This window comes from Melitaea cinxia, chromosome 16 (assembly GCF_905220565.1).
Source record: "Melitaea cinxia chromosome 16, ilMelCinx1.1, whole genome shotgun sequence".
NCBI classification, from domain to species: domain Eukaryota; kingdom Metazoa; phylum Arthropoda; class Insecta; order Lepidoptera; family Nymphalidae; genus Melitaea; species Melitaea cinxia.
The window spans coordinates 1,530,528-1,674,706 of NC_059409.1; the positions used below are offsets into that span (position 1 = coordinate 1,530,528).

General features: G+C 34.4%; 4 protein-coding genes across 4 annotated transcripts; 2 read left to right on the plus strand and 2 right to left on the minus strand.

Moving 5' to 3' along the window:
• Window positions 1–4,578: 4,578 nt before the first annotated feature.
• Window positions 4,579–8,605, minus strand: LOC123661193 (NADH-ubiquinone oxidoreductase 75 kDa subunit, mitochondrial-like). The gene is made up of 2 exons (XM_045596178.1): window positions 8,528–8,605; window positions 4,579–6,669 (listed from the first exon to the last, which is right to left on the minus strand). The coding sequence occupies exons 1-2, from the start codon at window positions 8,603–8,605 to the stop codon at window positions 4,579–4,581; spliced, it is 2,169 nt and encodes a 722-aa protein (XP_045452134.1).
• A 15,167-nt stretch (window positions 8,606–23,772) lies between these two features.
• LOC123661272 (RUN domain-containing protein 1) lies at window positions 23,773–25,470 on the plus strand. The gene has a single exon (XM_045596258.1). The coding sequence runs from the start codon at window positions 23,773–23,775 to the stop codon at window positions 25,405–25,407; it is 1,635 nt and encodes a 544-aa protein (XP_045452214.1). The 3' UTR covers window positions 25,408–25,470.
• A 1,506-nt stretch (window positions 25,471–26,976) lies between these two features.
• On the minus strand, window positions 26,977–52,327 carry LOC123660788 (fumarate hydratase, mitochondrial-like). The gene is made up of 10 exons (XM_045595825.1): window positions 52,140–52,327; window positions 46,094–46,210; window positions 43,529–43,610; window positions 42,868–42,989; window positions 41,133–41,365; window positions 39,269–39,474; window positions 35,556–35,759; window positions 33,578–33,739; window positions 28,657–28,787; window positions 26,977–28,135 (listed from the first exon to the last, which is right to left on the minus strand). Exons 1-10 carry the CDS (start codon window positions 52,251–52,253, stop codon window positions 28,004–28,006), a joined length of 1,503 nt encoding a protein of 500 aa, XP_045451781.1. The 5' UTR covers window positions 52,254–52,327; the 3' UTR covers window positions 26,977–28,003.
• A 4,160-nt stretch (window positions 52,328–56,487) lies between these two features.
• Window positions 56,488–62,630, plus strand: LOC123661158 (plexin A3). Its single transcript, XM_045596148.1, has one exon. The coding sequence runs from the start codon at window positions 56,488–56,490 to the stop codon at window positions 62,182–62,184; it is 5,697 nt and encodes a 1,898-aa protein (XP_045452104.1). The 3' UTR covers window positions 62,185–62,630.
• Window positions 62,631–144,179: the final 81,549 nt, after the last annotated feature.

A 144,179-nucleotide genomic window follows, 5' to 3' on the forward strand; every position in this document is an offset into this window, starting at 1 on the left:
TAGTAGGCTTCAGCCTGTAATATCCCACAACTGGGCATAGGCCTCTTTTCCCCACGTAGGAGAAGGATCAGAGCTTAATCCACCACGCTGCTCCAATGCGGGTTGGCGGATATATTCCCTACTATGAGTAACGATCGCTATCAGGTGTACATGATAACAACCGGAACCGACGGCTTAACGTGCTCTCCGTAGCACGGTGGGGAGATCCACAAGGACTGCACAAACACCCAGACCACGGCAAACACCTGTATGGCCAATACAAATGTTTGTCATGTGCGGGGATCGAACCCGCAACCGCCAGCGCAACAGGTACAATCCATGGCTGTTACCGTTGCGCCAACGTTACACACAACATTACACACAACGTTACATACAACGCCAAATTTAGTACAATGTATAAATAAATGACTAATTGTCCATATAAAGTTTAAACAAAACGCCGACCATACGAATCTAGTAGTTTAAGTAAGCTCACGAAATATTTACATATTGTCCTCGCTACGGAACAAAAAATTTTCATCCATGTCAGGTTGGTTGTATCAAGACACGAACTGAATTATCGATTAAGCTAAAATTAGCGTTGTAAAACAGGGAGTAGAATTTTTTAAATCGACGCGATGTAAGATAAAAACGTAACGATATCCTCTCGATATCTATTTTTCGTATAGAAATTGTATATTTTGGTAGTAGAAACACATTTATATCTTGTGCGACAGGTTCTTAATATATTAAATGTAACAATTATTCTACTTGCAACTATCTATGTGCGCACAGTTATAAAAACATAGTAAAAAGTTATGAAAATGTAGTAAAATGCACCCTACGTTTTTTACTTTGAATTGAATTATTCTCTTAATAACTTAAATTTTATTACAATTTTCATTTTGAAGTAAATTAATTATGATTGATTGTTCGATCTTCTACTACTGTAATATAAACCCTTTGTAATTAAAGATTATTTTCTACTTTTTAGTTCGATTAGCTATAAAAGCATATTTTTTTAGTTGTTTTAAACTATAATTTATTTAAACAACAAAGGAGGAGGTTCTAAATTCGACCATTTTTTACGCGTTACCTCTTAACTTTTTGCTGGGTCTACCATTTCTGGTGATTCTTTTTCGAATCGAAAGCTAGTAACGAGAAAGTTCTGAGTGATATCTAATACTAATTATTAAACTGATTGTGTTTTCGACTACCTTAATTAAATCGTAATCGTAAATCGAAGTAGATTTTTGTCAGTTATGCAAATACGTAATAATAAATAAAACTTATTGTTAGTAAATCACATTAACTCCATTTCAAAGATTAATCACACCAGTTATAGCAAGTCTCATAAACAAATATGTGTATATTATCATAAATTCACAACTAACTTTGTTCACTTCTAAACTTAGCTCCGTAAAGGGGATCACAGATAACCGTTAAGTGGGCCAGCGGTTCTCAAACATTGGGAAACTGTACCACTTCAAGTACTTCTATAGAAATGTAACAACTGAATAACATTTCGAACTAAAGTTTAATAAATAACTAGCTGACTCGGCAAACGTTCTCTTGCCGTTAAACGCTATTTAAAAATAGGGGTTGGTGGTAAAAGGGGGAAAATTTAGGGTTGTATGTATTTTTCAATGCCGAATCATAATAAAATAAAGAATAAATAATTTGTAAAAAAATTAGGGCTGGACTACCCTTAATATTTAGGGGGATGAAAAATCGACGTTGTTCGATTCTCAGACCTACTTAATATGCATACAAAATTTCATGAGAATTGGTCAAGCCGTTTCGGAGGAGGTTAACTACAAACACCGCGACACGAGAATTTTATATATTAAATAATGGCACTTCATAAAGTACATGCAGTATGAGAAACTATTAAATAGAATAATTTTATTGATTTAGGACACAGAAAAAAATACGAGTATTATGTTCAAAATCTATGGAAGAATTGACTATGGAAATATTTCAGCCTTGTAGAAAGTCACAGCCAATTAATATTGCATTGAAAAAAATATTGTGTTTCTGTAGTCAATAGGGTACCTAGAGTTTCTATAGAAAAGTAGCGCTTGCAATACTATGGTACTAGAAGTGCCTGTAAGCTACGGTAATCTGTAACCAGCACGCGGACCCGTGCGCTTTTTTCTTATACTACACCTAAATCTTAAACTACACCGAAACGGCTTGACCGATTCTCATGAAATTGTGTGTGCATATTGGGTAGGTCTATGAATCGAACAACATCTATTTTTATACCCCTAAGTTATAAGGGGGGAGGGGAATAAGGCGGTTAATAACATATATGGCAAAACAACGTTTGCGGGGTCAGCTAGTTTCATTATAAAAAATTGTACGTGCCTAACAAGTGAAGATGACTTAAAAATATCAAATTAAATTTTACAATTAACATGTAATATTTATCGGTCGGCTGTTACTTATAACACAAGCATTAAGTTGCTTACAATAGGAACAAACGATCTTATCTGTATATTAAACAAACGATCTTATATGTATGTTAAAGATTAAAAAAAGTAAACTAAAAACAAAAGAAAAATGAGTAAGAAAGGAAAAAATATAAATATACTATTGATAATACTATTATAGCTAGACCCCGCGGTTTCACCCGGGTTGATTGAGGAAAAAATAGCCTGAAATTGAACAAAAAAATTACCGACCGCCAATCATTGACGTTGTTTCAAAATTAAAGCCGTCATATGTATAATTTTAATAATTAATTAATTTACAAAACCAAAAGCAATACTACATTTTTTTGTGGTTGATGCCGGTAGAGCAAGCACTTGTATATAAAATGATGTACAATTGGAGGCAAACATCTTAACCTTAATATATATGATATTAAGCGAATTGCTTCCACCAGAGATGTTATGGATTCCCTTAAACGTAACTGAATATTGTCTACCGGATATCCAAAAATAATAATTCAAAATCGTAATTGAATATCATGCTAAAGTTTCAAATAAATCCGAATAGGGGAGTGGAAAATACGTTATGACAGATTCTCGCGCAAACACGCTGTCGGCTGACAGATTCTTGGTTCAGACATTTTATTACTTTATAACTAGCTGGGGTTAGTTTTTACTTGCAATATGTTGGCGTTTTCAAAAATATTATCATTTGGTAATGGTTAACCGATCTCACTCATTATCACTGATAATTGGTTAAAATTAACTCTCGTATAGGGCTCTACGTAATCATTTCTTCTCTTTTTGTGGTTAAATAATGATTTTTATTTATATATAAAACGCCAGTTTTGAAATGGTTGTAATTTTTTTTTTAATTCTTTTATTATATTTAGGGCCTTTTGTCTTACACAGTCACGCTAGTCCCATTGTCACTTTTACAATAAATAATCACCACCCGTGCAAAAAATTAATAAACAAAAAAAAACTAAATTATTAGCTAATTTATAAAAATCAAAAACATTCTACCAGATTGTGATAAGGGATTCGATAGAATATTAAAGAAAGAATCTATAATATACATAATATTATATGTTTTCCATTTAAATAAAATTAAAATATCTTTTACTAGCAAAATTTTAATCAAAATCCATTATCTTCTAGAGGACGACGATATTTCACTATCATTTAATCCCACAATATATAGTATATTCTTCAACCCTATTAAAATTTTACTTTAAGTTCCATAGTATTCAAAAGAGTTTAATGAATATTAAAAATATGAGACCGTTAATCACGTCAGCGCTACATATTAAAAATGGCGTCGTAAGTGAGTTTTATGACCGATAATTTCTTAGACGTGGAACACATCTGCGCAACTAAGTGAACCTGAATCGACCTAAATGGGATTGTCTATAAAGCAATGACTACACCTGGGTGACTAAGTGACAATGGATACTTTGCAGAATTTAACGCAAATGCGTTGTCGTGAGTAGACCACTTTTTTATACAACTAGGTCGACTAACACACGTACGGCTGACCTAAGTAGCGATTACCATAGCTTATAGACGCCTACAATACTAGAAACATCGTAAGCGCGTTGCTGAATCTACCCCAAATCCCCCCAGCTCTAGTCACCTTACTCACCAACAGGAACACAACAAAAATAGTCGAGTAAATATGCATTATTAGATATAACTCTAAAAGTACTTATCGTAATACTTTTAAATTAAAATAAAATTCATCGAAATCGGTCCACCCAGTCAAAAGTTCTGATGTAACATATATTAAAAAAATACAATCGAATTGAGAACCTCCTTCTTTTTTGAAAGTCGGTTAAAAATTGGTATATTTGATAGATAAAATACGGCGAAACAAAGTTTGCCAGGTTAGCTAGTATTAAATAAAAAATATGAGTTTTCTCTCAATTAATTCTGGTCTGAATACGAAATTATAGTCCTAAAATAATTTTGTGCTTTGTCTTCTTCTTCTTCTTCTTTTACTTTGGCTTCCTGAAGGATTAGCCAATATCTGATTGTACTAAGTCTAGGTGAATTCCAAGTTCAACATAAGTTTTACTGTTCGAAGTTGTGCTTAAAATAAAAATCAAAGTATAATTTTATTACTTTTATATTTTATATTATCATAAAAATACACCCAATAGAATTAAACAGAATAGTAAGTGGATTTTTTTGCTTTAAAAACCGCCTTTCTCGCTTTGATCATTGTCGGAGAATTACACGTAAATGTATCAGAGCAATAATAATCTTCAAGACATTTCATCACAATATCCAATGAAGCACTTGCAGGACTATTGACTTTAACCACGTCTTTGTTTAGTAGCTGTGGAATCAATTCCCCAAAGAGCTTATCTTGGTATGTATCAAAGAAGACTAAATTTGGGCTAATCTGACCTAATCTTACACAAAGAGAATCCCTGTCACAATAAAACAAGCATACCTTACAGTATTCTGCTAGCGCCCGTATTATTTTCCAATCATGACGAGAATTGCCTGGATTTGTGACTGCTGGGAAAGCGAATTGAGTTCTACATTCCATATTCATAAATGTGCCTCCTGCTTCCGTGTAAGCGCTTCCTGGTAATACTATTGAGGCACATTCTGCTCCGCGATCACCTTGAAATCCAATGTAAATTACGGAGCAATCGGTCGGTGGGTTCCATTTACAGAACACATCATCTGCACCTAATGATATTACTACTTTTGGGCAAGTGGATATCAAAGCGGCTAATCCCCCCGGCTTCCATCCAGCCTCTAAAGCTGCAGCGAAACTGGCTTCTTTCGTTATAAAATTTACAGCACCCCAATTTTTGTCTATTTTAAGAGAACCAACCAATTTATACAACTCTTTCATAATACTAACTGCATTTGAAGATTGTAATTGATCAATACCAACAAATATTAATGGTCGTTTAGCACCTTCTAAGCAATTTTTAGCGCAACATATATCTGTAATTGATTCGCCGATGTAATTGACGTGATAATTGTATTCACATTTCGGACCAATCGCATAAATATCACAGTCATTAAACAAATACGCTTCTCGTATTCGACTGTTTAATATAGATGCTTCGAAACGTGGATTAGTACCTATTAGTAAAATTTTATCGGCTGTTGCCACATCCTTCATATTAACGTTCAGAGAATAACCAGCTCTTATGTCGACATTTGTTTGAGAATATGACATACCGCGTTCGATGTATGTATTATCAGAACCGAGTATATTAAGTAAATCTTTTGTAGCTACCAAAGTTTCTGCATTGCAATATGGGCCTGCTATTGCCATTATCTTATCTGGGCACGTGCACTTTATTACTTTAGCAGCCATTTTCAAAGCGCAATCCCATTCTATTGGGCATAGTCCACCTTCATTTCTATGCATTGGAGTCACAAGTCGTTGAAACTCAAGAGAGTCTATTGCCCAGCGACCTTTATCAGAAAGCCATTCCTGATTAACTTCATCATTTTCACGCGGTAATATTCTTAAAACTCTGTCAAATCTATGATTAACGACTATATTAGTTCCAGTCGCATCTGTGACATCGATGGAATTAGTTTTTCTTAGCTCCCATGGTCTCGCCTTAAACATATACGGTTTAGATGTCAGTGCCCCAACAGGACATAAGTCAATTATATTTCCAGAGAGTTCTGAAAGGAACATTCTGTCTACATAGGTCCCTACTAACATTTCATTACCACGTCCGGTCGATCCTAAAACATCTAATCCACATACTTGTGAAGCAAAGCGTATACATCTTGTGCAATGAATACATCTTGTCATTTCAGTTCGAATTAAAGGTCCTAGATTTTTACTTTCCAATGCCCTTTTACCTTCAAAATGTATATCCGTAAATCTTGTTCTATCGTTTCCAAATTTCATGGAAAGATCTTGCAAGTCGCATTCACCTCCTTGATCGCATATAGGACAGTCTAAAGGATGTTCAGCTAACAAAAACTCCAGAACTCCCTCCTGAGCCTTCATTGTTACTTCGGAATTTGTTCGTACTTTCATATTTTTGGCAACTGGCATGGCACAAGCTATTTGCGGCTTCCACATACCTTCAATTTCTACAAGACACATCCTACAATTGCCGGCTATAGACAGTCTATCGTGATAACAGAATGTTGGTACAGCCACCCTTTCCCGGCGTAGTGCCTGAAGAATTGTGAAGTAACTTGGCACTGAAACTGCCTTACCGTTTATAAAAATGTTTACTTCATTCGTCTGACTGCGTATCTGGATTTTACAAAAGGTTCTATATTTCAACAATTTTTTAAGCGATCTTAACATATTTTTATGTAATTATTTCTAAATCTTGTTTTGAAATTAACGTGTACTAGTTTAATGACAAATACCATAATGACACTTTTAATATTTTTGAATTCTAAAAAGTTTATATATAAAATGATTATGTTGTATTCGACACCCTTTTTTATCTGTTTATCAAGCGAATATTTATGAAAGTAAACAAAGAATACCTATGCCTGATAACTTTTATCGTAATTCAAAAACAAAAACAGTACAACGAGATTTTACCCGAAGTAAAAATTTGTTGAATCGAAAACAATCAACAAACATGTTTAGATTTTTTTACATACGGGATACAAATTGTTTTAACGAAGAGGATTGTTTTAATTTAAAACCTATTACATCAGCGTGTGTATTTGACAACCTATCGGCCTACGGCTGTTCTGTTCTGAATGAACTGCATATAATCTGTAATTTTCTCAATTTTAATTGAAATAAAAAAACAAAGTAGAAATCTTTCTTCAAAAATTATTTATCAAAGGACTGTTGCTTTGCCAGTCTTATATAGGATTTGCTCTTTGGTATATCTTTTCCGATATGAAGGAAAAAGTTTGGAGTCTATTCCATCATGCTGCTCCTTCGGTTCGGTTGGTAATGTGGATTTCTTTTGGCCTTAGTCCGTCTATTGCAGACGATTTAGACAGTGTCAGATAGACACTGTGTCGCCTAAGACACTCTTCAGGCAAACGCAGAGTTGTCTAAGCTCTGCGCCACCCTCTCGACCTCACTGGCTAGGCCTACAGGAACGACGAGTCGATACGTGTGGAGCCAGTTTAGCTGCAGGAGTATTTCGCATTTTAGAGCTATGCCACGAATGCTTGACGGAGACTCCATTCCGGGTTTCAAATGAAGTTTTCCTTCTCCAGGACTCTGATGATTTTGAGCCAGGTTTATCCCTGAGTCGCCGTTCAAATTAACAAATTATTTTGATGGCTAGCCTATTTACCAAGGAAGGCTATAGACTATTTTATTCCTAGAATTAATACGTGTGAAACCGCGTGGGGTACAGCTTGTATCAATAAATTTTATTTAAACAAAACTTAAATCAAATTTTATATCTAAAGCACTGCTTCTTCTGCCAGATTTATGGACGTACCTAATGGTATGTGACATATGAAATTTCATTTGATACCTCATCCTCGAATTCACCATGTAAACTCGTATTCGAAGACCGCTCTGGTGTAATGGTACGTGTGCCGTGTCGGCGGCGCCTAAACACCGATGGTCCCGGGTTCGATTCCCGCTCGGAGTGGATATTTGTGTTTATGCAAATTTTTATTTCCGGTTTGGTTGTTAGTCCTTGTGGGTCTCCGTGGTCGCCTACGGTGCCTCGGAGAGCACGTTAAGCTGTCAGTCCCTGTTGTTATCACGTACACCTGATAGCGATCGTTACTCATAATAGGGAATATATCCGCCAATCCGCAGTGAGCAGCGTAGTGGATTAAGCTCTGATCCTTCTCCTACATGCAGAAAGAGGCCTTTGCCCAGCAATGGGATGCTACAGACTGAAGCTTAACGTGTTATTCGCCATGTATTGTATATACTTATCTAATGGGCTTCTTAATATCGATTATAAGGTACAAAACGATAAAAAGGTACATACTGTTTACATAGCGAGAATTTAGAAACCTATATCTAAAATTAGAACTTTCGTAACAACTCTGTTAGCAAATGAAATTCAAACTTCTGTTAACTTAGTTTTGTAACTGAAAGAATAAGACAATTTGTCCTATATAATAGTTTTAAAATAAGTTGTTTAGTACTGTTAAAATACATTTCTTTTTACCTGAAACATGGGAAACGAAACCGTGGAGCGGACAGCTACCGAAAGATATAATTTCATGACGAGAATAAGTATAGGCATTTTTATTCACTTTACATTTACGTGTGTCAATTTGTAATGTCTTAATAGGTACTAAGAGTGTTCTTCTCACTGTCAACTCGACATCAAATCCTACTATTTCTCTATCTTTATATCCACTATATGCTTTTTATTTTCAAGAATCTGTATATCCTCTACAGTACTGCACTTTCTTAGCCTGCTATATAACATTAGTTCTCACTATCACAGGTTGGCTGGAAGAGATTTATTCTAGAGATAAGTCCACCGTTGCCACTTTAATTTGTATACAAATAACTGTAAAAAAATTAAGTGAAATAAAATCTATTGTCACAACCTTTCTGCTACCGATTGGCCCGTTCAGCGCACATAACATAGATATTGGCCATACAGATGTTTGCCGTGGTCTGGCGGTTTCTATGTATTGTAGATATGTGTTTCCGGTCCCCTGATAAAGGAGTGGTATGCTGTGTGGCTACGTCATTAAAGAACATAGCCACCCCCTCTCCTCCTGTGGGTGTCGTAAGAGGCGAATAAAGGATATCACAGTTCCACTACCACCATGGAACTTATAAAGCCGACCGATGGCGGAGTAACCATCAAACTGCTGGCTTTAAAATACACAGGCCGAAGACGGGCAGCAGCGTCTTCGGTGCGACAAAGCCAGCCCTGCGGTCACCAACCCGCCTGCCCCGCATGGTGATTATGGACAACACACATGAGTTCACATTTTTGAAGCGAACTTGTGGAGGTCTATGTCCAGCAGTGGACCACAATAGGCTAAAGTGATAAAGGAGTATATCTTAATGTGTGAATTCATGAGGAAGATTTAGATTATTATTTGATTTTTTTTCGTAAATTTGTTAAAATATAAAATTTTAAATTAGGATGTCTACTAATTACCATGTCTTGTGTTCGAGCTCCGCAAAATGAAAATAAAAAACATGGTAAATAATAATAATATCTCGTTTTTAAATAGTTTTGTTGAAATAATGACAATAATTGTAAGAATGAAGAAAATAAATCGAGCTGATCTTCTGTAAGGCCAAGTCATGATATTTATATTATTTAACTTATTCATACAATATGTTGACATGTATGTCTTTTGTAAGAGAAGGATTATGCCCCACGGATTGGCAAAGATGTAACGAGTCACATAATGTCTCCTGAGAGTCGCAGGTTTTCCTTTGCAGGTGTGTACAAGATGAATTCTCAAACAAACTTTGAAACTTCTTAAATACACCGAATTTTAGGCCCACATAAAAAACTTGGGATCAATTTTTGTACTTACTGATATTCAAAGTTATCTGACGTATAACTCTCAAATAAATTTTACAAGGAAAATAATTTTTGTTTTTCGCCATCAAACTTCACTTTATCCATCTAATAAAATATTTACATCATTTATATCCAAAACTTATAGCTTGTTATTTAAAGTTCTTAGACCTAACCTATCAATAACTAAAAAAATCTATAAAAAACAGTATATGCCCACAGTTCTCAGGATAAAAAAAAATTAAAAATATATAAATAAAAGAAAAACTTAAGATATTTTAATAGAAAAATATCGTCACCGCCGAACCATGTACTAGCTTTACTAATCACAGGACGGTCGATCGCATAATTGTAATACATGATGCTCAAAAGAAGGCATGGGTATTTTAAGCTGTGATTGATCATTTTAAAATTAAAAAAAAAACACTATCGATAACCTTATATAAACTAAAGCTACTCTATCCTCCTTTTGCGCCTTCCTCCTTGGATCCTTAATGCGGTACAAAGAAGAGTTTATTATTTGCCTACCTTATTTATTTATTACAATATAGAAAGTAAAATTTCAGCATAGATATCTCTTCTACAGCTTAATGAAGTTGTAATGATTATTTTACAGAGAAAATTTTAGAGATAAAAAGCGCGAATACATACTCATTCATGCTTTGAAACTTCCAGCTTCATTTATTAGTATAGGTAGATGTAATAAATATTTAAACTTGTCTTTATTTTTGTTTTAGCTGTGTAGTTACGGCAGTTAAGAATATAGTCACCTCCTCTCTTCTAGTGGGTGTCGTAAGAGGCGACTAAGGGATAACACAGTTCCATTACCACCTTGGAACTTAAAAAGCTGACCGATGCACAATGGCGGGATAGCCATCCAATTTCATCCATATTTCAAAGCCATTAGGGCTTTGAAATACACAAGCAGCAGCGTCTTCGGTGCGACAAAGCCAGCCCCGCGGTCATTAACCCGACTGCCGAATCGTGGTGACTCCATAGTCACCAACAACATGAGTTCGCGCCATTTTTGGCGTGATCTTCTGGAGACCTATGTCCAACAGTGGACTGCGTTAGGCTGAAGTGATGTTTTTTATTTATGTTCATTCATTATTAATAGTCCTATAATCATTAAAACTAGTTGAATACACTTATAACTTTTAGCTTAAGCTACTTAAAAATAATCAAAATAAGCATGTCTTAATAAATAACTACAAATTCTTTATTTAGATTTAGAAAATAAAATAAATATTAAATTAGTTTTATATGTCAAAAATCAAAATTTACGACGAATTGTAATAATATTTGGACATTTAGACAAACATAAGGATCAAAAAAATATAATATTTCATTAAAAAAATTATACAAAGTAAACCATGGTACCGCTTACCCCTGTCGGATATATAATCTAATATTCCTGGCATGTACCCTTTGCAGGGACATGGGAACGATTTAACACCTAAAACAATATTATTTTAAATGGATTCTATCACAATGCCAGCGATCTTATCCTCTACCTTTGGTTTTAGCTTATGGAAAGGAAATAGAGGTAAGGAAATCCCATAGCTTTTCCAACTCTTTCTTGTAAAACTTTAGATCTAATATTATTACACTAACAACAACTGTAATAACCTTTAAAAATATCTACTGCTCGGCACAGACTCAATAAAACACATTGGTAAAGTCATATATCAAGGCAATGACTCCATTTTGAAGATCATCTTCAAGAAATTAAATTTAAATAACTAATCAAGTATATTTGTATTCCATATAATAGATAATCATTTACAATAATAAAAGAAATTGTTATCGTTGATCCCTTAAAGGGTCACCAATAAAGCTTAAAACTTTTTCGATAGAGGTCGAGTTCTTATCTGGCTTTTATTTATTGTTTCGCTATTACAGCTAGTGTTGCCCAAATGCAAGAACAAGACGAGACTTAGCCAGTCTTGGTCTTGGTCTTGCGCCAATACACCTGGTCTTGGTCTTGGTCTTGGCCTTGCGCTCCCAGTCTTGGTCTTGGTCTTGGTCTTGCAGCAAGAGTCTTGCAAGTCTTGCAATTACCTATTAGTCTATTACTATTTATTAAAGTTTACTTTAAATCTTAGAAAAACGTATTAGAATTGGAACATTGTGAGCTTGAATTAACATAGCCATAGTAAAGATCAAGCAGATTAATAAATAACTGAAGATTTGATAAGAAATTCGAAAAATCAACTGACCTATATGTCGTTTTCCATGGAAGTAACTGTTTCTTAATAAACATTTATGATTTATAAGCTTACATTTGCTAAAACATGTAAAAAAACAAATTAATTACAATAACTTGACTGTATTTTAAAGAACAATACTTATCTGTCTAGAAAGAGATTGAACCCTCAACTTATAAGAAATTTAATAAAAGAGTTTTACGATTTATCATTTATTTGAATAAAAAATAAAATACAACACAAATCAACAGCTTTATCATTAGGTTATGATACTTTATATCAATTTTTTTGACCAAGAATTAATACAAAGTAACCATCTGGCTGACTCATCACTTAACCTATTTCTATGTTTTCTAATTACTAATGATGCTTTAGAAAATAACCTCTCAGCAGGTACTGAAGTTGCAGGTATTGAGAGAAAATCACGGGCCATTTTCGATAAAATCGGATACTCTGTTGTCAGAAAACCATATAAGTAATCAATATTATAATATATACTTACTAGAATGAATTAATATGACATCTACTACCTATCCTTACCATTTTATCCTAATCATAATACTACTTGCGTGATCAGTATAATGTATTCATTTTCATTCTAAGCACTCTGAAACTTATTTATTCTTTGGAACACCTGTAGGTACTCTTAAAATTCGAAATTATTTTGCATGAGTATACCTACGCCCTATGGCGGCAATCAAATAGTGTCAAATGTTATGATTTCGGCGTGGCGGCAACGATTGTTTTAGATTTCAAAAGAAGCCGCCGGCGCGTGTATCATAACCATGTACTTCCGAAAAGCGGCAAATTTCTTTGAGAAGTAAGTACAAAACCTTTGATGCCGCATTATCAAAGTGCCGATGGTTAAAACATAACTATGCATGCACTCAGTTTGATTTTAATAGATATTTTTTTATTCGCTATGTTTATGGTATTAGTCGTAATGCGCATAGGTCCAGTTTTTCATATTCTTTGATACAGTTTTTTGCGTCTCATAGAACTCCTAAGCGTACCTACCTATACACCGAACTGTTTACCTAACTACTCAGTGAAATAGCGCTAAGTCCTAGCTGCAAGACGCAAGAGTCTTGCAGGCTATGTCTTGTTCTTGCTCAAGTCTTGCACGGTCAGTCTTGGTCTTGGTCTTGCTAAAAATACGCGGTCTTGTTCTTGGTCTTGGTCTTGCAAAAACGCAAGAACAAGACCAAGACTGCAAGACCAAGACTGAATTTGGGCAACACTAATTACAGCGTAGACATATTGAGAGTACTTTTAAATAAAGTCTTTATTTGTAGCATATAACATACATTTTAAAGTAATGTTAGGTTCACTTTAGGCTTTATTCGTATCAGATATCCTATCACTGTAAATGTTATAAATAATTGTGTTTGCTCGCAAACGAAAAATAAACCGACTTCAATTACATCGACGAGTAATACAACGTAGATCGAAGAAAAAATAGTCAATTAACTACGCGTTATCAAAGATTACTCAAAAAGTAGTTATCAGATCTCAATAAAATTTATATGTGACCACAAGACAAACATCAGCTTTCGATTAAATTAAAAATTATTAAAATCGGTACACCCAGTAAAAAGTAATTGCCGATTTTCAAGAGTTTCCCTCGATTTCTCTGGGATCCCATCATCAGATCCTGGTTTCTTTATCATGGTACTAAACCAGGGATATCTTCTTTCCGACAAAAAAGAATTATCAAAATCGGTACACCCAGTAAAAAGTTATTGCGGATTTTCAAGAGTTTCCCTCGATTTCTCTGGGATCCCATCATCAGATCCTAGTTTCCTTATCATAGTACTAAACTAGGGATATCTCCTTTCCAACAAAACAAAGAATTATCAAAATCGGTACATCCAGTAGAAAGTTATGCGGTATAATATAACGTAGGTCGACGAAAAAAGCGTCAAGTAAAAACGCATTATTAGATATAACTCGAAAAGTAGTTGTTAGATCTCAAATAAATTTAAATGGGACCAAACGACACACACCACCTTTCGATCAAAAGAAAATTTGTCGAAATCGCTCCACCCAGTCAAAGGTTCTGAAGTAACATACATTAAAAAAATACAGTCGAATTGAGAACCTTCTCCCTTATTGGAAATAGGTTAAAAAAAACTATTAAACACAGCAAAAAAATCCTACAAGATTTGTGTTCAATAATAAAAATGCTTCCGTCTTGTAAAAGAATCCACAGCATCAATTCTATCAATCTTTGGGCACATGTGGATAGAATAATCATATTTCTAAACTAGCCTAGTGACTTGCACGAGTGCAGATCCGGGCCCCTTCAATTAATGCGGCTGAAGGCTCCCGTAGGAGTTTTGGTCGGTATTGCACCCTCAAGTGCTGAAGCCGACATACGGTCTAGGAATGCCTACCCGGGCATTCTTTTTTTTTGGAAAGGAGATGACTAAAGTGTGGTACCATGATAAGGAAACTAGGATCTGATTGTGGAACCCCAGAGAAAACGAGGGAAACCCTCGAAAATCGTAGTGACGACTATTGCGTTTGTTAATATATATTTTTTTGTCTACTTACGTTGTATTACTTGTCAATGTAACTGAACTCGATTTTTTCGTTTGCCAGCAAACACAATTATTATTTATATAAATTAATACATGTACTTAAGAACTTATCTATACAATATATGTTATATATACGTATTATGTTCATAAAATTGTTTTAACGATTTATTGGGTTGTATTCACTGAAGATAGTAATTTAATTGAATGGTAAGCTATTTTGTTACAAAATACTCGACTGAATAACCTCCTGCCATCCTGATGCAAAGCAATATTTAAGGCCCTCATCAATCTCATCCAACTTGTAGGTCACTTTGCGCTGACGTTGAAACTTTTTCCTGCAACAAAAGTTCATTAATAAAACGACCGGTGTTCCCATTTAGGGCACCTGGATTTGTCACTTTGTAACGTGTTGCTAGAATGGTTTTTCAACGTGTCACAGGATAATTTAAAGTACAAGTATAGCATTAATATTACTACTAGACAAATATAGTGCGGAGTAATTAAGTTTAGGTTTAATACCGTTCAAAATTTGGAAACTTTAATTTGTCTCGACAGACATTTTTTAATGGAATAACGATACCTTAAATAACGTTAATTTGGATTCATTATACCGGTATATTTTTTATCGGTATTACCTCAATGTTATATTTAACGTTACAAATCTATAACCGTTACCGTTAATTGCTATCGTTATCTATATGCTCGTACAATGTATGAAAGAGACAGATAATTTGATTTTTAATTTAAATTTTACTTTTCTCTTTAGAGTGCATTTTTGTGTATTATTTTGAAAAATAATTATAGAATATAAAATAAGCTACTGTTTTTTTATTATTATTATTAAACTGACTATTAATAAAAACAACTATTTGCATACTTGTTTATTTAAATAATCTTTACATAAAAGTTTTATAATTAAATTGTAACAACATATCTAGAATATATTAAATATCATTCTTCAAAGCTTTCAAAATTATTACGGACTAGAGACTCCAAATTATGTCAAAGCCGTAACTAGGGATCTTTGTGTGTAATTATAGCAATACCACATTGCTATAATTACACACAAATATCCCTAGAAAATTTATATGGGATGAGGAATGTTACACCCTGTTCCTCACTCCCCAAAACTGGTGACCCCGACGTAATTCTTCACACGTTTTCCAAAATAGTGACCTCGAACATGAACATCAGCGCAACCTTCATTGTCATCATCACTTCCTCAAGCTTTCAAACAGTAAGTCATTTAGCCAGCCAGCATCCACGGCTACTACGGGTATCCTGAGCACCAGCAAGCAGCGGACGCGCATTTCTGGTCATCGCCCACAGCCTTCTCAGCGACTTTGGCAGCACACTGCACTTCGGCCGGTCACCAAGCAGAAACGCACTTCTCGCCCTGTCGACGTGGCAGTCAGCCACTACGCATCACCGCAGACAGTTCCGATGCAGCATGAACTATGCGGCATCTGGTTTCGACTAACTGGAACATTCCACTAGCCCGGCAAGCATCACAAGACATATGGACGACTTAACCTGCTATCGACCTCCAGTCTCGGAGGGGAGTGATGTGGCGAAATCTATCGAGCAACATACGAACTACGAACTAAGAACTGACGTATCCTACATCGCGATATCAAAGTTATCAGAGCGATTGAATACATATGCAAGAACCCGACAACAACTGTCGGGGCAGTAGCCCACCAGAGACAACATCCGTCTGATTGGAGGATCCTCCCTTTTTGATGGGAGATGAGGGATTACACACCCTGTTCCATCGCACCCCACACACAAATGCACACAAAATTTCATTTAAATCGATCCAGTCGTTAGGGAAGAGTATAATAACTAACATTTGTGACACGAGAATCTAATATAATAAAATGGTAGGAAAGTCAAAACTGTACATTGAATATTTTTTTAAAAGAATACTTGGGGTGTGATCTACAATCAATACCGAAGCCAAAAATATAGTTTTTAGAATTTTTGTCTGTTTGTCTGTATGTATGTCCGGGATAAACTCAAAAAGTACTGCATGGATTTACTTCAATTTTGTTGGAAGTCGGGTCAACATATAGGATACAAATTATCACGCTATCACCTACGGGGAACGAGCAGTGAACCTTTATTTCTTCAACGCATTCTGTAATAACGTGTAATCTAACGACGCATATTTGAATGTTGTTATTATGTTAATAACCATGCATAAATAAAGACATTCTGTAGTATATTTAGTATCAGCATTGCACCCGTGCGAAGCCGGGGCGGGTCGCTAGTTTTATATATAAGATAAATAATAATTATACAAATGTTAATATGTAAGTTTTCGTACACTATAGGCCTATTATTACATTACGTCTAGACATTTGTCTAGTCTCAGACAATGAAACAGTGCCAAAAGCTTTTACCGATCATAATAATAACGAAAAAAATAAACATTTAGGATTTAGATCGAAATCAAAACACCAGAACCGAAGGCTTAGATAATTAATAAGATATTTAATAAGCACCAATTATGCGTGACGCCGCGTTGGCGCAGCGGTTACAGCCATGGATTATACTTGTTGCGCTGGCTTTTGCGGGTTCGATCCCCGCACATGACATACATTTTTATTGGCCATACAGGGGTTTGCCGTGGTCTGGGTGTTTGTGCAGTCCTTGTGGGTCTCCCCACCGTGCCTCGGAGAGCACGTTAAGCCGTCGGACCCGGTTGTTATCATGTACACCTGATAGCGATCGTTACTCATAGTAGGGAATATATCCGCCAACCCGCATTAGAGCAGCGTGGTGGATTAACCTCTGATCCTTCTCCTATATGGGGAAAGAGGCCTATGCCCATTAGTGGGATATTACAGGCTGAAGCGTATGCGTAGGCTCCAATAACCGTCCAGTGAGCGCATAAGAACGGCTATAATTTACAATAAATAACATTTTACAAGGAAAGGATACTGGATACTGGATACTGAGGTAGGGCACACAGCAGGAAATACCGTGCTCAAATCTGGAACAGTCCGACTGGGGGAGTAACTCGAACGAACGAAGTCGAGAAGAACACAGCTATATAATACTGTTTTCAAGCATTGTTATGTTCCTGTGATGAGTAAGGTGAGTCTATTGTTTCTGGTGTTGCGAGCACCTACAAGCTACGATAATTGTTTACCATCAGGTGAGCCGTACGCTTGCTTGGCGATCTTTCCAACACGCAGTTCTCTAGTTGTATTCGTCATAATTTTCCATTAAAAGGTGTGTTTGCGTGCTGACGAAAGGTATCATGCAGAATGAATCTATCAAAATTAGCTCGTTTATTTAAACGAAGTAAATTTTTGTCGAGGATTTTTTTACGTTGAACGTGTTCCGTTACACCTACAGAACTCTCTATTTGAAGGAAGGCAGTTAGGAATCAAACTATACATAATAATTGTGTTTGCTCGTAAACGAAAAAAAAACCGACTTCAATTACATCGAAAAGTAACACAACGTAATAGACGACAAAAATTAACAAACGCACTAGTCGTCACTACGATTTTCGAGGGTTTCCCTCGTTTTGTCTGGGATTCCATCATTAGATCCTGGTTTCAAGGAGGAGTCTTATATTTACTTATCAGAAGTTAGCAGAATTTATTTATTCTGGTTGCTTCTACTAATAAAACTGGAAACGACTATTTTGCTAAGTAGCTAGTAAAACAGTAGCAATAAGTATCTAATACCTACCTACCTATCTATAGAAATGTGTAGGTTATAGGTACAGTGGTAGCTATGCATGCACATATTTATACCGTAAAATTTATTTGTTAAAAACGTTACCCATTTTAAGTTTGTTAAAACAATTATTTTGTTTAAATTAAAGTTATTCTGCAATAATTTAAATCAAAACAACTTTTTGGCTTTAGAGTTAACAACCCAAAAGGGTCCCTTTATTACTAAAATTTTACTGACCGTCATTACAGAACTGGATCTTTACAACTGTAGTAAGTAGACTATTTAAGAGGAAAGGGTACCGGCTCTTTCTCCATACAAACGTAGTCGACTGTTTTCTCCCTGGATAATGACACTAGATCAAATATTTTTGTGACATAGAACTCTTTGCTGCCATGACCATGCCCCTATGTTTTGATTTTTTCCATATTCTTATTATCATAGGAAGTAGGAGACTTGAAAAACTCGAAATATTGCATAATTTTTTGTACATTTTCAGACACTCATTAAAAAAAAAATATGCATATTTTCAAAAAAAAATGAGAACATAGGGGCATAGCGAAAGGCTTCTTTTTTTGCAAAAAAAATTAAAAAAAAAATTGCCATGTTTTGAGGAGAAAACAGTCGACTAAGAAACGCTGTTTTGGTCAAAAATTATCTACCTAAAATGGTCTGAGCTGCAGTTGTCCCTTTCTTGCTTTTTGTGGGATAGGTCTGGGGGAGGGAAGGGTCAAAGCAATACGTATATACGCCAGCGAAGTGATGCCTCATAGTCGATAATTATATCGATACACTAGTGATGTAATTTTTAGTCGATATTTTCTAAAATTCATATTAACAAAAATTAAATAATTTCTCTTTTCATAACTACAATAAAACCGTATTTGGATGCGGTTTTCATTGTAACACTGTGCAAACCTGGGCTAACGAAGGGTTTAGCTAACGAATAACAATGATAATTATGGTAAAAAAAAATTGTTGTTTGTTTTTGGTATCAAATTAAAGGGATTCTACAAGGATTATTACAAGGATTTCAAAAAAGTATATTATGATTATTATTACCGTAATGCTAATAAAAAAATACAATAAGAAAGTTTAAAAAATTAGGACTCTGCTCTTTCCCATGCTTCTGCCAAGCAAGCTGCGAGCCGCGCTTCTTCCTCGCCTCCTAGGCGAAAAACAACTTCGGGGTTTACTCTTTCCAATATATTTTTTTTATCAATTTCGGGATACTCTGTAAAAATTTATGCATGGTCAAAATAAATAAATAAAGGTACGTGGCGACTTTAGAACCTCCTCTGATTTTTTCATCGGTAAAAACACGCTCAGTTGTTTTCTTGACATTACCGAGGAGCAGATTATTAAATTTGGTCGAATCTATTTACCTATGCGATTCGTATTTGGACTTCGCAAATAGAATCATATTTCTGAATTGCGTAAAAAACTCAAGTGGCACCAGTGGCGTAGCATTCCTTGGAACCCGGGGAACCTTGGGACCTTGGGACCCTGTATCAAAATTAGTGGGGGGGAGGCAAATGATGGGTAAAGATTTCTCACAAAAAAATGCTTGCATTAAATTAAAATAAATATTTATTGACTATAAGTTATAACTTCCTCCTAGAATAGACAGTAGTGAGTGTAGTCTGCTGTAGCTGTTCCTGTTCCATCGAAGTCCTTAAGTAATTTTTTATCAGTTTTAGTTTTGAAAAACATCAAGTTATTAACTCAGGAAAACTTGATGCAAGGCTATTGAATTCTATCAGTAATAATAGTTATTTAATGGAATGAATGTTTTGAATTTCGGATTTTAAGCTAATTTAAAGAGCTTGTAGCCTTGACCTGCAGCAATAGATGCGGGGGTTCGTTCGCTTCAGCCTGTGAGGCTAATACTATTAGTGAATTCCTATGAATCTTCCGCATCTACTCGTATATGGGGGGATTCACAGGCGCATAACCTGAAGAAGAGATTCAACGCTGCCTCCAGGTCTTACAGATAGTAAATCGCTAGGGCAAAGTTCAAACACTTTAGCAGAATTGGCGAGAGACTATTGGGCTTTCCAAATGGAACCCGTGCCTTTTGTTTCTTACAAAAGCTGTCGAAGGTAACTTTTTTAGGCTCTCTGGCACATTATGCGAAAAAGTAAGCGAAAATTCTTTGCACTCTTTTTGCGTCGAATTCAACTCTTGATGATGAGGGGAAAGCACCATCGAGCATTCCACGGTGCGAGCACGCGATGCGTAATGTGCACTATGAGCAGTGTCGTTTGTCATGTTCTGCATTCTTTCGACGTCAAGAAGTCTAGTGGTGCTAATTGTATCTACCAGTGGTTTGCAACTAGTATGCTTCGTGCGCATTCTTTTCGCGTACATTCAAAGTGTGGAATAACCTTGCTAAAATTTGGGGGTTTTCAAGCGTCGAGTGTCTACACCTTTTCTCTAAAGGCCATAGGCGACGGTAGCCGTTATAAATCAGATGGCTTCGTCTATTTGTGTGCCCCATTCTTATATAAAAAAAGATTAATTCATTGTTCATAATGATTAACTGAATCCCGAAATAAACGATACAGAATCTTATCAACAATTGGGCGCACACTTGACTCGGATAAAAGGGGATTGCTTTTCAGACTTCAGTCATTTCTGAAGTGAAAACTCTATAGGTATGTATGACAGTTTTTTTTATTCTTTTTTCCAGGAAGCACAAGATTAAGTGACATTGTGGATAACATTTTACTAATTTTTGCTTACACACCTTAGGGGCCCTGTAAATAGGGGTCCCTGTATCATTGATACGGCTGATACGGCAGTAGTTACGCCCTGAGTGGCACCCAATTCCCTACTGCAGGAATACGCATAATCTCAACTTACTTTACTCTATTCTTTTTAACCCTGTTGTACCTGCTTATCTAAAGCGACGATTTAAATTTCTTAGTGATTCCCATGAACGCAGTCTTCGTTCTGAGGAAAGCTTACTTCTTGAATTTCCCTCTCACTCCTCTTTCTTTTATACTAAATCTTTCACTGTTCAAGCTTCTCGACTTAGGAATTCTATAGACGTGTAAAATCGGTTTCTATTTTTAACTGACTTCCAAAAAAGGAGGAAGCTCTCAATTTAACTGTTTTTTTATGTATGTTACTTCAGAACTTTTGACTGAGTGGACCGATTTCAAGAATTTTATTTTTAATCGAAAGGTGGTGTATGTCATTTGATCTCACTTAAATTTATTTGAGATCTAACAACAACTTTTCGAGTTATATATATTACCCACAAAAATATAGACATGTATCAAGTCACAAAAAGTATCCAAGTCAAAATAATAAAACATAATAATAAGTAGTTTACGAAATCCAATAATAGTAAGCCAAGTCACAGCAATACGATGGAGAACAAATTCAATAAAACAAGCCAAATTCAGAAAAATAGCACTATGCGCTATATGTACTCGTAGTCAATCACAAACGAAAGATGCGAATACTAAAATATCGTCAACAATTAATAGCTGAATAGCTGGCGCACGCACACTAACAACACGACAGTCACACATAGAAAAAACGGAGCGGAGATGGCGCAGAAAGATACACTGTATTATTCCATTTTTAACACAAAATGTTAAACACAAAATATTTTTAATACTTATTCAATACAAAAACGACGAAATAACTGAGGAAGCAGACACGTTTGTTTTTAATTTCTAAACATAAGTACGGCAACAGCGCATAGGCAAGCTATTCCTAAGGCGTGCGACACGGCCGTGCCCGCAGCTTGGCAACATCGCGCATGAGCAGCACTACATATTAGACTAATTTCTTAAAAGCAAGCTTTATTTAAAGCACAACTTAAATAAATACACAAACGCTTTCAGAACGATTACAATCATGTGTGACATCAGGAAAAATACACACAACACAAACCCAAACGCCCAGCGCATTAAATATGTATATAGTACCTATATTATGTTAAGCTATGGTCAGCATCCTAGTTTTAGTATAAACCTCGTGAAGCTTGTAATAATTGTAAAGTAGGCTTTTTGGATCATCAATTTCTTTGATAAAAAGAAAGTATTAAAATTCATACAATAAAGAAAGTGAAGATAATTTCACTAATGTTCATTTCCTTATAGGGAAGGAGCAAATAAAATCGAGTTCTGGTTTCGCCCCGTCGGCAACTTTTCCCATAAATTTTTAATAAACGATTTCAGAGCCAATATAATGGGCTGTAATACAAATAAATGATCTTTGACTGTCACGTCGCTTTATTAATGAATGACTTAGGCAAATTAAAGGAGAAAATATTAGCAAAAACTGCTATTCATAATTATTAAAGTTTTTTTTGTGATAATAGTGTTTGCTCACAAACACAAAAAATACGAATTCAATGACATCGACAAGTAACGTGACGTAACGACAGTCAATTAAAATTTTCATTATTAAAGATAACTCAAAAAGTACTAGTCACATCTCAACCAAAATGGGACCACATGACAAGCAACAGCTTTCGCTTAAAAAAAATCAACAAAATCGGTTCACCTGTAAAAAGTTGAGGTCAGAGACATAAAAAATACAGTCGAATTAAAAACCCCTTCATTTTTTGAATTCGGTCAAAAATAGTTAACATTAAAGCAACGTAGCCACTTAGCCATAAATGCGTGGATGACTTATGGAAGCAAGGAGTATGAGGTACATATAAGTTAAAAATGGTAACAGGGGCTTTATTCGTCTCTGGTTCACTATTTCTAGCACAAAACTGTGGGCAACTATTTCCTCTGGGAATGTGACATTTCTCTAACTGACCTAGCCAATATACAAGCTATGATAAACTAATTCAGCTAAACTATACTCCAAAAAATTAAAACATTTAAAATACATTAATTGTATTTTTTTTTGTCATATAAATTAACTATGTATTTATACAAGTCCCGTTATACTTTTTTTAGTCCAGTTGCAACCTCTTTCAGCGACATGCGTTTTCTTTTGAAGGAACTAGATCGTTTTCCCTGAAAATCCTGAAATTATAAAAATGACGAAATAATATCACCGACGAGCGAAAGATGTCGCTAAACAGTAATATGTTAAATGTATCTCCTTTATTGATCAAAACTTTTATGCCGACCTACTAAGTAAACTTAAAAAGTTCATTATTTATATCATATTTCAATTTAAAATTCAATGGTACGTATAAAAAAAAACTATAATTAATTTCGTTCGTCATTCATTCTCATGTATTGAAAGCGAACAAACTGAAATAGCTGAACTAGCCCTTCGTTAGTTCGTTCACTTCGGTCCCTTCGTTCAAATATTGACGTCAATCGTGACGCTTTTCCTAAGTTACATTCATAAAGCAAAACTTTGTTTTTTTTTATGTGCTTACTGTTGATTTAATTGAAAAATCAATAGAAATGATAGGACACATATTATATTGATATGCGTTATATTTACTTTATCAATTAAAAGTGTAATATTGATACTTATCGTTGTAATGGACGCGGCCTTGTGTGATTATGAAGAGGGCGAGATTCCTATATGGCAAGAGCCAAGATGCGAACCTTTGGGAGCACCTAAAGAAAATCTTTGTGATGAAGTACCCCCAGAACAAGTATCAGGAGACAGAATACACGCTTTGGAAGAAGAACAGGAGATATTATCATCATCAGTATTTTCTTTAACATCTCATCTCGCGCAAGTTGAATTTAGATTAAGACAAATCTTGAAGGCTCCTCCGGAAGAAAAAGATGCAATGCTACAGGCTTTGGAAGAATTTACATCTAGGGGAGTCGATTCTCGAGCAGCACCGCAAGGGAGCGCGGGAGAATCGTGTGGCGAATGCTTAGAGTTGGAGCGAAAAATTCGTAGCCAACGAGCGAGGCAAGCTCATTTTATCGAAAGGTTAAAGACTCAACTGAAAGAACTCGAGAGATACGCTGAGAATCCCTCGAATCTGGACGATGATAAACATAGATCGTTAATAGAACATCTACGCCGTGAAATAGATCGTAGCTTGGAAGAAGGCTGCCATCAACCACTAACAACCGAAGAATTAAGGCATCAAATTGATTGCGCAGTGCGACAGTATGCGGAACGACAACTTTCTAAAGAGGAAATCATTAAGAAACTACAGGCTCACATTGACGACATGCAAAAATTCATAAAACTTATGAAAAATGAAGATGTAAAGAGTAACACGAGGAAAGCAAAGGAAGCGAGAAAAGTTGGTAAGTCCGATTCGTTTGAGAAAAATTTTAACAGAAACAAAGTGAATGATGAGCTTAAAGCGGAAACAATTAATTTAATGAGGAAAGCGTCAGCACTCATACAGATATTCACCGTCTCACAATTTGGTTGTTCTACGAACACAAGTAAAAAGTTTGATAGAAAATCATCAACTATAGTGACACATTGGGGTAATCTTAGAGCTAAACTCGAAATGTCAATAGATGCCGTACTTCATATAGTATCTAGGGAGCGATCTTCACAATCAGTGATTGATAGCTATGATAGTGAGTCAGAAGAAGGAGCCATTATCATTAACGATGCCCCTCTCACAACCGCTGTACGTAGACACCTAGCTATAAATCTAAGAGACTTACTACAACACGGCTTAGTCGGTCCGGAGTCAACATCATTAGTACCTATAATTGGATGCTTCCCAGTACGCAAATCTTCTGCTTTCAAATCTATACATATATGGGAGTTAATCTTACGTTACTATGAGTTGAACGACGGTGATAATTTCAATTCGACCCCAGCAAGAAAATTAAGCCAGAGTTTTAACTTAGACATAGTGGGTGGAACTGCCATAACTAATAAGCAGAGCTTGTTAAGTGCTATCGGCAATATAATAGCCTCTCACACACCATATAAAAGAAGCTATGATGCACATTTTAAAGCTTTTGTTTGTGCTGCCTTAAACTCACACAGACTGGTTTTATGGTTGAATATTATGTTAAAATGTAGGTCGCTCATTGACTCGTATTACTCTTCAACAAGTTATGTTGTTAATACAGGGTTTCAAGACACTCTGCAAAGTCTTGATCGTTTAACTCCATATAATTTTGACTTGCCAGTCGATCTTGCGGTGAAACAATTTCAAAATATCAAAGATGTATTTATGTAGTGAGTAACGGTAATTTTTACATAATCAAAAAAATGCCTTCCACATTAGCTATGCATTTATTATAGTTATAGTTTTAAAGTACCACAGTAGGACTTTAAGTACATTATAAAACAAGTAACTAATATATTTACTGAAATTTATTATTTCTTAATAGCTATTAATTTAATAATCTAGTCCAAATAAGATCTGATTTATTTGTTTTTCATCCAAAAAAATACTAGTTAATTCACTGAAGATGTAGAAAGTAATAAACATTGTAATAAATAAACTTATTTTTAGTAGAAAATGTCCTACTGTGTAATTCTAGTCTACTTAAATATAAGAAAAATATATTAAATATTCAGGGCAAATTTTATAATTATTATCAATATATACGAAAGCAAAATATTACTTGAAGGCATTTTGAAATTATATAAATGTTATTATTTCATTATTTAAGGAATGAGTATAATGTTGCATGCTTTGAAACGTGTATTTAGCAAATGGCCTAATGGTGTATGATCTTTAACTTGCTTAGTATTATTTTTAAAAAATGTGTTATCGACTTTGACATATGACTGGAGTTTACTCCTTAGGAAGAAATACTTGTGTTAAATAATTAAAATGTTTTATTTAAATTAATCAAAATTATCCAAAATAATAATAATAATAATAATAAAACTCCAAAATCATAATATATAAATAATCATAATATAATTTGTATCAGTACAGTAAATTCTGGTATACAATTTTTTTATTGTCTTACTCACATTGTTATTACAGAGTAAACTCCCAAACATTTTAACTTGATATCATTATTTATTGGAAACATATTCTATCTGCTAAGGTTAGTATATTGTAATTTGAAATGTATTTGTGATCACTTACCAAAGGTATTTGTTACTTATTATTTTAAGGGCCTGTATCACCAGTTGTGGATAATGCTATTTGACAGATGACGATACAAATAGACTTTAACAGCAGGAGCTAGTCGGATAGGATAAGGATGGGATAGGCCAGTGGGACCTATTTTTCCTCAATTAATAAACTACAACTATAAGAGTAATATATGCTAATAGAAATATCTCATAAATATAGTAGAATTTGATGGTAAAAAAGAATCAAAAACTTTTTACTGTCGGATATTGTCATCCGTGAAAAACGGTTTATCTATAACGGGTGAAACAGCACTAAATGTTGTTTTTTAATTTTGTTTATTTTGACATACAGTGTGATATTTAGGGATAGGTCAGAAGTGAAAAATTAAGCATTAACAAATGCATTTTAGTACAAAAAATGTTCTATAAAAGTTATGATTTTTTTTATCTGACCCAAATTAATTTAAAATTATCGAAATTTTTCTTGTTAGTCTGAACTTTATGAATAAACTTGTATTTTGATTTTATTACAAAAGACTTGTGAAACGTTAGCATATGAATTGAAACATAAAATATCAATAGTGCCTTTTGAAATCATCCTACAATTCATTTTCATGTAAGTTAATTTAATATCACTCAACAAATGTTTGGTTATTTTCAAATCTTGCAGAATTTGTAAATAAATGAGACATGTAAAAATAAAATGACCAAATATTTTGAACATTATTTATTATTTAATAAATGAAACAATTATGTATACATGTAAATAAACATTCCAAAATCTTAATCACTGAAAACTTACATTCCAGACATGCTGTGTATTTATTTTACCAAAGATGTATTATATAAATATTATTTAATTCCGTTGCAAAAATATAACATAGTTGATATTGAGTATGACTTTAATTGCACCGACCCTTTATTTTTGTAAATTGTTTTCCATAGAAAGCAGAAATCCTTTAAACTGTTATTTAACAAAAAAAATAATTTCAAGATGTTACAAATATTATGTGTGAAAATTTGTTTGTTTAAGGCGTTGCTCGAGGCTAAATTAGTAATTTTGTTGTTTTTTTTTATATTAAAAAAAAAATTAATTGAAAATTAAAAAATCGTCTGTCATTTTCTGTGTTAGTTCTACATTTTGTTGCCTGTTATCATTTGATATTTAAACTAAACATTTACCAGTCATTTCGTTCAACCTTTTGTTGACATTCTATATAATGTTATATTTGTTAGTTTTGTCATATCTTCAAATGTAAGTATTCAGTTCATTTTCCCATAGAACTGGGACAGTTATTGTAACAAAATACTTTTAAACAATAATCATCAAATAATTTAAGTTTTTAATCACTTCATACATCCTACAACATATACAATAATAGCTTTATAAATACATGTATAATTATTAAATATAAATTCCTGTTGTTTATTTTCAAAGATTACTTGAAATAATTAAAAATGAAATTATAGTTATATAAATTGTAATATATTAACAAACTATTTTTTTATATATTAAAACACATTATAGAACTTGTTTGAAATCATACTGTTTCGGCAGTAACATTAAATAATATAAAACATTTGAGTCGTACATACATCAATTATTAAGTATACAAATTTATTACTGTACTTTATTAGAATTACACATTCTGTCAAGTGGCACATCTTAGACCTTAGACAAACTTCGCAGTTTTTATATATAAAGCTATTGTCATATAATTTTATTTGTTGATCTTGTCTTACTTAGGTCCTAACATATCTTCGGGCTTCACCCATTGGTCGAATTGTTCAGCGGTTAGGATTCCTAGTTTGATAGCGGTGTCTTTAAGAGTACCTCCTTCTTTGTGAGCCGTCTTTGCGATTTGAGCGGCCTGGAATTAAAGAATTATAAAATTAGTTAACAACTCAGATATAAGGTTGACGATTTATAAAAATGGTTACATTACTGACAGAAGCCAATCAACAACTCAAGATTGGAGGCTATATAGATGTTTGTACTTGTGTATTGTTTCTGGACCACCGATATAGAGTAAATCCTAGGACCACCATTGAGTGTGAGGTGGTGGTATTAAAGGTATAGTTGATAAGTGGTGCAGCTGGTTCATATATATTATATTACTAGGTCGGCAAACAAGCGTACGGCTCACATGATAGTAAGCGATTACGAGCTTATAGACATTTACAACACCAGAAGCATCGCAAGCGCGGTGCCGGCCCTATCCCCAATGCCGCTCAGGAGCTCTGGTCACCTTACTCACCAAGAGGAACACAACACTGCTTTTAAGCAGTATTATTTAGCTGTGTGATCTTCTGTAAGGTAGAGGTACTAGCCCAGAGCGACATATTGCGACATAGAGCGAGTATATTAGTCACAAAATATTTTGAAGCATACCTTATCATATCCAATGTGCGGGTTGAGGGCGGTCACCAACATGAGAGACTCTCTCATGATCTTGTTAATTTGGTTTACATTCGCTTTAATACCAACCGCACAGTTCTTGTTGAACGCCTGGCAGCCATCACCTGAAATAAATAAAAAACTATTTATTGGGGAACAAACAGTGTACACACACAGACACGGTCGTCTGTTCCTAAGGTAAGCAACTTACGCCGAGTTGCACGAAACATAAATATAATTGTGTTTGCTTGCAAACGAAAAAAAAACCGACTTCAATTACATCGACGAGTAATACAGCGTAGATCGACGAAAAAATAGTCAAGTAACTACGCGTTATCAAAGATTACTCAAAAAGTAGTTATCAGATCTCGATAAAATTTAATATAAGGGTATTTCGTATTATACATGGAATATAATATAAGAAGGATTATATAATAAGAAGGATTCCGTATAACATATGTATTGAAACACGTAGTTGGTTCGCAACAGACTAAAAAATATTTATTTATGCCTTGGATACTGTACATTTTGATACAACATCATAACACCCCCACTTATCAAAATAAATCAAACATAGATACAGACTATTACATATTACATACAAACAATACCAAGCAGATCCATAAACTTATAGTGTTTTATGGGGCATAAACCTTTGGTAAGTATATCGGCAGGCATATCCTCACTAGAAATGTATTTAATTTTAACATATTCATGTTTTACTGCATCTCTAATATAATGGTAACGTATATCAATGTGTTTTGATCTGTTATGACTCTGATTACTTAAAGCTAACTTCAATGCACTCTGATTATCACAATATAAATTAATTACATAAAGTCTATCAGTAATTTCATACATTAAATTTCTTAAGTATACAGCTTCTCTAGAAGCTTCCGATAGTGCAGTGTATTCTGCCTCTGTGCTAGACAGTGAAACTGTTTTTTGCTTTCTACTTTGCCACGAAATAACTGAACCTGATAACATAAAGCAAAATCCAGTATAGGATTTCCTATCTAGAGCATCACTAGCCCAATCACTATCCACAAAGCCTTCTAGATTTTTATTATTACTACAATATTTTAAACAATAATTCTTAGTACATTGTAAGTATCTCAATAAACGTTTTGCATAGTTCCAATGAATAAGATTATAACTGCTATTGAATTGACTAAGATAGCTCACAGAATAGGCAATATCTGGTCTCGTTAACACTGCTAAGTACATTAAACTTCCAATTAGTCTTTGGTAAGGAACATCAGGTAAACATTTATCAGATGACTTCTCTAAATTTAATTTAGGCTCAATTGGAGTACTTTGTGTTTTACAATCAGACATTTGAAATTTAGAAACTAACTGTTCAATATATTGTTGTTGATCTAGAGTAATAACATTTTTATTTTTATCTAAACTTATTCTCATGCCCAGATATTGTCTTACAGCTCCTAAGTCTTTTAACTTAAATTCTGAACTTAACACATTTTTTAATTTATTAGTTTCTGAATCACAGTTTGAAAAAATAAGAAAATCGTCCACATACAATGCTACTATAATTTTAACTTTACCCTTCATTTTTGTAAACAAACATGGCTCATATTGACTGTTATTAAAATTTAATTTAATTAAAACTTCTTTAACCCTCTCATACCATGCTAGGGATGATTGTTTTAACCCGTAAATAGCCTTTTTTAATTTTAATACTTTTCCCCCACTTTTGTTTACAAAACCTTCAGGTAATGACATGTATATATTTTCCTTCAAAAAACCATTCAAAAAAGCAGTAGTTACATCTAAATGGCTAATACTCATTCTTATCTTTACACTAAGAGCAAATAGTAATCTTAAAGTAGAATGTCTCACTACTGGTGAGAATGTATCACTATAGTCCACTCCAGGTTTTTGCGTAAAGCCTTTGGCCACAAGTCTGGCTCTATATCGCACATTATTATCAATATCAAATTTTTTATTAAGCACCCACCTGCACTTCACTATTGTCACATCACCTGGATTGTCAACAAGCTCCCACGCTTCGTTATCCTCAAACGACTGCAACTCCTCAGCCATTGCTCGCTTCCACTGCTCCTTCTCGGGCCCCTCCAAAGCCTCTGAGAACACAATCTCTTCGGATGCTGGAATAGAAATAGGTACACATATGTTGCTAAAACCATAACGCTCAGGTGCCTTTCTCTGACGCATACTAAGTACATCTGTCATCAGGTCAGGTTTTAAAGTTGATTGGACTGCGTGTTCTGGAACATCTTGTATTGCAATTTCAGGTAACATTTCATTACAATCAATAAATTCTGAAGAATCTGAGGTGTAATCTAAGGTATCTTTTATTTCTGAAATATTTGTGGATACCCCCACTGCATCACTACTCTCCTCATCCATATTTTTTGATGTCACTTCATTAGTAATCCAGGTAGCTGAGTCTTTACTGGTTTCCCCAACATCTGTATCATTTTCTAACACTATGACATCTCTACTAATGATGACAGTATTCTTAATAGGGTCATACACACGATATCCTTTTATATCTTCACTATATCCAATTAAAATATGCTGTGTGGCTTTCTTGTCCCATTTTAAACGTTTCTGTTTAGGGACATGAACCATCACTTTGCTGCCAAATAAACGTAGGTGACTCAAGTCTGGTTTTGATCCATACCACAGTTCATATGGAGTTTTATCCAATCCTGATGCAATAGAACGGTTTTTTAAATATACAGCAGTATTGGCCGCCTCAGCCCAAAACTTTTTGTCTAACTTTGCATCATATAATAAACATTTAGCCTTCTCCACAACTGTACGGTTGGCTCTTTCACTAAGACCATTCTGTTCTGGAGTGTAATTATTTGATTTTTGATGTATTATACCAGCACGATTTAAGTAAGTTGCAAACTCCTTATTACAATATTCTAGTCCATTATCGGTTCTCAATATTTTTATTTTTTTACTTTGTTGATTTTCAACAACTGATTTGAACTCTTTAAATCTGTTGAAAACTTCATTTTTGTGCTTCAGAAAATAAATGAAAGTCATTCGACTATAATCATCGATAAATAACAAGAAGTATCGAGCACCACTCAAAGAATTTGTTTCCATGGGACCACAAATATCACTGTGAATTCTGTGTAGCGTTTCTGTGCTTCGCTCACCCACATGTGAAAAGGGTAATCTCATTTGTTTCCCTTCACAGCAAACAGAACATTGAGACTTAGATATATCAAACTTACTATCATATGACAAGCCATCCACAATACCATTTCTCATTTTATGCATATCTTGACTATTTATATGTGCAAGTCTTCTGTGCCATAGCTTTCCACTAACCACTGGAGCAGCCAACAAACAACTATGTGGTTGTAATCTTAGCTTATAAACACCGTCTGTTAAATCCGCAGTCGCAACTAACCTATTGTTCTTGTCTCGAATATAACAGTGCTTCTCTTTGAATATGACATTATTACCATTTTTAATAAGCTCACTTACTGATAATAAATTGATTGTAAGACTTGGAATACACAGTACATTTTTAACTGTTATTTGACATTTTAATTCTGAAACAATGTCTACGTCTCCGGAACAAACCACTGGCACTTTTGATTTATTAGCAACAACTATTTCTGGTAAACACGGCGTTAAGTTCACGTTCTTTACCCAATCTTTATTTGCAGTCATATGTGCGCTTGCTCCAGAGTCCACGTATCATTCTTTCTTATTAAACTTTCCATTCAGAAAAACAACATTAAATAAGCATTTACTTGCATTTTTCTTTAACATAGGGCACTGATTTCGATAATGTCCATCTTCTTTACACTTGTAACATGTGATTGACTTTGTTGACGTATTCTCAGTCACTATTTTTTTATTTGAGGTAGAAAATGATCCGCCATGTTTCTTTGTCTTGTTACTAGAAGAATATTTATTTTTCACTGCTAATGCTGCGCCATTATTTTCAAAACCACTATTAATCTCCATGTCGAGTAATTTTGATTTAATGACATCCGCAGTAATCGAAATACCTGAGTGTTCAATTGCCATAATCATCGGAGAATAACGATCGGACAATCCGGCTAATAGTAACGATCCTATCCACTCATCTGTTATAATAAATCCCGTTCCATTTAACCTTTGAGCTGTTTCAATCATTTGTGTCACATAGGTAGCCATCGAGTCACAATTTTCAAGCCTTATGGATATTAAATTTCGAAGGAGGGTAATTTTTCTTGAAAAACCACAATCGTCATACATAATTTTTAATTTATGCCATAATTCTGCTGAGCTCTTGGTGTTCTTTATGTGCACGTACAAAACTGGATCTATCGTTAAAATTAACTTTGCCTTCGTTTTGGCGTCATCAATCGGCTTTACTTCAAAATCTGCCGTTGGTTTGATGTACTTGTCCATACCTTCAAGTACCAACAAGCTTTCGGCCGCAAAACACCACTCGTCATAATTCTCCCTGCCTTTTAATTTCGGCACACTAGCAATATAGTTCATTGTCGTGTTTCTGCGATACAACTTACACAATTTACCTATTTTAAATTATAAAATAACTGATAAACCGGTAGAAAGCCCATAACCTATTGAAACACGTAGTTGGTTCGCAACAGACTAAAAAATATTTATTTATGCCTCGGATACTGTACAGTTTGATACAACATCATAACAATATGATATAGTAGAGGAATACTGATCGTTTTTTCAACCGTGCGAAGCCGGGGTGGGTCGCTAGTTTTGTTATAAATTATTTATTACTAAAACTAAAATGGTACCTCATCTAAAATTACTTGAATTGTAATACCATTTTGATCCAAGCCACTCATGTAAAAGGCATAAGTATACTTGCGTTTTTTTTTTAATTTGATGTGTGACTTACAAATGCAAAAATAATTAAAAAAACAATTCTCACCAATAAGCCTGATAGATCTAAGAACGTTAGCTACAATCATGGGTTTGAAGACATTCAATTCAAAGTGTCCGTTGCTTCCTCCGATGGTGCAAGCGACGTGGTTGCCCATCACCTGAGCCGCCACCATTGTGAGAGCTTCACATTGAGTTGGGTTCACTTTACCTGGAAATATTTATTTAATTTAGTATAATTTTTAATACAGAATGTAAGTTGGGAGTTCTGGAGTAATATCCCATTTGTTATACATAATCATTTTATAATCCAAGTTAACTTTCTTTTTTTTTTACAAGGCAAGGTGTACAAGTGTACGAAACATCTGATGGCAAGTGGTTTTTTTTTTATACAAGTGATATACATCCACGGGCTTATGAACCCATGTCCTTTTTTATTCTAAGAACATGCAATTTTTTTTTATTTCAAGGTAGGCGTTACTCAGTAACTTCGCTATTCAAGTTAGACTAACTTAATGTCTCCAAAAGAGACGTAAGTCCACCGACCTGTTCTCATTCTAATGTATGGTACAATTTATCTACGTTTTTTTTTTCTTTTTATTCTTATTATTATTTTTTTTCCTTATAATAATATACTTATATCTAGCTTAATGTTACTGATGGCAAGTGGTTATTGTAGCATACAGACGCTTGCAGCACCAGAACGTTCACAAGCGCCTCTCCGACCCCCCCTAGCAGCTCTGGCCGAGGCGGCTCGTCCAGCAGCACACACGCCACTCACCCGGCATGATGGAGGAGCAGGGCTCGTTCTCGGGCAGCAGCAGCTCCGCCAGCAGGCGCACGTCGTCCAGCAGCACACACGCCACTCACCCGGCATGATGGAGGAGCCGGGCTCGTTCTCGGGCAGCAGCAGCTCCGCCAGCAGGCGCACGTCGTCCAGCAGCACACACGCCACTCACCCGGCATGATGGAGGAGCCGGGCTCGTTCTCGGGCAGCAGCAGCTCCGCCAGCAGGCGCACGTCGTCCAGCAGCACACACGCCACTCACCCGGCATGATGGAGGAGCCGGGCTCGTTCTCGGGCAGCAGCAGCTCGGCCAGCAGGCGCACGTCGTCCAGCAGCACACACGCCACTCACCCGGCATGATGGAGGAGCCGGGCTCGTTCTCGGGCAGCAGCAGCTCCGCCAGCAGGCGCACGTCGTCCAGCAGCACACACGCCACTCACCCGGCATGATGGAGGAGCCGGGCTCGTTCTCGGGCAGCAGCAGCTCCGCCAGCAGGCGCACGTCGTCCAGCAGCACACACGCCACTCACCCGGCATGATGGAGGAGCCGGGCTCGTTCTCGGGCAGCAGCAGCTCCGCCAGCAGGCGCACGTCGTCCAGCAGCACACACGCCACTCACCCGGCATGATGGAGGAGCCGGGCTCGTTCTCGGGCAGCAGCAGCTCCGCCAGCAGGCGCACGTCGTCCAGCAGCACACACGCCACTCACCCGGCATGATGGAGGAGCCGGGCTCGTTCTCGGGCAGCAGCAGCTCCGCCAGCAGGCGCACGTCGTCCAGCAGCACACACGCCACTCACCCGGCATGATGGAGGAGCCGGGCTCGTTCTCGGGCAGCAGCAGCTCCGCCAGCAGGCGCACGTCGTCCAGCAGCACACACGCCACTCACCCGGCATGATGGAGGAGCCGGGCTCGTTCTCGGGCAGCAGCAGCTCCGCCAGCAGGCGCACGTCGTCCAGCAGCACACACGCCACTCACCCGGCATGATGGAGGAGCCGGGCTCGTTCTCGGGCAGCAGCAGCTCCGCCAGCAGGCGCACGTCGTCCAGCAGCACACACGCCACTCACCCGGCATGATGGAGGAGCCGGGCTCGTTCTCGGGCAGCAGCAGCTCCGCCAGCAGGCGCACGTCGTCCAGCAGCACACACGCCACTCACCCGGCATGATGGAGGAGCCGGGCTCGTTCTCGGGCAGCAGCAGCTCCGCCAGCAGGCGCACGTCGTCCAGCAGCACACACGCCACTCACCCGGCATGATGGAGGAGCCGGGCTCGTTCTCGGGCAGCAGCAGCTCCGCCAGGCCGCAGCGCGGGCCGGACGCCAGCAGGCGCACGTCGTTCGCGATCTTCATGAGCGACACGGCCACCGTGTTGAGCGCGCCCGACACCTCCACCATGGCGTCGTGGCACGCGAGCGCCTCGAACTTGTTCGGGGCGGACTCAAATGGGATGCCTGGAATTAGAAAATATTGTTTCGAACACGGCTAGTGTTACGGGTAACGAGCGACTAACATATATTACGCTTCAGCCTGTAATATCCCACTACTGGGCATAGGATCAGAGCTTAATCCTCCACAGTGCTCCAATGCAGGTTGGCGGATATATTCCCTACTATGAGTAACGATCGCTATCAGGACTAACATATATATTATAAACGTAAATGTAATTATACTAGCGGTGCCCCGCTGTTTCACACGCGTTAATTTGAGGAAAAAAGCCTATAACCGTCTTCGGTACATGGGCTATCCAACACAAAAATATTTTTTTCAAGTTCCTAAGATTAGCGTTTTTAAAAACTTCAGCTTTATAATATCACGAAATACAGAAAAACCGCTTGACGTATAAAGATAAAATTTGACAGAGGTAGTATGTAAATTGTAATCGTCCGTCAAGAACAGATTTTGCGAAAGGGCTGCATTAAAAAGGTCAAAGGGCTCTTGCAAGTTTGTATTAAAAGTCCCTAATTTTTGGCACGACAAAATATAGACATTTGGCTGCGAGGTAGTTAGTAGTTTGTAGATATTCTAGAGAAACTGATTTCGCGACATAACCGCATTAAGGAAGTAAAAGGGCTCGTACAAGTTTTTATGCGTCTTTAGTTTATGTAATACAAACTTCAAATTTGGCAGAAAAGTAGTTAATTGTTAGTAAGATATCCACCAAATACGATTTCGCGACAGGGCCACATTAAGAAGGTCAAAGATCTCTCGTAAGATTTTACATAAGTCTTCCATTTTCTGTAAAACAGACTTGAAATTTAGCAGGGAGATGGCTAATAGTTAGCGACAGCGCTGCATTAACGAGTTCTGAAGGCATTCGCAAAATTCTACGAAGACTAAGTTTTTGTGCTAAAAACGCTACAACTCTATATACCTATTCCGTTTTCTTGGAAGAGTCTATTTGGTAAACAAAACCCTGTCATTCGTAATCCATGTTTTTTCCGCATTTATCACTCACTTTCACAACACATTAGCTTACAGACATTTGTAAAACTCCATTTACTATTTATTTTACTATAAACAAATATCAGTTTATAACTTTAAACACATACAAAGTACTAAAATACGAATAAACGAATTCCGAGAGTACAGATAACTAATATTTTTAAATATGACATTTCAATATCTTTTTTTTTAAAGGCAAATAGGGATGTGGTCATAATATTTTTAGAGGTGAATGAGTATAAGTGAATGAACAGCATGAGCGATAAAATAGGCCATGTTCGTTACCTATATTTAAATTATAATTTGTTTAAATAATGTTACCGTAAAGTAATTTGTTATTAATTTGATTTTGTTATTAATGGTTTTTTTTTTCTTTTTTTTATGTTGAACGCAAAAAAAATGCTTACAAAATATTGCAAATGTCAATCTTATGTGGTAAAGTGTTCATTGTAAAGGTTTTATTTTATATTATGAATATTTCTGAATGTCAATTTCACCCTGAACACTTTTAACCCTATCCCATATAATATTAAAGTATACCACATAGCAATGGACATCCATTAGTCCAATAGCATTCAGCCCGTTGGACCGACGATCTACGTAAGATTGCCGGTGTAGGCTGGATGAGGATTGCGGAAAAACGGGATGTTTGGCGCGAACTTGGGAAGGCCTATGTCCAGCAGTGGACTGCAATAGGCTGAGCTGACTGACTGACATAGCAATGGCATAAATGTTTACTGTCGTTCACAGGAAAAAATTTTGAGACTTAGGATGAGGATTACCCAATGAGAGCTTCGTGGAGAAGAATGTTATTTAGTCCCTTTTTTTAGATGTTAGAGAGAGTGTGTCGCCGGCGCAAGGTTTTTTTATTCACAGTAAATACAAATAATGTGACAATAATATTAATAGGGTCGACTTTTTTTCTAGATACAGGCGGCACTATTTTGTTGTAAATAAAATTTATACATATAATAAATAATATAATAAAATAAATATAATAATAAAATAAAATTTATTTTTGACGTTTTTTTTACCGACTATTTCACATAAACGAAATATAAATTTGTTGCCTTTTATGCTCGATGCTCGATTAATATTTTTTTTTTCCGTAATTCTGTACCTCTACTAATTCTGAGCAAAAATATTCAATATATTATCTTCTTCGACTTCTTAAAATGGCTTTCAATAGTGTCAAATGAGCACAGATGATTTCGCTCAAAATATTATTAGGTTTTGAAATAATTTTAGCAATATGTTAGCGTTAAATATTTGAACATAAAATGAATTTTATATTCGTCTATGTTCATTCATTTGTTCTTTGTGTCACTTTACTATACTTACAATATTACTCTATTGTCTGTGGTCGGAAGTACGCCATATTTGTTTACTATTTAAGTTAAGACTATTCCAAAAAAATAGAATATAGTTAGTAGACATCCACTAAAAACAGATTTGGAAAAATTATACATCTATCGCCGAGTTTCACGAAAAGAAATTAAAATTTAAGTAGTGATTAAACTAATTTAATCGCAAGAATTGTATGAAACTTTTGTGATTAAATTAGTTTAATCTCTACTTAAATTTTAATTTTGTTTCGTGCAACTCGGCGTATGAGTGTTAAATAAGGATTTAAATTTTGTATGAAAAGTCCGTCATTTTTAAAGTGAGAATCATAAAACTTTATTTTTAAAAAAAAAATTTGAAGGGGATATAAGATACGTCGACCATTCGTATATTCGGTTAGTTCGTAATCGTATAGGTACATAAAACTTTATATTTAGGCTTTTGGTCACAAATACATAAATATGTATTATTACAGCATTTATGAAATTATTTTGATTTTTTAAATTAATGATTGACATTTCGTATGAAATAGAGTCTTATTATTGCGAAAACTTTTGTCTCATATGAAACATAAAAGAAGGTCGACTTGTTCTTACCTAATTATTATATAACAACTAGCTGACCCCGCAAACGTTGTTTTGCCATATAAAATATATGACAGATTAACACTCTCAACCCCCCCCCCCCCCCCTTATAACTTAGGGCTATGAAAAATAGATGTTCGATTCTCAGACCTACCCAATATGCACACAAAATTTCATGACAATCGGTCAAACCGTTTCGGAGGAGTTTAACTACAAACACCGCGACACGAGAATTTTATGTATTAGATAATTTAGGACCTCTTTGTATACTACATTTATGATCATTGTTCGTCAATTTAATTTATATTTTAAATCCTGTTAGTTTCCCAATAAATAGTATATATAAATACCCTTAATATTAACACACATTCGTCTGTTACTAAGGTAAGCAACTTAATGATTTGTGTGTGTTATAGGTAAAACGGCCGAATTTTTCGACAAATAGATATAAGCAAATACACATTATACTCAGACTTAGGGCGGAAATCGAACCCACAACGCGCCGAGCAGAAAACGGTCACTGCAGACTGCGCCAATGGGCTAGTCAAAACTCATATATGATTTATAAACAAATTGACATCGGTACAAACCAGTAAGATTGCCAATTTCCTTAGCGCACTTCTCAGCGAAACCTTTCCTAGTATTCAGACCGGTACCGACGGCAGTACCTCCTAGTGCCAAGTAATGGAGTCTTGGCAACGTTGATACGATTCTCTCTATGCCATATGTTAGTTGAGTGGCATAGCCGCTGAACTCTTGACCGAGGGTTAAGGGTACGGCGTCCATTAAGTGGGTTCTGGAAAGTAATTATAAATCAATATTAATATTATTAATGTGAAAGTAAGTTTGTTTGTTCCACTTTCACGGCTCAAGCCTTCACAGCTTGACCGATTGCTATGAAATTTGGCAAGCGCATAACTTATTATTATTAATTATTAAAAGCAGAACCTCTTAAAATCTTACGAGTTATTCTATATTTAATTTTTAAAATCTAGTATATAATCATTACAATGTTAAACCAAGACATTCTTATAAGATTTTAAATAAAATGGTTATTTTTATTACTAAAATTATTCTCGTGAACAATACATTCGTAAATAATGTCGAAATATCGAGCTCCGCAAAATTTTAAATAATTTAAATAAAGATATTCTTAGTTTTTGATAAGACATGACTGTCCCGATGAAACCCAATGGTTTGTACCGTAGCGTATAGACGCCAGCAACACCAGAGGCATGGCAAGCGCGTTGCCGACCCAATCCCCAATCCCCTCAGGAGGTCTGGTCACCTTATTCACCAACAGGAACACAATACTGCTTGAAAGCAGTATTATTTTGCTGTGATCTTCTGTAAGGTCGAGGTACTACCCCAGTCGGGCTGCTCCAGATTTTGAGCAGGAAATTCCTGCTGTGCCCTACCTCAGTTAAAGTGTATTTAATTATGAGTGTATTGTACAATGTACAATGTGGTGTACAATAAGTACAAAATACGCTTTAGATTTTTTGATTCGGAAATTCACTCTTTCTGATCACTCAAACAGTGAAATTTTATATTTGGGTATGTAATCATGCAATTTTGGGGCTTATTTACGTTGTTCTATGTCTATTTACAACATTATATTTAGAACAACCTAATTTCACAACGACTTTAAGTTTTCTAATACTTTTCAAAAGGTTCTTGTGGAATAATAAATTAAGACAATTGATTAGAAAATTTTATAAATCATAACTATTATTTAAATTTTGGGTATTTGCAAGTTTGCAAGATAAGCAAAGTTTGTTGATCTCCATCTAACTTATATCTTCCTCTCAACTTCCGTTCGCCTCGCCCGATCACACTTTTCGTAACGCTCTCGTCACGCGTTCACTAGCTTACTATCCAAGTCTAGCGTGCGTATAAATTTACTTTAAAAAAAAATTAAATTAAAATTAGCTTCCATGGTGGCTCTTAGCTCTGATGAAGAGAAATCACTACGTAGGCGACAACATGCACTAATCATTATAGACCATCCTGGGAGAAATTTTAATACATATCACCCGAACATTTTTAATATCGTATCAAAAATCGACAGTTCCAGCGGCGAACCCGCGTCTCCGACTGACCGTGTCGGCGCTCTAGCCAATTAAGCTATGGGACGATGTACCCGCTAGAGCGAAATTATTGATATGATGATTTTATATTCGGCTCAAGCGAACCGTGGCGCCCTCTATAGTGAGTTCTTTACAGAAACCCGTAACTATTCAAAGTTTCATATTACAATGACAATCTTTGACAGGAGATGACACCATGCTATTCGGTTCTAAGCGACCGTGGCGCCGTTAAAAAATGTTTAGAATTCCCTAATGTGTGGGTAACACAAAAATAAAATCGTACGAATATTATTCATTGGAAACTTGAAAGTCATAACTCATAAACAAGTTTAGACTAGTTTTCTATAAAACAATACTAACAGACCTGCCGATCTTGATGATCTTATCAAACTCCCTGGACTTGGCATCCAGGGTATCCCTCAGAGCCACGAGGCCAGGCATGAGGCGGTCCCTCAGTTCCATAGCCACTGCTATATGCATCGCAGTGGGGTAAGTGTCGTTGGAACTCTGAGACTTGTTCACGTGGTCGTTGGGGTGAACGGGGTCCTTGCTGCCTAATTTGCCTCCCAGTATCTGGATAGCTCGATTGGCTATTACCTGAAATGAGAAGTTTTGGATGCAGTTATTACCATCTGCTAAATGATCTATGGTCTTTTAAAAGATAAATGTTTTGATGATAAGGACACGAATCACTAAATTAAACCCAACTATTTGCAACATTATAAAAAAAAAAGTATTCTTGTTTATTTTAGCACTTAAATGTACATGTAGTTACATAAATTAAAGAAACTGTCTAGTCACATATAAAGTAATTCTTTCTTCCCACATAGACAAAATCTCCACTAACAACAAAGCCAAAGGGGGTAGTAGGTAATTGAAAAAAAATATATATGCTAATGCTATGGGTTGCTTTACTCATTTTGTAGCACCGACAACGCTACAACCGACCAAAAAGTAAAAATCGTCAAATAACCACCGTTATATACCAAGCTTTATTGTATACCAAGAATGAGCAAAATTACAAAAATAAAAACAGGAGATAAGTACAAAAGGCTGCCTTATCGCTAATGAGCGATCTCTTCTAGGCAACCTTTGGGCGGAGGAAATGGTATATATGCAGATGGTTTAGGTGTACAGTTTTATCTAAACACATAAAATATATTTAGACAAATAAATAATGTAAGTAAATAATAAAAATAAAGTATATGTACGTACATGGCATATATAAATGGAAAGTTTTAATAGACATACATATACGTATAAAAAGTTAATGAATTATTGTACTAAGATTCAAAGTGAGGACAAGAGATAATATGTGACTAGATAGAAGGATTAAAATTAAGTTTTATAACTTTTTTTAAGGTGCTCAAAATCTGGAACAGCTCGACTGAGAAAGTACCTCGACCTTACAGAAGACCACAACTAAATAATACTGCCTCCAAGTAGTGTTGAGTTTCTGGCGTGAGTAAGGCGACCAGCAGGGCTATTCTGTAAATAACCATTTCGATATCGAGCTTCACCTGAGTGACAGCGCTCACTTCGAAAGCGAACCCACTCGACCTTGGTTTGGAATTCTTCGAAAAGAAACATTCCGTACGCACAAGCGATGTGAAGTGAGTGTCGAATCGAAGAGCGGCAATTTAGAGCTGTGTTTATTTTATCGATATTCTTTTCTTATGACTTTATTTTAGAATATGTGCATGAAGTCAAGTGTCGAATCAAGTCTCGAATTGTGATGTGTGAAGCGGTAAATCCCCTTACAGAATACCGAATTCATACTATTAAATGTCAACGTTCTCACGCAACAGGGTTCGACTCGTCGCCGCACTCACAAGAGTGGCGCTACGGGACTGTCGAATTTTAATGAATACGAATTTGATATCTCACCGCGGATTCCGCTGTCGAGATACGAAAATGTTCTTACAGAATAGCACTACTGAGCTCCTGGGGAGTGTCGGATATAGGGTCGGTAATGTGTTTGCGATGCTTCTGGTTTCGCAAGTGTCTATAGGCTACAGTAATCACTTACAGTCAGGTGAGCCGTACGCTTGTTTACCGAACTAGTTGTTTAAAGAATATATATAAAACAATCACAGTACCTCATTGGTGTTCATATTAGACTGAGTACCGGAACCAGTCTGCCAAATGACGAGAGGAAAGTGACCCTCGCGGTATAGTTTGCCGGATATGACGTCATCACACGCCTGCATGATCGCGTCCGCTGGAAATAGTTTTTAGGATAAGTTAGCATTATAATGAAACAACTTTTTCGGATTTTAACGAGGTTTATTGGGCTTTTTACATGCCCGACTTTTTGGATACCAATTGTAAAATAACCATGGTCACAGGAGGACTATTAGTATTATTTATTTTATTGAGGTTAATTAATAGTCATTTCTGAGTGAAATAAGTCTATCTGAGATACTGATATTGGCCTATAATAATACAGATAAAATAAATGTATTCATTCAATAACTAGCTGACTTGATACTTTCCTTTCCTGTATGTAACAAAACGTTGAAATATTCAAAACTTTTTTCTCAAATATTCCAAAATTTCTAAGCAAGTTTTATTTTACTTTTTCATTCCATAAGAATTCTTCAAAATATTCTAATATATTCTAATCTTCTCCAAAATATTAGATTTTTTTTAAAAAAACGTCGGCTATAATTGGTCCAGCAGTTGTAGAGTTTAGCGTTTACCCGTAGCAGTAGATTTAACGATTAATTTTCAAACTTTTATCAATCTAAAAAAACTTACCAAGCTTCTTGTCCAGACCAAATTCAACATTAACTTTAGCGGCAGCCTTCTTGAGAATTCCAAAAGCTACGATAACTGGGTACTAAAATAATAATAAAATGATATGATGTAATAGTTACAGTTATTTTTTTTTTATTATTAAATTAGATAGCAAATAAAAATTATCAATTAACCACAATTTTTATCAAACACTATTTGTGGTTGAAATTATGTTTAACGAAAACCTCAATATTATCGCTATTCTGATAATTTTAAAATAACCTTTTTTTAACTTTATTAATTTAAATGTTTTTGTTATCATAATTTATTAATTATTATTATCAGTTGTTAATACCTACATAGTATATCTAGACAAGGGTCGATAATTTTTGAGTCGAAAAAAAAATTAGAACAGGATGAAACGCATTAGATGAGTAAGAAAATATTTGTTGTAATCATTATCTAAAATTTTGATTTAATTATTAAAATTTACACTTTAATTACTCGAAAAATATCAATTTCCATGTTACATCATGATAAATTATATAATTGCAAATCAAAATATGCTACTATAATTAACAACCAAATAATTTATAACTGAAAATTTTTACATAGTGGTCAAAAAAAGTTTCGAATTCAATTTTTTCGGTGTTTTTCATTTTCTGCAAAATTTTTCTAAAGTATTATATAAATTGTTTATGCTATCATTGAAATCCCATCAGATATTTTGACGTGAGAATTAATATCAGCTTTGAAATATAACCATCGATTATTATTAAAGTAGTGATACAGTTACTGTGACACTGCTATGTTCTGCGTGTACATTTATAGAAAGGCGAGAGAAAGTAACAGGCACGCTCCAATTTCTAATACAACAATACTTATTTATCTATTTACTAGACGTACAGTGGCTCGACTTTTGTATTTCTTTTTTTTTTTGTTATTTTGTATGAGAGCTTTTACGGCGTTCTTATTCTATGTTACATTGCACGTATACTTATATAAAAAAAAAAAAATCATAATATACTAATTTTGTTAGAACTTAGTTTTAAGTGTAAAAACACAGGTGTATTTTTTTAAATATTAGTCTGTCTCTCTGTAACTAGAATATTTTTTGATATCTAGCTTTGCTCTAACAATGTTTTTAATTAGCACTAATTGTGCCCGCGACTTCGTCCGCGTGGAATTTAACAAAAAAAAATATTGTTCAGTTCGCAGAGTTATAAAATAAATAAATTTCTAAAATAAAAGTTGCCTAAGTTACTCCTTATTACGTCACCACCTGCCAGTGAATGCCCCATCAAAATCGGTCCAGCCATTTCAGAGATTAGCCGGAACAAAGAGACAGACAGACAAACAGACTGACCTGAGAACCTGCAAACTCATTGCAGTTTCTTATTTTCCTTTTTCAATTAAATTATTTTAATAATTAACTTTTACGCTTGCTTTAATTATTTTACGTAGATTCTCACTTTTTTCTATTTGAAGCTGTCATAACTGAATTTAAATCATCTGTTTATTTAGGTTTTGTAGTTAAGTTAATATTTATAAAGCACAAAATATTGGATTAAATCCGTGTAAAATCATTTAACTTATAAAATTATAATTGATACCACGTAACGAGAAATGTTGTAGTTTTAGTAGCTGTGTAGAAGTAAGCCTTGACATGAAACAATCTAGAATGTTACATTTTATGCAAGTAAATAAAATCACATGATGTATGTGCTTTGGTAATACCATTTTCTGTAACCTTCTACACATTAAGTTAATTTTATTTAACCAAAATTATATATTTTCATACTCTAATTGCTTATTATAAATTAAATTATTCTGAAACATTCAAATTTCCTTATGATTTTTCCCTTCGTTATTATCAACACTTACAATTAAAAAAAGACAGCTGAATTCGAATCTACAACTATCTGGTATCACTTATGAGTTACATCTACTGCACCATATAATTTTACGCTATTTTTTACGGATATTTGCAACCTATTACTTTGTTTATTGTACAACACTTAATCTGTAAAGTTATGATATTTAATATATTTTAATATATAGTAAATAAAATTATGAAATAATTATTAAAATTTACTTCTATTTATAAGTATTCGACGTCGAATAAGACTCACTATAAAAGATTTATCAAGCCATTATTCAAAGGACTATTAATTTGAGATAAAAAATATTTTCACACGTTCTATCACAAAGATGTAATCATATCTTCTAATGAATACATTTATCAAGTTCTAAGAACAATGAACGGTATTTAAAAAGTCAACAAAGCGTAAAGAAAAACTAATTAACTAAGATTATAATTTAGTCAAAATTAAAACTAGAATTTGGAAGCTTTTTTAGACTAGTTCGTTGGTGCTGTTTTCCGTTCCTGGGTACATTTAAATATTCTTATTCGTGTAAAATACACATTTTTATAATACCTACTAAATCTGAAAGGTCGCAGTTAGCAGTCGAACACCTATCCGTCGGCTTTCACTTAAAACAGACGACCGCGTACGTAAGTTAAACGTTACGTCAAGTAATTTTATGGAGGCATTGTATTATGCGTATCTTTTTTAATGTACTTACCGGCATACGTTCCTCAATACCGCCGATGGGAAAATTCATAACAGATCGAACGGTTTGCGCGCCGTACAATTTATCATCGGGCACGTCCAACTCGCCGAATGTATCCCGCTCCTTCCTCTGAAAATAAATAATTAGATTGTATTAAAAGCAAAGATGTAAATAAAAATTAACCGCTGAATGTGCTCCTGTGTAAGCGAAAAACTTAGTAACGACTAAACAGACATTCGGCGTTTCTTTTTTTTTGGTTTTTTTTTTTTTGAAAAATGAAAAATTACGAATATTGGAAAATTTAACGAATATTTCTGCCTTTATACGTTTCATAGTTTGCAAGACAACTATATCTGTAAGATCATCTAATAATGTAGCAATAATAACTTCACTTGACAGACTAATTGAGACCATATCGTATAACAACAGCACTAAATGCCAAGATCGCTACAAGTATTTGATATTGCCATCGTCCATCGAACTTGCAACTAACGTAGCAGTCAGTTGTTATGACGTCTTTCACTTGCATTAGCTGGTTCATCCTGGGGTGGACACTGACGGTAAGCATTAAATCAGAACACATGCAGGATACATGCGCGAGCTAGAAGCAAAAGTTTAGGCTTAAAATAGGTTTACAAGCGAACTTAACTATTGCTTCCACTTTACTTTTTTTTTTGTATGACGCTTAGCACTGGTCGTAGTATATCGGGTTCAGTTTAATCCCTCGACCATTCTAAATTGGATTTACTTGGTATACTTCCATTTACATACCAATGTGATAAAAAATCAATTCAATACTTTATATAAGGCTATTGACATTGTTTTTGCAACAGTAAAGACCGCCTTTGGGCAAAAAATTTGTTACGTTTCGTTTTCTTTTTTATTTATTTATTCATTTACATAAATATAATTTAATGGGCTGAATTAATAATTTTGTCTGTCAATATATCGTTGACTTATCGTTAAACTTAGATGATCTTCTATAAATTTTAGTCGTCTTGTGACCGTGATTGGTCGAAACGTAAGCCTTTCATATTAGCAAATATAACGCCAAATAAAATCCAAATTATAAGCAATTAATATTTCATAATAACAACAAATAATACGTACTAGCTGCTAGTCAGCTATATAAGCTGATGTAACACGTATTATAAACTTATACTAAATGATCAAATAAATAATGAAAAGGTCCACGACTTGCGATAAGTTGTTTACGTAATAATATACTTATTTGAAATGTGATAAATATTATACCGGTGTTTGTGCTGCTAATTAGAACTGCGAGTTTATACGGTTGTTTTTTTACTGTTTTACGCAAAAACCATTGTACCGATTAAAATTAAACTTGGTACGTAGTTAGCTGGAAATCTGAAATATCTCATAGGCTACTTTTTATCAAAGTATTCCCGCGGGATCAGAATTTTACACAAGTCAAACCGCGAGATGCAGTTAGTGTTATAAATGCAAAACTCTTTCGCGCAAAAATTTCTGAACCGATTACAATGAAATTGGGTACGTAGATAACTAGAAATCGGGATCTCAACTCGTAGCTAGATAATAAATAAAACGAACTTCATTACCATTATTATTTGTATATTAATATACATAGTACTTAAGATAACAGAAAAAAAATCCATTAAATTGAATTAAGTAAACAAGTATACGTTATTCTAACATTACACTTAATATTTTCATCGCAATATAAAGAGAAAATGAAGCAAAAAAAATAACAAAAAATTCGCAATTACAAGTTATTATTAAATTGACAAATAAATATACTTATTTAAGCTTCAATACAAAAACAGGTAACTTGACGTTTAGATGATTGAATATTTAATAATTAGAATTGTTAATACACTTACCATTTTAACCGGTTTATTTTCATCGCTCAAGCAAACCGTACACGCCATTTTAACGCAAAATTTAAAACCGAAAATTGAAAACTTTGAAATTTCTCAAAACACGAGAATATGAGACACGATTGTCAGCGTCACAAGATGTTTTATTACATAAGTTTTTAAATATACAAAAAACGATACAGCCAGTGAAAAAATCAAAATACGATAAAGAGGTTTTATTAAAGATATACGCGAAACAAGTTCTGCCACTTCGAGACAGGCGTCCCCTCCAAATGGACTGCGAAGACCGAATGGGCGAATGACGATATACTTAATGGGTAAATGTTTTTTATTTATCCAGCGTAGGTACGATCGTACGATTCTAAACGTCAAGCGATTTGCATTGACTTTGTGTGTTTGTTTAAGGTATGTAATGGGTCGATTTCGTGAATCGAAATTAAAATGCCACTTTTTTCGCTTTTCAAAAATCCTCGTTTTATTAGTATTGGGTAGCATATAATGTTTAGAAAAACAGTTTTATGTACGGAATATGTAAAATTATGCATGGTATTTCAGTGGCGTAGCGTAGTGGCAGGGGCGGCCCGCCCCGGGCGGCACTGTTATGGGGGCGGCAAAATTTAACAATACATAAATAATAAAAATATTTAGTAAATATTTGAATCATTTTACGTTATTTTTATCGCAACTACAAATTCGGACCGATTAAAAGGAGCACGTAATTTTCCATTACTTATTTTGTGGTGAAGTCGGGAAATCTCTTTTCTTTTAATGATATTTTGTAGCGACTGGCAACGTCTATACTTGTGAGAATTGCCCGTTCATGACTAATAAATCAGTTACCTTTATATACTCTTTGTAATCAGCGAGAATGAATTCTACTACATACAGAGTGTAAGGAACAGCATTACAAACTTTTTTTATTTAAAATTTAACCTGTACAATGCAAAATAATGATTATTCTTGACGAAAAATTATCTATAATAATGTATGTAATGTATATATTATACATTAAATTGAAATACCTAAATAAGAGGGTGGCAAAAAATTGTTACATCCCAGGCAGCTGACAACCAGGCTACGACACTGTGGTATTTGCTTAAAAGTACCAGATATTCAAGATCGGGGTAACTACCCACGGGGGCACCAATGAGTGAGCAGATGAGTCGAATTAAACCCTCCAAATACAAATGAAGTATATGTGACACAAATGATTAACTATGTGACATATTAAATATTTTAATAGAAAAATTACAGTTAAACTATTTGAATCATTTTTTTTAATACGAACAATATAAATAATAATTTAAAAAAAAAAACAAAAAACCCGCCTGCGTGAAGAACAACTAATAGAAAATCAACTGAAAAAGCTGGAACAAGATAAAAATTTAATATGCACACAAAGTCAGCGAAATAAATAGAAACAATATCAAACATTTTGTGCTGTACATTTAAAATATATTAATACGGTAGTCCTTCGAAACTTTATGCAACGTCGTACATAACATGCTGTCGGAGACATGCACAAAGAGAGAATGATTTGACTTATCCTTCAATTTCATGCCTTGTTTGTATGTTTTTTTTAACAATGTATTTTATTAGAAAGGCTACACCCCGAAGTTGATCGTTGTCTAGGAGGCGAGTTTGGCATGGCATAGGCGTGTGAAAGAGCAGTCTACATTTTTTAAACTTTAATAATAATAATAATAATAATAATAATAATCTTTATTTCGGGACTAGCCCATATAGTATTAGTAACAATGATGCTTATAATGTAATGTTAGTACAATTACATTTAAATAATTAAATAATTACATTTTAATAAATTTTGAATTAACAATAACTATAATAATATTTCTTAATAATAACAACAATTTTAAAACAACTAAAATGTGCATTCCTTTTTTTAAATATTATATGTATGTGAATTATAATTTAATTATTAATTTATTTACCATTTCATTATCACTATTAACAATTTATAATTAAGGAGTTTAATACAATGAATTAAAACACACAGAACACAAAATAGACATGAAAAAACTTTAATATTGTATTTATTTATTAGTATTACGGTAATAATAATCATGATATACCTTTTTAAAATCCTTGTATTGTGCCCTTTAATTTGATACCCATATTGTAGTATTCGAGAAAAAAATTTTTTTTCATTAACTACAATGGCTTCGCGCAACCGCCATGTTTGATTTTTTTTTAATGTCACCTATCTAAGAACACTTGGGCAGCTAAGACGAACCTAACGATACCTCAATTATGTAAATCCGTTCAGTGGTTCTGGAAATATGAGGTAGTTAAGAATATTACATACAAATATACATACATACAAGATACGCGCGAAAAACATAACCCTTCCTTAGCAGTCGGGTAAAAACTATGAAATAAAAAGAACAATCTAAAACGACAAAAAGAACCAAAACTTCGCAATTTTTTAACTTAAAATAAGGCAACGAGATGAGATACAGAAATGACAGCAATCACATGTAATAATAGCAAGTAAGAACCAGCTGTCACTGTTTTTATCTAGTTCTTTTTCTGGTTGGTATTAGTTACATTGTCTAAATTATATTATAGTATTTGATACCGATTTTATGTCGTTTGTTTTTGATTTCGCATTCTTCTCTCTATATTCATTTACTCTGTGAACCTGTTCCTGCCCACATATCTTTTGATAGTTATTTTGTCCCAAGAGACTTTACATCTGCAAGCCTTTTTAGTTTAGATTTTTCGGTTTTATTTTTCTCGGAATTTGAAGCAGTATTCTGATTGAGGTTGTTGTCGGGTGGAATAACTTTAATACTTTCAATGGCCGATGAGAAGGAACCAACAATTTTTTTTTTTTTCATATAATTTATCTTTTTTTTTTAAACACAGTCTAGTCATGTGGCCCTGTGGCGCAACGGATAACGCGTCTGACTACGGACACAGTCTAGTCTTAGAACCCAGACAATAGTTCTTCAGAACTCAAGACATTCTGATTTCGAATCCCACATGATTTGGTGGGCTAACATAGTCCCTTTAAAAGCCAAAATGTCTTAAGGAAGATTTTTCTCTTCTTCTATTAATTTTTGTTGTTTTTTTTTTTTTACCAATATTGAGGTTGGGCACAGCAAAATATATCCCGCTCAAAATCTGCAATAGCCCCCTCGGGAAGTACTCACCTTATGGAAGATCACACTTAAAAAATACTGCTCTCAAATAGTGTTGTATTTCTGTGTTGAGTAAGGTGGGCAGAACTCCTGGGATGGATTGGGTGATAGGGTCGGCAACGCACTAATGATGCTTCTAGTCTTGTAGATGTTGATAGGCTACGGTAATCACTTACCATCAGGTGGGCCGACACACAAAACAAATTAAAAACGTTACATATTTTAAGAGACACTATCACAATTTTTTTTTATAAACAGCTGTAGAGGTGCTGTATAATATATATTTTTATGAAAATTTTCTCTAACAAGCATTAAATTTTATGCTATGATTTCATTAAAAATAATAATACATTACATTACGGAGTTTCTTGCCGATTCGTCTCTGCAGAATCTACATTCTGAATCGGTGGTAGCTTTACTTCTACAAATATAATGATTTTTAAAGTTTTAATTTGTAAAATGACGATTCGAAAGTGCTTTTGGAGCCTATTTGAATAAAGCTGTTTTTGATTTTGATTTTGATTAGTCCGTGTCACATTATGAGATGTGTCTCCCGATGATTTAATGAAAGTATTTTAGATTAAAAATTGTATTTCATAAAGTTGATGTTTAGTTCAACTAAACGTGCTTATAGTATAATTAGAATAAATTAAAACTCACATTCATATAAACATATTCAACATCTTTATAAAAACCTGTAACTTTAAAATCTTATATTATGCTTAATTTGAAACCATGCCTTAATCTGCTGTCACAACATACGATAAGAACATTAATTTTGGTAAATATTAAGAAAAATTAAGTAATACCTCTTAAAATTACACTCTTTTACTGTATTTAACGGTAAATATTAATAAGATAAAACATTTTGATATTCGTTTTTTTACAAAATTGGAGTTATAATAAAGTCATCAGTGACAAAAAGTGCTTAACAATATATTAATTAAATATAGTGAGAAGATAGCGAATACCAATTTTAAGTAACTTTTTTAAGCCGGTATATTTTTTAAGAATGCAAGCGGTTATGCAACTTACCAGCGTGACATTTGTTGTAGTGAAATGACTTTTATTGATGAGACCGACGACATAGCGATAGTTTTTTGATGAATTTATTATCGCTGATGATAACTTAAACATTGTTGTAGCCATAGTATAATGAGTAAATAAGTTAATACCGAATAAATACTAAGTGAACACTTCTGTCATTAATAGACAGCTATTCGGTTTTTAAAACATCAGCTGTCTCTGCAAATTGACAATTATTTGTCTAGGTCTATGGTAGGTGGGTGATTACTTTTAACTACAACAACAACAAAATTACACCCTAACTCATTGGCCTAAACTCAACAAGCTTTCCCAACAAAGGCGGATTCAGCTTTGGCACCAGGGGGGTCACATAGTCGTGGTCAAGTCACAAAAAGTTATAATTTAATTTGGACAATAACAGATACAGGTAAACAGTAGGTATTTTATTAATGTATGCAAGTACTGTACTTAAAAATTCCTAAACTCGAATAACAAAATCTATTTTTCTTTTACGTCTTCTTCCGAAACACGTTATCACTTCATCTACCACTACTTAAATTATACTTACATAGTTACATAAAATCTATATTGTGACAAAAAAAAATTATTATGTTTAACAATTTTAATGACACCTAGGTCCTGGACCCAGTCCAGTGAACCCCCTCCCCCCTGGATCCGCTCTTGTCTCCGAACTGTGCAACCCAAACCGTTCACTTCCCTACATATAGAACATCTTCATTAAATTTTCCAAACTCCCAAATCCTCTCTTAACCTTCCTTATAAATCCATTGTTCTCTACATTGACACCAAGTTGCAGAGTCTCGATCATCGGCGTAGGGTAGCTCGTCTGTCGGTGTTCTACAGAATATATTTCGGTGAGTGTGCGAAGGAATTACACGATCTAATTCCCCCAACAACCTTCCGCCATCGGGACACTAGGCGCGGTCGATCGTTCCATCCTTATGTCATCGATATGCCACCTACGCGCACAAAACGCTTTGGCTCTACTTTCCTGATGCGCACAGCTAAGGAATGGAACTCGTTGCCCGCGTCTGTGTTTCCCGAACGATACAATCTGGGTGCCTTCAAGGCCAGAGTGAATAGGCTGTTATTAGGCAGGCATGCTCCACCTTCGACCGCATTGTCACTTAACATCAGGTGAGATTGTGGTCAAATGCCTGCCTATTTGTCATAAAATAAAAAAAAAAAACATAAATCCCATACCTATAATGTTCCGATCATCACAGATCTGGCTCTTAAAAAAGGTGATCCTTCAAATTTCAAAAATTCTTCTTATATCAAATCATCATCTCATTTATACTGACGCATCCAAACTTTTCTCGTTAAGCTGTGTTGGTGACTTGGTGCTGCCTGCTGGATCCCTAAATTCAAAATTATCATACAATATAAATATCCCCCTGAAATATCCGTGTTTCCGGTGAAGCTAATACTTTACTGGAAGCCATCTTCTTTGCCCTTTCCTGTGACTTAGAACCGACAGTTACCTTTACTAACTCACTAAGCTGTCATTTAGCAATTAAGAAAAATCCCTTTGTAGTGTGTTGAAGATTTTTATTGTTTTTAAGATTAAAGAGGCCTTCCTGATGTGCAGTCAAAAAAGTCTGCATTTGGTGCTTGTCTGAATAAAAAGTCACTCTGGAATTGCAAGAATCAAAACAGCGGATTCATTCGCCAAATCTGCTATCCTAATAGGTGTCCTTGATAACATCAAAAACGCATGTCAAGACCTCCAGTCGCTAACCTTAATCCACATGGACGTGTCCTGGAATTTATTTTGGATTTCGGTGGAGAGTAAATAATTTTACTCAAACATACCACAAACATATCCTCGGTGTTAACAACTGTAATAAAATTTTAAAAACATTTTATTAAGATTTTTATTCGAAAAAAATTTAGACTACATACTATACATACATAGATATTTTTAATAGTAGTAAAAATTTATAAAATATAGTCATTAAAAATTATTTACAATGTATTTATAGCTTGAAAAGGGACATTGTAATTTCACATAACTTTTAAAATGAATTATTGAAAGTAGAATTGAAGCTAAATATTCTCTTGCAACTATCTTAAATTAATAAAATCTTCAGTTGAATCAAATAACAGACTAATATTCCAAATTTGTAGTTTATACAATAAAAATAAAATTTTAAAAATTAAAATAATGTATTGAGAAGTAACAAATATTAACAATATATCTAATATTTATAACTTAATATGTAAAAAATAAAACTTATTTGTATCTTTCTTTTTTTTTACTTACATAAAATTAAAAATTACAATTTAAATTTAGACCACACGACTAAAGTAAAAAAATTTTAGCTCCTACAGTATTATACGAAATGTATATATCTCTCTCTCTCTTTCTATCTTCACTAACTTTTCACACTTTTCGTTACGTTCTCGTCATACATTCGCCAGCTTACTCCCGACGTCTAGCTAGCTAAAAAAAGTTTTACTTTAGTAGTAGAAATAATTTATAATCATGATTTTTTGTAGTAAATTGTAACGAAATTTTATTTCTGAACGCACCCGTAGACCGTGCTGCTCCAAGCGGGACTGTAAGGAATTATTTCTTTGAATCGGGCGTGATCGGTATCGTTCGGGTCAGTCACGCCTAGACTCGTTCGAAAAGCGAAACCAAAATCATTCCATGGCGATATACGAAGACTGATGCTCTTGTCGTGGACTCCCAGTGCAATCGGGCTTCATTGCATACTAAACTGAGAATAGCAACCGAAAACAAGTTATTTTATTACAATTATGTGAATAAGACTGTTAGTTGTGGTGTTAGTGTTTTTGTTATAAATATCAACAGTGATTATAGAAAGAATATAGTGAAGTGGTGCAAAGTGTTAGCAAATCTTGCCACCTGGTCCTGGATTCTTGAGGATTGTATCTATTAAGAGATTATTATTACAAGCGGTGAGTTTTGACATTAAAATAAAATTATTTTGTAACACGGTTGAAAAATTGGCGTTTATTGAAATGGCTTCCGTTTATCGACTCGCGTGCGCGGTAATGGCTGACATTCTTTCTCCGTTCTCCAGCGAAGCATAAGGTTTACTGTAAACGTTGAAATATTACTGTTTTGTAGGTTTGTAATCAATGATTGTAGATGCAATAGTATTTTTGTGTCGGTCCGCGTGCGTAGGTGGAAGATTAGGTAGAGTGGGTGGTGGCGAGAATGCAATCGACAAGAACGACGACCGGTCGCGGTCGTGCGGTATAGCGCTGAGATTCTGTCCGGGTTATCGGTTCATTTTATCGAGCGCTAAACTTTTTTACGATTCGAATAAAAGTATTGAACACATAAAACTTTTAAGAATAAATGGTTAAGGAAATCGAAGTTTTAAGTATATAATCAATTACTTAAATTAGGTTTAATAGGTATATACGAAATTAAATTAATGCAACTAATTTAATCTAAATTTATGAGGTTATAATTGTACGATACCAGAAGATAGAGATATCGCGGAAGGAGCCCCAACGGGCCTTAAACACAATGTTTGTTGTTACAGGTCTCTGCCAGAGCCTACAGCACGGTGTACGCATTATGAAAGTGCGTTTCCATACATGCATATGATCAAGTAGAAATAGAAATTTCGAAGCCCGTCCGATCTTATACCGTCATGGCTCTTCTGTAAGTATGATTCGATGTCGTCGATGTATTCAGTTCTTTCGAATATGATTTGTTTTCTTTTATTTATCGTTACGCTACCACGTTCACTCCCTCGTACGAACAGCATGCCAATTTGTATGATTTTTTGTTACTCCTTTATAATGCTGAGGCTTTCGTCGGCGTGTGACTATCAGTACACTGACCGCGTCGGGGCCGCCGGTGCCCGTTCATTCCTAGTACTAACCTATTTTTGTACGCGGTGACAGAAAAACATCCGTTGCATAGGTTGTTACATTTTTTTTTTATTTACGTACTTGCAAGGCATTTTACTCATGATTGTGTCAATCCATATCATTACTGTCGAAACGTTTGAACATGTAAGACGACCAGTTATCGTACGGGGCGGCTGAATAGTCGAACAAATGTAAAATAGGTTGGTACTTGTCATCGAGGAAGACGGGTAACTGGGCGTCCCCGCTCCAGCTCGCATACTCGATCCGATCGCACCGGACCCCTCCGTGCCTTGCGTTCTCGTCGTTTGTGTATTTGTTGAGATGAGTTATAGATAGAAGATTAAAGAAGGCGACGGAGCGGTGTTGTGCGATAGGAACGGCGATAGAAGGCGGCAGTGGCTGAGCGGGTGTATCGCGTTCCAGATGGACGGGAGGGTGCCTCCGCGGGCGACAACGGTAGGCCACATGCGCCCGCGCCATGTGGCGCGTGCTGCTGGCCCTCGGGGCCGCGTGCGCCGCCGCGCGCGCCTCGCAGGACGTGGTGTGCACTTTCTCCGACAAGCTCGCCGCGCCAACCTCCCTCTTCAATCACCTAGTCGTCGATCGCAACACGGGACGAGTCTATATCGGTGCTGTCAACATTATCTACCAGCTATCCCCGGATCTCGAACTCGCGCAGTCAATTAAGACTGGCCCGGTTAACGATTCCGCACAGTGCACGTTCGATTGCCCACCTAACTTTGTAAAGAAGCCGACGGATAACGTGAACAAAGCGCTTGTGATTGACTATGCGACGAGCCGCCTTATAACGTGCGGTTCGGTGCTTCAAGGGTTGTGTTCCGTGCGAAATCTGAATAATATATCTCATGACGTACGTGAAGTCCGCGAACCAGTTGTTGCGAACAATGTCAGTGCATCCACCGTAGCGTTTATTGCGCCGGGACCGCCAAATCCACCAATGACGCAAGTTATGTATGTAGGAGTTACATTTACTGGAAACTCACCTTATCGTTCCGAAGTACCTACAGTTAGTAGTCGTTCTTTGGAAGATGATAGACTTTTTATGATAGCAAGAACAGCTGTTACTACTGGAACTCGTATGTTCGTTAATTCTCTATCTCGAGAACGTTACCCTATAAATTACGTGTATGGCTTTAGTTCGGAAGGATTTAGCTACTTTTTAACGACGCAATTACGAGGCGTTGGTTCCGATACCTATTATAGCAAGCTAGTACGTGTTTGCCATGACGATGAGAATTACTATTCCTACACAGAGATTCCCATGTCTTGTATGGGTGAAGGCGGAGGCAATTTCGGCTACAACATCGTACAAGCAGCGTTTGTTGGAAAAGCCGGCTCTGTATTAGCCGGTGAACTAGGAATCACTGCACAACATGACGTCCTATTCGCTGCGTTTAGTCAGAGTGAATCTATAAATACTAATACGCCATCAAATTTGTCGGCCCTTTGCGTTTATTCACTTAAAGCCATACGTCGCAAGTTTATGCAAAACATAAAAACCTGTTTTAGTGGAAATGGCTCACGTGGGTTAGATTTCATATCACCATCTCACGCATGCATTAGTACCAAATTGCAATCAATAAGCGAAGATTTTTGTGGCCTTGATGTGAACACTCCGTTAGGAGGTGAACAACCAGTTGAAGCAGTTCCAGTGGCAGTATTTAAGAAGAGGCTAACAGCAGTAGCTGCGACAGCGACAGGAGATTACACTGTTGTATTTGCCGGCACTGCTGAGGGACATCTTAAAAAAATTGTTGTAGAAAGCGCTACTTCAGCTTTTGAATATGGAGATATTGTTGTTGATGAGGGCTCCCCAGTGAACAAAGACTTATTCTTTGATACTCAATTAATGCATTTATACGTAATGACCGAAAGAAAAGTATCGAAAGTAAAAGTTCAAGAATGTAGCGTTTATAAATCATGTCTAACATGTCTTGGAGCCAAAGATCCCTATTGTGGCTGGTGTTCTCTCGAAAATAAGTGCAGCTTACGTTCAGACTGCCAGGACGCAGCTAAAGATCCACTATATTGGATTTCTTACCGCAGCGGTCGTTGCACTACAATAACCCAAGTGACGCCCAATCAGTTACAACGAACAACAGCAAGAACTTTAGATTTAGTTATTGAAAACTTGCCCACACTCAATGGACAATTCTTATGTGCATTTACAGCTTTAGATCGTACTCTTATAACTAATGCAACTAGAAAACCGTACGGGGTGAATTGTACTACACCGCGTACAGATACTCTCCCACCTATACCTGCTGGTCAGCATCATTTTACAGCTAAACTTTCCGTTCGCACTACTCAGGGACCTGATTTTGTAGCAACTAACTTCACATTTTTCGATTGCAATACGTATAGCTCGTGTACTCAGTGTGTCAGTTCGTCTTTTCCTTGCGATTGGTGTGTCGATGGTCATCGCTGTACACATGATACAGCTGAAAACTGTAGAAATGATATATTAGTGACTGGCGTAAGTAGAATCGGTCCCAGTTATCGCTCTGGTCCCGGATTTTGTCCTACAATAAATTCAACATCAGACGGTACTAACGAAATTTTAGTACCATCCGGCGTAAAGAAAGCTATTAAAGTAAAAGTTCACATTATCGGTCAATTTATAGTTCAAACAAGATTCGTGTGTCAGTTTAATATAGAGGGTCGTGTTACTCACGTTAATGCTCAATTACTCGCTGATACAATTTACTGTGAAGCTGTAGAATTTACGTATACTTCTCGTGCACCTAACATAACTGCTTCTTTCGCTGTTATATGGGGTGGATCAAAACCGTTAGATAATCCAGATAATACTCATATTCTCATTTATCGTTGTAATGATATGGCTGATAACTGTGGTATTTGTTTAGCATTGCCTGAGAAATTTGGATGTGGTTGGTGTCAGGGCTCCGATCGATGTGAAGTTCAGGAACAATGTGGTGCGCCTAGTGTATGGTTAAATCGAACTCAGACTTGTCCTAATCCCGAAATTCACTCTTTTAAACCTCAACTAGGTCCGTGGGACGGTGGCACGAATATTACTATAGAAGGTATAAATTTAGGGCGAAATATATCTGACATCTATAACGGGGTAACAATTGCGGGCATAAAATGTCAGCCTATCATCGAGTTATATATTAAAACGAGGCGTATCGTTTGTACTGTTGATGGTCCGGGAGAAGAAGTTCCCCGAGATGGACCAGTCGTAGTGCGTGTCGCGGATTATCGTGGAGAGTCGAAACATCATTACGCCTTTGTCAATCCAAAAATAAATTCGATTCAACCCAAATACGGTCCGCAATCTGGTGGTACAAAATTAAGTATAACAGGTGAATATCTGAATGCTGGAAGTAATATTCAGGCCTTTATCGATGATTTACCGTGTGCTATTTTGTCTGTATCTCACGAGGAAGCGGTCTGTAGAACTAGTCACTCATATCAACTAAAAATGGGCACGCTACGGATGCGGTTCGATAATGGAATGCGTACGTTAGAGCGCGAAAAATTCGAGTACATCGAAGATCCCGTTGTAGTTTCCGTAGAATCTGGCCCACCATTAGCATCACAACGCAAGCAACCCAAGGGCATTCCGTCCGGAGGGATAAACATCAAAGTAATGGGTCGTAATTTCCATTCCATTCGGTTTCCACAAATATACGTGTATCACGATAACAGGCCGTATATAGCTCCTTGTCATAGAGTCGATTTTCAAACACATCTCATATGTGAATCTCCTGGGATCGAAAGCGCTGGCCTGAATCTAGATCCTGATAAGCCGTTAGAGTTAGAATACGGGTTCAATATGGACGATGTTCAAAGTGTACAAAATCTTACCACCAAAACTGGTGAAGCATTCCTTCTATATCCTGATCCAATTTATGAAAAATTTGATGAGGATGTTAAATATTATAAGTCCGAATATTTGACAATTAATGGTCAAAATTTAGATAGGGCTTGCACCGAGTTAGATGTCGAAGTTCATATTGGGGAAAGTATATGTAATGTTACTTCTCTTTCTAGGCATCAATTAACGTGCAGGCCACCGTCTCGAGACGAATTACCAGACGGGGTAGATACCCCAGAGGTGGTCGTCAAGGTCGGACGCGCTCTTACTTATAAGATTGGTAAATTATCATATTCGTCGCAGGCAGGCTTGCAGGCAGCAATAGGAAAGCCAGTGTTATTCGGTGTTATAGCAAGTATCGTAATATTCATATTAGTGTTAGTCGTGTTTCTAGTTATGTATAGGAGAAAATCCACTGAAAATATTAGAGTTTTAAAGAATATGCAGGAGCAAATGGATATTTTAGAATTAAGGGTAGCCGCGGAGTGTAAGGAAGCCTTTGCGGAACTTCAGACTGAAATGACAGACTTGACGGGAGACGTTACGGGCGGTATACCTTTCCTGGATTACCGTACGTATGCTATGAAGATATTGTTTCCCAATATAGACGACCACGCCGTCCTCCAATGGGAACGCCCAGAGCTTATTAGGAAAGAAAAAGGTCTGAGATTGTTTGGACAGTTAATTATGAACAAAACATTCCTTCTATTATTTATTCGTACTTTAGAAAGCAATAGGTATTTTTCAATGCGTGATCGCGTTAATGTAGCTTCTCTCATAATGGTAACCTTACAAAGTAAAATGGAATATTGTACCGATGTTTTAAAGACACTCTTAGCAGAGCTTATAGAGAAATGCATGGAAAGCAAAAGCCATCCTAAATTGCTGCTTAGGCGTACTGAAAGCGTCGCTGAAAAAATGTTGAGCGCGTGGTTCACTTTCCTCTTATATAAATTCCTTCGTGAATGCGCTGGCGAGCCTCTTTACCTTTTGTTTAGGTCAATGAAAGGTCAAGTAGACAAAGGACCTGTAGATGTTATAACGTCCGAGGCGCGATATTCTTTAAGCGAAGAAAAATTAATTAGGCAGTCGATCGATTTTAAACCAATGACCGTGAGCGTGTCCATATCGCAACAAACAATCTTTGTTAGCGGTTTAGAAGCTACAACAGAAAACGTGCAAGTAAAAGTTCTCGACTGTGATACGATTAGCCAAGTAAAAGAAAAATGTTTAGACGCTATTTACCGCGCCACACCGTACTCTCAGAGACCTAGTCGTGACGAGTTAGATTTGGAATGGCGCACGGGCGCTTGCGGTCGTTTAATTCTGTACGATGAAGATAGCACCACTAAATGTGAAGGTGAATGGCGTAAGCTCAATACTCTTAATCACTATCGCGTACCCGACGGCGCTTGCTTAAGTTTAGTCGCTAAACAGAGCTCGGTTTATAATCTTGCTAACATGGAAAAGAACGATAAGTCTCATACTTATGAAACTCTCAATAGGGGCAAGTACGGTTCTGCTAGCCCCCCAGCTAGCCCTCTTAAGTATGAACACGGCGGTGGTTTTAAATACTGGCATCTCGTTAGGCACCACGATGGTGACGCACACAAAGAGGGAGAGCGTGGAAATAAAATGGTATCTGAAATATATCTTACACGTCTTCTCGCTACTAAGGGCACGCTTCAGAAGTTTGTCGATGACTTATTTGAGACTATTTTCAGCACCGCGCATCGCGGCTCCGCTCTACCTCTTGCAATTAAATATATGTTTGATTTCCTCGATGATCAAGCTCTTCAACATGCAATATCCGATCCCGAAGTGGTTCATACTTGGAAAAGCAATTCTCTTCCCTTGCGTTTTTGGGTAAATTTAATTAAAAATCCTAATTTCGTATTTGACGTTTACAAGTCTAACACAGTCGACTCGTGCTTATCTGTAATCGCGCAAACTTTTATGGATTCGTGCTCGACATCCGACCACATCCTCGGCAAAGATTCTCCTTCTTCTAAGCTTCTGTACGCTAAAGATATTCCAGTGTATAAGGAATGGGTAGAGCGGTATTACGCAGATATAAAACTGATGCCCGCCATATCCGATCAGGATATGAATGCGATGCTGGCCGAGGAGTCTCGGCTGCACACTAAAGAGTTCAACACGAACTGCGCGCTGAACGAGCTATACGCGTACGCGGTGAAGTACAACGAACAGCTCATGGTGACGCTCGAGGAGGACGAGTTCTCGCAGAAGCAGCGGCTCGCGTTCCGCCTCGAGCAGGTTCACGGCCTCATGGCGCACGACTACAACGTGTGATCGGCGTGCGAGGCCCGTACCCACAGCCCTGTATATACTGCCCACGCACATATCTATGCTGGCAACTATTGTATATATTAGATAGTGTACAGTCTTTAATATTGTAATTTTTGTATTATTTCAGCGGTCCGATGTCGTTTTTTAATTTTATATATGAACTTTGTATTGATTTTACACGACGAATCCGACCGGCCGCGGTCGTGCCACAGTATGCATCGTAAACTAAAAATTGTGTATGTCTGTCTATGTGTGCTCGCGTCGTACGAGTTAATGTTACGTCGATCGGTGTAAAATGTGTGTCGCAAATGAAATCGCATGTAAGCCCGCCGGCGAGCGACGCATCGCTCGCCGACGGGCGATTTTTAAATTTGTACTCGCAGTCTACTTAACGAAATAACCGTCAGTGATCCGGTGAACGATTCCATTAATAAATATCGTCGAATGTACGTATTGTGTTTTATTGAACGCGCAGCGCCATTGTCCGCGTCCGACGAAAGCCCTCGCGTCTCGGCAGCTGTCCGCAGGGAGAACGCGGTGCGGTGCCGCCTCGCTAGTCTCGCTAACTCGCTCTCCGGTGTCCCGTCCCCCCGTGCGGTGTCCGAGTGTCCGGTGTCCGACAGCCGCACGGTGTCGCGTAGTCCGTCCCGAGCGCTGCGAGACGGCAAGGCGGCAGGTATGAACCGCGGCCCTGCTTTTTCAGCCGGTACGTGAGAATCGTGGCGCGCACGACATTCGCGGTCTTGAACAACATATACTGCATACCCGCTTACGTGGTGTGGATGATGGCGCTGCGTCTGACGAGACCCTTGAACGCATCCCTCTATTGGAAGATCGAAGGACTAATGTACCATTGGCTGTTGGCGATGGTGTCGCTGTGGGCGTGGACGGCCGGATATGAAAGTAAGTACGATAACTATCATGAAAAACGAGGAATCAAGTAGTAGCTATCTGCCGTTAAAACGTGTTATGACAAAAATATGAAACACATAAGCCTAAATACGTTTAAATATTTCTTGTAACTAAGCAAGAAAATATTACACTGAATCGTAATTTAGTGTATGCTCAGACCAGCATGAGGAGGTAGTTAGTGAATAAACTTTTACTATTGTTTGTTATGACAGCGTTTCCACGCGATGCCTGCGTTTTTTTCCCTTTTGTTTGTGAATTTATCTTAATTTACTTGAAACTAAACTTGATTACGTAAGCTAGGAAGTAATTAACGGCACACATGACGCCGAATATGATTCATTGAGGTTTACTTCTTTTAAAGAACAAATATTACTTGTTTTAAAATTCCACGTTAAAGATATCTTTAAAAAAAATAGTAGATACGACAGTATATATTTACAATCTAATTCTTTGATGTGAATAAGTAACATACGAAGATAAAAATGATTCATTCAATGATATAAAAATAACGATAGTGTATAGAAACAATAATTGAGGTTTCAATGATGGTTAGTTAAGGCGCTAGTCCCATTTTTCGACATTATAATTTTTTAGTTTGTTCTACAGAACTTGAATTTTAACACTAATTTGAAAACTGGAAATCAGTACTTTGTAATTTTGTTTTTAAATTTTCTTCTTACATAATTAACTAAGTATTAAAAGTATATACAGATACCAATAATTTTAACACACAGAAACTAGTTAAATGGTATAAATTGTTTTCAAACAAGTTATGTAATATTCACAATAATATAAGACATTTTTATACTGTATTCAATTACAATTTTTAATTTGAAGTTAATTAACTATTGAATGGTTCGGATGGTTATTTTTAATTGAATTAACTAAACTAAATTAGTCTGTCAATGTCTCACAGCTTGGCAAGTTTCTTCTATACTGAAGATGATTAGAGCTTAAGAAGCCTCGCTGCTTCTTTGCAGCTTAGCAGATAACTTTTCTACTGAGAGTAACGATCCTTAACAGATATTTATGATTACAATCGAGAACGACGGCCTTTTGTGTGTGCAAGAGAAATGCACAGATCAGAAACGTGTCCAAATACGATTATAATAATAATAATAAACGCTTCAATACAAATGTCTGTCGTTAGCGGGGATCGAGCCCGCGACCGTCACTGCAACAGCCATTGCTATATATTTGCGCCAACGAGTCGTCAAATATGCGATACAAACTGGAGTTGAACTCGTAGGTAATTGTCATGTTAAATACTGTTATCACAGAATGGTCGGTGTTCAAACCAATGAAAGCTAAACAGTATAGTTTAATTAACAAAATATAATCTAGAAACTACCGAACAACATTTGTATTGTTAAATTGGAAAGAAAAAGAAATATCAACGACATCGCACGAGTACTGTTCGACCAAGGTAAGTGATATTATTGTCATTGAATATTTATTACGAAAGAACACGCGATTACACTCGGTAGGATAATACGAGTAGCAAGCAATGAAGTCATCCTCGCAGCTCAGAAAAACTTAGCAACTAATCTCAGCGAATAAAAGTCTAAGTTACTTCTTATTACATCAGCTATCTGCCAGTGAAAGTCCGGTCAAAATCAGTCCAGCTGTTTCCGAGATTAGCTGGAACAAACAGACAGACAAAAATTGTAAAATTGATATTTTGATATATGTACCCGGTGTACATACATCCATATGCATTTAGTTAAAAGCTGTTCACTCCAATTTTATTTATTTGTACCTCAGATGTGTGACGTAATAATCAGTGAAGAAATAAGCTTTAGATGCGTTTTATAGCCCTAACATGATTTTTGATACTAAAAATAGATGACATTACTTAAATTTAAAATCTGTTACAAAATGTGATAAAGTGTTACAAGTATACATCCGTTACATATAGTTTTTTTTTTTTGTTAAAAAATTAGGAAGCTAATGAGGCCGCAGATGCCGGAAATTAACTGTATTTATTAAAAATGTTTACAATAACAATTCTAACAATAAATATAGACCGGTTAGATTCGGTTCGTACTATTATAAAATTCCAAGTAAATACGAATGTTATCATTAAGCTTATCTATATTGATCTCCAGATGATTTTTTTTCCTGTAGCGATATCAAAGAATTTGAAACAAGTGACGCATGTCGGCCACGTTTACTTATGAGCGATTACGTTACACGAATATTAAATATTTCTTAAGTGAAACTTACTGAATATGCATGATCGTATGACTAAGAATTGTCATAAGATCCATTGTTAGAAAGTTTAGGTTAATTTAAACATGTAGCGACATGTTTATCATGACTCACTATGCCGTGCCTATCAGAAATCGGCATCAGCTGGAGGACGTGATTATTTCATTCAATTCCCTAATATTTTTACTAGTTTTGAGTCGAATAAATTCACGTAGTTTTGGAAAGGAAATGTGATGCTCATTAAGCGTTTATGAAAGCGGATCCGTATTTAGCGTAACCGGAAAAATTATACGTAAATCGAAGAAAAAAATTGCCTCATTCAACTGTTTACTTCGAGTCGGTCGAGTTACGTGGAAGTAGGTTTCAAAGCAGGTTCGACAAACGTATTACGTTCGATTTGATTAAGAGATAACACCCTTCCTTTCGCAAGCGTATTAGATTTAGCATGCGCTGTAATTGATTTGGCGAAGTGTGTAGAGCAGTCTTTTAAACAATGGCGTTTGGAAACGGCCGGACCGGTCGGCGAGGCGAGCTGTATTGACCTTATGCGGCTGCGTAGTTTATACGGCCAACGGAGGACGGTCGATGACCGTTCCCTCCCAGCTAGGAATGCCGCCTCACCCCCCACTCGTCATGTCACGTTGCATTTCGAGTGGCGAATTTGCATGTCACCGCCAGATTCTGACTTTAGAACTTTTGCAAACTGTATTTAAGTTTGAATTCGGTTACGTATAAAATTTTGAAGCGATAGATCGAGCGTGGCGTGTTCAGTTCGTGAATTGGATTAGTCGACTAACTTATAACTCGGCTAGATTGATAAGTTTTTTGAATTATTATTTAGTTATACACTAAAACGCTTGCTTTCGATTTTATTTAACTTACAACCTTTTCTTTCGATATTCAAATGAAATTGAGTCACATGGTCGGCGACACACTTACGTGTCTGGTTCGATTCGATGTAAACTAGTCGTTTCTTTGGTATTTGAAGCGTGATTCATAATTCATTGCGGCTTGTATTGAGTGATTTTTAACCAGCTGAGATTTATGCAACTCGATCTACTAATTAATAAGAGTTATGATTTTAGCGTAGGTTATAATATTATAATATGTTTTATATGCCATTAACAATTTCGTAATCTTCCTTAACCTTCTTTATGTGTGTAGTGTAATATTATTATTAAATATAGATAAAATATAAATGTGATTTATATTAATAGAACTTGACGTTACTTTAATGATATCACCCTATAAAATATAAAAGGTAAATTATACACTCATAAAATTCTAACGCTATGATAATATATTATATTATCGTTATATTAATTTTACCATTATGGTATAATTTATTATAAAATGATATTACTTACATAATTTCGTGTTACAACTAACAATAAACTACGTAACTTAATGCAATTTAAACTATATCTTCTATAACGTTTAAAAACAGCTTTAAGGCCTATTTGACCAGTTGTGGATAGCCACGGTCTGGATAACGCTATTTGACGGATGACGACACAAATAGACTTTGACAGTGGGACCCATTTCTCCCCAATTAGTAAACTGCAACCTTAAGATTGAATGCGAATAGAAATCTATCATAAATATAGTAGAATACCAATCCATCACACTGCTTTCTACAATTGCTCGTTTACAGCGCAGTCATTAATTCTGTGGAATGCCTTGCCTAAAAGTATTAGGGAGGCTAAAACTCTTACATCATTTAAGAAGCTACTTAAAGATTTTTACTTGAATTGTTAGTGAAAAGCTGGCCTGTGTTAGAAAATTTACTCGCAATTATTTGTTAATTGCTGTCAATAATTATTCAATTTCAATCAAAAAATCAAATTCAATCCACTTCGTTTTGCCTTTTTGCTGACCCTACTTTGTGTTGTTGTAAAATCTCTACCCCAAGGTTGTCTGGAAGAAATCGCTTACCTAACGATAAGACCGCCTTTGTGCATAATATTATTGTGTAAGTTTTATTTTTTAAGATACTTATGTATGTTAGTTTGTAATATGCACAATAAAATAGATTTCTTCTTCCTCTTCTTCTAGAATACAATAAAAATAATAATGAATTAAATACTTTACTGTCGGATACCGTCATCCGTCAAATAGCGTTATTCACAATTGGTGAAGATGGCCATAATCTAATATAATTCTTATCTACCAAATATCTAAGAAGTTCTGTTTCTTTTCTGTTATATCTTATACTGTATCTGATTAGGGAAAAGTTGCAATTATATCTACGATGAGATAATTTACACCGTCGATCTGATGGTAGCAACTGAAACAAATGGTATTCAACCGGTGTACGCCTACGTGGTCATTATACATTTAAATCAGGAGTGCTATAAATTCCATAGGAACATCCTCCGATTGTCGTCGGGACCAAATGAGGATGTTATACGCTAGGGGTATTATATTTTGATCGTCCTGTCTGCTATTTCATAACAGAGCATACAATTTATTCATATTTTTATAAGATCTTTACAAGAAAACGCTGACTTTTTATTACTTTGGAAGAATGTAGGAAATCTAGGAAATTTAAGTCGACAAAACAAATCTACGATGCTGTCTAGATTAACCAATTCTTTAATTTAAAAAAAGTTGAAGTTTTATAAAGCAAATTGTCATTCACATTGCGACTACACATAACATTATTTTTAGATTTGTTAGAAATCTAAAAATAACTCATTAAGAACAGTAAAGGGCAAAGCGGTAATAATTCATAAAGACGACTCATGTTTTGGAGAATACAGTATTTAAAACGATCAAAAGAAAATGTTGAAACCATAAAGAATTATAAAATAAAAAATAAAATCCTAATCGCATGTTTTTGAGTAAAATATCGTAACGGAATCAGATTTATACGATAGTAAGTACAAATGAAAATAACAACAATAATAAACGCTTCACACTTATCAGCTCCCAGCAGGATTATCTCCCGTGTCGGGGGTCCAGAAAAATATTACACAAGCACAAACGCCAAAACCACGGCAAACAACTATATGGCCAATAAAAACGTTTACCATGTGCGGGGATCGAACCCGCAACCGCCAGCGCAACAGCCACAAACCAGTACTGCGACCATTGCGCCCAACACGTCGTCGTCAATGTTTACGCGTCGCGTAACGCGTCGTTAATTATTAAAACATCAAATAAGTATTAAATTTAAAATAAATATACACGCAATTTATTTAATAAAAAAATAACGGTTAATTGAGTTATTAGATTATTACGTTTTTTTTTTTTTTTTGTTATACATTTGGTGCGTTTTTGTGAGCCATTTTGTTCTAATGACACACATGACCTAAGTTATTTATGATTCAGACCCTTTGAGACATCCTTCCGACTTTTTTGTTTTATGAATTGCCCATTGATTAAGTTTGTGAGTTTATTGGTTCGCCTTACTTATGACTCAATGTTCCGGTCATTTAAAGTCGTTGCTTGTTTTGTTTTTTAACATCAACGTCGGCGTGGCAACGAATTTAATTTTCTTTCTTTGAAGTTTGTGTAACGAACCTAAAAAGATTTTAGGGCAATGTGTGTATAAGACTATTTTCACAGAAGTCTACTTTTACGTTTTGAAAGATGTATCAGTTATTTATCTTTTTATTAAAAAGTGCACATTTCTGAAAAATCAGGGCAATTTACAATGAACTTAAATACTTAACTTGTAAAATTTGCAAAAAGTATTCGATTTCGTATAAAGGCTTGTGGTTGCTTTGTCATCGTTCTTAATCATAAGTAAAAAAATTTTCAGGTAAATAAAGACTCGCGTGTTTTATTAGTTCGTTTGAAATATTAGTTTTATGATAAGTGGACAAGTATTCTAAACCACAAAAGTTTTAAATATAAATATTATGTCACTTTATGTCCTATAGGGGGGGCCGTCAATATAATGTGACATCATATACTCTATAACTAACGGAAAATTAGACGCATCTAATGATGATACCTCATTTGTCTAATTATGACAAGTACCCTCCACATACCCGTCCTTTTGGCTTTGGCGTAGTCCGGTAAAAACAGTGGTGAACTTTACATATAAGTAGGTATGTTAGTTTTATAATTTTTTTATTATTATTATTTTAGAAACTATTATTATGTATTTAATGATATTAGTTTTCTATAGATATATTATTAGTTGGTATAATAAGTTACATATATATTTTTTTCTGTTTGTCACAACTTGTGGACAGAAAGTATGGATACTTCAAATTAAAATGAGGATGTACTGATGGTGTTTGCATAGTGATGATTATTATTTTTGTACAGCTACTAGAAACTAGTACTAGTACTACAAGTACTAGAAAGACCTTAAATTTTAAGTTTTTTACTTTTAAAAATATCTAAACATGGATGACACAAAGCTTCACGAGAATAGCCGTTGTTAAGATGAACAAGGTGACGCATTGATGCTAAAATTAACACCACGATAACTTATGGGCCAAAAGAAAGTAAGTGCATTCTGTATGCCCCTTATGTTTAAATCATTAAGATGAAATTTAGACTTTTTTATTTCATGTTATAAAACAAATAGGTCTTTGTTTAGTGAACATTTGCCAGATTTACTTTGGATTATTGTTGTTGGTTAAGTTTTGTTACTGCCAAGTTTTATTACTAAAAAATGTCTGGTCTAAAAGTTCTTGGAATCTTAAACTGAATAATAAATGTAAATATATCTACATAATTCTGAGAAGCACCTAACAAGTCTTTTATTTTTAAATTAAATGGTTACAAACATTTACTTCTTAATTACTCGAATAATTCTAAAAATTGCACTAACAATTATTTTCCACATTATTTTGAAATATTTATAGAATAGAATTTAGTTTGAATTATATTGAACAAGGTTAGCTACATCAAACAGTCTACGCTGTCGCAACATAATTCAATAACTTACATTTAGTCTAGCACCGCTACTAAGCACATTATTCTGTTGACTCGCCTTTGAGGGTAGTTCCGGTAACTTAGTTTGTCTTGACAAGAATCTAGGTTTCGGATATCGACGTAGTCTACGGTTCAGCGCCTTTAAAGGACAAGAGGAACTTATTGGATCACTTTATTATTAGTTGATCATATTGTGTTGTGTTTAAAATTACTTCTAGGATATAACGGGGTGAGGGGGGATATAGTAGTACATATTTTTTACTTTCTGACAGATTTCTTCTGATCCAGAATCAAATACGAGACAATATGGCAACATTTAAATTAATTAGGCTACTGAATCTTTTCTTTAGTAAAATATGGTGTTGAGGTATAACACTTTTTTAATTTCAAACTTAGCACTAAGTGTCTGAACTGTATGTACTAGCGCGCGAGTAATGCCAATCGATTATCAGCCAACTGGGTCTCCAGACTTCACCAGTTGGCAATCGACAACTGCCTGGCGCGAACTTTCTTAAACTGTTAGTTTAATTATATGAAACGGTAGTAAAGGTTTTTTGGTTCTTATATAAAAATAAAGCACTTGTAATACAATATATAAACAGATAATTATATTGTACTATATAGAAATATTCGATTCTTATTATAATTTCTGAAAAACAATAAATGCACATATAAAAAGATGTATTTTATTTACCCTAATATTGAAGATATACTAACCAACACTACCCTATGGAAAGAATCTCATAAAACATGGACAAATGCAGACCAAATTCTAGAAAGAATATCAGATCTCATAGACTCATAACCATTCAATTTGTCCATGTTTTATGAGATTTTTTCCATAGATGTTCAATTTCCTATGAACATATAAGTTTGAGTGATTGAACCGGATACTTAATCGTCATTACTAGTATGATTATCATGCCTATGATTATTGTGATTAGTAGATATATTAATATATAAGGTGTTCGATTGGGGGGGTTAGTAGCTCTAATAGATCAGATTCCACGTGAATCAAAAAATCCTAGCTCAATTTTAAATTTGACTGCTTAAACAGACGAGCTAGTTTGATATATTCATTCCGCATGACACCTTTCGTGAGTACTTAAGCACTGCTATAATTTACAATTTAAAACATTCCACAAGAAAAAGAATTCGTTTCATATGCAGTTCTTTATAGGCAAGTAAAAATAGAATTTAACGTCGCACTGAATTTCCATTCCCATCTTTTTAAGGTTTGGGATGACATTGATTATAAAATCACAAAATGCTGAAAAATTCTGGCGAAGCTTCAAGCACCGTCTTGAAAACGTTTCTGCCCGATATCTCGAAAACTGCACTTTAGGGCAAAAGTTAATGAGACCATTATTGTTGAGAATAAAACTTTCGCATATTTTGTTTCCTGTAAACTTTTTATGTAAAACTTATCGTTTACGATATTTTTTTTAATGAACCGATTTTTCAATCTCGATCGATAACTCTTAAAATGTTGGTTTAATTAATAAAAACCGGTACCGGAAGGGGATGTGGTTGCGGGAAAATCTGTATATTTGCCATAATAAAGTGACCTTTGACACAGCTTATTTGTTGAATATTAATTTTTCGCATGAAATCAACTGAATAGACTAGAATATACCTAATATTACAACTATAGTCTTATTAGTAGCCTAGCTTATTTTATTTTAAATATTTTACCTAATTGGAGTACGTACAATGAATAGTTATATATTATCTATATAGGAAAAATTGAAATCAGGTAAATAGTTCACATAGAATCAACATAGTTTTTTTTTTAATTCGTTACCTATTCTAAATAAATTGATTGAGATTACAAATTCATAATACTCTTACGACGTATTCGGTTTTTATTTTTCCACAGAACTTTATTTACTTCTTTAATAATCATTACATTATTTTTACTAAAACATTTGTTAGCAGCTGTACAATGTTATTTTAAATTTTATTGATATCGTCTCACGTTCCGTCTGTACTTGCCTACTTTGTACAAACTCAAACAAGTTTTATTACACGTAACATATTGTTGAAATCTCATTTCATTTTCTATAAATGTCTTATAAGGAATATTTTACAACACGAGAAATACGTACACAGACAATGTTGCACAGAGAAACGGAAACAACTGACATCGTACTCGCTGCGTCGAAGAAAGTAGAACACGACCAAATTTGAAGAAACAATGTTAAGATTGCAATAACAACGCTGTGCTAGGCGTTATGTTTTATATATAGTTCTTTTTAAATGTACAGACTGTTGTCACTCAAAATGGTATGTGTCCCAGAATATTTTGTATGAATAACTATTTTATAGGATAGATAATGTCACGAAACTATTATTCACCAATCTCTCAAACCTTCACTTGAGTGTGGAATGTAGGATAATGGTAAAAAGATGAAAAAAATTCAAAACGCATTAGATGGTAAAGAATACCGCTAAATATCTTATTTCGTCTACAGGATTTTTATTCAGAAGGCATATATTAACTTCCCTTAAGAGCCCGAAAATACATTAACAATAATGGCCTCGTTTCTGCAACATCATGTAAATGATCGAATTGGTTGGTCTTCGCCTCTACTGAGGTTTTTCTACGTTAATTCTTAACGATGGCCAATTACTGATTAAGGGATACAGATTGTTCAGTATATCTTAGAGAAGTATGATTCCTGTTTAATCACTTCACCACCGAGCTTGGGATAAATTTCTTTGTCGATTGAACATATCTTAAATGAGTGTACTTAGCACTTAGTAGTCTGGTCGCACAAAACATTTCAATTGCAAAATAGAAATGATTTCTTGTCACTGGGTTATATCAATCAAATAAAAATATTATGTAGACTTCTCATTGAGAATTTTTTATGAATTTTTAAAGATAATTAAATAAATAAGGTAACTTATCAAGATTTGTATTTTTTTTTATTTTTTAAATAAATATAAATAAATAAATATCTTACAAGATACACACAAGGTCGTCTGTTCCTATGATAAGCAACTTAATGCTTGTGTTACAGGTAACATCCGACTGTTAGAACTATTTTTGTAATATACATACAAATAATACAGTATATATAAATGTATAAATACAAATATTAAACCCAAACTTAGGCGGGAATCGAACCCGCAACCCTCGGAACAGAAAGCAGGGCCACTACAAACTACGCCAATGGGCTAGTCAATTTAATATGTTCCTATGTCATTAAATTTTATAAGTTCATGCAGGTTTTTTAAGTCATCATGATCAACAGCCCCTATAGACAAGGAGACGTTTGTTGGGACTTCGAAAAAACACACTAATACAAATTTTTAATGATATTACAAACATTTGCGGCTTTAGCTAGGGCATGCTTTGCCTGACCATTGTCTCAACGCGTGGCGTGGTGAAATTTAATATGATGAAAAAGGAAATATTTGTTATATGACAACTGTATTTTAAGTACTTATGTGGACTAGTTATAGGTACGTTTAAACACTACCCCGTTTGACTAATCCGTTGGCGCAGTTTGTAGTGACTCTGCTTTCTGCTCCGAGGGTTGTAGGTTCGATTCCCACCTCGAGTCTGGGTGTAATATAAATATTTATTTATTTATTTATAAGTATATGTAGTATTTATAATTATGTTTATCGGAAAAAATGTAGCTATACCAGTCGGCTGTTACCTTTAACACAAGCATTAAGTTGCTTACTTTAGGAACAGACGACCGGCGTGTGTGTGTTGTGTAAAAAAAATCAGCTAACGATTTTTTATTTTCGCGTTCCAATACTATAATAAGAGCTTGCAAATGCCGATGTGTATGTGATAGCTAGGTAAACTAAAAAATCAATACAAAAAGTAGTTGATAAAATCAATAACCGTATAATGTTAAAACGCTGCAACTATTTCTAGCGATTCAATTTTAGAGTACAATAGATGTTCGTATCTAGGGCATGCTGTCGCATATTGAATATTTATTATCTGCATCTTCGGTCCCTATTCATAGATAAAAAACTTTTTTGTTTGTTTGCCGTTTAATTTTCTATTTTTAGTTTCTATACAGCTCTAAGAGAATAAGCGAAGTAATAGTAATCGTGAAATGAAATCGTTTTCAGATTTCAAATGAGATATTTGTTTTGTTGTTGTTTAAATGCGTTTAAGCGTTTGTTCGTTATGTACCCGTATGTATTTCGTATAATTTAAAAAATAATGATTCGTAATTCAATTTTTGTTACACTGACTAGGTACGTATTACGTTATATTTTTTGACGAAATCTAGGTAAATAATATTGTCTATTATGTATCTATATAGTAAAAGTAGACTATTAAAACAGTACCCAAATTGACTACTGATCATTTTTTATGGAAAGATATTTATACTTGAATTTGATGTTGTTTAGGATCAAAAACTGTTGTAAAAATTTACTATTACAAGCCATAAAATAGTCGTGCTCAGCGTTCTTGTTCTAAAAATACGATTTATTTCCATAACCATCTTTTGACATGTGTAGGGTAGCCTTTATTGCTTTCGCGGCGGTGACTAATCGTGTAGAGAATTGATATACGGATTCAATGGGAGCCGGTACGAATACGAAAATAATATTGGATATGTCATTTGTGATATTGAATAACAATTTCAATGTTAATACCTACATTATTTAAATTTTCAGTTTTGAAGTAAAACTTTTTTACGCACGCTTGACTTGGGGAGTAAGTTGCTGAATGCGTGACGAGAGTGTTACGAAAAGTGTGATCGGGCGAGGCGAACGGAGCAGGAGATTTTTTTTTATTCAATGCGTTTCTTAAAAAGCGCTACTACATACATATTTTTAATTCTCAATTTGACTGTAGTTTTCTGTGTTAGGTTCGGTAATTACCTGTACAAAGTTATGAGGGTAGGTAGGTTATACTTTGTCAAAATCGGTATACCTAGTATACCGATATTGACGATTCTTTTTTTTATCCGAAAGCAGGCGTTTGTCAAATTGATCCATTTAATGATTTAAGGTATTAAATTTTGTAAAAGTACATACCTATATATTTTTTTTCGTTTCCTTATTACTTTTTATATTACGTCCTACTACTTACTTATGATAAGCGTAAGAGGTTTTTATTATACAACATTTTAACTTTATCATAACTAAGTATTACATAAATACTTAATTAATAATTAATATGCACTTATGTTGATGTTGATTCACACACATTTTATTTCAATAGACATTCCTAGATAACTTCGGGTAAAGTGCCATCAAAGCATTCTCGTCATTTGAGTATATGAATGTAGCAGAGTCGGAGAACTGGTATTTAAGTATTTTTAACAGATTCCCTAAAAAGGAGGAGGTTCTCAATTCGATTGTATTTTTTTTTGTATGTTACCTCGAAATTTTTGACTGGGTGGACCGATTTCGATAATTTTTTTTAAAATCGAAAAGTGGTGCGTGTCATGTGATCCCATTTTAATTTGAGATCTGACAAGTACTTTTCGAGCTACTCGTATATCTAATAATGCGTACTTACTTGATTATTTTTTCGTCAATCTATGTTTTATTATACCGCATAGGCATACTATAAAGCTGACGCTTGTCTTGAATAGTAAAGAGATTAGCAGTATTATTATTAGCATTTATTAGTAGGTACATATCATTTTGGAATTCATGGATTAAAAATCCAAAAAATAACAAATAAATTAAAAAAATGTGTTGTAAATATAAATTAATACAATTTAACAATTGAATAAATTTATAACGAAAAAAAAATTTACCTTATTATCATAACCAGCAACAAAAATATTATAATAAAAATATAATAAGCATTGTGTCTGTTCGCAAATGAAAAAAGTAATAGAAGTAATACAATATGAGTATGATAACGCGTACCGTCTATTTACTTGACTATTTCTAGTCTGCTTACGTTGTATTATTTGTCGATGTACCTAATTGAAGTTGTTTTTTTTTCGTTTGCGAGCAAACACAATTATTAATATTTAAAATTAGTATCTTTTACAGAAAATTTTATCGTATTTCTATGCTTAAAAATTCTATGTATAAATTTTCTATGTTTAAAAATACACATTACTTTCTTATTTGTTCGTCTTAATTTTAGTTAATTTAAAACTTTTATAACTTGGCGATGATTTTTTTTTCTTTTAACTGATATTGTCTGTAGTACGAGTAGACGAGTAGCTGTTTTGACTGTTATGATGGTAAGATCATAATTAACATTTTATGATTAATCGATAAATGTAACGCGTCTTTTTAATTATTCATAATCTTAAATGAAATAAATTACTTTTTATGTAACACAGTCGGATTTGTAACTGCACCCGTCGGCTATCTCCGCCGGATGCTCTGATAATAAGTATAGCTGTTAGAGTGTTATTTTTTACTAGCGACCCGCCCCGGCTTCGCACGGGTGCAATGCTGATACTAAATATACTACAGAATGTCTTTATTTATAATGTGAAGCTAGTTTATAGCATGGTTATCAACATAATAACAACAACATTCAAATATGCGTCGTTAGATTACACGTTGTTACAGAATGCGTTGAAGAAATAAAGGTTCACTGCTCGTTCCCCGTAGGTGATAGCGTGATAATATGTAGCCTGTATGTTGATCCGACTTCTTAATAATATTCGTGCCAAATTTGAAGTAAATCCATGCAGTACTTTTTGAGTTTATCCCGGACATACACAGACAAACAGACAAAAATTCTAAAAATTTTATATTTGGTTTCGGTATCAATTGTAGATCACACCCCAAGTATTCTTTTATTTTAAAAAATATTTAATGTACAGTTTTGACTTTCCTACCGTTTTATTATATGTATAGATGTTTACCTAGTGTTTGGTATTAAAATATTGGCGTGGACAATTTTATTTGTTTTTATCTAATAATGTGATTTAAAAAATAAGTATTTAGTTAGAAAATGCTGTAATAAACACTAAACATATCCTAAATCATCCGCTTTTACGTCCTAAGTTTCTTGTATTCTGTTAATTATAAGTGCTAGAAAAAAAAAAAACCGAAAATACTAACAAGTAAACTCTCACCTTAAGTATATTTTTCTATTTATAATAACCTCAAATATACGAGTAACTCATTAATTTCATTTCGTCTGTCAAACCACGTGATAATCTTTGTATTTAATATTATTTATCATAGTTGATAAGCATGTAATAAAATAGATAATTTATGTCATCTTATACGCGTCACATAGCAACATGTCTCAAATCTCTTGATAACATTCGAGGTTATCAATCATCAGTTCAGACAAGGTTCCCGCATGGTTGAAAAAATATACCATTTAAGGATCGAATTCCTTTTTGATTCAACCTTTCGTGACTTTGAGATTTTGCGTATGATATATTCACTAGGATACCTACCTGTAGTGGTCTCAACATCAGCGATCGCGGGTTTGATTCTAACTCTGGGCAGATATTTGTATTTATAAGTACAATTATTGGTTTTGTGTTATGTTTTACATAATTATGTTCTTGCTCGCCACCGCAACTCGGAGAACGTATGTATAACATCATAAAAAATTATTTTTAAATAATATACGTACCATTAATCGATTATCTAATGATTTCGTTCATATATGTAGATCACGATTCACAATTCAGCCTATAACATCCCACTGCTGGGCAAAGACCTCTTCCTCCATGTAGGAGTTCTGCTACATATGAACATAATTTTAACATTACAATATTATTAAATATTTTAATTATTTACAGTTATTAAAAGTGATACAGTCATCAGGTGTTTAAGACGGTATATTTAACAAGTCACGTCAAAATATCACGCGACTGAACGTGGTAGAACCCGAATTCCTGTACCGGTTTAGCTTCCCACACGGGCCCGAGTGTCTTATAAGTTTATACCCAGGATGTTAGCTTAGCTATGTTTAATGAACCGATTAGATCGATGTTCGAAATTTGGTGATACAACTTTTAAGTTTGGTTTTTTTTTCATTATCGAGTGACATTAATTGGTTTTTTTTTACTTTGATGGCCTTTTCAAAATTAAAAAACAATGAAAATTGAAAATACTTGATTCACGTAGGCTATAAAAGTACATGTGAACCGTTATTTTACAAATTAAAATTATATTAGTTTCAATTTTAGTTGTGCATTATTTTGCTAATATTACGTAGAATGGGGATTAAATATTAGTAGAGAGAAGGCGCAAAGGAGGTTGTGCGTCTAAGTTTTTTTAATCTGTGATTGTTACCAATTTTAGTATTGACTGGATTAAAAAAAAAGGTTTTTTTTTCATTCGATTTTAAATATACGTAATGAGTTTATGGCATATGCGCAAACCACGCGATGCCAAAATTAAAAAAAAAAAATATTACCTTATATAAATATATATTCGTTACATAGTAACATTGATTTTGAAGTATTATGTTTTTCCTCAATGTTTGGTCTTTAGATGCGCTTGTCATTATTTGGCCAAAGTCACGTAGACTAGAAATGGCAAAAAAGAGATCGGTGCGTTTGTCAAGAGTTTAGTTTTTAATCTGTGTTTGTTTCTTGTCAAGTGTGTATTTGTATTGGTTTTTAAAGATATAAAAAGTGTCATTGATTTTTTTTTATATTCAAAATTCAAATATAGAACGTATATAATACAATACTGACAGGACATTGTATCGAAGAAAAAATTGAAGTACCTAATACTAAGTATATGTTTGTTTATTTTTTGTATGTTACGTTTAAAAAAAATATACCTTAAGTCGGGCTCACACAAAAGGATTCTGTATTACCCTTAAATTGTTATTCTTTTGACTTCGAACTATTGTAGTAACAGTTTTAACTATGTCGGACTGATTTGTTAAGTTATAGATTATATTTATTTTTAGTCTATAACCTAAAATACATGACTTACTGCAGTTAGCGTATTAGGCATAATATAAACACATGTACTATAATTAGTAAAACCGTGATTCTTGTATTAGAGGGCGTTCAAATAATACGTTCGCACACAAGAAAGAGTTGCAGGGATATTACTTACTTGGTATATGGAACAAAAGGCGATGGTAGAATCAAAAGGAATGTGGTATTCACTTGAGCTATTATGGTGTAATATACAAAGTGGAATCAGAAAATTTCCACGAAGCGTGACAAAGTACAGTCAAAAATGATACCTAGACTGTTGTGTTTATTAACGTCCTTTTTAAGTGTTCCTATAAGCAAATGGTAATTTAATTTAACGATCCGTAAGCAAAACGAACCGTTTTCTGAATACCTACTGTATCTAGTAACCGGGATTTAGTTTTAAACCTCATTTATCGAACGTCGAATCAGAATAAAAATCAAATTGATGAAACCACGGAATATTACCACTCTCAACTTCTTAAACATTCACCATATTTTGTAGATTTAATCATTGTTTATTTACCTAATTCCTAATGAGGCATTCCGTGACCTTGAAATTAGACGTCGGTAAAACTTATACGACACTGACTTGACTATATTTAGAGCACCGAACAAGGGCCGCCTTGGTTAATACAAAACGGGAGGAACGCATTGCAGACTTTGAACGCACTCACTGTTTGGGAAACACAAACAATTTCACCAAACGCCGATGACAGATTACGTACAGACATTCGAAATGTTTTAAAAGTAAATATTTCATTATGAATAACGTACTACGTGTTTCCCGTGATTTTGTTTAAGAGGTAATCTTTTCCACGAGAATAGTACATATTTTCTACATTCAATTATAATCTAATATGTACCTACTTATCATTTGTATATATAAAATTCGATTTTTTTAAAGATTTGCTTTGCATCTATTAATGTTTAATTAATAATCGAAGGGGGCTATTCCAACCTCGCCTTGAGACGTTCGTTACTATTGACGTTGTTACCACATTATCATTTTGGTGAAATAAACATATTGTTATTATTACTGCCCTATTCCTATACACAGAAAATGATTCGTATTTCTTGACACAAGTTCGTTAAAAAGGGTCCTAACAACATTAAGCTTATGCTACTTGAGATTATATCCAATGTTTGTGCCGAATTCCATCCAGATCCATTCAGATACTCCAGCTTGATTGAGTAAAAAGCGTCCATCCGTTTTTTAGCATTTATAGTATTTAGTAAGAAGTACAATGATTAGGAAGTACTATGGCTTAATTTATTGTTAATCAATATTATGTGCTATTTTAAACAAACATTCACACATCCATTCAACATTTATAGTATTTATAAGAGAAGCAAGAAATAATCTAGTAAATTATTAGTTGTTTAATTTGATGTCAGTAAATTGTATTTTATCCGCCAACCCGCATTGGAGCAGCGTGGTGGATTAAGCTCTGATCCTACTCCTGCACGGGGAAAGAGGCCTATGCCCAGCAGTGGGATATTACAGGCTGAATTGTAATCGTATTTAATAGGTATAATATAGTTTTTTATCAAACTAACATCCGTCCATCCATACCAACTTTCGCATTTAGATGTAAGAAGTTATAAGTAATGACGTAGTCAAATTGCATTACAAGTAAGTATTGTTCATAGATTAATTTGAAAGGGTAATACGAGTATTAGTGATACGACAAAATTATATGGTACGCTTACATGCAATGTGTTCACATTCTGCTTAGTAACAATATGTCAATGAGTATCGGAAATTTTGTGCTGTTAAATATTTAATACGTAAATGACTATTTTTGTCGTTTATGTTCTTCAAAGTTTAAATGTTAATTATACATATTTATTTATAATCAATATCAATACCTACTTTATTTTGATCAATTCAAATTTTGTTTTTTCGAGGATTTTCAATATTTTATAAATAATCTCTATTTAAAAATGTTACAAATGTTATGTACTGCCTGCCCAATTTAATACAGTACATATGCAGCACACTTTCTTATATTTTTATGAAGTCTCATAAATAGAAAAAAATATATATAGGTAATGGCTCTAGTGTCATATAGAGTTCATACGAACAAACTTTTTCATCTAAATATTCTTTAAAGGATTTTTTAAGCCAACTTTTATTCGACTCCTGTTAAAAAAAAATAACAGATATTTCAAACAATTTTTGTTCAGTTTTCACAAACGAAATCGTATTTCCTATTTTTTACCTCGGTAAAAGCAGAATTTCCAAAATATTTCTTATAGAACTGTATACCTGCTGCGGCTGGCTTTGTCAATTATTAAGACAAGATTGGTAAAAAAAGAGCGTGCTTTAGAGTTTAGACCACACGACTGAAGGAAACTTGTTTAGTTTCCCTTACAGTAATATACGAAACGTAACTGTCTCTTTCTATCTACTTCTTCTTCTTCTTCCTAAAGTGTCATCTTCTCACGAAGTTCGGCGATCATTCTGGCAACATGTATCCTTGATACCGCAGCCCTGAATAACGAACGGGTGCTTTTCCCAAACCATTGGCGTAGATTTTTTAGCCAAGATGTTCTTCTACGATTCTATCTACACTAACATATATATCACTCTCAACTTCCGTTCGCCTCGCCCGATCACACTAAAGAAGTTTTACTTAAAAAAATCGATATATTCATGAAAAAAAATATTTGACGGTCAACTATTAACACATTATTAAATAAACCTACTGCCTTATATTCGCCTTACTGCAATAAAATTTTATAGTCAAAATAAATTATACTAGAAAAATGCAAGATGTCTTCTTTAATACAGCGTTCCGACTTGACGCCAACAGGATGTGTTTCCGCTATCCTGGCGTCTGCGTGCATATTTATATTATAATAAGTAAAATTCCCTACCAGAGGAAATGGTGGCCGTGTTCTATGATGTCCTTGGCAAGCAATAGAAAAAGATTTCTTTATATGTCATATTTATAAGTAAATTTAACACATGTTTTTTTATCTTAACAAAGTATAGACTAGTTTATTTATTGGGTACGTAGGTTAATGACAGAGGTATGTGGGTTTCACTAGGGGTTCTTTGTGGTTTGATATTTTAAAAATTAATTTGAATAAGTTATTTATGCATAGTTGTATGTTCATCATACCTTTCTGTAATGTGAGTCTGGATGTATATGAATCTTACAAACCAGACTCAGAATAGGAATCAAACCCTGGAAAAGAAAGTACACTGACAATTGATCAATTATGTCGCCCTCAATGCGGCAATCATGTCGTTACGACAGCCGTATTAAATATTGTCAATAAAAAATTTTAGTGTCTACGATTTATATATAGTTTCAAACATAGGTACTGATCTAGGTCTAAGTTAGATTTACGGCGAAGTATTAATTATAAGAAAAGAAAGTACTTGGAATATTACAAAGTGTAGAAATATTTCAACAGGTAAAATAATAGAATATAAAACCCAATAACTATGTCAGTAAAATATGCGTATTATCCGATTAAAACTGATTATATAATTCTCGTGAAACTTCATACTTCCGTACACCTGAGTATAGTATAATGAGATATGTGACACACATTGTGTAATAACAGGAACAATCTGTCTGTCCTACTATCCACAACTGGCTATGAGACTACTGACTATGTGACCTGATGAAGTCACAATGTTTTCTTTATATTTGGTACCTATATAATATATCTACAAGTGTAATTTTTTATTTGTATCTGTCGGTTTATTGAGAGAGGTAATAGATTTTAGAATGTCCACTATATTCCACATAACTCTATCCACATTTGACTAGTATGGATATTTAAAATATTATTTCACTCATCATCATCACTTCAGCCTAATACAGTCTACTGCTGGACATAGGCCTCCATTAGTTCGCGACAAAAATGGAGTGAACGCATTTGTTTTGCCCATAATCACCGCAGGGCTGGCTTTGTCGCACCGAAGACGCTGCTGCCCGTCTTCGGTCTGTGTATTTCAAAGCTGTTAGATAGTTATCCCGCCATCGGTCGGCTTTTTAAGTTCCAAGGTGGTAGTGGAACTGTGTTATCCGTTAGTCGCCTCTTACGACACCCACGGGAAGAGTCGAGGGGTGGCTATATTCTTAATGCCGTAACCATGTTATTTATGACAATAAAAAGCACAAATAAATTGTCTGATCGTACAATTTATAAAATCGGTCAATTGTTGTTATTATTTAGAATTAATGGCTTTCACTTGTATGAGTTTTTTGTTAAATTGTTACAAGATGGTTGATATAGACATTACCGACATTGTTAGCTATTTTAAGCTAATTTCTAAGCACTTGAAAAAAATAATAACAGTTAATTCATTCATCTATCCATATTAGCCTTTAAGAGTCTACTACTGGACATAGGCCTCCTCTAATGATCGCCAGTCCGTCCGGTCCTGCGTCCTCTGAATCCAGCGACTTCCCGCTGTCTTCTTTAGAGCGTCAGAAAAATAAAACTCGAGAATAATTAATTTAACATTAATTCTAATCAATGTCATATGTAGCCCAAGTTGAACAATGAAGGATCCAATGATTTTTCTTGTAGATTTTGAAGAAGTTTGATGATAATTTATGTGAAAAAGTTTATATCGTTTGCTAAAAATATTGTACGGAGAAAATATACCGTGATTGTAACGGCATAGTCGTAATCAAATTAATAGGTTAAATATATGAATAACGAAAAAATATATTATTTTATCGCATATAAGAATGATATTTTGCTGATAAGTGCACATTATAACACTAATCCTGTCATGTTTGATTAGATTATATCCTTTATGTAATAGTACCATTTTTGTCATTTGTTTGGTTAACTTTTTTTAGTGATAAAATACTGGCCAAGTTGACTGTGATACTTCTGGTGGTTTACATTAATTATATAAAATACTATTGTTGAGTACTACTAGATAGATCGCTTTAGCTTGTAATATCCCACTGCTGGGTATTGATTGGCCACTTTCCCCATGTAGGAGAAGGATCAGAGCTTAGATCACCTCGCTGCTCCAATTCTGGTTGGTGGATATATTCCCTACTATGAGTAACGATCGCTATCAGGTGTACATTTATAACAACCGGGACCGACGGCTTAACGCGCTCTCCGAGGCACGGTGGGGAGACCCACAAGGACTGTACAAAGTAAATTGATAAATATATTTCATATTTATTGAACACTCGATGTTAGTTTTTTTACTCACCGTCGGCAAACGCGCGCACATGTGGGCTCTCCAAGTGTTCACGTAGTCAATTAAGGTAGCGGGGGAAAGTACAGGCGAACGGATAACTACGATACATTCGAGTCGTAACATTTATCATTATTATTTTAATAATAACAGTTTTGTTTCCGCTTAGGAGACAAAAGGTTAAGGGTTAACCGTCATAATAATTTTTTTCAATTCGAACCAGCAGTTCCTATGATAAGCGCGATTAAACAGACAAACTTTTCAGCTTGATGAGCGCTGTTTCATTGCGAATACGATGACATATCCTGTTAAGTCTGGTTTAAATGGCAACCAAATAACCAACAACCAACCAAACCATTCGCGATTTATCTTCAACATACTAAAGAAGATAATTATTTAATTTTTTATCCATTATACAGTTATAAGTTCGATTCTAGTTCGGATCTCCTAATATTATTTATTATTATAGTTTTAAATAATATCCTGCTCAAAATATGGAGTAGCCCGACTGGCGTAGTACAACGATCTTACAGAAGATCACAGCTAAATAATACTGTTTTCAAGCAGTATTGTGTTCCTGTAGGTGAGTAAGGCGACCAGAGCTCCTGCGGAGAATTTGGGGTAGGGTCGGCAACGCGCTTGCAATACTTCTGGTGTTGCAGGCGTCTATAAGCTAAGGTAATCGTTAACCATCAGATAAGCCGTACGCTTGTTTGCCGACCTAAAAACCAAGCTTAAACAAATATTGCTTTGAGGTTGGAGATCCATTTAGCGAAAGGGATTCCTTCTCAGATTTCCATTGCGTGTAGCTACTGCGAGTGGAAACGCAGGCCACAGCTAGTTATATCTAAATAAAACCAGCCTACATTACATAGCGGTTATCACATAACTAGTATCGAATTAATTTCATAACAATTTAACTTGTAGCTTATATGTATAGTTTTCAATTTGATCACGATACCCCGAGGCGTCCTTGACATGTATTTATTTATGTAACTTATCGTGTTTGTTACGGAGAGCTAATTGTCGTATTCACAATTACATTTACATTGATTCTGACAGGTTTCCAGATGGACTGTCGCAATCTGATTTTATTTATGAACCGGTCTTGAACTATATCACTATTCGGACAATTATCCCAATGTTCTCTCTCAGCCTATAGCAGTCCTTTGCTGGACATAGGCCTCTCCAAGTTCGCACCAAACATCCCGGTTTTCCGTAATCCTCATCCAGCTTCCACCGGCTGTTTTACGTCGATCCTTTGCCGACACGCAGTCTCTATTTCAGGACATTTGACTTTAAACTTGTGGACTACTTACTCCCTTCGTCAATATTCACGTCTCGGCAACGTATATGAAAACAAACGGAAGAATTTCTCGAAGACTTGTCTTCAAGCATTTGAAGACAATAACTACATCATACCGGATAAAAACATTATGGTAGCTAAACGAACCATGGCAATTGTCATACGTATCTGCAGTGCACTTTTGTCAATGTTACTTGTAAAAAAAAAAATTAAAAGAATGTAATAACACCCCTGAGACACCCCTGAGACATGCATACATTGCCGTTTTTAAAAGTTAGGTCAGAAATAAGTTAAATACAATGCTCGTGGAATTTCTACCGCATCTCATAAAAAAACAGAGTTGATAACCTTGAAACGTGTAAACAGATCTTCGAAGTTTTAAAATAAGAACCACCTCGATCACGTCAGCTTTCACAGAAAAAAAACAGTATAATAATTGAAGCAACAATGACACAGACCCACGTCCTTATGATCACTGATACGTCAAACAGATAATAAATAAATAATATACTTCTCGTTTTGCGTTGGTGGTAAAAAAAAAAATTGTGAAAGTAATTTGTTTTGTTACTAAAATATAAATATTTTTTAGTTTTGAATTTTTCCCGAATACGGTACTCTACTGGTAACAAGTATAATTGAAATTAGACAATAATTATTAGTTTTTTTTTTTTTTAATTTAGGTATCAAAAAGTTTTAATGTGAGTTTTATGTTAAATATAAGTAAACTGCAACAATTGCCAGTTATAAATTTAATAGCTGGTGTATATTTAGCTTCTAATGATTTTTCTACGGCTTTGTAAGCTGATGATAATTTTTTATATGGGTTCTTGATTTATTTGGGTTTTCTTACTGTTTTTTATTGAATTAGTGTTGTAATAATTGTTTGGTTTTCGAATTAAAAAAATTAATAAAAAAAAATAAATAAATGAAATTATGCTTTGACCATCTGAAACTATAAACATGTATTATATATATCGAAAAGTTTTATTGAATATTAAAGTCCAATCTACGTATACGGGATCAATGCGGGAGCATTCTTTCGTCGATAAAAAAAAGAGTACACTTTATGATCCGTAACCGCATGCATTTTAAAATATTGAGCCTCAGAAAGCTTACAAAACTCAATTTTTTTTTGGTTTCGAAAATACTCATGAATCATTCAGTTACTCGATAGATTATATACTATTCTTAAATATATAAATTAATTATAATGTGAAGCTTTCATTGAATTGGGATGTGGATTCTGCTGAGAAGGGAAAAGTCTCAAATTAAACCAGTTACTCTTTCATAAACCGCCAATCATTATATAAGTTCAACGTAAAGTCAATTAGGACATTAATTTAAAAAAAAATGCCTGGTAATTATAAACTCACTTGATATTTCTACTAATTTCGCGATTTCGTAGTTAAAAAGAAAACAAATGATAAAAGCGTATTATCCTATTACTTGACATAAAAAGACACCCTAAAACCTGCTTTGCATAAACTCATTCTTATTGCGTTAATTAGGATCGTCTCGAGAGTTTTCTGCCTTGAAATGAATAAAATCTCCATCCTCATTCAGTACTAGCCTTTTTGCTTTCCCATCACGACTTTTGTTCGAGTAAAAGCGGGACTTTTTAAGCGTCGATACCTCAAAACAAATAACCATTGAAAGAGCTCCCATCTTGGAGTTATAGCCGACGTCACAGCATTGACTGAACGTAGGGCTGCTATCAACTAAATTACCGGAATAAAATTTACATTTCGTTGAAATTGCGTAATTTTTAAAGATACTTCCGGAGCAGAATTTTAATAAATTTATGTTAAAAAGCAAAGGATGGTAGGTTCTCTGTTTTTTTTTTTTTAATTTTAATTATGTAACCTTAACGAAATGTGTGTTCGTTGCAAAAATATGTTCCGGTTACATCCGGATCCTTTCCCGTACGGCTGCTGAACAAATTAATCTGGATAAAATTCAGTCGGATCGCAGCCCTAATTAAATACAATATAAAAGGCGATATTAAGGTAGGGTTGTGTTGTATGGAATCTTTTCCTTTTGTTATTTACTAGCGACCCACCCCGACTTCGCACGGTGCAAACTTTATTGTAGGTAATCCCATGGCAGATTGCCAAGCAGGTATTTTGCAGTCATTAATTATTAGTGTTGATTACCTTTGAAACATAATTGAAGGCTTTATTTTAGTCGAATTGAAATTTCATTGGAAATTGTTCTGAAAAGTACTTAAAAAGACAGCGAAATAGTTACAAAATCCGTAGCGTAGTAAAAAAAGTTTGAAAATAAAAAAATAGTATTTAGAAAAAATCGTAAGCGACGAAATGACATAACCTGCTGGTTGGTCATATTTTAAAAACAAGGAATTCTTAATTTTTTCATAGTAGGTTCATCATTTTTATTTAAGTTTTATTTTTTAACTAGGGTAATAATATTATTTTTTTTATTTAGTATTAAAACCTTCCGTGGGCCTTAAGGAACATACAAAAAAATAAATTAGCCGAATTGGTCTAGCCATTTTCGAGTTATGCGCTTAGCAACATTCATTTTTATTTATATACTTAGATATAGTACGTACACTATTCTAAATATAATTTAAGTCGTTAAACTAAATAAATATTAATTGGAACGTTAAACGTAAATTATATTGTTAACATATTTCAACAAAGCTAGTTGAATGTCACGAACAAGTGCACACAATACAGCTTTTTATGAGGCCCGGTTTGTGTTTAGGACGTTTTATCTGTGATCCGACGTCGTGCGCAAGCGCAAACAAGTTCCCATACATCTCATCTGGTATTTCGAGATGCATTCTTCGTGTCGACATGGGAGAATGGGGTTGTGGTATAAACAGAAAAAAAAAGTTAGGGTCTCAAGGGCGGTTTGTTGACACTTTTGCTTAAAGAATGCGGGGTTGTTTGTCAGACGTCGCAGACGGAATTGTTAATTAGTTTTTCGATTCCTACTAGTTCAGTAGTAGGGGAGAAACTTATATCAAAATCCAAATTATCTTATTCAAGTAGACTGCAAAGATCCTGAATCGTCATTTTAAAAATTTATGTTCCTTTATAATTAACTAGCAAGCCGCCCCGGCTTCGCCGGATTGCAAAAACTATCAGTGCTCCTTTACTATATTATGCATGTATTATATAGAAAACCGGATCAAAATCCGTTCCGTAGTTTTAAAGACAGCGGGAAGCGACTTTGTTTTATACTATGTAATGATTAAAGTTAAAGAGAAGCTACCGCCGATTCCGAATGTAGATTCTGCAGAAAACAATTGACAAGAACCTTTGCAGTTACTACATGAAAAATAAACTGTCAAGTATATGTATTTATATATCTTGTGCAAATTATTTCATCGTTACAAAATAGTTTTTATTCAACTGAAGTTCAAATTGATATTGTTTTTATTTTTTAACATATCAATTGATTTAACTAATTAATTAATGACGCCTGATGTTAATGCTGGTTTTTCAAATATTATTTCGTTATGTAATAATGGGTCTTCAAAAGTTCGCGTCAAAAATACATGTACAAAAATAAAGTGTAGTGACCACGCTGGGCAGGCGGGTTGGTGACCGCTGGGCTGGCTTTGTCGTATCGAAGACGCTGCTTCTGTCTGTGTATTTCAAAGCCAGCACTTGGATGGTTATCCCGCCATCGGTCAGCTTTGAAAGTTCCAAGGTGGTAATAGAACTGTTTTATCCCTTAGCCGCCTCTTACGACACCCACGGGAAGAGAGGGGGTGGCTATATTCTTAAAGCCGTAACCACACAGTAAACTACTTAAAAATTTCTGGTCTAAAAGTTCTTGGAATCTTAAACTGAATAATAAATGTATATTATCTATATAATTCTTTAATGCCGTCGCCACACAGCACATTTTTATTGACTTCTTTAAATTATATATTACATAAATATATATAGGAAATAATGAGAATATTATATCTCTTTACAGGCGTAGAGGTTGACATACTTTGACATACTTTAAGTATTTTGGTTTTCATTTTTGTAGACATTTATCAACATATTTAGTAGACTACATATGTTGATATAAATGATATCCTTATCAGATAAAAAGCGATATGTTGACAAGTTATCTTGAACAGTTGTTAAATCAATTGTAAATTTAAAATACGGTCACGCACAATATGAAGAATTTTGTTAAATCATCTATTAAATTAAATTCATCTATTAAAATATACATATTTGGTTATTAATAAGAAACAAATTTTATTAATTTTTATTACATATTTTAGGTAAAATAATCCAATACTGTTTTTGGTGAAATTCCGCGTGGTTGCAGCTTTGTTGTGAGATGGTAGATGAATGTGATGTAAGAAAATAAACAGTTCTAAGCTCGCCTACTATACGTGATTGTATATTCAACATAATTATATACTTGACAGAGTTATGTGTTTAACCTTGGGGGATTTATCGTCGGCATTGGACGGTCCCGAGGGAGGTGACCTTGTGTTCGAGGGAGCCTCTTGGAGGTCACTTATGCGACGGGACCTGGTTTGGGCAAACGCCAGCGGGATCGTGGAAGTGCTCAGCGTCCCCGTGGATCCGCCCCAGGCGAGACAAGGAACGCCCCAGGGGTTTCAGTCCGTGCGAATCGGACATAGTCAACGGCTCGCCCTGGCCGTGGATATCCGTTAGGAATTTTCCCTGGGAAAAAAAAAGTTATGTGCTTAAACACGCTAGAGATAATGTTATGTCAAGTGACAGCTGGGTTCGCGAGTTCGATCCGCACATGACGATTAAGCTAGGCATTAGTTGGTCACTGTTTTGCGCGTAAGCGTACGGCTCACCCGATGGTAAGCGATTACCATAGCTTATATATTATAGATGTCTGCAACACCAGAAGCATCGCAAGCGCGTTGCCGACTGTACCTCCAATTCCCCCCAGGAGCTATGGTCACCTTATTCACCAACAGAAACACAACACTGCTTGAAAACAGTGTTATTTAGCTGTGATCTTCTGTAAGTTCGAGGTACTACCCGCTGTGCCCTAACCTTAGTAAATTTTTTACTTTAAAAAAACCGAGTTCAATTACATTGACAACTTATACAACGTAGGTATAGTCAAGTAAATACGCATTATTAGATATTAGCAACCCAGCCTGGCTTCGCACAGGCTGAATTGGAAATCGCAAGGCTTGCTGATACTAAACATAAAATATAAAATAAATATTTGCAATTTAAGCGCAAAACAATGTGTTTATTTAAGATATCACATTAGAACCCTCTAAACCTATCAGTGTTCCTCTACTATATTATGCATGTATGATACAAATAAACCTTTCTCGAAAAAAAAACTGCATCAAAATCCGTTACGTAGTTTTAAAGATCTAAGCATACAGATAGCGGGAAGCGACTTTGTTTTATACTATGTAATGATGATGTAATGTGAGCGATGAAAGTTATGCGCCTACATACATTTCGTGAATTCATTGTTATTTATATACAGAATATTAATAAAGAAACGTGATAAAAAATTAAGTTCATCATTAACCATAAAAATGACCATTCATTACGTGGTAATTTTGTTTCTACACGGCTCAAGTACACGGCGGTTATAGTAAATTATCGCGTTTGTTAAAAAAATTCGTGACGAGCGGAGTCATGTCGTGACAAGCTCCTTACGTTTCCGTCGAGAACTGAACTCTCGAATGAATGAACTTGTAAAACTGCATTCTGCGGGTATTGTGAAGGGGTAGCAGATCTCGCTTCTCTTATGCAAGGCGGCCATTTGTGAAATCATTAAAAAAAGGGCAAGGAAGGGATTCGTAATCTTTTATCTTTCGAGCATCAGAGGCGGTTATTTTTAGAAAAAAAGATATAATGATGTTGTTGCTTTGTGGTAAAATATTTTCTGAATGTAGATGTGTTTTTTTAGGTTTAAATTAATACTGTATGTAAAATAAAGAAATTATAGTCACAAAATTATAACCGAATTTTTTTGAAGGAAATGTCTGTTTTAATTTTAGATTTAATTTTAATAAAAAATACATTATTAATTTCATATTCTCGACAATTTAATGATAAATTAGTCAAATAAGAACATTGAATAAAATAAATCTACATTTATTATTATTTATTACTATATAAGTATGTAATACAACATTGTGTTTTAAAAGTTTCAACGTAATTTCTATTTATTTCTACTACTGAAGAATACTCTCATTAAATAATATAATACCTTAGCAAAAGTTTCACTTTCTTTTACGAATAACGTAAAATTAATTTTAGTATTGTTTTTAATTTTATATATGTGTACATATTAGCTGACTCGGCAAACGTTGTCTTGCCGCTAAACGTTATTTAAAAATAGAGGTTGGTGGTAGAAGGGTGAAAATTTAGGGTTGTATGTATTTTTCAACGCCATTCTCATCCTAATAAAATTAAAAAATAAATAATTTGTCTAAAAATGAAAAAAATAAAATTTATGGGTGGACTACCCTTAACATTTAGGGGGTTGAATAATAGATGTTTTTTGATTCTCAGACCTACCCAATATGCACACAAAATTTCATGAGAATCGGTCAAGCCGTTTTGGAGGAGTTTAACTACAAACACCGCGACACGAGAATTTTATATATTAGATAAATGTAAAAATTTGTACCCCTCTTGTTTAAAGAATAATTACTCTATTATTTATTTAAAAGAAAATCTAAAATCACTTTTGGATCGTCCCTTTTCAAATCATTATAATATTCTATTAGTTATTAATAAATTCATTATCTACGTGACATTGGCGATAATGCTACTGTGCCACTGTTGGAAGCCACTCTATTATAAATGCGATAAAATCCGACTTCAATTACATGGACAAGTAATACAACGTAAGTTGACGAAAAAAAAATTAACAAACGCACTAGTCGTCGCTACCATATTCGAAGGTTCACCTCGGCTTCTCTGGGATGCCAACGTCAGATCCTGCTTTCCTTATCATCGTACCTCCCTTAGGATATCATCTTTCGAACGACGAAGAAGAACGACGAAGTTATCCGCGAACTCACCTAAAAAAAAAAGTATTTAGTCGAATTGAGAAACCTCCTTTTTGAAGTCAATATAATGGAAATAATGGAATAACAAAAGCACGGGCATTATAAGTCTGTGGATATATCACTTATATATACATATATAAAACAAAAAAAAAAAAAACAAAAAAAAAACTTAAATAATTCTAAATATAAACTTATACATTATTGTAGGTTTTAATTATATTAAAATGAACGAAATGTAATATTTAATTAAAAAATAATCCGTTACAATGTTACGAAAGATACTGCTAATCAAATTATTGTTTATAAAATATTTTAAAACAGATATAAATCGCGATTATGTTAAATCAAATATAAACATGCAAATCCTTGTTTTTAAGATTTGCACTTGGTACTTGGTAAACGAGGTTATCGTTTTCGATAACCTTTTAAAAATTACAATGAAAATAATGTGTCTGTTTATTACTGTATAAATTTTAATTATTATCTTAATTAACTTATTTTACGATTGAAAATAATAATTTTCAACGTCCTCTCGACTAAGTTGAGTATTTACATTCTGTTTTAGTTAAAATATTTTATTAAGTCATTTCTTAATTTCACTTTTTTTATATTTGTTAAATTATGAATTGATACGAAAAGTAATGAATTTACAATTATTATTCGTATAATATTAATTACAATCGCTTTAGCCTATTGCAGTCTAATCAACGCTAGACATAGTTCTCTCTACTATAAGAGCTATAATTATATCTCCTGTATGAGTAGCGGAGGTCTCTGCGTATGAGTTTCCTTACCCTCTTGGAAAGAGACTTCTTTTCTGGCGAAGCTGCTTGAGCGGTAGGCAACTCGCGCCTTCACCTCAACAAATCCAAGGTGTCAGGAGAAAGTTTTTACTGCTTGACTGATTTTGTTGGCGGAAAATGTTATCGACACAGTGTACATATTGTCTTCGCCACGTTGTCGGTCATATCGTTTTAACAGTTTCAAGTTGTTATTGAAACTTTGTAATCCCTTAGTCGTCTCTTACGACACCCACGGGAAGATAGGGTGTGGCTATATTCTATTCTGCCGTAGCTACTCATAGCACATTTATTGTAATAAATTATACTATTAATAATTACTTGTTAAAAAATAAAAATAATGTAATTGAGAAACAAATTATGTCAAGTAACGAGACAGACGATTTGTTAAAATCCGAGTTAGCTTCACATCGCTTAATTTTCGAGTGCTAAACATTGGAAAGTTACAGTAAACTAAATCAAATCTACATATACTTTTATTTCAAAGTGATATCTCACTGGACCAAATATTTATTCGAATTAAAGAATGTAATCAAATTTAACAAAAGCGGTGTTGTATAATTATGATTAATATAATTCTTTAATACCGCTTATTCGTTTGTTGATCAGATGTCGACTTATCTTTGAAGTTCGTGTGGTGTGTGTGTCGTTGGTATTTTGTTTATAACTAGCAGTTCACTCACGCTTTGAGCCGCGTAACTTCCGATCTCGTGGGAATATCGGTATAAAAAGTAACTTATGTTTAATTCTGGAGCTCCAGCTATCTAAATAACAAGTTTCATTGCGATCGAGTCTCTAGTACATCTATAAAAGAGTAACGAACATCCGACCAGCCTTTCGCATTTACAAAACTAGCTGCGCAACGCGCTTTCACCCTCGTATTTCCCTACCACTCGGGAATATCGGGATATAAAGTCGCCTATCTGTTAATATGGATCTACTGCTATCTACGTATCAAGTTTCATTGCAATTAATTCAATAGTTTTTGCGTAAAATAGTAAAAATATATCCGTATCAATTCTCCCAAGTCTCGTATTTATTGTATTACTAGGATTTTGTAAACGTGTGCTTACGCATTGTATGTTAATTAACTCCCAACGGTGACCTACAGTGACGTAACGATTACATAGCGAAACGAGTGAGTCACGCGTTATATGGGACTTTTTATCTTATAATATGGTTATCATGTGTTATGACTTGTTATATTTAAAAAAAAAAACGGTATTTAAAAGTGTTTGTTTTCTCGTAAATTCTTTACATTTATCAATACGTTTGTTTAAAAATTAAATATTTATTTATTTTTTAAAACGTTTTTTTGCGATAATACTGACTATTCTACCTACTTTTAATAAAATAATAATATCCATTTTAAATAAATAATTATAGGTGTATCATATTATATAATTGCTTTATGATATTACAATAATTGATTTAATTTCATATCATATATCATAAATCTATGTGATAAGGTACAATATGCAAATTTTGAACGGTTGCAATCATGGTGTTATACGTATACGACTCTTTGAGTTAATTAATACAAAACCACTACTTTTTCTGGTCGAGGGCAGCTTTATATTATGTACTTTATATACAATTATATTATAGTTAAAAATGCTTTGCACACATTTATAACTAGATATATAAATAATCTAAATACTTAATAGTTTTTAGTTCCGCTCATTATTTTCTGGGTTTCCGTATTATAATATCGAATAATGTAGTGTTTCAATTAATCTTTATTCATGTTATAACTGTCTTAGTACTTATTATTTGATATTAGAACGATTGAAATTTTCATTGAGGTACAGTATGGACTATGTTGCTCAAAAAAAAATATATATAAAAAAAAACTGAAAACTGGAGCTGCCCACTGGGGAAGTGCCTCAATCTTACTTGCTCTTGCTCGCTTCAGCCTTGTAATATCCCACTACTGGGTATAGGCCTCTTTCCCATGTAGGAGAAGGAAGGAACAGGCTGTGACCGTTGCGCCAACGCGGCGTCCCCATCGTCGGAATCTTACTACAGCCAACTTATACTGCTTTCAAGTAGTTTGTGTTTCTGTGGTGAGTGGAGAGCTCTTGGGGAGGGTCGTGTTGCACGGTCTATAGGCCACGGTAACCGTTTACCATCAGGTGAGCCGTACGCTTGTTTGCCGACCTAGTTGTGTATAAAAAAATTCCGTACCCTCTAGTTTCTTATTAACTGTAGTTAATTTATTAAAAAATATAATATAAACTGTAAAATGACGATTCAACAGGGCTTTTGAAGCCTATTAAAATAAATATCTAACTAATTTTTTTAATTTGATTTTGATTGATATGATTAATTCTCAAGAGGGCCTTCGTCGGAACGAGACAGTTACTTGCAAGCGATACATAGTAGGTACTCGTACATTGTAATAAATTATATTTTTTATACTATGACAGCTCTGACTTCTTAACTTATATTTATGAAGATTCCGATAGCGATTCAGTCTGTAATATCCCACTGTTGGCATAGTCCTCTTTCTTCATGTAGGAGCGGGATCGTAGCTTAACCCACCACAACAAAGAAAGATTTGTAAATACAAATATTCATCCCGAGCGGGTATAGAACCCGCAAACCGCCGGTGTGTAGGAGCCGACACGGCACACGCACCGCTACAGTAGAACGGTTATGAAGATAGATTTATGTATATATAAGATGATTTTATTTTATAATTTTATTTTTAGAAAAAAAAAAAAATTTAAAATTTAGGTATTGATAGTTTACATTTTTGAATTTAATAAATTAGAATAAATATTTAAAAAATTTCCTAAAATAGTAATTCCAAATTCAAATTTCATGAATGATGCATCAAATATTCCAAGATGAAGTCATAACCAGCTGGTATTAGTAATGCAGTCAATATTTATATTTGTTGATTCAATGGCCTTATCAGTGCTGTCGCCGGTTTGAGTTAATATTAGAATTATAATAGCGGTGGGAAGGATTTTTTAATTACCATATTGTTAGAAGTTATTATTTATCTAAACTTCAGTGGAGTGGAGATTAACTTGTATTATTGTATAGATTTAAGATTAAGAGGCTAGGATTCCTTTGGGTAATTGTATAATTATAAATAGAGGCAGTTTTACTTATAAAAAATAAAATTATACAATTAAAATACAACAACCGTTATCGCTAATTAAATAATTTTTATTAAATACTAACTGTACACTGCGCGCGTTGCTACACTTTTTTTTTGGTTGGGCTCATGACATGATCAAATGCGTAGTTTACGATTCTATAAATGACATACAGACAAACATTCATTTATAAACACACATATATATATATATTCTGAAAACTCTCATAGTGTTGGTGAAGACGGTAAACGGAATTTTTATTACAATGCCTTCGTTCAAGCATATATACACACATTATTTATAAAGTTCAACTGACGTGAATGATATTTATTTAGGTGGATTTTAAGTCGTTCGCAAAATAATTTTTGATACATTATAGGTAAGTTAATTAATAGGAGTTATCATGTCCACTTGTTTTCGCGTGATTGCATCGTCCACACGGCTGATTCAAGAAATTATTTAAGTTTATCGATAGCAATGACCTCGTGATTTTTTAATTTTAAACATTGCTCATAGACGCGACTCTATCGACACTCATATTTAAAAATAATTCCTTATCCTCACACTTATACGACTAAGACCATTACTATGATTCAGAAGTTTTTAATTATGAAACATACATTCCAATAATAGTATCTCGTCAGCTCGATAGCTTTCAGATTAAAAAGCTTTACGTTTCGAAATAAAATGAATTCGAAAGCTCTCTTTTTTTTTTACAATCGGATTATCCTAAAACTCGGGATGGTACAAGGTTGTCGTTTTAAATATTCAAATGATGACAATTCCGTTACATTATCATTGCATTAACGGCCTCGAATAATTCACTTTGAAATATATTCATCATTACAGCCTATATAGTCCACTGCTGGACATAGGCCTCCACAAGTTTACGCCAAAAATAACGTGAACTCATGTGTTTTGCCCGTAGTCACCACGCTGGGCAGGCGGGTTGGTGACCGCAGTACTGGCTTTGTCGCACCGAAGACGCTGCTGCCCGTCTTCGGCCTGTGTATTTCAAAGCCAGCAGTTGGATGGTTATCCCGCCATCGGTCGGCTTCTTAAGTTCCAAGGTGGTTGTGGAACCTTGTTATCCCTTAGTCGCCTCTTACGACACCCACGGGAAGAGAGGGGGTGGCTAAATTCTTTAGTGCCGTAGCCACACAGCACATAAATATATTATCCGGGGGTAATTCTTTAAGCTGCGTTTCTTTGGGAAATTAAAGTGAAAAGTATCTGAACTTCGAACTATTTCGAAGAGACTGTAAGGGATGGATATTGATCTAGAAGAAGAAGAAGAAGAAGAAATATACTTTATTGTGCATATTACAAGCTAACATACATAGGTATCTTTAAAAATAAAACTCACAAAATAGTATTGTGCACAAAGGCGGTCTTATCGCTAGGTAAGCGATTTCTTCCAGATAAGCTTGGGGTAGAGGAGATTTTAAAACAAAAAAGAGTAGGGTCATCAAAAAGGCAAAACAAAAATAAAAAACAAAGTAGATCCTACAATCTAATAATATAATAATAATATATCTCATCACTCATCATATAAATATATATAATATAAACATATAAATGATCTACATTATCAACATTAATTCATTTAAGTAAATGCCGTTAAAAAGTGTCAAAATAGCACGATTTCACTCTAATGTCACGTCTTGATCGATGTAACTCTCATGCTGATTGACGTATTTTTTTAGTTGAAATTTAAATAACAATTTTGAAACTTAATATGTTTAATATGCATGTAAAATTGAAAAACCTAATTCTAAATACCTCTAATTCTAAGCTATCAGTTCTTTTTAGGTATGTTTAGAAATTAACCTAACATAATATAACAATTAATGTATATTTTTTTAGATTTGAAATAACTTTACTAGCCCGTTGGCGCAGTTTGTAGTGGCCCTGCTTTCTGTGCCGTGGCTTGCGGGTGAGATTCCCGCCTGAGTCTGGGTGTAATATTTGTATTTATATATCTACTATTTCTATGTATGTTTATAAAAAAAATATATAGTTATAACAGTCGGCTGTTACCTATAACACAGGCATTAAGTTGCTTACCATAGGAACAGACGACATAATAAAAAAACTTTATTGGGTTAACTTTGTAGGGTTTAGTATACCTGTGACCCAAAATATAAGCGATAATAATCATACGTATGTTGGTAGATCTTCGGGAACTACCAACAATACAATTAGAAAATGTTTAGATATACTTTGATATTAGCTCCGCGGAGTCACCCGCGTTAATTTCAAAGATTGCGTAGGTATAGTCTTAATCAATTGGGCTATCCAACACAAAAAATATTTTTTTAATTCGAACCAGCAATTCCTGAGATTAGGGCGTTCAAACAAAACAAACTTTTAGCTTTGTAATAGTATAGAATAGTTAACATTACACACAAATAAGCGAAGTCATGGGTATAAATAGTGAAGTACAAAGTTTATTTATACTCGTTACCTCGACATGTCATTAGTCATAACGGCGTCCGCGTAAGTGCGGCAGTTCGAGTTTTTCCGATGCATTCCACACGACGGTTTCGTAGATGGACATAATGGGATGCCCGACCAGTTCAGCTGGTTGAGTGAAATTTATGAAGGTGACCAGACTTGTGGCTTTTTCCCACTACTTTTTAGCCTCGGTTATCTTGAGTATCTGTGGGTTTTACGGATGAGATACTATGGTCTATGGATTTTTACATCCTCTCTTGTGGTTGTAGCAGTGTGGTTATTTTAATATACTGTTTAAATAAATTTTTTGATTAATGCTATAGATGATTTTCATTTATTATTTATTATTTTTATTTATTTTATACTTTATTGTACACCACAAATATATTACAAACAAAGCATAAAGATAGTTACAGACAGTGAAGTACAATGGGCGGACTTATGGCTAATTAGCCATTTCTTCCAGACAACCCATAAAACCCATTTAATTAGATGAACTTGTTATATAACTGTTTTTTTTCCAATGATGGTTCATTGATGGTAAGCGATTACCTTAGCCTATAGACGCCTGCAACACTATAAGCATCGCAAGCGCTTTGCCAACCCTACCCTCAACTCTCCAGGAGCTTAGGTCACCTTACTCACCACGGAAACACCACACTGATTAAAAACACAAATATTTAGCTGTAATTTTCTGTAAGATCGAGGTACTTCTTCGTCTGGCTGCTCCAGATTGTAAGCAGGATATTTCCTGCCGTACCCCACGTTAGTTACCGTACTTGTTCATCTTACTTTTGACAACGGTCCCCGAATGTGTATTTAATTCCCAATTATAGTCGCTAAAATAAAATTACCACAAGAAAATCCAACAACTTAATAATGGTTAGGCAAAAAAAGCGACTATTCCATAATTTATTTATTTATTTATATATAAGTATTTTATGTTTATGTAAGTCTATCATACCGTAGTTTATATCTACGTATGTCTGATAATACCACATATTTTTATTATTAAAAATGTACCCAATTTGTTTAACGTCATTTACTAATAATTTTATTTCCTCCTTGATATGTGCACACTTCTAACCGCAGATACAGTATCGTGTCCTGTGCCCAAAGTTTATCTGGAATAAATCGGTCACATCGATAAGATCGCCTTTGTACATTCTGTATTGTATACTAATAATTATATAGTTTAAAAAAAATTATAGTTTTGTACTCCTTATTTTATATACGTTCCAAAACTTAAAATACATGATATTTTTCTGTTTTACGCATTATTAGTTCATCCAGAAACGCATTTGTATTTTTTCTGTTGCTGTCTTCAGGTGACCTGTAACAAAAATTCTCCAATATTTATAAAATAAAACAAACACGTAAAATATTGTTTTTCAAAATGTAAGTTTGGTAAGGTATTATCATAGTTTTTTCTTATTTGATATTTTTTCCCATGCAGTGTATCGAAATTGTTTATCTAATATTTATTTTTAAAAAATAGTATGCTATGTTCGATATAACTGTTTCGGTAACGACTTTTGTATTCTAAGAATACTTTTATGTTATATTTTATATAAAATCGCGTAAAATTGTCTCCATTACAATACTAATGGAGGAGCACAAGGTCGAGAGTCTGAATGGAATCAAGTCTAAAAACTTGTAACGGATACCTGGAATCCATTGAGCCGTGTCTCGGTGGATCAAATTAATAATTGAATCATTTGCTATAAAAAACGTTTAGCTGGACTGATGTGAGTATGATAGGTTTAAAAATATGTGATAAAAATAAGTTATTGTACAAGTATTTGATGTATAAATTAATGGGCAAAAGCTTGGTCGAAAATGACTAAAAGCTTGGTCGAAAATGGCTAAAAGCTTGGTAATTTCAAGATTACTTAGCCTTTGTGACTATTTTTTAAGATTTATTGTACTAAATCTTCTGAAATATGCTGCAAGAACGGAAAAACGTACTTTTCGAGAAAAAAGTTAACTTATTCTGTTTTTTTTTTTGTTTGCAAAGATGTTGGGAACTAAATCTAGAACAATGGGGATATTTAGTGTACTTTATTGGTATTAATAAAATTTGGTAAACTATTAAGCAGTAGCGAGTGAAAATGATTTTTTTCCCAGTTCTATAGTCATCTTTACAGCCTGTACAGTCCACTGCTGGACATAGGCCTCCATAAGTTTACGACAAAAATAGTGTGAACTCATGTGTGTTGCCCATAGTCACCACGCTGGGCAGGCGGGTTGGTGACCGCAGTACTGGCTTTGTCGCACCGAAGACGCTGCTGCCCGTCTTCGGCCTGTGTATTTCAAAGCCAGCAGTTGGATGGTTATCCCGCCACCGGTCGGCTTTTTAAGTTCCAGGGTGGTAGTGGAACTGTGTTCTATAGTAAATAACGTGAACTCATGTGATTTGCCCATAGTCACCACGCTGGGCAGGCGGGTTGGTGACCGCAGTACTGGCTTTTGGCTTTCGAGTTTACACATGAGTTCACGTTATTTTTGGCGTAAAGTTGTGGAGACCTATGTCCAGCAGTGGACTGTATAGGCTGTAATGATGATGAAGTAATGATACAGTAAATAAAGACATTTTACTTAAGTACATAAATCCTCAATGCCATCAGTTTGTAAATAGTTCAGCACTATATGTAAATATCTGGCGCCACGCAGCCACGGTCTGATTAACGTTGTAATGCCTCGGACGTATTGGCGCAATGCTGCCGTATTACTGAGGATTTTCAATGATAATTTCGGCTAGCGTTCGAATTTTGTTGATCCTAGAATATGTGTATTAGATATTTTGAGTTTTTTTTAGAATATACGATTTTATATTTTATTGCAAATATAATTATAATAAGTTTAATTAGTAAGAGATATATAAGAATCATTAAACCAGTTAACAGTTTGTAAGTAAATTGCTCCTTGACGTGAGCCTTTTCTCCTGTGAAGAGAAAGGGTTAATCGGCCAAATTGCTTCAGTGTAAATGAAGAGATATATAAAAGTATTAGACTGTGTTCAGGACGTGCGCCATATATCTCTTCATCATTTTCTTCATGTGAACAGCCTGAATTTGTAATGTTTTATGATTGTTGACTGTGTCTTCGCTTTTGTTATTTAATTACTTTTGGTTTTTTCATACAAAAATAAGTGAACGGTAAGCGAAATTTTTTTGAAAACTGAAGTCACATGCGTAGGTACTTATTACTTAATTGATGATTCTCTTTGTATATTTCAATTTAAAAAAAATCCTTAATTATTCGTTGAATTATGATCGTTTATAAAACAATAAACGCCCCATTGTCGCTGTGAGGTAACATTCTTAAAAGTTCTAGTCAAAATGAAACATTTTTTTCTATGCCAGCAACGCTAACTTTTACATTTTACCTAAATAATGATGCTTTGATTTCTGCAACAAATTCTTCTTGAAATTTACTTGTTTGCTATGATTATTAACATTTTAATCTATTTTAATTCTTCTAAGTTGATGCGCTTGCAACTGCTATTAAGTTGAGAGACAGAATTTTGTTATTTCATTATGTTTTTGATATCAAAATTCCTGTTTCGTTTCGGTAAAACAGGGTGGGTTTTGAGTGTATGCGTTGTATTTCGTAAAGGGTTTATATGGCTCGTCACGTTCGACCACCCATCGCGTTACCCTGTTGTATCGTTTCTGGCATTTTTCTATGGAAATGTACTTTCTAAGTGTAAATTGAAAACGAAAATCATATGAAAATTTATGCGTTTAACGGATTTGATGTTTCATGTCATAGGATTAACGAATGGTTAATGTGATTATGTAAATAAGCATGCTGCGGAGAAAGATATTTACATATTTTAATTTTAATAACATAAAAAAAAAATTGTATATCATTTAATTTTTATTTGTATTTCTGTAAATTTTTCTCTATTATCAGATTTATTCCGAGATTATAAATAATGAAACAAATAAATGTTTCACATTACTAAAATTATTTAGTACGGGATATTTACTAAGTTTTTAGCATTATCTACGAATGTCATTTTCACGAGATGTTAGAGTCTCGTGAACAGATAATGTCGAAATATCGAGCTCCGCAAAATAAAATATAAAAAACATGGTAAATAGTAATTAACATGTTAATTTAAAATCTTAAATGTTTTACACTCACTCTGTAGGGTATTGTAAACATTTGAGTTTAGCGAGAATAAAATCCGTGACCGCTAACGCAATAGACAGTTTCTGATTCATATGCTAATGTGTCGTACATTAATACATTAATAAAGGTGACGTCTTTTATTTTGATTCTTTTAGGGAAATGTTATATTAATCTTTACTCTGCTCGTCGCTCTGCTATATAAACAGTGGAGAGCCAGCCTATACGATAACGCAGTGATATTGACCTAGTTTCCGCCAAAAGTCGCAGGCGCGATGTATTCAGGGGAGGCAATAAATAAAATTTTCCTTCTTGATAGTAAAATTTATTATGATTTTATGAAATGTACAATTTTCAACGAGATGTTTCGATAGCGTGCTTACAAATGAAACATATTGCATAACGCTTTTTGGACTGCTTTACAATTTTAGATACGACGTGATATGTTATAGTCTATAGATCAGTGTAGAGGTCATGGCTTGTTGCGTTAGTGATCGCATTTCGATATTAGTTCATCAGAAAATCTCCATTTACCATAATATTATTTTCGTGGTCAGGATGTTTGTGTATGTGTTGTGTGTTTCACCACCAGATACAGAATATCATCCCACTGAGGAATGAGAATAAAACTTTTAGTCAGTTACCAGTTAGTTTTGAATGTAAAACTAAATGTCTAAGTATAGGTAGGATCAGAAGATCACAGTTGAACAATACTAATTTCAAGCAGTGTTGTGTTCCTATCAGCCGAGTGGTGTCGGCCAGTAGAATAGCACCACCCCCTTTCTTGCCATGGAGGTCGTAAAAGGCGACCAAGGGATAAGCCTGGCTCAAAATCATTTGGGTCCTGGAGAATGAAAACTTCATTTGAAACCTGGAATGGGGTCTCCGTCAAGCACTCGTGGCATAGCTCTAATTTGCGAAAGACTCCTGTAGCCGAACTGGCTCCACACGTGTCGACTCGTCGTTCCTGTGGGCCTAACCAGTGAGGGTGGCGCAGAGCTTAGGTAACTCTGCGTTTTCCTAAAGAGCGTCCTAGGCGACACATTATCTTTCTGACGGTGTCTAATTCGTCTGCAATAGACGAAATAAGGCCAATGTGTTCCTATGGTGAGTAAGGTGATCGAAGCTCCTGGAGGGATTAGAGGTAGGGTTAGCAACGCGCTTGCGATACTTCTGGTGTTGCAGGCGTCTATAAGCTAAAGTAATCGCTTACCATCAGGGGTGCCGTACGCTTGTTTGCCGATCTACGCTTATAAAAAAAGGCTTTAACGATGAAGTAAAAAACTCTTCTTTGTTCGTAATGGTATTAGCAATGAAACTAAAACCCTATCAGTTGGTTTTTTCCTTTTAAAAAAGGTTCTTAATGACTAGAGTACAAGAATTAAAACATTCCGTAAAACAAAGCATTTTGTAGATCTGTATTCATTCTAATCAATTCAATGATTATCAATTAAAACGCTAGAATATTCTCAAACGGTCTGTTTAGTTCGCTCGCTCCAGCTGCAAGGCTTACCGTTCTAATCCTCTTACGTACAGAAACCTTTGCAGTTTGACATTAATAGAAAATTCCTGCTCCACATTTGTATGTTTTTACTACGAGTGCAACTAGACAGTTGTAACCTGCTCTTAATGGTGGCAAATTTTTATTTCAATATCAACTACTGTAACTTTAATCTTCAACTCAATCAATCTTCGAATGAGGTAGGGCACAGCGGGAAGTATTCTGCTTAAAATCTGAAGCAGCCCGACTGGGGTAGTACCTCTTCGACCTTACAGAAGATCAAAGCTAAATAACACTGTTTTCAAGCAGTGTTGTGTTCCTGTTGGCGAGTAAGTGACCAAAGCTCCTGGGGGCAATTGGAGATAGGGTCAGCAACGCGCTTGTGATGCTTGTGGTTTTGCAGACGTCTATAAGCTACGGTAAACGTTTACTATTATGTGACCCGTAGGCTTATTTGACGACCTAATTATATAAAAATAAAGAATAAAAATAAAAATAAAAAAATCTTAAAGAAGATCTCAGACAAAAGAAATTTTATATCCCGACTGGGAAATTACTTCGTTCCTACAAATGATTAAAAGCCAAGTAATGCTACTCTCAAGCAGTATTTTCCTGTGGTTAGTAGACTAGACGAAGCTTCTAAGGGTGCCTTGGGTTGACAGCGGATGTAGGGTCGACAATACGCTTGTGATGCTCCTAGTGTTGCAAGTGTCCATAGATCACGGCTTCCGCTTGCCATCAGGCAGATATATGCTTACTTGCCATCCTAGTATACAACTATATGATGGTATGAGAAAAAGAGAATAGTTCATTTAAGCGTTCCGATTTTATATGGATGGTTTCCATTCAACAATTGTATTAAGAAACAAAACAATAAGAGCAATTTCAATCGTTTTATAGTTCTGCGCTTCTTAATGCATTTAGCGATTTATTTTTTACTTCATTATACCTGTATGTATATACAGAACGTACATACAGATAACAACGTACTTAATCAGTTTTTTTCTTGACATAACTATTTTTTATTTATTTATTATATAATTTAAAATAAAATAAAACGATAAGCGTTATTAAAATGTTTATTTTAACAGTCGTTTAGAGATAATAATTTTATTATTGTAAATATTTTAAAGGTCAAGATTTATTTGCGTAAGAAAAACAAAGTTTTATTTGACATTGCAGAACGGTCTAAAATTAAAGGTGATCCAAATATTTGATATAATAATTCAAAACTTACGCCAGTGCCCGATCTCTGCCAGGTCTTTAAATGTGTGACCGCAGCCTTTCAGAATCATCTTAAATGAAAGGTTAATTAATATATACAAATAAGTAACAAAAATAATTAAAATTAATTTTATAAATGTACTCGAATGTTATTTTTGAGCTTAGTTATTTTCTTTATTATGTTGGAAATCCTTTAATATTTATATATTTCTTCTGTGCGTGTGTTTGTCACTGACCTTTTAATAGGTTGAACCGATTTCATTAAGATTTTGTACGAATATATCTATGGGTTCATGGATGATTTGAAAACACAATTGGACCCGCTAGATGGCGCTGCTATCGGTTAGTAAGCTATCAAATTTGGTAGCTGTTTTCCGGGCAGGACAACGTCTGCCGGGTTTGCTTGTATTATATAATATTTATAAATAATTTGCTTGCTATGTAACTAACTTGCTTGTATTATATAATATTTATAAATAACTTTTTTTTATATAGAACCTCTTTTGACTGCATTTAACATTTACTAATAACTAGCTGACCCATGCCAACTTCGTTGGGCTTTAATTATTATTTTTGGTGCAAATATATAGTAAAGTTTTCATCTCGCTCGCATTTTTCCGACTTGATTTACATATACTAATATTTTTCACTAAAGTTTTTGTTCAATAACAATAAAATATAGTCTATATCACTCCTGCACAGTGTAGCTTTCTGTTAGTGAATGAATTTTCATGATCAGTTTAGTATTTGCGAAGATTACCCCTAACAAACAAACAAAGTTAGAAATTGTACCTCTTTATCCTTAGATTGTTATAGTGACTATTGGAACAAATATTACCTCCATTGATTAATTTTAATTCATAACTTGAAAACGACCTTACAAATTTCATTTCTTTTGTATTTAGTATCTTTCAAAGCTTACGTCATAAAAAAAATTTGGTATAAAATCGGAAAAAATCTTAACAAATTTTCATTTACTTATGAATGATAGTAGTTTATTAAATATAGCGGTTCTACTAAATTCTTTTGTACTCGGTGTAGGCTTTAATGTGTACAAAGGCTGCGTCTACGCTATACAGCGCTTTACACGCTTTACGACGCTGTATTCTAGTGACTAGTCGAGGGTCAACCTACTCGATTGTGCAGTGCTCATTGACCTGGTTTTCAGGTGTTATTACTTTTAAATTGGCCTCCGATTCGCTGTTTGTTTGCGGGAATACAGTGTTTGCAGGAAATAATTCGGTTTACTCTTTAATAATTCTCGTTTATATGACCTCATCGAAATGTTTTTACTATCGCAACATTTTATGAATTCGTTGTATTTTGAGTGTAGTACGAAGTGTTCTTAGAATGCTGTAATGAAGAGGCCTAAAATAGTTTTAAATGTTAATGAAATTAATTGTAATTTTAATAAGTTACGCTCTAATGATTTTTATGTATTATACTTACATGTGTGTGTGTATGTACACAGATGGCCCAAATGGTTAAAGGCGTGTACAGATTCTTTACGTGCTAGAGTGGATGAGAATAGTTAGTCTGCTCTATATGACATTATTAAATGTTTCTAGAATATACAGAACTGAACTGGAACGGCCTCTAAGTCTCTAACTGTTCTCACTTTACGATAAAGGCATCTTCTCCATATAAAAAAGGGGCCAGAGGATAACCCACCATGTAAAAAGTATTACCAAGTGTCGATAGTTATGCTTCAGCCTGTAACATTCCACTGTTGAGCACAGGCCCCTCTCTCCATATTGGACAAGGATCGGTGCTTAATCAACCACGCTGTATGTATGTATTTGCTACTATGAGTAACGATCGCTATCGGGACCGACAGCTAACGTGCTCTCCGAGGAACCTTTGGGAGACCCACAAGGATAGTCACCCAGACCGGAATTAAATATTTGTGTATGTGGCTCTTCATGACAGGCCTGAAGGTCTGTCTGGGTACGGGCCTCGAGGTTGCCCTCTTTTCTAAATTCTCGTGTCGCAATGTTAGTTACAATACTCCTCCGAAATGGCTCAACCGATTTTTATGAAATTTTGTGTGCATATCGCGTAGGTCTGAGAATCGACCAACATCTATTTTTCATAACTCTAAGTTATACGGGAGGGGGATTAAGGCGGTTAATAATATATATATGGCAAAACAACTTTTTGGGGGGTCAGCTAGTATTATATAAAAAAGTATGTATATCACATTCGAGTCAAATATGAACTTGCCACCATGTTACCAATGTTACTGGAAGTTTTGTATCACTACGCTAAAATCAATGTAGCAAATTACCTTCCTCAATGACTATCTAGCGTGAAACTAACTTTTTGAATCAAAATTTAAAACAAAAAGATTGGCGCATACAAAAAAGAATTCTATTCAAATGTAAAATCTCTGATTATTAGGAATATCTACTATTTCAAAACTATACACGTTATTACTTAGTATAAAATATTTGTACATCAAACTTTTAAGATGTTGCCTATGTCCGTATACATAAATATCTCTTTTACTCTCACAGCTTCCGTATACACATCTATTCTGTTCACAAGTTCACAATAAAGTGACTCATTCAGAAAAGCCCAGTACAACGCAATATTTTGAACGGTTTGTTTTTGCTGTTTTCGTTGAAGTTGCACACAGATTTAAGGATTTATCTATACGGTATTAAGTTCTTATAATTTTACCTCATAAGCGGAACTTACTTGCTTAGTATAGCGATGTTTTCTACATGTTAGCTGTCACTCGTACATACATAGCAGTACAATGACCTCTCCTACGTGACATTTCGGTACAAGTGTAGCAAAGTCATCAATTATATATTATCATCTATATATTTTAAAACAATATCAGTCTTTAGGCAGCATAATATATATTGTGTGAAATATTGAGAACACAAAATGATGAACAATAAATATGATAAATACGCAGTCTTACTAATAATAATCTATACTAATAAGTGGTGAGTCGGTTTTTTGTTAGGCTACACTGCAGAAACTTTAGAATCGATCGGAATAATACTTACACCATAAGATGCAGCGTGTTTCGGAGAAGGTTTTAGTATATGATATGTTGGTGCTAACTTGTCGTGTAAAAAAAATATGGACAGAGGTCGCTAGTCATAGTGTAAATAGAATATCTATATGCATCTACGAATCAAAATCAAAATAAATAATGATTTTATTTAAATAGGCTTATAGGCTTAGGCAAAAGCCTTTTACAAATTAAAATTTTAAATGTGATTATTATTTTTAAAAGTGAAGTTACTACCGATTCGGAATGTAGATTCTGTATATTCGTAGATGAATCATTAAGAAGCTCCGCAGTTACTCTTACTAAAAATAATATAGGTATAAACTGTGTTTTAGTACAAAATTAGTTATAACATGCATGAAATACAGCGTCACCGAGCACACATCTTTATCATCTATGTAATCCTGTATCGAATAATAAGCTTCAACCACTAATTTCTTCTTAAAAACACTTTAAATTTATATTGAGACAATTGCTAAATTGTTTGTGTCATTTTATAATACATGCGAATACCATAACCCAGAAAGGCGACTTTTACTTTCCGTAGTTATTTATTACAATTGTGGTGTATTTCTATTTAAACAATGATGCTAAAAAAGTAACTACATTATGTAAGTAATAGGCAATTTCAAAGACCCGTTGTAGCTAAAGATATTAGTTTAGTTCGCCTAGACCGACGTGTCGCTAGATTGCATAAAAATATAGAACAACTTGCACCTGCCTTCGCGATTAAGAGATAATTACACTCTCCGCAGACAAGTGGGCTCTAATACAAAGACAATATATAATAATAATAATAATATATAATAAAACCTCCTTAGTACAACTTCTAAGCGTAATGTAAGTAAAAGTTTTAGTTAATGTAAGTGCTATGAAAAATTAGTTTTTAAACGTTATAATCACTTAGACTGTGTATTTAATGTAAAAGGGATAATTGGTGATTTTTATTTTTATTTGTTTTGGTATTTTGAGTTCATTTTGAGGCACTATTGCAAGCGTCAAGATTTTTTATACGTCGAGCGATTTTTGATACTTGATGTGTGAATGACCTAACAGTTTTATATATAAATCTAATAAATATCTAATAATATAACACACGCGGTCGTCTGTTTCTAAGGTAAGCAACTTAATGCTTGTATTACAGGTAACAGCGGACTGATATAGCAATTTTTTTTATAAATATATTATAATATAGTGATACTTAAATACAAATATTATATCCAGACTCATTCAGGAACAACCCGTGGAGCAGAAAGCAGGGCCACTACAAACTGCGCCAACGGGCTAGTGGAATATCCATAGATTATAACAAAGTTTTATTGCATGATTACATTTTTTTGATTATAATTTATGTCATGTCCATTTAATTCATCATTACAGCCTATACAGTCCACTGCTGGACATAGGCCTCCACAAGTTTACGCCAAAAATAACGTGAACTCATGTGTTTTGCCCATAGTCACCACGCTGGGCAGGCGGGTTGGTGACCGCAGTACTGGCTTTGTCGCACCGAAGACGCTGCTGCCCGTCTTCGGCCTGTGTATTTCAAAGCCAGCAGTTGGATGGTTATCCCGCCATCGGTCGGCTTCTTAAGTTCCAAGGTGGTTGTGGAACCTTGTTATCCCTTAGTCGCCTCTTACGACGCCCACGGGAAGAGAGGGGGTGGCTAAATTCTTTAGTGCCGTAGCCACACAGCACGTCCATTAATTAAACTGCAAAGATTCAGTAATCGAGTTCTCTTAGCATATTTTTTTTAGGAATGTTAGTTTATTGTACTTTATATGCCTCAAACCATGTGTTAAGTAGTCAATTATTCTAGTATCAATTGAACAGTTACAATTGTTATTAAGGCGTATTACCTTATTTCACGGTACTAAATTGATTGGTATAAATTTGACTAATTTGTGTGTCAATCGTACGGTAGTATCTGTGTGAGGTATGCTTTATTAGCGATGATAGTGGTGATAAAAAATACTTATGAATATAATACAATAGAAAGTTTATTTTCTTTAAATATTTGCAATAAAACTGTAACAGGTCAAATTCGTTCGTTTTTAGTCATCACAGTAGCCTTTCACAATCCACTACGGGACATAGGCTTCTACGAGTTCACGCCAAAAATGACGTGAACTCATGTGTTTTGCCCACCACGCTGTGTGATTACGGCATCAAAGAATATAGCCACCCCCTCCCTTCCCGTGGGTGTCGTAGGAGGCGACTAAGGGATAACACAGTTCGTTTTTAGTATTTGAAAGATATTTTTTGAAGTTTTTTTATTCAAAGTGAATTTAAAAATAACTATATTAAAACAAATAGTAAACAGATTTTTTTTAAATTTGCACATTAAAAATTACAAACTAAAATATTTATATATCAGACAATTCCTACACGAAGAAAGAGGTTCCCGTAATGACGTTTCTCAACGCGAGTGAAACCGAATATAACGTGTATCTTTCATTTTATTCCTAATACGAAAACAAAATAATTGCACTGTTCCCAATGATCTCCATCTCAATAAATCGTGACTTAGTGCTTCCTCTACACGTGAGTCCCTTGAGTCCGGAGCCGGTACTTTTTGCATGCTATGTGTAGAACCGCAACAATTGCTTTTCTATCGTAATTTCATTCAGATCGTGTCGCCACTATCCGGAAAGTAAACTCTATTTATCGACGTTTATTTGAATTTTTAAAAGAGTATTTGAGTTCCTTGCTGCTTCTTTGCGGAAACTACATTCCGAATCGGTGGTAACTCCATATCAATATAATACACTAGGTGCCTCGGCAAACTTCTTACCTCCGTATATATTTGTTTCATCAAAAAATAGTTTTTATTTTTTATTTTTATTTATACAAACCTTTTTCGACAATAACAAATTTAAAAAAAAAAGAATTATCCGAATGGGATTAATCGTTTAAAATTTATCTGCGTACATAAATTTCTGTGACTAATTTATATATATAACCATTACAGTATCATGACATACATGATATATAATATATTTTTTATTTTACTTTATACAATGATGATATTAACCTTAAATTGCGCGAATTTTTCATTTTTTTTTTACAATGTGTAGGTAAGGGAGATTTTTTAGATTAAACTATAAGATACAGGATATAGCTAATATTTACCACTTCTAAGTTATATCCAAAATATAAAATAGAAGCAGTAGCTTAGGCACAAGATAGGTGTTTACTTTTGCGACGAGCAAATACATGATAGACATCTAAAAACTTGTGGTAAATCCAAATAATTGTGCTCGCAAACGAAAAAAACCGACTTCAATTACATCGACCAGTAAAACAGCGTATTTTCACTCAAAATATTCAAGTACTATTATTAAAGATCGAACAAATACGCATTATTAAAGATCGAACACAATACTGCTTGAAAACAGTATTATTTAGCTGTGATCTTCTGTAAGGTCGAGGTACTATCCTAGTCGGGCTGCTCCATATTTTGAGCAGGGAATTTTCTGGTGTGACCTACCTTAGTTAATTTGCAACGAGTATTTAAACTGTACATGTTTGACAGTTCGTAAGACGGAACAACGTGTGGTCAACTAGTTAGACTGTTAACTAACAATTTACATTTTAATAAGATTAAAGCAGCCAATGTAAATTACCCAAAATTAGTTAGTCAAAAATGTATAACAAGGAGACAATTGTTTATGACAAATTATTAGAAGATTCAGTTATCACCGAACTATCATAAAATAACTAAGTTATTCCTCGTCATAATTGTATTTTATCCCGACAATACCTCGACCGACCACTATTGTCTAAGTTATAAAAAATCTCGATTGTTGCCCATGAAATCGCCCCCAATATACCATAACGCTTTTAAATTTTCCATCATTACACTTTAATTTCGGAGTCCTTATGGGTAATGGTGTAAGGCTCATGGTAGGATGGCAAAAAACAGTAACAATCGGTACTCTCAGCGCATACAAGATGGCTGACATTGACCGAAGGTAGGGTTGTCAATATTTTATGTGACTAGTAAGAAGTGATTCGTTTTTCTAAATTTAACAATACCCTCAAAATTCACAATTTATATTTCGATATAATATAATATATGTTCAAATTATTAAAAATTAAAAAATATAGTTTAATGAAACTTTAACTTAGTTTTATGATGTTTAGACTAAAACAGCTTGAATGATTCTTGCGATATCATCTGTGTTAATCTTAATCTTTCTTAAATATTCCCAATTTTCACTCAAATACATTTAATCGTTGCTAGGTGGCGCGGCTAAGTTATGAGACAGAAAAAATAACCAAAAAAAAATTTAATGATTCTACAATGTAGTACACATTTTCACATCGATAACAAAATACTTTACATTATCTTTTAAAGCAATATATTTAAACACAGAATTGGTCCTAATACTGCTATATTACAAATATAAATAATAAGACACATTAAGCAGACGATCCTATAAATTTCAGACAGTGTGAATATTTTTCTAAACGATTTTACAAAATAGCAGGGACGCAGATAACAATATATTAGACAATAAACAATTGTATTGTATTATAGCGATCTAGAAATCACATATTTGTGAGATATTTCTTAATATTGTGACAACCCTTTCCAAACACAGACGGGCCATACGTCGAAGGCAGATCGGATGACAGCTTACTGGACCTCTAATTAATGATTCCGTATTAGGAATTTAATAACACAGCAGTAAGCGATATCCAAAGAAATGATTAGTATTATTTTAGTTGAATTATCGTACGTTGAACTTGGTCTGTGAATGTTGTTTTGTTCTCACGAGATATTAGTATCATTTGGACTATTGCAGACGTGATTGGTATCGTTTCGAATGTTCTAAACTTCGAGTTTTTGTTCGAAAACTGGTTGGTATTGTCTGATTTTGTATGATTTATTTGTCTGTTGTAAAGTTTTAAATCGGATTTATATAAAAGTTTCTAAGTTTCTACAACCCTCTTAGAAGATTGATTACAAAAAAAAATCTTTTCACACACACTGACTATGCAATGGTTATCTAAATTATAATTTGATTTACTCTTAACTGTAAATGTATATCTTGTACTTTCACTAACACGCACACAAACCAGAAAATATAATAACTAAATTATAATTCAGATAATTATAAAGTTAGTGACCGTGGAGTTATTGTAGTGTAAACTATTATTTCGAGTGTTACAGATCAATTAGCAATTATTCTCTGTATAAAATCCGTTTCTTTTCCGTTGTTCGTACGTACAGACTCGTGCCTTAATGATGGATATGAACATTTATAGCGTTACAGTTCTTATAAATTTTTACGTATTAAAGCGAATCGAGCGCTTTAAAGCAATAAATTTCGATTCAGACCCTTCAATTAAAATATCAGTAGTTAAAAAATTAAAAATAATTATCTATACTGTTCAGTGATAGATGAACGCTGCACAAACTTTTATTGGTCAATTACTGCTACGTCTCTCTCAAACTAACTCTGCGTTATATTTGTTTATTTTTTTTTAGATTGGTCAGTTATTTTTAATAAGACGACCTATTTGTTACAATCTGCATTTCTGCAGGTTATAAAATCGACAAATGATTTGGGCCAACCTATATTCTAATTTGGCACTCGGTTCGATGACTTTATATTTTTTAAATTTGATCTCGCTTTTATGTATTTATAATTATATTTATATTTATCTATTTTTGCACAATCCCGCACTTTGTTACTAATAATCTCCTTTTACCCGGGGTTTTCTGGAAGAAATTGCTTAAAACAATAAGACCGCCTTTGCACGCTGTCATTATAACTACTTTGTGTTTAATTTTATTTCTGTACTGCTGTTATTTTACTACGTAAAAGTGTTTGACAAAATTTATGAAAGAAGGAATAAATAAATAAAAATGAAATAAATAAAAATTCGATCACATTTCTGTGTTGCCAGCTACGATAAGTTTGCGGTCTGGACTGCGGAAAAAATACAATCCAACTAGAAAATCAAATCTTGATTATTATTTAATATTTGTTTTATTTTTCAGTACAATTAAATAGGCTTATTTTATGTTGATAGATTATTATGAAGGCTATGATTATATTAACTCTGTATATTGTATTTATCTAGCGCTGTTCCTAATATTAGCTTAGTTATATCCGATAGGTCGCATCTGTCGGTTGAAATTTAACTGTCGTAGCGCACAGCAGGAAATATCGTATTTAAAATCTGGTGCGACATGACTGGGGAAGTACCTTGACCTCATAGAAGATGACAGCTAAATAATTCTGTTGGTAAGGCGACCATATAGCTCCCGGGTGCATTGGGGGTGGGGTCGGCAACGCGCTTGCGACGCTTCTGCTGTTGCAGGCGTCTATAAGCTAAGCTACAGTAATCGCTTGCCATCAGGAGAGCTGTACACTTGTTTGTCGATCATCATCTTCCTGCCCTTATCCCACTTATGTAGGGTCGGCACAACATGTTTTCCTCTTCCATTTCTCTCTATTATTCATCACTTCAGCGCTTACTCCTTTCTTTCTCATTACCTTACTTACACAATCTTGTTTGTCAATCTAGTTGTTTGAAATAATACGACCATTGCGCCACTGCGTCGTCGAATATATAATGTAACAATAAGTACAAAAATACTTAAAAAAAGAACCACCTTAAAGTAGGTCTAAACTAAAATTACCATTTCGTTAACATTAAAACGTGATAAAATTCGTTTAACATTGACCTCGAAGGGCCTTCAGTCAATAAATCTGCTTAAGAACTAGTGGCCTGTCAAAGGGTTGGAATAATAAGGGTCTTTTATTTGCTGTAGTCGAATGAAACTTGCTTATCACTATTATATAAATTTTTATAGAGTACCTATGAGTCTTATCTTTGATTTTGATTTTTGGAATTAGAATTTTTTATATAAACTCAATGTATCAAAAAAAGTGTTATATGTATGTAACAGCCAACTTAAATTTTATTTTTAGGTAAATGTACGAATACATAGTATAAAATTCAGACTCGAGGCGGGAATCGAATTCAAAACCTAAGAAATTATTTTAGGGCCGCTGTCAACTGCGCTCTGTAGCCCTCAACTAATAGATAGTGAGAACTGTCTGATATTATTAAAGCAAGCGAAACTCTTTTCTAGTTTCATCGTCGCAACATTCAAACACAATATATATACACATATAGATATTTAAAAAAAACCGTATGTGGTGTCGTGGGACAACAGATAGGAACGAAGTTCCTTATTATAAAATATGAATTTAAAGTTCTATTCGAAGTATAAAGAAAATAATTATTCGCGTATACATTTTTTGTTATGATTTTTGATCGATAAAAAAACTATTTTATAAAATTATCTTCACACTTTTATTTACAATGATTTATAAAAATATATATTTTTATAAATCATTATCTATTTATTATTTATTTATTTTTATACCTCTAATAATAGGTATTATTATCGAATTATATAATCATAATAATAACAAACTCCAATAATAATAACAAACTCCAATAATAATAACAGTAATCATGTAGACTATACATTAGACACTGTATAGCCATCATATATAGACTATATATAAAAATCTTACGCTTTTTTAACGTTATGGACGTTTTTTGCCGGCTAGGGTACCCCTCCGTAACGCTCCATATAAGGAACTTCGTTCCAAAACAGATTAACGCTCCAGCCTGTGATATCCCACAGCAGGGCCTCTTTCCCCATGTAGGAGAAGGATTGCACTTCAAAGCGGGTTGGCGTATATATTCTCTTCTGAGAGTAACGATTTTTATCAGGTGTACATGATAACAACCGAGACCGACAGCTTAAACTGCTCTCCAAAGTGCGGTGGGAGATCCACGAGGACTAACAACCAGATCGGAAATAAATATTTCTATAAACACAAATATTCACTCCGAGCGGGAATCGAACCCACGACCATCGGTGTTTAGGCGCCGCCGACACGTCACACGCACCATTACATCTAAGCGGTCGTCAAAACAGACTGAACATGAAAAAAAAAAACAGTCGAAATGAGAATCTTCCACTTTTTTTAACCGGTTAACACAATAATTATAGATGACTTCTAAGAAGTCTTTACTTTTGTTTTAAAGAAGGGCTAAAATAAAACTATGAAAGCAATTCGTTTCAATTCGCATCGCAGACGTTTAGATGGCGTCTCAGATAAAATACCGACCGATTAAGTTTCGGTCTACACTGATTAATCCTATAGGATTGATTATCCTTTCCTGGCTATTATAACATTTTATATATGGAGTTGCGTCTAGTTGCCTAAACATCGGCGGTTACTGGTTTAGTTCCCACTTGGGTAGATTTTTGTATCTGTTTGAGTGTGGCTACTCTTAAAATAATTTAATACAAAATTGAAGACAAATTTATCATATCTAAAGTCTATATAAAACATATTAAAATAAACTGTTGTTGTTATAAATAACAACAACATTGTTTGTAAAAAACTTTTAAAGGTTAAATATTCGACCATATCCTTTTTCATTTCCTGCGACGGTTGCTAATTGAGTTATGGTATGCCGTTATGTTTAAGGGTTGTGTACTGTGTTTTTCCTGTATTATTTTTCGTCATAAGTCCCTTAAGATTTTTTTATTACGTAGATATCGGAACGGGTGTTGAGTGCTCGGAGCCAGAATGGAGATCGCTTTGCGCATCATGCAAAGGTTGCAAATAGAAAATAGTTTAATCAATTGCAAATATAAAAATAAATAAAATTTATAACTTTTTATTACTCTTTTTAATATTTAAATCTATATCCATAAAATATGGAAATTAAGTTGAAGCTCAGCGCTCAATATGTGTATCGATAAATTTACATATGAAGAATGCATAACTAATTATATGTACATACATATTTATAGTAAACGGTATATTATAGTAATGCTAATGTGGTGCCAAAAATGGACCATTTTCATGTTGAATCACAATTTATTTTTCTGTAAATATATCACCAGTTATATTATAATTAGTGCAGGCTGTGTGACGAGGGTTCAATTCTATTAGAATATTTGAAATTTACAAGTATCTGTTGCGAATAATTTGTCATAATCAATCAATTTGTATAATACAGTGTTGTAATCGTTAGTATTAATTTAATATTAGTAAGCGCCTGCAATTTATATTTGTATACGACATTCTTATTTTTAAGTCCGCTGACGTGACATTAGTGCTATGTATTTGTGTAATTATGTTAGTATGTATGTGTGAGTGCTACTTTGAGTCGAATTTTTAGAATCCGTATTGTCAAATGCAAATAAAAATGTTTTTCCTAGATATGGTTTAAAACAATTTATTCTGCTTTAATATTCAGGAGGTATTAATAAAAATAAAATATTATATAAATTTTAAGGCGATTGTAATAAGTATGTATTTTCGTTTTTATTTGCGTTAGTATTAATAACTCCAAACATAACTATTAGTTTATAGAGTGACAGTATCAGAAATAGACTCAAAAAAAAAATCAAAATTTCTGAATAAATAAATGTCTACAAAAACGTATGAAAAGGTCCAAATCTCCATTGCATTTTCACTTTGCATAATATTAAGCTATATAAAAGTTATCAGTCTGATGTCGCGATAAAGCCAGGGTTTAATTACAGAGTAGACAATGGTCCATGAATGGAAGCCGTTTGGACAATGGCGAGTTTAAAGTCTTTGAGGACGGCTGATGTTATTATGGTGCGCCAGTTTTGTGTGGTCATTCTTGATTACCTTTTGGTTTTGTTCGGACTTATGTGAGGCCTATTCATTTTTGTATATACTCACTTTTGTAATTAATCGCTTTTCTGATCATTTTGATCTTTGTTTTTTTTTTTTGAAATGTTAAAAATATATATCTTTTGCCTTGGTTCAACTCCCATAAATGTTACGCTTATTACATTTCTTTTTGTATACATACCTGCTTCCCTTAATTTTCATTATTTCATTATTTTACCAATACTATGAATAGAAATGTGTGATTTTGTTACTGTTTTAGCAATTATCTATTGCAAGAATTGGGAAAAAGCTTTATATATAAATAGCTACAGATACAGAATGAGATATAGGCTAATTTGTATCTCGAAATGTCTGAAGTTACGACGGTAAAACAGCGATGCGTACAGCGTAGCTAAGACTGAAAAAAATAATATCTACATTTTTTAATTGATCAATATTTCGAACAATCGGATTTTACTGAATACAAATTGATGGCTTAAGTTCAGTCAGAGCGACTATCTCAAATCTATAAAACAAAGCGTGACGCGTAATTTGTATGGAGTAGTATTGTAATGAATTAATCAATAGAACCGCTCACCGGTTTTCCCGGAACAATCAACTTAAAACTATGTTCACGCGGACATACTCTACACGCTATATTTGTATATAGCACATGTATATAAAAATCTGTAGACTTTTACGTCTTATATACAAAAAAAACTAGTTATTCTTATGCGCTTTTAATATAAAAAAAAAAAATAAAAAAAAGTTTTTCGTGTCAAATACATGGTAGTTTTTTTCGACTGATTTAATATATTTGTTATGCATGATTAAAAAAAATATTACCACTCTGCATAAGCTATATATAAACTATAAGTGTGCGAAATTTCATACTCCTACGTCCGCGCAAATTTCGTAAAAGGGGTACAAAGTTTTTGCTTCACGGATTAATATAAAGATTTGTTTTTAATGAATTAATTATAAGTATAGTAAGGCTAGCTAGCATCGTTTCGAAATGTAGATTCTTCAGAAAAGAAATAAACAAATAGTTGAAGTGAAGTTACAGTTTTAGGAAGTTAGTGAATAAAACGCAGTCCTCTGAGACTCGAACCGCCTAGAGGCCTGGCTTATTCCGGTCGAGAGGATTGTGCAATGCTTTATTTTCTTTCTCGACTAAACATTAACTATCTACTATTTAATATACTTTCTTTTTAATTTAAATGGAGTTAGCTCCATAAAAAGAGCAATGTGAGGGAAAAATGGGGATTGAAATTATGTGAAACTATGAAATTAGCCCTTTGGTGCATATTGTAGTGACCTTGGTCTGTTTCGCAGATTGCGGGTTCGATTTCCGCCTATGACTGGGTGTAAAATTTGTATTTTATATTTAGAAATGTTTTTTCTGTGTTATATTTATTAAAGAAAAATATTTACCTATATCAGTCGGCACAGGCAATAGATTGGTTACCGTAGGAATAGATGACCGCGCGTGTTGTATGTATGTATGTAAAAACACAAAAAACAACCGTCTGTCTGTCTGTCACGATTCTTTCTCTCAGGAACGCGTGGAGGTATCAATTTGAAATTCATATCAAATACTCAGGTCGACTGTCTCTTGGAGCTGTGAAAAAAATATATATATATAAAGGCTGCAAATTTTTGACACTCGTATGGGATTCAAAACCCACAGGGTACTTCCCGTGAACTCAGAATCTTGAAATTTGGTACGAAGCAACGTCTTATAGCACAGATAAAGGAAAAATTACGAAAAGAATAAATTTTTAGTTACATCATATAATAAAAATATTTTTAATAATATTTGTACTGAACCCTCGGTGCGCGAGTCCGACTCGCACTTGGTCAGTTTTTTTATGAATAAAATCTACCTACCTCCAAATATGTTAACACAAAACGCGAATGATGTAGTCATAACAATAAAATTTAGAAATGGCCGGGCAACAATGACAGTCGCCACTCGGGTATTTTATTTTGAAAACAAATGCTACATGGGTACGATTGGTGTAATTGGACCCAATTATAGCTTGGAATTTCACTCTTTGTTCCCTAAGGGCTGTTATGAATGTCCTTAATTCTGTACCGTCTACTTACTGTACAATTTTCTCATTTATCCATATTTGGGTCTGTACGAAATATTTGCATATGTCTATACGAGTATGTTGGTAATACTTACGTTCGGAATACCCATTGTTAACAATTTAATACGTTTATGTAATTTGTGTACGACTGTATATAATGTGTACAAACAGATGTCGTGGATTTTGGTTATTTTGTTCTATCAAAATCTACAAATTTATTTTTTTACGTAGATACAAAATATTTATAATTTTCATCCATTACAGTAAGTATAAATGTTTTTGATCGCGGATTAATTAAAAACATTTCAGTGGTCTTAAAACCATTGTAATAACGTCACGTTCAGAAATATTTTTCCAATTTTCACTCTGTTTATGAAAGTAAACGGAGAACATTAAATAAATATTCCATCAATACTTTCCAGTAATGTTTCAACGGCGTACAATATATCAAATTTACGGCTGAACGAGAATGATATTTCATTAAAATGTATTTGTATTAAAAATATGAAGGGTTGCCTTTGGTCTTTGTTTGAAGTATTTATTTTTTATACAATTTCGAAGCAAATTTTTCATTATATTATTTTTTACCATCGAATCGTATCATATCTCTGTGATCTTGTCAATTGAATAAATTTGTGCTTTTCACCGAAATGTAGGCAGTCTCGCGTGAAACGGTAAAATAATAAGTTTTCTATACTGACGTATGCGTTTTTTTTTATACGATAGAACACGAAGTTATTACACTCTTTGCACACTAACGTCTCAAATATCAACATTTTAATTGTAAGAAAAAAATAACTTAATATTCTTTATTTTGTTTTAATTGATTGTCATCATATTTCATGTTATTAATATTTTCTTTACAAACAGGGATTATAATCTTTTTTTAACATTACCAAATGGTCGTCTGTTTCTAAAGTGAGCAACTTAATGCTTGTGTTATAAGCTGATATGGCTAAATATATAATTATAAATAAATAATACACATGCGGAATGCGGAAACACACACAATACACATGCACAAACGCCCAGACCACGATAAAAATCTATATGGCCATTAAAAATATCTGTTGTGAGCGGGGATCGAACCCGCGACCGCCAACGCAACAGTCAGTACTGTGACCGCTGCGCCAGCGCGTCGTCATAATATGTTTATAAAAATATACATGGGTTATTTGTAATGAGACTAACACTTTGTTATGTAATACTATTTTAATTTTCTTTAATTATTATTTATTAACTAGCCTTTAAACTGTTATCTGTTTTTGCTGATGAATTGACTTTTGACGTGTAATTAATAACAATCATTTTATTCATTTTATAAATGAAATACTTCTATTGAGGTAAGGCACACCAAGAAATATCCTGCTCTAAACTTGGAGCAGCCCGAATGGGGAAGTACCCTAATCTCAACAGAAGATCACACCTAAACAATACTGCTTTTAAGCATTGTTGTTTTCCTGTGGTGAGTAAGGTGACCAGAACTCCTGGGAGAATTGGGGATACGGTCGGCAATGCGCTTGCGATGCTTCTAGTGTTGCAGACGTCTATAAGCTACGGTAATCGCTTACCATCAGGTGAGCCGTACGCTTGTTTACCGATTTAGTTGTATAAAAAAAATGCAAAATATAGAAAAATTAACTTTTCATTTACTATTTAATATAATACCTATATATAAATCTATTAAAGTTATTAATCACTTATGCTAACGATGAATAATTAAAAGTAACATGATAAATCATTCAGTTTATATTAATTGTAATCGATTTTGTTATTTTAATTTTAGTTGTAAATTTAGTTAAACGATTTTTCAATCGGAAACCGTAATTACAACCAATTAATCGTGTATTAAGTTATTATTTCCTGTTCGTAATTAATTTTAATATGAAAGCAGTTTGATGTATTAAACCAATCATGTAAGGTACTAACTTTCTGCTCGCGACTTCGCCCGCTTGAATCACACAATTGTGACTGTTCTGTTGTGTATACTTACTAAATACGAGTATAACTTAGGTACTAGCTGCGCTACGTGGCTTTATTCGCGTAACTTCCGATCTCGTGGAAACATCGGTATCAAAAATAACTTGTGTTTAACTCTGGAGTTCCAGCTATCTACATGACAAGTTTCATTGCAATCGTGCCTCTAGTACTTCTATAAAAGAGTAACGAACATCCGACCAGCCTTTCGCATTTACAAAACTAGCTGCGCAACGCGCTTTCACCCTCGTATTTCCCTACCACTCGGGAATATCGGGATAGAAAGTCACCTAATGTATTATTGTGTATAGCTATCTACGTACCAAGTTTAATTATGATCCGTTTGTAAGTTTTTGCGTGTAAGAGTAAACAAAAATACATTCTCATTCAGCTAAATAATACTGCTTTCAAGCAGTGTTGTGTTCCTGTTGGTGAGTAAGGTGACCAGAGCTCTTGGGGGGAATTGGGATTAGGGTCGTCAACGCGCTTGCGATGCTTCTGATGTTGCAGACGTCTACAAGCTATGGTAATTTCTTACCATCAGTTGAGCTGTACGCTTGTTTACCGACCTAGTTATATATATAAAAAAAGATTCATCTCAAAGATCATTTTGCATTTTTTATATTAGTAGCGTTCTACTGAAAAACGTTGTTTTCAATGATAACGTAGCATTACCCTACTCAAGGTCCGGTCTTTAAGTTTATCCGTTACAAACAAACAATAAAATCAAATATATCCCCTATATAATATTATTTGATACTAGCTGTGCTGGCTTCACACAAGTTAGCTTGAGGAAAATAAAGCCTACACCGTCCTCGGTAAATGGGCTACCCAACACGAAAATAATTATTCAATTCGAACATATAGTTTCTGATATTAGCGCGCTAAAAAAAACAAACATTTCAGCTTTATAACATTAGCAAAGATGTATAAATTGATCGCAATCAACAAAGTAACAAGATATGAAATTATCGATACAAAAAATTTAATTATTCAATTCACGGATCGACATTTGCCATTGAGTATTCTTGAATGAAAAAATGTTTGGGAGTGTGCCGGTATGAGTCAACGCAAGGTCGCGATCGATAGACACAAGACCGGTCTTATTATTAATCTTTATTCTTATTACTTTATACTAGCTGATACACGCGACGTTGTGTGTGTTGCTTGTAAATAATAAATATATACTTTCCTCTATAAATTAATATTCGTAATTCAGTTACCAGTTTTTTACTTCCAATAAAACAACTTATTATTACTCCTTTTCATCGGTAAGTAGTGAGCCATCAGTGTTTTCCGGTCGTACAGACGTAGTTATCAATATTGTGGTTTCCAATTGACCAATCAGGTGTCTGTTACGCTAGTGTGCGTGTACGTGGCGCCATGCGTCTACGCAAGTATCGTGTTTTTGTGTCAACAAGAATAGACGCACACATTGAAACAAGTTGGAATTCGGCCAGGAATAAGGACAGGTTCATTCATTTCAAGGACCATTCCTTATACAAGTGTTGGGAGCGTTTATGTGACATTGATTTGTTTTTTAATTGTAAATAGCACATTCATTTGTATAAAAGAAATAAATAAGTACGCTTTTAAAGGTGTTTTATGTTTAAGCGAATGTAGTTAATATGGCAAGAGCATTATTTTTTTTTGTTCGCTTCAGCCTGTAATATCCCACTACTGGGCATAAGCCTCTTTCCTCATGTAGGAGAAGGATTAGGGCTTAATCCACCACGCTGCTCCAATGCGGGTTGGCGAATATATTCCCTACTATGAGTAACGATCGCTATCAGGTGTACATGATAATAACCGGGATCGACGGCTTAACGTGCTCTCCGAGGCACGTTGGGGAAACCCACAAGGACTGCACAACACCCAGATCACGGCAAACACCTGTATGGCCAATACAAATGTTTGTCATATGCGGGGATCGAACCTGCAACCGCCGACGCAACAGGTACAATCCGTAGCTGTAACCGTTGCGTCAACGCGGCGTTTTTTTGTTCATATAATTTATTTATTTTATTTATTTGTATTTGGGAAACAAATAACAGTACAATATAATGATATTATTTATAATAAAAGTAATAATGTTTATTAAAAAAAAATGATATTTTTATACTGAAACTTTGGAAACAATAATGTGGAGAATAATCATGATAATTATATTTAGTAGAATTAATGTAAATTAATAATAAACCGCTAAATCTGAATTAGCGAATGTTAGTCATCTAAATAGATGAATATTTAAAAACAATTTATTTGACTTCATTGACTTACATTCTCATAATAATTAGAATCTTTAATGCTGTTTATTTTTATACAAGATAAATATTTAATAATAATACACAAGTTTCAGAACTGAAGTTTGTATCTTCACGTTTGTTAGTTCGTGTATTTCGTGGTTGATTCTCCCGTAAGTTTAAAATAGTTAACTATAATAAACCATGTTATATTTTTTTCGTTTCAATGCGGCTTATTAACGTAGATTTATGGTGGGTCGAGGTAGTCTCGTATCACAGTATATATTTGTCACCCTTTGAACTTAACCCCTTATTTGAAAACTCTTCAAATGCACTGCTAAAGCTGGTCGTATTTCACTGTACCATTTTATTGTACATTATAGGATTATCTGATTGATAAAAATGCGTAGGAGTTATGTGCCTCGGTAAATAGGATAACATTTAAAAATGTATTAAAATATAAATATGGTAGACGTGAAATTTAAAATTTTTCAACACAGCTTCAATAATTATCAAACTCATTTACTTAAATTTTACGCTATAGTGTTGACATATTGATTTGTTTGTTTTGTGTTGTGTAACGCTTTTGTTCGATCGATAAGGGAAATTTCCATTCGAACCATTCAGTCGTTGTCGTTCGAACAATTAATGTATAATTTTACACAATATCTAATAGATTTGAATAAATTTGTTATTGAAATTTAACAATAGTTAGTTTTTGCTTGTGTCGTTATGCACAAAGTGCTTTTTTATATAACTGGGTCGGCAAGCAAGCGTACGGTTCACCTGATGGTAAGCGATTACCGTAGCTTGTAGACGTTTGCAACATCAGAAGCGGCGCAAGCGTGTTGCCGACCCTATCCCAAATTTCCTCCAGGATCTTTATTCACCTTACTCACCAACATTAACACAATACTACTTAAAACAGTATTATTTAGCTGTGATCTTCTGTAAGGTCGAGGTACTACCCCAGTCGGGCTGCTCCATATTTTGAGTAGGAAATATCCTTCTGTGCCTTACTTCAGTTCCAAAACAAAATATACAAGCGAAAATGTATGGGAATGTCTACGGCAGACGCCAGTACGTCTAGTCTATAGAAATATATGCCATTCTATGCCACAGCCACATAACGTCAAATTTATACTAAATTATTCATATTCTGCAAATCATTTTGTATTTCAACGACGTTTCTAATACAACTATTATATAATAACTTTTCAAAGTTTTCCGAACGAACATGCCAAAAGTCTGAATAAGCGAGTTCTACCGTTTGGAGTCGAGTCCAAAGTCGTTATCCTGCTTTGTTATATTGTATATTCTGGCCAATAATCTTATTATTACAAGTAGTGTCCAAAAGCTATGATTTAAAAGGAATAATTATAATATAATGATTAACAAGTTAACACAATGGTGGCGAACAGCGAACTACTTTTTTTAACTAAAGGAAAGAGTTACAAATACAAATTATACAATCAATTCAACAGATCACAATCAATATTGAATTACTGATAGCACCAATAGTTTCATTTGATGTATTATTTTAACAAAAAGTTTTTGGTTAATCAATTCAGCCTGTAACGTCTTGTCTCTACATGTACTGTGTGAGCTAAATTTTTTTTTACATATTTATAGTGTTAACAATTTGTTAATTTTGTAAATGTAATGTTTTGATGTTTATGTATATATTTAAAAGTACTAGATAGTATACCGATGGTACGGCTCTAAGTATGATATTCGTAAAGACGAGGCCTTCTAATCGTATATTAAGCTGGTAACATTGCCGTTTGAGTAGGGTAGACTGGGTACGGTTGTGCCAGGGTACGGTAGTGACAGTCGTTATAACCGCAAAACTATACGGAACACGGGGAAGAGTGTAAGAGAAAAAAGAAGCGCGATGCATGTCTACACATGTTGCCCAGTATTGCGTTAGCCAGTGCCCAACGTAAAAAAAAGTAGGAGGCCACATTGCTTTTCAACAGCCAAAAGTAAGTTTTATTGTTCAGATTCTTTTATTATTTACTTTTATTGGTATACATATATACTATTGCAAATATTTTTTTGTTATCAATTGAATATTAGTAGTTAATTACAAATGATTACTTTTCACATAGATAATTTAGGTTACTCGTGGTGTTTTATTGTTTTCAGAAGTATGCGTTGGGTACGGTTGTGACAAATGTAGTGGGTACGGTTGTGACATATATTTTTTTATGTTTTTGCTTTTAAATGCCCAGAAAACGCTTCCTAAAGACCAAAAGAGCACGGTTTGATATTTGTAGGATGCTTATGATGAAGTAAAACGTGGTACTTCTATACGGAGAGCTGCGGAAATGCATAATATTAATCGCATGTCGTTGTTACGATACATTCGTTAACGTGATGAAGTCGGTGCGAATCACGATGTAAACAGCATCAGCATGGGATATGCAGCTCGTAATAAAGTATTTTCTAAGGAGTAAGAAGATCTATTATCAATATATATCACACGTTGCGCGTAAATATATTTTGGCCTTATTAAAAAAGAGGTAAGAAAACTGGCCTTTGAACTGACAAATAAATACAACATAAACCGACCTGCTACTTGGGATGAGAATGAGATGGCTGTTATTATAATACCCTTAAATAATTTAGTAGTTTTATAGTTACCGGTAATTTAAATTTAGTTAACACTTTGACTGATTTTATGATTTTAAAGAAGATGGTTATAATCACATCAGATGTTGCAGTGCCTTATTAATTATAAGAGTAGACTTAATTTAATTTGATTCATAACTGTAGAACTTTATATAGAAGAAAAGTATTTTGTGTTATGTTAAACATTTCTAAGAATAAAAGCCATTATAAACCAATTCTGTGAATATTTATGTCTGTCACTACTGACCCCAACCACTGTCACAACCGTCCTTGGGGTGTGGTCGGTTGTGACACTTTTCTTTTTTTTTCAAATTTGATGCTATAACTAATACAACGTATTTTGAGACAAAATGTCAGTATTTTTATGTAGACATATATACAAGCTACGATTTAAGTAATTTTTGTCTCAACTAACTAGTAAATTAACAAAATTATTGGCGGTCAAACCTCAATTGTCACAACCGTACCCAGTCTCCCCTACTTACTTCGCCGGTCACGTACCCGCTTTTATCGGAAGCATCCCATCTAGACGGGGATCTATTTAAATCACCCAATTCAAAAGAAGAGGCACCAAAATCTTAAAAGAAATCTGGATATAAACAGTATTTATAAGGTACTGCGCCCAAAAGGGGTCAATGGAATCCTGTTACTTAGTCGCCACCGTCATCCTATTTATTAGTTTATCTTTTAATAGGTCTTTAAAGCCGTTACAGATATAGTATTAAACATTTTTTAATAGCATATCAAATATCGACCGTTCCAGCGGGGATCGAACCCGCGTCTCCGACTGACTGTGTCGGTGCTCTAGCCAATTAAGCTATGGAACGATGTATCCGCTAGATCGAAATTTTTGATATGACGATTTTTATATTCGGTCTAAGCGACTAGATAGATAGTTTCAGTGTAATTTTAGTATCAGGAGTTCACATGATTTATGCAACAATTATTTGTAAATATATATTTTATATCTGTGAAGATACCTAGTGATATTAACAGTATGATTTTAATTTACACATATGAACTATATAATATAATAATGTAAACAGATTATAGTCATCGTTGTTAATTTAAATAACCAAAAATTAAAATTGTAAAAAACAGAAATATATGGGGATACCCATATAGCTAATGCGTTTTATGGCGTTTTAGGATCAATCCTAAAACAAGGAAATCATGGGATATGCCCTGTTGTACGCGGGTACAATTCGCACTAGTTTCAAAGTCGCTTTCTTAAAACACACTACCCATACATTGTAAGGCATTAAAGTAAGTTGTAAGGCTATGTTTTTTGTTTTTAATAAAGCTACCTAACGTTTTTATATCATTATATTTTTTTATAATGATCTTGTTATTGAATGGTCTTTTTACTACATATTATATATATCTATAATATATATAAACGCAAAAGGTCATTCATCACGAAATCTCCGAAACTATAACACCTACAAACTTGAAATTTGGCAGGTAGGCTCCTTATAAGACGTAGGCATCCGCTAAGAACGGATTTTACGAAACTCGACCCCAAAAGGGGTAAAACGGGGGTTGGAAGTTTGTATGAAAGTCCTAAGTTTTTTGAAGTAAGAGACTTGAAATTTAAAATGTAAGCTCTATAGATGGTGAAAAGGTGTCCAAATAATGTATCTTTAGAAATCAACTCCTTTTTGGGGTTAAAACGGGGGATCGTAGGTTGACTCAAAGATCACGAAATCTCCGAAACTATAACACCTACAAACTTGAAATTTAGCAAATAGGCTCCTTATAAGACGTAGGCATCCGCTAAGAACTGATTTTACGAAACTCGACCCCAAAAGGGGTAAAACGGGGGTTGGAAGTTTGTATGAAAGTCCTAAGTTTTTTGAAGTAAGAGACTTGAAATTTAAAATGTAAGCTCTATAGATGGTGAAAAGGTGTCCAAATAATGTATCTTTAGAAATCAACTCCTTTTTGGGGTTAAAACGGGGGATGGTAGGTTGACTCACTCATCACGAGATCTCCAAAACTATAACATCTACAAACTTGAAATTTGGCAGATAGGCTCCTTATAGGGCGTAAACATTCGCTAAGAACGGGTTTTACGAAATTCGACCCCTAGGGCGTAAAACGGGTTTGGAAGTTTGTATAAAAGTCCTATGTTTTTGAAGTAAACGACTTGAAATTTAAAATGTATGCTCCATAGATGGTGAGGAGGTCTCTAAACAATGTATCTTTAGAAATCAACTCCCTTTCGGGGTTAAACGGGGGATGGTACATTGACTCATTCATCACGAAATCTCCGAAACTATAACAGCTACAAATTTGACGTTTGATAGGTAGGTTCCTTATAGAGCGTAAACATCCGCTAAGAACAAATTTTACGAAACTCGACCCCTAAGGGGATAAAACGGGGGTTGGAAGTTTGTACAAAAGTCCTATGTTTTTGAAGTAAGAGACTTGAAATTTAAAGTGTATGCTCTATAGATAGTGAGGAGGTGTCTAAATAATGTATATTAGAAATCAACTCCTTTTTGGGGTAAAAACGGGGGTTCGTAAGTTGACTCACTGATCACGAAATCTCCAAAACTATAACACTTACAAACTTGAAATTTAGCAGGTAGGCTCCTTATAGATCGTAGACATCCGCTAAGAACGGATTTTACGAAACTCGACCCCTAAGGGAGTAAAACGGGGGTTGGAAATTTGTATGAAAGTCCTATGCTTTTGAAGTAAGCTACTTGAAATTTAAAATGTATACTCTATAGATGGTGAAGAGGTATCCAAATAATGTATCTTTAGAAATAAATTCTCTTTTGGGGTTAAAACAGGGGATGGTAGATTGACTCATTCATCACGAAATCTCCGAAACTATAACACCTACAAACTTGATATTTGACAGGTAGGTTCCTTATAAGGCGTAGACATCTACTAAGAACTGATTTTACGAAACTCGATCCTTAAAGGGGTAAAACGGGGGTTGGAAGTTTATGTTTTTGAAGTAAGAGACTTGAAATTTAAAATGTATGCCTTATAGATAATGAGAAGGAGTCCAAATAATCTATCTTTAGAAATCAACTCCCTTTTGGGGTTGAAACGGGGGATGGTAGGTTGACTCACTCATCACGAAATCTCCGAAACTATAACAGCTACAAATTTGACATTTGGCAGGTTGGTTTTTTTAAGGGCGTAGACACCCGCTAAGAACGGATTTTACGAAACTCGACCCCTAAGGGAGTAAAACGGGAGTTGGAAGTTTGTATGAAAGTCCTATGTTTTTGAAGTAAACGACTTGAAGTTTAAAATGTATGCTCTATAGATGGTGAGGAGGTGACCAAACAATGTATCTTTAGAAATCAACTTCTTTTTGGGGTTAACACGGGGGATGGTAGATTGACTCATTCATCACGAAATCTCCGAAACTATAAGAGCTACAAATTTCATATTTGACAGGGAGGTTCCTTATAAGGCGTAGACATTTACTAAGAACTGATTTTACGAAACTCGACCCTTAAAGGGGTAAAACGGGGGTTGGACGTTTGTATGAAAGTCCTATGTTTTTGAAGTAAGAGACTTGAAATTTAAAATGTATGCTCTATAAATGATGAGAAAGTGTACAAATAATGTATCTTTAAAAATAACCTCCCTTTTGGGGTTGAAACGGGGGATGGTAGGTTGAATCACTCATCACGAAATCTCCGAAACTATAACAGCTACAAACTTGACATTTGGCAGGTTGGTTTCTTATAGGGCGTAAACACCCGCTAAGAACGGATTTTACGAAACTCGACCCCTAAGGGGGTGAAATGGGGGTTGCAAGTTTGTATGAACGTCCTATGATTTTGAAGTAAGAGACTTGAATATAAAATGTATGCTCCATAGATGGTGAGGAGGTCTCTAAACAATGTATCTTTAGAAATCAACTCCCTTTCGGGGTTAAAACGGGGGATGGTACATTGACTCATTCATCATGAAATCCCCGAAACTATAACAGCTACAAATTTGACATTTGATAGGTAGGTTCCTTATAGAGCGTAAACATTCGCTAAGAACAAATTTTACGAAACTCGACCCCTAAGGGGATAAAACGGGGGTTGGAAATTTGTGTGAAAGTTCTATGTCTTTGAAGTAAGAGACGTGAAATTTTAAATATATGCTTTATAGATGGTGAGGAGGTGTCCAAATAATACATCGTAATCTATATATATAAAAGAGAAAGGTCACTGACTCACTCACCATCTAGGATGGATAAAGATGAAATTTGGCAGGGAGGTAGATTATAGTTAATAGATAATAGTAGTAGAGTAGAGAGATTTAGCGATATTCCACCGCTAAGGGGGTTTAATTGGGGTTGATAGTTTGTATGAAACATATACAGCCTGAAAATAAAACTAAAAATGTGGTGTATAGAGAGGTTTTATAAAAACAAGTATTAAATTATACTAAATTGTGCCTTTTAAAAAGTTACTCAGTGTGATAAGCATTTCAAGTGACTGAAATAAAAAAAATGCGTTAAACATCTTAATAGTAATGCATATCTTCATAACCACACGGATGTAGTCGCGGGTAACAGTTAGTGTATTATAAAACAAAGTCCCCAAAAGTGTATGTGATCGATTTCCTCAAAATCTACTGAACGGATTTTCATGCGGTTCAAGAGGAAGGTTTACGGAACGGCTAAGCCGATTATAATGAGAGTTTAACTGGAAGTGTGCCGGGAAAACTTTGTGACACACTGATTTCAACGCGTGCGAAGCCGCGGGCACAGCTAGTATGTATATATTTTTAAAGTACAGCGGTACTACACGAATTCGAATCGCGAACATCTGGTCTGGTATCTTGGTTTTATGTGTTCCAACCATTGAGTTATCCTTGCTTACTATTGTTTCTTCGTTAATTAACTGTGTTACGTCACGTAGCCATTAAGGCTTTCAATAAATGTGAAAACAGAATTAATTACGAAGAATACAAAAAGGATACAGTAAATACATCAAATTACCTAAAAGTGCTCCCTAAGAGAGTAATAAATAGCAATCGAGTAATTTACACAAGTATGCGTGGGTTTGTGAAGTTGCTATTTTCGAGGATAAAGAATCAGGATCTTAATGTTTATGCGATTAAAATGCTAAAACTACCTAAAAATTATCCTTCAGGGAGCACAAAATAGCAATTAAGCGATCCGCAGCAATAAGAGCGGGGTATTCCAATTTATATTCCAAATATTCACCAAACGTTTCTCTTTTAAATCACATTTTTTAAATACAGTCCCATTTTTATTCTAATAGTTATATTTCGTATATATTCATCATAAGGGGAATTTTAATGTTCACATTTGACAGCTGAAAGCCCTTAGATTCCTTTATAAGTGAAAACGGCAAGGCTCGAGTAAAACGGCCATGATATATGCACGTCAAATTTCACATAAAACGCGTATAAAAGTGGTGCGTTCTCTCGGAAAAATAAGATAAGTAACTTTACGGACCGTACCGGTTTAGATTCACGTTATAAATGTAAAGGGTAAAAAAATATATACTTTAATGCGATATACGTTTCATTTGCAATGTTTTATTGCTGTGTTTCATTTTTCACATTCACTGAGGTAAGGCACAGCAGGTAATGTCCTGTCCAAAATCTGGAGCAGCCCGACTGGGGTAGTGCTTCGACATTACAGAAGATAAATAATACTGCTTTCAAGCAGTGTTGTGTTCCTGTGTGAGTTAGGTTACCAAAGCTGGGGGTTCCATTGGGGGTCAGAAATGTAACATTATAATATATATTTGTTAATATTAAAACAATATTATTTTTTGTACTTATGTAGGACTGGTGATGATTTTATTATTAGATTGAAAAGTAATTTAAAAGGAAATAAAAATAATATCGAAACTGATGTATTAATTCAATAAATAATAATTTGTAGGTGTAGGTATGGGCGGGGGGGTCTCATAAATGTGAGCATCTGTGACAACGACAGGGAAAGGGTTAAAATATCGTGAAATTCGTGTGATGTAACTTATGGATGGCCCATAAGCGGTGATCGAACATGCGACCACAAGCACAACAGCCACTACTGTGACCATTGCGCCGTAATCTCATTATTATTTACAGATATATAAATGAGGCATGTATAAAGCTTAATAGAAATTTAACGGGCGTGGTTCGAATATATTTTCACCGTCTGTGGTCACCGTTGGACGACTTGGGTAACCTGCTTTGTTATGGTCACGTAATAGGTCTAAGGTTACGGTAAATGTAGTTTCGTATAAATTATACGGAGGTAATATAATAGTAATGGTTTGAATAATTATTGCCATATTATTAGTACATTTAGTGCTGATAATATCTTTGCAATAACGAAAGCGGAGAAATTATATACAGCGCAGTAGATTTTAATTACTTTTTAAGTTTCATTTTCTATTAAGTTTGCAATATCGAGTGCAAACAATAAATATTACGTTCTTTTAAGTATACATACTTTGATTTAAGCATTTGCATGCATGCATTCAGTGTGTATCAACCCACTTCTAGGCATAGGCCTCTTTCTCCATGTAGGAGAAGGATTTGAGCTCAAGGAACCACGATATATCCCTTACTATGAGTAATGATCGCTATCAGGAATTTATGATAACAACCGTGACCAACGGCAAAGACAGATATCTAAACCGAAAAAGAATATTTGTACAAATACAAATATCCATCTCGAGCGAGATTCGAACCCGCGAACCGTCGATATATTCGCACTTCGCACCACTACACCAGGGTGATTGTTGCTAAAACATTTATTTTTGTGCAGTTTTATTACTTTTGGGATAAAATCTCTAAATCAATGTAATTCTTAATTACCGGTCTCATATAAATGCCATAACAAATTATCGACAACAACTAGCTCTCAAACTTACGTCATAATAGACCGCAGTCAAGTTTTTGATCAATACACCGGTTCACACTCAATATACCCATTGTTTGAAATTCTGAACGTTTATTATTGTTACATAATTAGTGACGTTGGCGCAGTGGTCACGGAAACTGGCTGTTACTCTACTTGTCGCTGGTTCTATCCCAGATCGTGTCAGATTTTTGTATAGTCTATTCATATGTATGTTAGTCGTGATTCGTTTTTGGTTATGTTTTGAGTTCTGACACCAGGATTTTAATCTGGTAGAGTTTTCTTTGATAATTTGAAAGAATCAAAAAGTACACATCTAATAAGGTTTATTTCAATTGTGCACAACACGTGATTTATTTAATTTAATACAATTAATTTGTAATTGAAAACAACTCTAACAAGCAAAGATGCATTATCGTAATGTACTTCACATTCTAAAATAAAGATTCTTACGCGAAGCGTTTCGTGAAAACTTCCATGATTACTGCAATACTAATTCGTTAAAGTCGAACTAACACATCTTAAAAACATATAAGTTTCTTCTACCACGTGCGTTAAAAAAAAAGACACACAGACGGCTTGACAGCAGAGGCTTAGTCATCACATTCTGTTGACAATCTTTGAATAGGATATCCTTAAACGGTAATGGGAGTTATTTCATTATTGTGTGTCATAACTTGTTCTAGTGTCTCGGAGAATACTTAAAACTGTTGGTCCTGGTTATTATCAGAAACTCTGATAGGCAATGATATTCATGTGAAAATTAGTCAGTAAAAAATGGTACATTAATTTTCAAATCTTCACCTAATTCGAGACGAGGCCTTTGCTCAGAAGTAGGACTCTGGAGGCTTATACAGTTTAGTTTAGTTCAGTGACGTATTACATTCAAAAGCGCAAATCAATTATATTTTACCTCTATAAATAAGGCAAGAAATAAATAGGTGGTAAAAATTATCCGAAAGATATTCTGTATAAAGTTGGATGAGATGATTTAAGCATGTAATCCAGTGATCTGGCCAGTGGTGACATAAATCTCCTTACAAAATGATACATCATCGTAAGTCACCATAAAGGTGAACTAGACACCTTAAACACCAAACCCATTCCAAGATTCTACGTAAAATACAAATTAACCAATCGTAAAATGTTAAACCAATAAATATAAGTCAGGCTGGTGCCATACAAGTCCTTATTAATACCGCCGTCGAAACAAAACCTGATTTCACAAAGGCACAATTAATAATATTTCAAAAGGCAAATTGTACGCCGTCTTCCATAACTCCTGGTGTTTCTTGGTAACATCGCCTAGATACGAATGCTCCATGATAATGAACAAGTCAACGACACTAGTGAATGCATATCGAAACAAATCATTTACATCCGCCTAAATATAACCACGTCCTTATTACAATGAGTTAGTGTTGCTTTTTGTATAGCGTTAGTTTTAAGAGATAAATTGATCGTTGCATGCATATCCATTCAATGATCAAGTTACTGCACGAACTCTACACCTTATTGTTGACATGAGACGTCTCCTGCCCTTTCTCACTTGTGGCTCTATTATTCATCTCTGTCAGGTGTCTGTGTGCGAGATGTTTGGCGATATTTCAATATGTTTATCAAATATAGTGGGAATGATATATTTTGATATTTATGTGAACACGATTGTTGAGGTGTTCCTTCAAATATCGTTTTTATCGATAATTGTTATAAATTTAAAGATTAAAATGTGATGATTCAATTTGAATATATAAACCTACCCTAGATTGGCCCATCAAACATTTTTAATCGTTTTTTGTAATAATATAAGTGAATTGTGAGTTAATGGAGATGAACAAAGCCGTCAAGACATGGAACAAACAAATACACTGCTCTATTTATAAGTCTATTAGGAAATGAAGTGCTTTTATTATCTTCTTTTTGAGTTCGTATACGTATAAAATCACAGACTACAAGTCTGTGGTATAGAGTGTATCCGGTTTAATGATAGTATATTTTGAAATTAATGTAGAAAAATAGTGTAATAAATTAATTGGACACATTAAAATTAAAAATAGAATAAAATTGTAAAAAAAGTCATCATACTGGTGGTTGCGTTATTTTTTTTTTTGTTTTTATTTACAGTAATAACTTCTAATAAGTGCTAAAATTTCGCGAATGTTACGTAGAATAGAGAAGACATAAAAAAAGAGCGGTCGAGATCCCAACGTCAATAGGATTTTTAAGACAATAGAAATAGTTGGAATCTTGGGTTAATAGTATTTATTTATCATTAAACTAGTAAACTGAAGTATACACTTTTAAAACTGTGCCCGTTTTTTGGTTTCTATAATAGATACTAGAGAGTATATGGTGAGGAATCGTAAATTAGTACAGTTACATAAAAGTTAAAGGATGTATTGATAATTTTAAAAACAGTTATCATTGATTTTCTTATCGGTTCCTATGAAATAACGTTTAACGGCCGTTTTCAATAATCTACAACTATCTACCTCTGGTTTTGCGTTCTGCTCATTACCGATAGGTTTTTGACATAATTTGTATGGGGCTTACGTCAAAATTCCATAATATAACAACAAAGATTGTGCTAGTCGAAGGATATGAAAAGAAAGTAAGAGGGAATAAAGGATAAGCAATAGAGATGTTGTCTTTTGTCTCTTTTACTCATTCTACGATACAAACGCTTTTGATCTACGCTATTTCGTTCTCTTTTCTTTTCTCTGTATTTTCTTCGTAAAGTGTACCTGCGATTAGTGAAGTACATTATGTACCAGCTGTAAGTAAACAAGATAACAAAATGATGTATCCATCGTCAACGTTAACGACATTCTCTTTAACCGCACAAGATTATTTTTCAGAAGCAAACTTTAATACGGGGTATTATATAAAAATCGTTATACACAATGAGGAGACACGTAGGAGCGAAGTTCGCGATTCGCCTCGGTATTCAGGGACCTTCATATTTCGTCGCAACTTCCCGACGAACCCCTCGAAAGTTTTAATTTGCTCACGTACGAACATAAGCGCGACATAGCATTAGCGACGATGGCGCGGGGATCGTTTGTGCGTGTGTTCATTTACACCGCGCGTCGTGTTACGTGACCTTTTTCGGGAGGTTAGACTCACACGAAACTTTTTTAAAAATTGTTTAGAAAGAATGAGAATTATACAATGATGTATTAATTTTAGTTTGTGTGCTCGTTTCGTTTTAAAGGTAAAAACAAAACTTTTGAAAGAAAAAAATTGTATCTTTTGATGAAGTATGCGTATTGTTTGTTGCTTGTAATAAATTGTTGAGTTATGATATTTTAATGTAGTTAGTTTGTATATTGTAATTGTTCTATTGGTCATCATCTCCCTGCCTTTACTTCACTTATGTAGGGTCGGCACAACAGTTTTTCCTCTTCCATTCCTCTCTATTATTCGTCACTTCAGCGCTTACTCCTTTCTTTCTCGAGTCCTCATTCACACATAATTGTAATTGTAATCTGTAACTGTTCTATCGGTATCCGTCAAAATATCTTAATATTAGCTTCGATTGATATTATTATGTATTACTCTCGTAAGTTAAAAAGGAGACCTTTTACTATAATCATATTTTTCGCCCAAAAAACGCGCACAATAGTCTGACAGTCTATTAAGGATAATATAAATAGACATTTCTATCAACATTATGAATGAGAGTCTCAACTGATAGAAGCAATTATTATAAAGGAGAATAAATATATTTATACGTTCAATTATGTATCTACGAGTATATGTATGAAACAATGCACCCGTAAGTCAGTAGCCTTACATTGACTGTTACATCAACACGTTGTCCATCAAACAATCACACAAACTCATACTAATCCCTCAAACATAGTATTCCTTACAGTTTACTTCAACGAAACGTTAAAAATACCGCAAAGAAACAATGGAAACATCGTTCGATACCGTATGCGGATTGTTTTGTTATGCTGTAGTGTGACAGTCACCTTTTGTGTGAACGCGGCATTAATGGGGCGCTGATCCGAATCGCGGCAGGAACATTCTTACCTAACTCGCTGTAATGACATATATATACATGTGTATATTTATGTATATAGTCTAATATCTTATTAGGTAGAGCTCAGCAGAAAATATCTTGATCTAAATTTGGAGCTGCCCAACTGGGGACGCCGCGTTGGCGCAACGGTCACAGCCATGGATTGTGCCGGTTGCGCTGGCGATTGGGGGTTCGATCCCCGCACATGACAAACATTTGTATTGGCCATACAGAAGTTTGCCGTGGTCTGGGTGTTTGTGCAGTCTTTGTGGGTCTCCCCACTGTGCCTCGGAGAGCACGCTAAGCCGTCGATCCCGGTTGTTATCATGTACAGCTGATAGCGATCGTTATTCATAATAGGAAATATATCCGCCAACCCGCATTGGAGCAGCGTGGTGGATTAAGCCTAGATCCTTCTCCTACACGGGGAAAGTGGCCTATGCCCAGTAGTGGGATATTACAGGCTGAAGCAACTGGGGAAGAATCTACGGCTTGTGGAAGATCACAATGAAATAGTACTGTTCTTGAGTTCTGTTGTGATGGTGGTAAGTGGCCAGTTCTGAGGGAGAGTCGGGGGTAGGCAACGCGTTAGTAATGCCCATGGTATTGTAGACGTCCATAGGTGTTGTCTGCTTACCTTCTGGCGGATCGTTCGCTTGCTTGTCAACACGTACAGATGAAATAATAGTAAATGACCTTTCCAATGTCATGCCAATCAAAGAAGGTGCTTTGATCCTTTTCATAACGTATCAAGACCTAAATAGATATTAAGTGGCCTATTTAAATTTTTTAAAGACTGTCCGCTATCTGTTGGATAAATAGTTAATACCAGCTGGTTTAGAAAGGTTTTATAATTTAGAGCGTGTATTGTATTTGCGTGAGTGTGTGTATGTTTATATTTACACACACATATTAACCACGCTCACGTTTTAAACATATGACGTGTCATTAGATTTATCACAACAATGCGAGTGACGTGGGGTGCGAAGGCATTTTAAGTTATTTAATTACGTGATTATTCTTGTGAATGTTCGCCATTAACGGCTGTTTAGTTGATCAAGCTCAGGCGAATTTGTTTGAGGGTGACTTCCGTTCTAAAATCACAATACTTAAAAATATCGTATCATATGTTGTGTTGTATTGTAATAGATTGAATATATCACAATGCTGGGCATATATTGACTATTACAAAAGGACTTAGATTGAAACTTAGTTTTCCACGTTGCTTCACTTAAGGTCGACGCATATCTAGCTCGTTGACACAGTTTGTAGGGTTGCGGCTTCGATTCCTGCCTGAGTCTGGGTGTAATAGTTTTATTTATATATGTATTAATTTTATATACATTTTTACAAACAAAAAATAGTTATAACAGTCGGTTGTTGTCAGTCGGTTGGTTGCACCACACACACACACACACACACACACACACACACACACACACACATACACACACACACACACACACACACACACACACACACACACACACATACAAAAGCATTAAATTGCTTAAGATATTACAAAAAAAAATCTTTTCAATCAATGTGTCTTATGTTTCTGAGTTATGCACGCTGTTATATTAAAAAAAATTAACATAAGCAAATGAAATTTAAATTCTTAGCTCTTCGATATTTAGTATTTCTGTTATACCTGTCTATATCGATTCTCAGAAATAAATTAAAGACGATCAAGTTACATATATTATATTATACCTACTTGAAATGTTTTAACTTGACTTTAATAGTAAATGTTTTGACTTCCTTTAATGAGATTTGTTGATCATTAGACTACATCTGACTCTTGAAAATGATTGATTACTCAATATTACCCAATATGTGTAATGTAGGCTGCTTAAGATAAGTATGATTTGAGTGCTTCGCAAATATTTGTTTTCACCAACGGCAGCAAATACTACTGTGATCTTCGAATGCGTATGTTTACAATTCATCTCGAGTAATGACAAAACATTGTAAATCTGTTTCGGGAAATTTAAATATTTTGACATGCGAATTTATGATGGAAATTTTGTCTTATACGGTACAGTAATTTAGTGTTATCTTTTGTTTATTTAAAAACTAATTTACGAATAATAATAATAATAATAAATTCTTTATTTGACCAAATACTGTACAATTTTATAATCCGCCAAACTGCGTGACGGTTTATCCGGCGGAATTAATGCTTGTCAACATATAATTATTATACAATATTTAATTTCTTTTTTTTACAATACATTTATCATAAAATAATCTATACAAATTAATTAATTCTATATCTACCATAAATTAATCTAACATCTTTAACATAATCAAACAATTTTAAAAAGAAAACTTAACTAAACTTGCAATCTTAAAAACTTAAAAATCAATGCTTTTCGCGAACTCGTCAAGTAATTCATTTTTCAATTAATTTTTTAGAGTCAACCTTTTTTTTATCACAATTTAATTTTCGAAGCCATAATATGTTATTAACTATTTTAGGTACTAAATACTGATTCGAATTATATAAAATATAATAATTCGAATGGTTGACAATTCAACGAGAAAGAGAATGCAACTCTACAAAATAAAATGCGATGTTCGACAGTTTAATTTGTTTTTTTTTTTATTATTTGTTAAAGTTATAAGAGTGTAAATAATGTGCCAAAATTAACAAGAACACGTTAAATGTGTGTCACTCGAGTGAACCGAGAAGCGGTTAGCTAAGACCTCCTAAGGAGCGTTGTCACCAACAGACGACGCTTACACCATAATCTATTTGCGCAACTCGTCCTCACCGCCATGAGTCCTCCACAAAAGAGTGTTTACTTAAAACCCCTTTCACACCTCCATTGTCGCTAGACCAGTAAAACGCGACACCAACTAGAGCACTACACGCCCCCCCGTTCATCGGCTCTTCAATCGTAAGAAAGAGGAGGTGAAGCTCCAGATAGATTGGCCAGTAAACGCTGAATGGACGCTGAATCGAGTCTGCGGAAAACGTAAGAATTTTAAGCGTTCGAATACGAGCATATTTCTGTGAATGCTTAGTTAAACAATTCTCGTTTCGAGTGTGGGTTGAACTCTGACATGACATTACGTGTGAGTTGTTAACTACAACATGGTTTTGCACTATGTGTAGAGCTAATGCTTGGCGATTGAGATGATTTTCAAATATCGCTGAATTTAAATGTAGAACATGCATTATTGATCAATAGGCTTATCCGCAAAATGTTGACAGTTTAGCGTAGGGACAAGATCGACTGGCTAATTTGGTAGTGGTCGTAGGTTCTGCGACCGATCATGAAATACATTGAGCTGTACAGATATTTGTTTAAGTCCGGACTTTGTGTTTGTATTGTTTTATTTGGGACCCCTGACGCAGAATGTAGCTTCTACTGAGGATCGTTTAAAGCTAGTCGTATACATGTATACTAGCAGTGTCTCGCGGTTTCATCCGGTTAAATTTGAGGAAAAAGAATAGCCTATAGTAATGGGATATTCAACACAAAAATTATTTTTCAATTCGAACGAGTAGTTCCTCAGACTAACGCGTTTAAACAAACAAACAAACGTTTCGGCTTTATAATATTAGTAAAGAATGTGTTTAAATACAATAATTTGGTAATTAGTAAGCGAATAATAAGTACATGTAAACACATAAATCAACGTGTATCAGCCAGTTCACTACCAACCACGCCAACAGGCTTCATACAAAAGCGAGTTTTCACATGTAATATTAAATTTAAAATCTTGACGTGCGATTTGATTTCGCTCCCCTTTGATAGCGCTAAGACATTCTGCTAATCTAACTACATGTGTATGACTAGCATATTTTATGTGATTTTCAAATTTGCATAACTGCTATTATCCTAACTGCGACTGGCATGCAGCTTTAGACACGCTTTAGGGCGTGTGAAAATAGAATTAATTCAATTACGATAAACTGAATGATATCTGATATCGAAGTACGTTCGTATTTCATTATTTAAAAAAGAAGTCGTTTCATATGTTTGAAATCGTGGAACTGTAGTATCTATGGAATTTGTTTTTATAAACAATATGTTATATAATTATTATATGTAAGGACCATTTAGTGAGCTTAGTTGTACTAAATCTTGTGTTAAATATACAATACTAATATTATAAAGGTGATAAGTTTGTTTGTTAATTAGGAAGGAGGAATTATTGGTGCAAATTGAAATTCTTTTTTTATGTTCGATAGCCTATCTACCAAGAAAGGCATAGGCTTTTTTTCCTCAAATTAACGTGGATATTTATTATGTTATAAATGAAAATTGTACATATACCTTGTGAAAATATAGGATAAAGTAATAATATATCAAATTACGTGTTTAGTTTCTTTCGATTTCTTTTTATATGTTTGGATAGCATTGTCTTAGGAATCTAGGCGGCGTTAATTTCATAAACTAGACACTAAAACAGAACTTAATGTTTATGATAAGTAATGAATAAATTAAGGTATTATTCTTGTGTATAAAAAGTTGGAAATTGATAGATTATTTAATCTTTACTCGTATTAATACGACATCAGAATTGATATTGATGATGTTTTACACTAAATTGGTCGAATCATTTGTAACGAAAAAATAGGGGAACAAGAGGTATGCGATATTGCCTTAAACGCGAACATATTCTCGCTCGAGATCAGCTCACTGAACCAAAGGAAACCGTTGCAATTAGAAAGACATTAGATTCGGTCGAAACGTCCCGATAATTCGTATCCATCCAAACCCTTACCCCTCGCCCCCAAGAATACCTTGTCTTTGAAAATTTATTATTACAGCACAATATTGCATTTGGAGGGTTGGAATCGCATGGTGCATTTGTAGCCAGCTGCTTACAGGGAGAGGAATCAGCGGATGCGGGGTTTGACCTTATCCCAATGACTTAAAGATTATTTTCATAAGTAGCTACAGCGGTCCCACAGGCCCATATGGGATGCAACCCTCTACATTAGATTTAGGCAGAAAAAATTACTTAATAGGATGTTTTCTGAATGAGCAACGACAAAATGTACGGGATTTGGATGTATATGTTGCAGTCAAAACTCTTAACCAGTCAAAAGCACTATTGACTAGCAAAATCAGTCAGAAGAACTTTTGACCGTTTGCTTTAGTCAATAATACTTTTGACTAAAATAACAGTTAAAAGTACTTTTGCCCAATGGAGCTGGTTAAAAGTACTTTTGACTAAATGATTCCGTCAAAAGTGTTTTTGACTGGTTGTATCAGTCAAAACTCTTAAAAAGTTAAGGTGGTCGATAAAAATAACGACAAACGCACATATAAACTTTTATATTACTTATTATTAGTGGAGAACGTGCTGATATTAGAACAAAAATGAGTGACTACGAAAAGAAAGAAGGCTTTTTGCAAAGAATTTTAGCGATGGAAGATATGAAAGATAGTCATTTCAATCTGATGACAAAAGAAAAATTTAAAAAGTTTGCAATGGATGTGGAAGACGCGAAATTTAATGAAAAGGAAACACCATTACAGTACAGTAGACTACAACGCTTTAACACATTGAAGTTTGAGGTATAAAAAATTAGTTACAAACACAGAACCTGTCAAATATTTTTGCCGGCTGAGGAAATCTACGACATTATTGATGCTGCTCATATTTCTATAGGACATGGTGGTCGCGACAGATTTAAAAATGAAACGGCAAAAAAGTACGCTAATGTTACAAAAGAAATGATTAATATATATTTATCAATGTGCGAAGTATGCCAAAGGAAGAAAAGCAAGAAAAGGATGGGTCAGGTTTAGAAACCGATCCTGCACACTGAAATGAACTGCCGCTGCCAAGTCGATCTGATTGA

Excerpts from the sequence above, each read along its gene's own strand:
- LOC123661193 (XM_045596178.1), bottom strand. The coding sequence starts at position 8,605 with ATGCCTATACTTATTCTCGTCATGAAATTATATCTTTCGGTAGCTGTC. Across the intron at positions 6,670-8,527 it reads TTTCGTTTCCCATGTTTCAG|ATACGCAGTCAGACGAATGA; the intron begins GTAAAAAGAAAT and ends TGTAAAATCCAG.
- LOC123661272 (XM_045596258.1), top strand. The coding sequence starts at position 23,773 with ATGGACGCGGCCTTGTGTGATTATGAAGAGGGCGAGATTCCTATATGG.
- LOC123660788 (XM_045595825.1), bottom strand. The coding sequence starts at position 52,253 with ATGGCTACAACAATGTTTAAGTTATCATCAGCGATAATAAATTCATCA. Across the intron at positions 43,611-46,093 it reads GTATTGAGGAACGTATGCCG|TACCCAGTTATCGTAGCTTT; the intron begins GTAAGTACATTA and ends TTATTATTTTAG. Across the intron at positions 33,740-35,555 it reads CGGCTCCTCCATCATGCCGG|GTAAAGTGAACCCAACTCAA; the intron begins GTGAGTGGCGTG and ends AAATATTTCCAG.
- LOC123661158 (XM_045596148.1), top strand. The coding sequence starts at position 56,488 with ATGTGGCGCGTGCTGCTGGCCCTCGGGGCCGCGTGCGCCGCCGCGCGC.